This window comes from Hydra viridissima, unplaced genomic scaffold (genome assembly GCF_058129835.1).
Source record: "Hydra viridissima isolate aposymbiotic clone 2 unplaced genomic scaffold, HvirCarnegie_v1 scaffold_4, whole genome shotgun sequence".
NCBI classification, from domain to species: Eukaryota; Metazoa; Cnidaria; class Hydrozoa; order Anthoathecata; family Hydridae; genus Hydra; species Hydra viridissima.
In genome coordinates, this window is record NW_028324303.1 from 15,745,605 (window position 1) to 15,852,776 (window position 107,172).

General features: G+C 30.0%; 9 protein-coding genes and 3 pseudogenes across 30 annotated transcripts; 5 read left to right on the forward strand and 7 right to left on the reverse strand.

Moving 5' to 3' along the window:
* Positions 1 to 2,028: 2,028 nt before the first annotated feature.
* On the reverse strand, positions 2,029 to 9,010 carry LOC149890109 (uncharacterized; annotated as a pseudogene). The gene is made up of 6 exons (XR_016451628.1): positions 7,179 to 9,010; positions 3,087 to 3,209; positions 2,733 to 2,905; positions 2,572 to 2,636; positions 2,333 to 2,427; positions 2,029 to 2,216 (listed from the first exon to the last, which is right to left on the reverse strand). The product of XR_016451628.1 is annotated as an uncharacterized LOC149890109 (transcript).
* LOC149890110 (THAP domain-containing protein 5-like) lies at positions 9,000 to 11,728 on the forward strand. The gene is made up of 3 exons (XM_090084589.1): positions 9,000 to 9,418; positions 9,585 to 9,780; positions 10,183 to 11,728. Exons 1-3 carry the CDS (start codon positions 9,267 to 9,269, stop codon positions 10,387 to 10,389), a joined length of 555 nt encoding a protein of 184 aa, XP_089940715.1. The 5' UTR covers positions 9,000 to 9,266; the 3' UTR covers positions 10,390 to 11,728.
* A 2,473-nt stretch (positions 11,729 to 14,201) lies between these two features.
* Positions 14,202 to 15,262, reverse strand: LOC149890111 (uncharacterized). Its single transcript, XM_090084572.1, has one exon. It carries the CDS (start codon positions 15,260 to 15,262, stop codon positions 14,423 to 14,425), a length of 840 nt encoding a protein of 279 aa, XP_089940698.1. The 3' UTR covers positions 14,202 to 14,422.
* A 6,321-nt stretch (positions 15,263 to 21,583) lies between these two features.
* Positions 21,584 to 24,496, forward strand: LOC149890112 (uncharacterized). Its single transcript, XM_090084565.1, has 3 exons — positions 21,584 to 22,125; positions 22,343 to 22,529; positions 22,753 to 24,496. The coding sequence occupies exons 1-3, from the start codon at positions 21,792 to 21,794 to the stop codon at positions 24,485 to 24,487; spliced, it is 2,256 nt and encodes a 751-aa protein (XP_089940691.1). The 5' UTR covers positions 21,584 to 21,791; the 3' UTR covers positions 24,488 to 24,496.
* Positions 24,497 to 31,514: 7,018 nt separating this feature from the next.
* On the forward strand, positions 31,515 to 32,721 carry LOC149890113 (uncharacterized). Its single transcript, XM_090084571.1, has one exon. The coding sequence runs from the start codon at positions 31,791 to 31,793 to the stop codon at positions 32,679 to 32,681; it is 891 nt and encodes a 296-aa protein (XP_089940697.1). The 5' UTR covers positions 31,515 to 31,790; the 3' UTR covers positions 32,682 to 32,721.
* Positions 32,722 to 33,175: 454 nt separating this feature from the next.
* LOC149890114 (uncharacterized) lies at positions 33,176 to 36,049 on the reverse strand (annotated as a pseudogene).
* A 2,297-nt stretch (positions 36,050 to 38,346) lies between these two features.
* On the reverse strand, positions 38,347 to 48,804 carry LOC149890115 (uncharacterized). 7 transcript variants are annotated; one of them, XM_090084583.1, is made up of 8 exons: positions 48,328 to 48,802; positions 48,084 to 48,179; positions 47,821 to 47,980; positions 47,686 to 47,741; positions 47,381 to 47,553; positions 44,624 to 44,777; positions 39,323 to 39,384; positions 38,347 to 38,707 (listed from the first exon to the last, which is right to left on the reverse strand). In XM_090084583.1, coding segments are annotated over exons 1-5 (528 nt in total). In that variant the 5' UTR covers positions 48,542 to 48,802; the 3' UTR covers positions 38,347 to 38,707; positions 39,323 to 39,384; positions 44,624 to 44,777; positions 47,381 to 47,551. The 7 variants fall into 7 exon arrangements, with proteins under 7 accessions (XP_089940709.1, XP_089940712.1, XP_089940713.1 ...); XM_090084586.1 differs by lacking the exons at positions 47,381 to 47,553; positions 47,686 to 47,741; positions 47,821 to 47,980 and having other exon boundaries at positions 48,328 to 48,800; XM_090084587.1 differs by lacking the exons at positions 38,347 to 38,707; positions 39,323 to 39,384; positions 47,381 to 47,553; positions 47,686 to 47,741; positions 47,821 to 47,980 and adding an exon at positions 40,441 to 40,570 and having other exon boundaries at positions 48,328 to 48,800.
* Positions 48,805 to 52,923: 4,119 nt separating this feature from the next.
* Positions 52,924 to 54,364, forward strand: LOC149890116 (uncharacterized; annotated as a pseudogene). Its single transcript, XR_016451622.1, has 2 exons — positions 52,924 to 53,041; positions 53,337 to 54,364. The product of XR_016451622.1 is annotated as an uncharacterized LOC149890116 (transcript).
* A 21,795-nt stretch (positions 54,365 to 76,159) lies between these two features.
* Positions 76,160 to 80,449, forward strand: LOC149890117 (uncharacterized). Of its 5 annotated transcripts, none has more exons than XM_090084569.1 (3): positions 76,160 to 76,564; positions 77,535 to 77,829; positions 79,396 to 80,449. In XM_090084569.1, the coding sequence occupies exons 2-3, from the start codon at positions 77,542 to 77,544 to the stop codon at positions 79,885 to 79,887; spliced, it is 780 nt and encodes a 259-aa protein (XP_089940695.1). In that variant the 5' UTR covers positions 76,160 to 76,564; positions 77,535 to 77,541; the 3' UTR covers positions 79,888 to 80,449. The 5 variants fall into 5 exon arrangements, 4 of the variants coding, with proteins under 4 accessions (XP_089940695.1, XP_089940693.1, XP_089940694.1 ...); XR_016451621.1 differs by lacking the exon at positions 79,396 to 80,449 and adding an exon at positions 78,111 to 78,556 and having other exon boundaries at positions 76,173 to 76,564; XM_090084567.1 differs by having other exon boundaries at positions 76,173 to 76,564; positions 77,602 to 77,829.
* A 1,578-nt stretch (positions 80,450 to 82,027) lies between these two features.
* Positions 82,028 to 84,193, reverse strand: LOC145186009 (sterile alpha motif domain-containing protein 3-like). Of its 2 annotated transcripts, XM_090084573.1 has the most exons (5): positions 84,000 to 84,193; positions 83,618 to 83,824; positions 83,239 to 83,416; positions 82,931 to 83,013; positions 82,028 to 82,420 (listed from the first exon to the last, which is right to left on the reverse strand). In XM_090084573.1, the coding sequence occupies exons 2-5, from the start codon at positions 83,753 to 83,755 to the stop codon at positions 82,163 to 82,165; spliced, it is 657 nt and encodes a 218-aa protein (XP_089940699.1). In that variant the 5' UTR covers positions 83,756 to 83,824; positions 84,000 to 84,193; the 3' UTR covers positions 82,028 to 82,162. The 2 variants fall into 2 exon arrangements, with proteins under 2 accessions (XP_089940699.1, XP_089940700.1); XM_090084574.1 differs by lacking the exon at positions 84,000 to 84,193 and having other exon boundaries at positions 83,239 to 83,382; positions 83,618 to 83,752.
* An 88-nt stretch (positions 84,194 to 84,281) lies between these two features.
* Positions 84,282 to 88,088, reverse strand: LOC149890118 (uncharacterized). Its single transcript, XM_090085225.1, has 5 exons — positions 87,995 to 88,088; positions 87,928 to 87,931; positions 85,037 to 87,800; positions 84,582 to 84,743; positions 84,282 to 84,402 (listed from the first exon to the last, which is right to left on the reverse strand). Exons 1-3 carry the CDS (start codon positions 88,086 to 88,088, stop codon positions 85,985 to 85,987), a joined length of 1,914 nt encoding a protein of 637 aa, XP_089941351.1. The 3' UTR covers positions 84,282 to 84,402; positions 84,582 to 84,743; positions 85,037 to 85,984.
* A 4,617-nt stretch (positions 88,089 to 92,705) lies between these two features.
* Positions 92,706 to 100,494, reverse strand: LOC149890119 (uncharacterized). Of its 9 annotated transcripts, XM_090084580.1 has the most exons (10): positions 99,980 to 100,494; positions 97,852 to 97,897; positions 96,751 to 96,778; positions 96,564 to 96,606; positions 94,321 to 96,354; positions 94,181 to 94,222; positions 93,698 to 93,797; positions 93,373 to 93,575; positions 93,099 to 93,255; positions 92,706 to 93,002 (listed from the first exon to the last, which is right to left on the reverse strand). In XM_090084580.1, the coding sequence occupies exons 7-10, from the start codon at positions 93,756 to 93,758 to the stop codon at positions 92,821 to 92,823; spliced, it is 603 nt and encodes a 200-aa protein (XP_089940706.1). In that variant the 5' UTR covers positions 93,759 to 93,797; positions 94,181 to 94,222; positions 94,321 to 96,354; positions 96,564 to 96,606; positions 96,751 to 96,778; positions 97,852 to 97,897; positions 99,980 to 100,494; the 3' UTR covers positions 92,706 to 92,820. The 9 variants fall into 9 exon arrangements, 7 of the variants coding, with proteins under 7 accessions (XP_089940706.1, XP_089940705.1, XP_089940704.1 ...); XM_090084579.1 differs by lacking the exon at positions 96,751 to 96,778; XM_090084578.1 differs by lacking the exon at positions 96,751 to 96,778 and having other exon boundaries at positions 96,512 to 96,606.
* Positions 100,495 to 107,172: the final 6,678 nt, after the last annotated feature.

Genomic DNA, 107,172 nt, shown 5'->3' on the forward strand with positions numbered 1-107,172 from the left:
AAATGTTTACAATCCTTGGCTTGAAATACTTAAATTATGCCATTGTTTTTTTACATTTATAATAATATTTTAGTTTATTACTTGTTGGTCATGGCATATTTTGTTTAATTTATAAAAATTGCGTTTTTTAGGTTTGTAATTTTTCATTTATTATTTGTGGAAAAAGTTGAAACACAATTTTAAACAAGTATGAAGAATGGCATTGTTTAACTTTATTAATAAAAATAGTGTGTTTTTCAGCTAGCATGTTTTTGTGTTTTGCTTTGATGCAAAGAATCGTGAATTTTTATTGGCAAATTTAGTCTAAATTAAACTTTGGTTTGGTACCGAAATTGGTACCGAGAACCGTGGATTTTCACTGGTATCGGTACCGAATACTGTAATTTTGGTACCGTGACAACACTAAGTAGAAAAATATATGTATAGATTTTTATTGCGCTTTATTATATATATTTTACTATGTATACTTTTTAATTGCTATTTAATGCAATATATGTAGTAATTACATAAGATTTTTTGAAAATATATGTTTTAATCTCTATCACTTTTTATAACTGATTTATCCTGGTTAAAATGGTCACTGCATTCATCGCTTACATATCCTAGACATTGGCGCTCACACATTGGAGCTAGAATCTCCATTGTGAATGAAAACTATTTTTTATATTAAAATTTCAAGCATATACACTAAGCACTACAAAAACGTATTTTTTAAAAAGAAAATTCCTGTTTGGTTCTCTATAATATTACACTAATGAAAGTGTGTTAAGTTTTTGTCATATATCCAAAAATAATTTTTTCTAACCAATATCTACACGTGTTGTGAAAAGGAAAATCTTTTTTAGAAAAATGCCTTAAAAGCAGTTTTGGAGAAAACTAAAAAAAAAAAAAATTTTTTATACTTTTCAACTTTTAACAATAGGAACTTGTTTTCCCAGACCTGACCAGTTTGTACTTTAAAACTCTATGTTCTCCAATCCATGTAAAGTAAATGCAAATAAAAACCTTTTGCTAAAAGCTAAATCAATAACTAAAACAATTTAGAATTTAATTTTTTTATCATGTCGTATTAAGAGAAACCAAAGTTGAACTGGTTTTCTTAGTAACTCGCCAAATCTATAATTAACTTGCCAAATCTTTGATTAAAAACACCAACCTCAATCTCAAAAAAAAAAAAAAAGTAATAAGAAGCTCATAAAATTTTATCCCAATGGGTTAATTATCGATCATTTTCTTACGTGCAGCATTCAAATGGTGCGACTCAGTCAAAGATTTGCAATTAGCTAAGCAAACATAACAAAAGCTAAGAAATGAAGCTATAAAAAGACATGACAACTTATCCCCAGCACTGCATTTTTGAACAAAGTGGTCGACTTCAAAAGCTATTCTAATAATAAAAGATGCTTCAGCTTCTATTTATTCTCTAATAAGGCGCGCAGAAAATTGTTTGCTAATATATATAAATGACGTATATACAAGTTTAATGGGAAAAGAAAAATCTTTTAAAGTTTAATTATAATGGAGGTTTTCATGGTGCAACAAGTCAGTCTCTGTAAAAAAAGGGAATCGCTCTAATTGATAAATTTGGGTGAACAGAAAATTCTATCTGTTAGTTACTCTCTGGTATTTTATATAAGAGGGAGTCGCTACCCAGCACACATGAGAAGTCTTTTAGTCGTCGTGAAGACGTCTTTTCAAGATCGAAAAAGACGTCTTAAAGATGTCTTAAAAAGGTCTATGTTGTCCGTCGAAAAGACGTCTTACTCAAGATTGTTTAAAGGCGACTTACTGAAGACGGCCTAAAGATTTATTTAATTATGTTTTAAGAAAACTGTGTCGTATTTATGGTTTATATAAGTTGCTACTTCCGATTATAATAAGTATTGACAACATTAAAAACACCATTAAGCAAGTTCAAGTTCGCACTTTGTATTTTAGAAACATTATTAAAGAAGAAAAAGAAAATTATTAAAAAAAAAACAAACAACGCAAATAATTTAAAAAGGTACATATAATACAGTTAGTTGGATTGTTACCAAGTATCTTTCTATTTAACAATTTATACAACATATAATAACATATACAATATATAACAATAAAAAAGAATATATTTTTTTATTTTGTTTTTTGCCGTAAAGGAGCATTTTTACAATACCGTCCAATTTGCTGTTTAATTTCAGCATTTGAAACCTTTTCAAATCTTCTTTTTATAACTTCTAAAAATCAAATTAAGCATCATGTAGTATATATTTATCAAATATATTGGAAATAAATTTAACTTAGATTTTCAACTAATTTAAAAGTTGAATAATTTAAACTTATTTTAGATTACCTTCTACTAAGTCATACAGTTTAGTTGATAATAAACCAATCTTTCCACCAGAACCTTTTAAGTTGAACTGTGTCAACAGGTTATTTGTAAATAATCTAAAAAACATATCGAATAAAAAATAAAATTTATAAAAAATATTAAACAATTTATAATTATTGATTTCCATAATTACTTTACATAAAAAATATATTTACCACAAATACGAAAAATGATTGCTATACAAAATATAATAAAAAAACCTATTCATGACCACTCTTGTCAGTTGTTTAAAATCTTCTGCACCTAAAAAACTGAGCTGTTTAACCTAAATAAAATTTTGGCAAAATAATTATACAAAAAAAAATATTTTCACTTTTAATTTATATGGATTATAAAGCTTTACATATGGATAAAGATTTACCAAATCAAGTCGAACACAATCATCCTCTAAACTTTTGATAAAATCCTCATACTCTACAATAGTGTCTAATTTCTTGATTGCTAAATTACTATGGGGTTGTTTGTTTATAGCTAAAATGAGCTCCTGGTTTTCAAGAACCTTTGAAACCATCTTGAACATCATGTGCTGATATTCTAAATTATATGAAGAAAATGAAAAAGAAGTATACAGAATGCAAAACATTTATCAATACATTTTCAAAATTATTTACAAGTATTATTCTTATACCTAAAAAAAATCCAAATGTGAGTACAAACACTATCCACTTTTTCCTTACTCCAAATAAAAAAATCAAGTAAATGTTAAAGAGCTTACTTCCAACTTCCATAGGAAACTTATTTTTAAGTAACTTCTTGGGTCCAAGCGCTTCATTCATGGTTTTTTCTTGTATGTCTATTTTCTGAAGCTTTTTGTTTGGTTCTAATGTATGAGGTATAACTAAAGCAAAAAAAAATTATATATATCAATAAAATAGTTATTTTTTTAATCTACAACAGATCTTTTTTAAAAATTTTTCAGCACTTTGTTATTATTAATACATTTTTTTCTTATTTCAGGCTTTAGCTCCTCGAGACCACAAAAGTTGATGGGTAAGAGGAGGGGGGAACTTACAATTTTTTAGTTTACAGTCTATAAAAAAAAATTATATATATAAAAAAATTTTATTATTCTATTTCAGTTGATTGTGAAGGTAAAAATAAGTGACGCAAAGATTAAGTTAACAATAAAAGAATATTCCAACTTTAATGAACAAAAAATATGGTAGAAAATTCAAAAGTAATACATACATAATGCACCAGAATATGAAGGTGATTGTTCCTCTGTAGTTGAATGTAGAGGTAAAAAAATGTCATCTAAAAATAAGAATTCAGTAAGAGTGTAGATTAAAAATATATAAATTCTAATTTTGAAAAAATTTAAAATTAAGAGACTAAGTGTACCAGAACACAGATTAGATTGTTTGGAAGAAGATCCAGATGACAAATTAGAGTCAAAAGATCTTTTTAATGGTTTTTTCAACACAGATTTAAAAACTGGCGGAGGCAAAGGAAAATCAGGTAACTCTAAAACATAATAGTTTTATTATTTATTTTTCTTTTAGTATTTATACAAACATATTAATTTACAATATAGATTTGACATTAAACAAATAAAAACAAATAATTAACGTAAAAATAATTAAATGTAAATATACCATTAACATTACTTTTCACTTTAAAGGTATCTTTGGAAACACAAATATCTATTTTATATTCTTCCTCTGCTGCTGTGGTGTAATAATATTCTTTTAGTTCCTCCATATTATCTAAAAGAATCAAAGCTCTTATAAATCCAATATAAAAATCAGATATTTTGCCAGCACATACATGATGGCAAAATACCTGATGTTTATATTGGATTTATAGAGCTATAATATATATATATATATATATATATATATATATATATATATATATATATATATATATATATATATATATATATATATATATATATATATATATATATATATAATTATAATTAAAAACGATAAAGAAAAAACTTTTATTATGGAACTTTAAGTTTCATGCCTAACGGCAATCATCAGCCATATATTACAAAATTAAACGTTAAAATTACATTTATAATTACGGTGGCGTGAGTTCTAATGACTCCATGGAAACAAAATCTTAAAAGTATAATGTGACGTAAACATAAAGTGAACCAGGATCAATCTTCGGTATCAAATGAAGAAATAAGGAACTTATTCTTGTGCCTACACTTCGAGACCATTTCACTCCTTGTATTAAGTAGGTTATCTCCTTTGTACATCAAAATTTGAAACTTCTCGTTCAAACAAAGGTTACAAACTCTTGATGCTGGGTTGTATGGTTTGCATCTTTTAATAATTTTCCATCTGATAAAAGGTATGGAGCTTTTTTCTTTTAGTTTCCATACCTCCTTTGATAGCTCTGTATCATTCTTGTACCTAATTCCATTAAAGGATTTTAAGTGGTTAGCATACCGAGCTTTGAAAGATGTTTCGCTAAGTCCTATATACACTTTTTCTTTATATTCCGGATTGTTCGAATATACGGTAGCCTGATAAACGATGTTGTTGGAAAGGCAACAGTTGTTCATTGGACATTTCGATTTGTCAGTGCAGTTGCATTTCATTTCATTAGTTTTTGCCTCATTTTGCAAAATGTTTTTGTTGTGAGAGTTAATAATGGATTTTATATTTGGCATGCAAGAATAACTAATTTTGATTGTGTTTCTATTAAATATTTTACAAAGCCTGTGGTTAACTGGGAAGTGGAGGTCGATGAGGTTCAAAAAACATTTACCTATTTTTGTAACAACATTTGCACTGAAAGGAGGATTAAAGGAGAGTTAATAATGGATTTTATATCCAAATATAAAATCCATTATGCCGTTAGGCATGAAACTTAAAGTTCCATAATAAAAGTTTTTTCTTTATCGTTTTTAATTATAATTATAAATCGCTCTGTTTTGAAATTTATATATAATCAAAATAAATTTCCTAAACATCGAGCACTTTTCAACGAACAAGAGCTTTGTATTATTTTAATACAACACTACATCAAACAATATATATATATATATATATATATATATATATATATATATATATATATATATATATATATATATATATATATATATATATATATTTATGATTAGTAAAAGACTTCTTCACTCGAGAGTGCTCAATAGCCTGCTGGCAAGAGCAATTACATAGAAGATACAGCAAAGGATGACAACTTTGTTGGTACTTAAAGTTTCATACCGGCGTGCCGGCAATCATCAGCCAAAATACATAATGAAAAAAACGTTACAAAAAGAGAACATTAAAGAAAAACGAAAAAACCGTTAAAAATGTCGTTAAAAAAGAATTGTTCATATTCTAATTGTTCTTATTGTTCTTATGTCGTTCTTTTTTAACGACATTTTTAACGGTTTTTTCGTTTTTCTTTAATGTTCTCTTTTTGTAACGTTTTTTTCATTATGTATTTTGGCTGATGATTGCCGGCACGCCGGTATGAAACTTTAAGTACCAACAAAGTTGTCATCCTTTGCTGTATCTTCTATATATATATATATATATATATATATATATATATATATATATATATATATATATATATATATATATATATATATATATATATATATATATATCCACACATAGGTTTGTGTGAAAATTTCATACCACTCTCAAATTTGATTTTAACAAGTTTATATTTGTCCCATGTTTCATTCACATCCAATTCATCTTTAACTGCTCTATGATAAGATACACCTGCAGGCCAGAATAATGATAGTTTTTTATCTGTATCTATCCACCTTCTAGGCACAACATCTTCTATTTCCTAAAAGTTCTCTATCCAAACAGCTCTTGCCCAAATCATGGTGTAAAACTAAATCATGAAAAAAAAAACTTTTTTAATATCAACAAAAGCCTTATGATAAGTTAGAATAACAGAAATAAGTACCAATAACAAAAGACAACTGTCTTTTAACTTTAAAAACTTATAAAGGAATGAAAAGGAACAAAAAAAACCATTAGATTAATAATTATAGTGATAATGACAAGGAAGAGCACTAATTTGTCTAAAAAAAATAGACAAATAAAACAAAAAAAGGTAATAAAATAAAGCATTAAAAACAGCATTAAAATAACTGTGTGGGCAGTTTAAATAAATCTGTTTAGCATTTTAAATATTTAAGATATTTTACTTCATCAATAACTATTAACAAGGTAGTTTTAATAAAGTTTCTAAATATAAAATGTAATAACAATGTTATAAAAAATTAAATCTCTTAGATAATTGTTTTTTTAATTTTACTTTTTTAGCTCTTTAACTTTATTTCTTTTATTTTTTATTTACTGAATTTTTCTTTAAAAGTGATTTTTTTAAATTTCAAAAACTGATAAATAATTGTGTTTAAGTACATTTTTAAATAAAGCAAAGATAATTTCAATTAAAGATTATCTTTTTATACAAAAATATAAACTGTAAAAAACATATATATATCAAACTTTGGATAAAAGATGCAAATTAATAAAACATAATAAATATAAAATATTTAATCTAAAGAAATTTGAATTTAAAAACCTTTCAATTAATGTTCTATTTCATGCAATAAAGGAAAGCATGCAAGATCTCCTTTCCAAGGTAGAACAACAACCTTTCTGCAAAGACTTTCCATTTCTAACTCAACCACTTTTACTCTAATTTCATCAATACTTGGTATGAAGAAAATTTGAAAGGTTTTAGACTGAATAGGTTGTGTATATAAATCATTTTGTAAATCAAGTCTAAATATTCTACATTTAAAAAATCCAGATGATAATTTCTCATCAACAAAACAAAATTGATTTTCTCCTGTAAAAACATGAACTATTCAGCTTCACTGAAACTTTTAGTTTTCGAGATTTTGTATTTAACAATGATTGTAGACTTTGATATTGCTTGGCTATTTGAACAACACGACCCTTTGAGTTTTTTACTGCTTTCTTTAAAGTCTGCATATAATTTTTAAAGGGAAAACAAGATAAGTCATTTAGTGAACTATCAAATTTAACAACATCATCACAAATATGAAGTAAACAGTGATCATTGTAAACACAGAATGAATTTGTATATAAATGTTTTGAATTGATAACAAAGTAATTAAGTAATTAGTTCTCTAGCAAAAACAAGATAATGTTTCCTAAATTCACTGTTTTCATTTAAGAGAATTACCATTGCAACATGCAATGTTAGAAAATGATTATAAACTTCTTTGCTTACAACACCCTTTAACACTAAGGGACCAGTGTATAACATAAATTGTCTGAACTCTGTTGCTTTCCACTGATCTAACTCTAAAAGGGAATGTGGTTGTCGAGCAAATTCAGATGGCATCATACCACATAAGCTTAATAGATTATCAGATATTTTTTTTATTTGGCCATTTGAAAGTCTACAATGTTTTGGACCAGATTTTAAAAAAGTAAGTATGTGTCTTACTACACCCAGACAAACCATGTGCATGTAATCCAAAATAAAATCAGAAACACAAGATATTTTAAATTGAGCTGAAGGAGTAAGAGATTTCTGATGATCAGTGTACAAAAAGGAATTAAACTCTTCAGTTAATCTTGGAGCTGATGGGTTGTTATCAATAAAAACCACTCTATGTTCCTCATAAAATCCTTTAACTTGGTATTGTTCACAGGAGTAATATCCTGTATGACATTGTATACATTTAAGAAAAGAGCGAGAAGGTGCATCACATATTAATGCTTTAAGTGTAACATCAATTTTTTTATCATTATAGTATAAACCTTCACCACTTAACAATAAAAATTCTTTGAGAAAATCATTGAGAAAATCATCTAAGCAGTCTGGTTTACCATCACCACAGAAAAGTGCAATGATAAAAATGTAGTTCTCTATTAGACCAAGTATTGGCCATAATTGAAGATTAGAAGATTTGAAAAGAGGTAGCCCATCAACATTAATAGTAATAGATAACCCAGTACATTGAGAACCATTTTTTAAATTCAAAAAATTACTTATTCCATCAGCAATAGTAAAGTACACATAAGTTCCACCACACTTCCTATCTACTGTAACAACTTTAGAGGGTTTTAAAAGGGTTCTCTGAATGACCATGTTTTTTAAGAATACTCAAAAGCTCGTTTAATTTGTTTTGAGAAATTTTGCTTTTCAAAGACCACATTGCTAAATCTTCTGATAATGTTTCTGTTGTCATAAGTGGTGCTGCATTACAACATTCAAAATACTCATAATTGCAACTCGAAGACTTATTGTTTTCTCCACATTCTTTAAAACATTATTTAGGGCTTGACAAGGATTTTCAGGCTCAGCCTGAGAAGCATTAAACTCAGGATTCAAATTCCATGTACTATCATTAATATCTTCATCTTCAAATGTCATTATGAAATTCAATATACTTTTATTCAAGCGACGACGCTTCATTCGATTTTCAGTTTCCATAATGATACCTATATAAAACCTTTTGCTAGAATAATGATTTAGAGAATTAATATTGATCAAGATAAAACTTTATATCAAAAATTTCACATCTTTAAAACGAAGTTTATTCACTGCGAAAGTCTTTGTAAAAACGTCTTTAAAACGATTAGAAGACGTCTTTTTGTTTGCTAGAATTATTCGAAAAATAAAGACGTCTCACGGAGACCACTGATCTATATAATAACTGGATAGCGCATCTCCTAAGAAAATAGCGTAATTTTTGAAGCCAAAATATTTTCGCCAGCGCCATATTGGGAGGACCCACGGAGAAAAATTATTTAGTTAAAATATTGAAAGTTGAACAAGCTATTTCTTTATTTTGATGGTTTAACTTTATATTTTTTTATATTTAACATAGATTGAATGTAAGGAAAGTTATTATTATTTTTTTTTCAAATATTGATAATTATTTTTTAGTAAAATAATTACAATATTCATTATATAAATGTCTGGAGAAAATTCCAAAAAGCGAGGGACACAGTGTGTTGCATTTGGTTGCAATAAAAGAAAACATAGCGACAGTAAAAGAAGTGATAGCGATGGAATCTCTGATGATGAATCATCTTTAAAACGAAAGTTTCCTAGAACATTTCATAGGTGACTTTCTTAATTACTTTTAAAAATAAAAATATTTTAAAATTTATTGACCTCTGTTAGTTTGCTTGCAATGTGAAGAAATGGATTTAAATAATATCAGTTGTGCAAAAAGTATAAAAAACTTAATAAAATATCAAATGTTATTTTTCCTACTAATTTTATTCAGATTTCCTTCAAACACTGAAAAAAGAAAAGAATGGACCATCAAAATACACCGTCAAGAATGGAGTCCAAGTAGTAGCAGTTTGATATGTTCTGATCATTTTTTAGAAAAAGATATTGACAGAACCGGACAAACTGTTAGGTTAAAAGAAAATTCTTTTCCTAAAAGATTTAAAAAATTTCCAGACTACTTAAAAAAGGTATATAATCAATTATGTTTTAATGTATTGTACAGGTTTGTTTGATATGTACCCTTTAGTTCTAAGTTACCCTATGCAGTGTGCTAGAGGGTTTATAACACAACTGTATAGTAAGCAGCTAAAACATATAATAACCATTTTGCTATTGTATGCTTTTATTTTATAAATGCTGCATGAACTATTAGCTAAGCTCTGTGAGTAAACACAACTTAGAGGTTCCTTCTAGTTTGATATAAAATTTGAAAATTATACAAGTATATATATATATATATATATATATATATATATATATATATATATATATATATATATATATATATACATATATACATATATATACTTTATTTTTAATTTTTTATATATTATATATACATATATATATATTTTTTCTTTCAATATTAGAAAATGAAAGAGAGGAAAGTTCCTGTTACTAGATCAACTTTTGAAAGTTCTGTAAAAAGTGATTTTGAAACTAGTGTTATACCTATCTGCATGAAAGTTGGCTCCCCAAAAAAAATATTTAATTGCAGTTTAACTCCAGAAAAAAAAGAAGGTAAAAGCAGAACAGCAAAAATCTTGAAGAATGAAAAAAAAGATAACATCTCTTAAATCAGTTGTAAAAATATTAAGTAATAAACAAAAAATATCATCAAATTGTGAAGAAATGCTACTAAAAACATTTTCAGAAGTTCCGCAAGCTCTAACCAGAAGAATGATTATGCATAAAAATCATGGTAAAGGATTTAAGTATTCAGAAGAAATTAAATCTTTGCACTTACCCTGCAGTTTTATTCAAGTAAAGCTTATGATTATGTGCAAAAAACATTTAATTTTAATTTACCACACCAAGCACAATTTAGCAAATGGTATGGAAAAGTTTCAGCAGAACCAGGTTTTACAAAGCCAGCTTTTGCAGCACTTAAATACAATCTTATAGAAGCTGAAAAATTAGGATCTAAAGTCATTTGCTCACTTATGTTAGATGAAATGGCTATTAAAAAACACATATCATGGGATGGAAAAGCATTTAAGGAGTATATTGATCTTGGGAATGGCATACAAGATGATTCATCCCCGGTTGCAAAAGATGCCCTAGTTCTCATGGCTATTAGTATAAACAGCTCATGGAAAGTTCCATGCGGATATTTTTTTATAGATGGGTTAAATGGTGCTGAACGAGCAAACATTGTAAACTTATGTATCAAACGATTGACAGATGTTGGTGTTGAAGTCATATCACTAACATGTGATGGACCCTCATGTCACATTTCCATGTTATCAAACCTTGGTGTTTCAATTGATGTTTTAAAAATGAACACTTCTTTCACTCATCCTCTCAACTCTGATAAAAAAAGTTCATACTCTACTCGATATTTGTCACATGCTTAAGCTAATTCGGAATTGCTTCGCAGATAGTGATGTTTTGTTTGATAGCAAAAACAATGCAATATCATGGAAATATATAGTTTATCTTCAAAAACTGCAAGAAAATGAAGGATTACGTCTTGGAAAAAAATTAAGATTAGCACATATTAATTGGAGGCAACAAAAAATGAAAGTGAATCTTGCTGCTCAGGCAATTAGTTCAGGTGTAGCTAATGCAATAGAGTTCTGTTGCAAAGACCTTAAATTAATGCAGTTTCAAGGAAGTCATGCAACAGTTAAATTTATTAGAATATTTGATAGATTGTTTGACATTTTAAACTCAAGAAATCCTTTTGCTAAAGGTTATAAATCCGCACTAAAAATGAGTAATAAGCATATATGGGATAAATTTCTTAATGAAGCATATGAATATATATTTCAAACTTAAAAGACTCATCTCATAGATTATTGAATACAACAAAAAGAAAAACTGGGTTTATTTGATTTTTAATGGCTATAAAAAGTATTAAGTTAAAATATTTTGTAAAGTTTTATTTATATCTGAAAATTGTGTCTAAAGTTATATATATTGTATGTATTTTATATATATATATATATATATATATATATATATATATATATATATATATATATATATATATATATATATATATATATATATATATATTATATTTCATTCATACGTTTAGATATTTTATAACCTTGTTGAAATTCCTGAAGCACCTTTAAAATATTTTCTAACATGTAAGTTAAGTCAAGACCATCTGGAATTGTTTTTTGGTTCAATACGAGCGTCAGGAGGATTTAACAATAACCCAACAGCGCAACAATTCACAGCAGCATATAAACGACTTTTACTTCGGAGCCATATTGAAGGAGGATCAGGGAATTGTGAAAAATTACAAGCAGAAAATATTTTAAATGTTTTAGATATTTCAGTTATGATAAATAACAGCAGTTTGGATATTACAACAGTAAGCATAATCAGAAAATACAACTTATCTGAAAGAACATCTAAGACTACTGATCATGATTATTCTTTTATTACTAATATTTCATTGCTAACTGAGTATAAAAAAGCAGCTGTTTCTTATATATCTGGCTTCGTTGTTAAAATGGCAAAGAAGCAAATATTTTGTATGTTATGTTGTGATGCACTTGGTTCTAAAAAACATGCTCCAGAATCCAATTTTATTACTGTTTGTGAAGAAACTGAAAAAAATAATTTTATTACTGTTTGTGAAGAAACTGAAAAAAAAATTACAGGAATGCTAGCAACAATACCTGGAAAACTGCAACAGTTCAAAAATATCCCAGAAGCTATATCTATTTCAGTTTTAGAAAGTTTAGGATCTGTTATATTTAGAGACTTGCATGAACATATGTTTGATACTGGTATTAATGAAAACCATGTTTTTAAATTAATCAAAATAATTTCTCAATGTTATTGCAAAGTCAGACTTTATGATCTGGGAAAACAAGCCACTGAGAAAATGTCATCGAAAAATAAGTAAATTGGTATTATTTAATCATCAATAACTACAGCTTTTACAAACACAAAACTATTTTATATTGTAAATAGTAACGTAATAATTGAAAAGATTATTTACTTACTTTTAGGAGCATTATATTTTCAACTTGTACTTATAATCATAATTTTTAAATATCAACATAAGAATCTAGATAAATTATCTAAAGAATACGATCATTCGTTAGACATTTTACAATAGATTTTTACTAATTTGTTGATATTGCCTTTTTTGCTTCTAATTTCTAGGTACTTTCAATCCTTTTCTTTTTTTCTTCTTTCTTTTGGTTTCTTTTCTTAAAATTTCAAGCGCATCATAACAAATCGTGGGTCCTCACAATATGGCCGCCAAAATATTTTTTCGGCTTCAATTTCGATATTAGAGATGCGCTATCCAGTTATAATATAGATCAGTGAAGGAGACGAAGAATTTTTCACGATGATACAGTCTTTTAAAAGACGTCTTGAAGACGTCATTCGAAGACAAAACCATTTTAAGACCTGAATAAGACGGTCTTAAGACGTCTTATGTTTGCTGGGTAATTAACTTTAAGATTTTTTCTCATCCCTTTGCACCTTACAAAAGCCCTCACTTTATTAATTTTAGCAAAAGGTGTTTAAGTCCAATTTTATTTTTGTAAGCATAAAGATTTCTGCTCAGCGTAGTGTAAAAACACGCATACATGCATACTCTTGAGAGTTAAACCAATTAACAGGAAACAAAGATTACCGATGAGATCCCGAAGAAGTAAAAGAGCATAATCAAATAATGGAAAAAAATACTACCTGAACTAGTTTGAAAAGTTGTTTGAATAGAAATTGAAATTACTGTATTTAAGATATATCTCAAAATAATTTTGAAAATAAAACACACATTTCTTCTTGATTTACACAAAATGGGCTAGTTTTATAAAAATTTCCCACCCATTTGTTAAGACCCCCTCACTAAAAAATTTTTTAAAGAAAATTTTTACCCTCTTAGTTATTTAGACTCATACTTGTATTTAACACCCGAGAGAGTAATAATACACAACTGAAATAAAGAATTAACAGCTATATAGAAAAATTCTAAATCATCTTCTATTACATGTTACATGCCAATTTGTTTATTTCTTTATGAAAGAAGTTCATGAAAATGTGTACAATTTTGTAAAAAACTTGAAAACCAGTAAGATAGACTGTAACCTAATGCATGAACATAAAAGCATGAAGGGTTAACAAGAACTCTATACTTTCGATACCTCAATGGTAGATGGTAAAATATCTATCTATCTGATTTTGTATCATCATCAGAGGATCCAAAATCGAGAAAAAACTCCGTCGGAGTCGAGAAAAAATCGGAGCTTCGATAAAACTTTGTTATAAATTAAAAAATTAAACTATCTAGTTGATAATTAAACATTGTTCTTATATTTGATTTTTTTATTTTTATATATTTCGATTTATAATTTATAATAAATTTTTAAAAAAATTATATTTTTATATTCCTTAGTACTTAAATATTTTTCTTATCGCAATCTTTTAACGAACAAGTTTTATCTAATAAATGGCTTTCTAACCAGCATCGGTTAGGAAGAAGGCGCGAACTTTCAGTTAAATGCCCTTCCGCGGTGCTCTGTAATAAAGACTTCTTGGGGTACCTATAGTAAAAACTAAAAAAAGAATATTAAAAAAGTATTTATTCTGAAGATCTTTTAAAATAATATTTTAAAAAGATGAAAACATTTATCATTTCATCAGAAAGTGAACTACGAAACTTTGTGACAAATCTGGAAGACGAGGAGAAAACTCTTTCTGCTTCCGAGGAAGTTGCTTGAATTCTGACAACCTTCGCGACAACCTTTCGCGACAACCTTTTTTAGCGTATAGCAAATCACAAACACTCAAATGAATTGAATGATTCTGGCAGATTTGATGTGGAAACATAAACGTGGTACCCAATTTCACCATCCAGCTATAGCCATCCGTAGTTTTACCTGCAACATCTTCATCATCTATACCGAATTCTTTTAATTTTTGTATTATTAAAATGTTTAATGTTTCGGCAGAACTAGGAGACGGCAATTTCACCATTCCTAAACAATATGTTCGGTCGTGATGAACATTTAAATTGTAGTATCTTCTACCTCTATTGCTACACCATTCGTCACCTGTTAGTCCAAATTTTTCTCCTTTTGCTTTCAATGCAGCCAATTCAGCTATCATTAAACATTTGGCTTCAGCATGAAACATCTTAATTTTTTCTGAAATTGTGGACGCTGACTTGGGCAAACTATGCCCATAATTTTCAAAAAGCATTCTTAGTGTTTCAGATTGAGTTATGGACCTAATCGAGTATCCATCAAGAGCTGTCAACTTGGCAAGAAGATAGTTTAACGATATCTTAGTCAAAACTGGTCTGGAACTGGATGGTTTTAAATCTGTTTTCTCGCAACTTTTGATGTGACCAATTAGGCCGTTTGTGCTGCTTCCTGGACAAGCGATTCTTTTATGGCATTTTTTGCAATCTCCGTATTTATTATCATTTACTACAACTCTATCAAAGTATTTCCACGCTTCCGAAATCATTTTTCTCTATAAAAGAATATTAGACTTAAGGTGGAGAAAATTATTTTGATCATACGATATACGTTATTGTAAAAAAAAAGTATTATATGTTTAAAACTTACCTCGTTATTTTAAGACCAGTTTTTGTATATTGTAAATAATGATCTTGACTTTTTTTGTAAAGGTAAGCTATTAAATAGTTAAAATACATTAACTAATATCACACACGCATCATATTTTAAAAGTTACTGTTTACAATATCTTTGCTTAAAAATTAAAAAATTCTTGCTTTTTGACAAAAAAAGATATTTTATTATGCATTACATTTTATTATACCGCAACTGATTTTTGTGGATTTAAAAACTTCTATTATTAAAAAGATACTATTATAATCAAAAGAGTTTCTGAAATAGTACAATGGAAAAGTACGAGTATGTTCTATTATATGGTTTGGAATAGAATAAGCTTTTTTTTTGAGGTTTTTTCCACCACCACCACCTGTCCCACTGTGCATTACTAATTGCTTTGCGATGGAAATTTGTGTTGATATTGAACAAAGAGAACACTTATATTTTGAAAACAACATGAACTATTGTAAAAGCAGCGTGAAAATAAAATAAGAATTAAATTATTATACGAGTAAAAATTGATATTTTCTAAAAACCTCGTCGAAGTTCCGTCGAGGTTTCTCGATTTCTCTCGAACTCCGAAACTCCGAAAAACCGAGAAAAATCCGACGAGACGGAGTTCCGAATGGATCCATTGACGGTTGCTGATTTTTTGCACTCTAGTACTAAAAGAATTAAAATTAAGTATGTAAATGTTCAATATCAGTTGGGCTCAAATGACTGTGGGCTCTTTGCACTTGCTAGTGCTTGTGAACTTTGCTTTGGCAGTTACCCATCTGTTGTGAAATACATATAGGAAGGCATGAGAAAACACTTGTTAAAGTCATTTGAAAAGTTAGAGTTGACACAGTTTCCATCAAAGATGCGGAGAGTTTCACTGCATATTTCAGAAGTTGAGTTTTTAGATATATATTGCACTTGCAGAATGCCAAGCAATGATCAACCAATGATACAATGTGGATTATGCAAGGAATGGTTTCATGTAAAATGTGTTGAAGTGCCAAAAACAATAATGAACAATAATCTTTTTCGGTGTTGTGGTTGTAAATAGCTTTTTTAGTCTTCGATTTGTTTATAACACCTAATATTACAAATAGCTGTTATTCTTTGTTCTATGTTTGTTACATGTGTTTTATGTTATATTGTAATATAACATAAAACGCACACGTATACATACATACATACATACATACATACATACATACATACATACATACATACATACATACATACATACATACATACATACATACATACATACATACATACATACATACATACATACATACATACATACATACATACATACATACATACATACATACATACATACATACATACATACATACATACATACATACATACATACATACATACATACATACATACATACATACATACATACATACATACATACATACATACACACATATGCATGCATGCATGCATAAATATAGAAGGACACCTAATATATATATATATATATATATATATATATATATATATATATATATATATATATATATATATATATATATATATATATATATTAGATTTAAAAATATATATATATAGATATTCAGATTTAAAAACTTCTTTGTTTCCATAAAAGGATTGCCACTATTTTAAGCAATAAACGTTTTTCCGTTAAGTATCCAACTTTACATCAAACTATAACTGCATAATAACGGACTATCCAGCAGTGTTTCCAAGTCAGTCAGCTACCGTTATTCTATACAAAGCATTGACAGGCTATAAATATCTATTCAGCTTATTAACCACTCTCGAAAAAAGATATTTTGAGAAATAAAAATAGTGGGTAAAAAGCAACTTACTATGATCAATATACTATTTTATACTTACTACATGTTATAATTTTTTTAAACCTGTTAATTTATAACTTGAACTTTAAAAAAATCAAAAATAGCGAATTCAAAAAAGTAAAGCGCATAACAAAAAATATTCGTACGGATCAAAAATTTTATCGAAAGTTTGGTCCGTTTTCTAAACTCCGCATTATTTGCGCAATTAAAAAGAAATATTAACACGGATTGATTTTTTCTAAGTGGACCAAAATTATCGCAAAAGTTAATCCGGCCGGACCAAAAATTTCAACGATAATATTGGTCTGGGATAAAAATTTTCGCGGACCAAAATTCCAGCGACAGTTTTTTTCAGCGAAAACTGCATTTATGCTTTAGTTGATATTTCGTTCAAATGTCAAAAAAAAAGCAAAATACTTGGTATCGTGGGAAAGGTTTTTCAATGCACTTTTTGATGCAATTAAAATATATATTTTATAAGTAACCTCCAGGACAGACTTGGGGTTAGAATAAAGCCAATGTTTTCTGCAAAACATGTTCGGGCACAAAGGCTAGGGCTCATTTTTGCCTAAATTAAACTTCAGAAAATCGGTTGAGCTTTGATACATATAACCACATCGTAACAAAGTCTTTCAAGTTACCATGCAACTCACAAATTAAAAAAAAAAAACAACTTTTTCTGTTTTACAATAAGAAAACTTTGCTTTTTTTTATAACAAACGCTAAAGTGAAAAGGTTTGTCACGTACTTAATGTGAACATTTTGCAATCGTATTCACTAAAAAGTAATAAATATTTATAAATAAATTATGGTTCGGTTGCGTCAAAGACAAATATAATAAAAATAAGTCTCGGTTGTATTTTACTCGGTTATATTTCCTCAATATTCTCGGCTGTAGTTTTCGGTAAATTTATTATATGAATCAATTTCTCATAAGACGGTTTTGTCGCAACTAATGTTGCATGAAAATAAAGTTTGGACTATCTATAAAATTTTAACAAGTATGGTAAATTTTATCATTAGGGATGTAGGGGAATGGGGGCGCATTGATCGCCGTAGCAGTGTTTTGAAAATTGCGCAGAACCTGAAAGAGATGTAAAAACTTATTAACTACGAAACACATGTAGAACTATCTGGCTTTTGGAATATATAAATATTTTGATTTAAAAAAATGATAAACATCAATAATTTTAACTTTTAAACAACCCTCTCAAAAGATCAATGTACCCCAAACTATGGGGTACTATGATCTCCGACTTGGGGCACATTGATCTTATATGCGTAATATTATCTAAACGTTTAACACTTCTATAACTAAATCTTGTAAATAATTTAGTCAAAGGGTAATATTGTATAACATATAATACATCTAAATTTTTTAATTATTTTTTAAATATAGCAGTTAAACCCACTAGTCTAATTTTTAATTAAAAAATGTATAAATCACAGCAGCTATAAGCTACCCGCTTTATATACGTTTAAAACTTTACAACAACTTGAAATTTATAAGAACTGAAATATAAAGACTGAAATAAGAATACAACTTTTAAGTTTACAAGACTTGTTAAAAGTACAATATTTTGATTAAGAATATTTCATCATTTGTGAAAGTCAAGTTGTGAAGCAGCTTTTGGTTTACATTGTTTTTTATTCCTAAGCAAGTAATTCTTAGTTTCTTTCTTATCTTTTGTGGAGACTTTTTGTTGATTTTTGGTTTGCTTCAAAATTTTCTTTTCTTTTGACAAACGAATTTCATTTCTGACAGGAGTATCAGTCAAGATCCTTGTTTTTAACTGCCTACTTTTAACTTTTTTTTTTCTGGCAGATGCTTTTGGGTAAGGTTTTAAAACCTCAGGTGAGATTATAGAAGCAACACTTGTTGACACTTTGTTTAAAATACTTGTTTCAATATTTACTATAGTTATTTCAGACTCTATGTGATTAACATGTGCTGGTAACATTTCAGATTCCATGTTGTTGACAGGAGTGATAGTAACTGTATCTGGAGCAGCTCTATCTGTAACTGATGATGGTAAATATTCGTCATCTTTGAAAATTTCAGAATTAAATGGCTCAATGCCAGCTACTCTAAATCCTGTCTGTATATTAGATGGTGAGAAAGCTTTTGTATACGGTTCTCGAACTATTGAAACAATATCATAAATGGTCATTGGTCTTGGGTTTGAAACCATCCAATTATCACATGCAGAATTGTAAAACCTTTTCAATGGTCCAAAAACAGTTCTATCTAATGGCTGCAATTTATGGCTGCAATGGGGAGGAAAACTTATCATTGTAATTCCGTGTTGAATTGCAAGCTCCAAGCCTTTAACAGAAATATGACTTTCATGACTGTCGAGAAGTAACAAAACTGGAGATTCCTGAGAACAGTTTGAATATTTAACAAAATGTTTAATCCATTCTATGAAAATTTCTGAGTTCATCCAACCAGAAGGATTTGCAAATCCCACACATCCAGGAGGTCCTTCCTTAATCATGTAATCATGAAACTTTACCCTAGGAAAAATAAATAATGGAGAAATGGAATTTCCAATAGCATTAGAGGCACAACATGCAGTTACCAATGTTCCTCGTTCTGCAGATGTGATTCTTCCAATTTGTTTGCTTCCTCTACCAGCTAAAACCTTTACCGGCTTTTGAACGGTTGTTAAACCAGTTTCATCAACATTATATATACAGTTAGGATTATATTTATATTGATTTCTTACCGTTTTAAGATTTTGAAAAAACTCTCTTACAGTGTGTTTGTTAAAAGCTGTTGATCGAGCGAAGCTCGTTGCTTCAGGTGTTCGTAGAGACAACTCTGGTTGTCTTTTCATAAAACCTTGCAACCAATCAATGCCTGCAATTTTATTTTTGATCCATGATGATGGGCATATCTTATTGTTTTTTAAAGCAAATTCATATGCCAATAATCGCATTGACCTAGTTGAAAGGCCATAGTTCATTTTTGATGCAATTAGTAAATAACTTGATAAACTTTTTTCATCTTCTGCTGTAAAAACTTGTCTATTGTTGTAGTTAGGCTTGAAAGCTTCATTTGGATTAAGCCTCTTTTTACGACAATATCTTTTTAAAGTCATTCTATCTATGTTAAACTGACGTGCTACAACATTCAGTTGTGTTCCTTCTAAAACTTTATTAACAGCTACTTTCATTGTTTCACTTGGTATAGCAACTTTATTTGTTTTTTTTATTTCTATTTCTAACCATTTTAAGATCTGTAAAAAAATATATCAATAAAAACATATGTTTTTAATAAATGCTAATATTTAACATAATAATATTATGTTAAATATTTTTAAATTATTATGTTAAATATTATTCTTTTGATATTATAAAATAATAGTATTATTATTACTAGCTTATAAAATAAGTAGATTTAAAAAATGAAATGCTAAAAGCTATTGTTTGTTTATATATAGTTTTTTTTTAAATCATAAATACAATTCCATTCGTTTAACTGTATTGCTTATAAACAAAAACATGGGGCACCTCGTCTTCTATGGGGCACTTTGATCCTCCGATCAATGGGCCCCGCATAGTCAAAGATCAATGTACCCCAATAGGTATAGGTAACATATTGATAGCAATATCTACTGTATAAATTGCAGCCAAATAAAAATTATATATTATATTATACACCTAACACTTACAAATTTAAAATAAAATTGTTGTTAACCCATACAGACATCTAAATAAAAATATATTTGAATTATAGTACGATTTAAAAAAATCACTTTTTATGACGAAAAACAATATTTTCTTTATTTTTTTTGACGCTGATAACCTTATGAAAAAATATTACGAATAATCAATTAGGGAAGCATAATGGTTAATTAAATTGCAACCTCACTTCTAGTAAGGCAAAAATGAACGAGTAAAAGCCAAAAGATCATACTGCCCCGGCGATCAATGCGCCCCCATCTCCCCTACAAAATAGATTTGGTTTTGCACAAATCTGCTTTTTAAATGTTTTTGGATATCATCAAGTAAGGAGGCATCCATAAAGTACGTACGCAGGTATGGGGGAGGGGGGGTTACCAAAAAACGTACAAATGCGTACAAGGGGAGGGGGGGGGGTTTCAAGACAGCGAGTACGTACGCGGTTTGACTATCTTTCTCTGGAGATATTTTTAAAACTTGATCCGTACAAAAAGCAATGAACTTTTCGAATGTAAAAAATCTTTTTTTTTTAATACGCAACCTGGTTTTTATCTTTTCAATTAAAACGTTACAACAAGTTAATTTTTTATTATTTTAAATTAATATTTTATTATTAACTTTTTATTAACAATGTACTACTTCAAATTATTGTTAAAGTTTTAATGTATTTTTTCTTATTATAAAAAACAATTATTTTTAAAAACAGCAATTTTAATGCTAATAGAAACCAACACCTTTTATTGCGAAATGTGATTGCAATTAATTTGAGTCAAGTTATTTTTTTTACGTTCTTCGCTTTAACGACACTGAATCTTATGATTAAATCGTTTATTTCCAAATAAACAAAAACTTTTATCTTTCCATTCAAATAACTGAATACGTTGCAACAAAAAAAAACTGCTTATTTCCAAGATGTCGAACGAATTTGTTGGGAACGAGAAAAAGTATCTTCAACTCCTTGAGTTATATAAGAAAGCATATTCAACACTTGAAAAACAAAAGCAGTATCAGCACGCACAGGAATTGTGGAAAATAGTAAAATATGATCAGTCTTTGTATGAAAAAAAAGTAAACGAATTAAAAGTGAAAGCAACAAAGTCAAAAGGATCAATCATGTCATTCTGGGGAAATGCTTTATCACCGCCTAGCAAAAAGAAAAAAGATATCCATCCAGTGCCGTCTTCGTCAAATAAAATACAAAGTTTTCCGAACGCAACAACGACAGAACCTGAAAGGATTGAACTTAGTAAGCCATTTTTTGTGATAATTTACAAACTTTTTCTCTCGTGATTTTCTATATATTGAATTCAACCGAATTGGTAATTAAACTACCTTGTACGACTATATTGCAATCGCATAGTTTTATTCATCATAACTGGAGATCTTGACCAATTTCTCTACATCCAATCTCTATAACTGTCAAGAATTTATAAAAGTTTATTTTTGGGTATTTCCTAATTTAGATTTAACATCAAGCGAGAAGGAAAGAGCAAATCCGGCGCAAGTTAAAAGTCGGAAGAAAATCTCAGATCTTGAATCACAGCTTTCATCCTTGATAATCTTACGCGATTCTGGTTTGTCTACTGTAACGAGGAAACAATTAGACAATGTGAAAGAAAGCATAAGAAGAGAAAAAACAAACTTGGACAGGTAAATGTTAAGAGATATATCGAATAGAGCTTAGAAGTATAGAAAGACGTCTTGGCCATAAAAACCAAACTTTTAAGCAGGCAGCAACTTTCAAAATTTTGTTTTTCAAATTGTCAATAAGAATTTCTAATTGAGTATTTACAAAGTTCGCAGAATCCAGGTAACCTTAAGTATAGAAAGTTTTATAACGGAATCAAAGATTTGTGTAATATTTTGTTTTCAGATTGATTCGTGAATCGGCACGACAAAGAAAACGGAGACAAAAACTTAAAGAGGGCATCGAAACAGTTTGTCAAAACAACCCTGAAGTATCAAGTGCTTTGAAACAGTTTATGCAAAACCATCCTGGACGACCACGGCTCGAAATTGATCAACCAGAACTTTTATCAACAATCATAAAGGTTGTGCAAAGTTCATCAGCAGCTGACGAGCGTCGAAGAACAGAATGTCTTCGCAGTGTCTCCACTTTGGATGATCTTCAGAAAGAGCTGACGAAAATAGGCTTCAACTTGAGTAGAAGTGGTTTGTACCTTCGTCTTTTACCACGACGTGAAAACACTTCTGAAGGAAAAAAGCATGTCAACACAGTTCCAGTGAAGCTACTACGTCCAGAAAATTCACTGCGAAAAAGAAATGATGATAGAATGTTTGCCAAATCTTTTATTGATGACATATTTGAAGTTTGCAAATTGTTTGGACCAAAAGCTGTGCTTTTCATGTCCAATGATGATAAAGCCAGGGTACCGTTGGGTCTTACTGCTGCAAGCCTTCAAGCGCCGTTGCTGATGCATATGGAATACAAGGTCAAACTTATGGATCATGACTTTGTCGTTGGCCCACAGCACAAGTTAATCCCATCGGTGTATGGCATATGCGAAGTTAACAATAATGGAAATGTATCCTACAGTGGAGACACTTTCATACGCATACGAAGTGGGAAACACGATATATCGAATGCTTTTACACATGCTTTTGATGTTAGGGAGCTTTTTGAAACCAAGTTGGTTAGACGTAAACCAATTATGTTAATGGAGACTGATGGAGCTCAAGATGAAGCACCACGCTTCCCTAAAACGTTAGCAACTGCTGTTGATCTCTTCCGCTTGCTGGATTTAGATGTCTTGCTTGATGGTGTGAATGCAGCTGGGCTTTCAGCCTTCAACCCCATTGAAAGAAGAATGGCACCTCTTTCTCGTGATTTGGCTGGAATAGTTCTTCCCCATGATTATTTTGGCAATCACCTTGATTCTTCTGGGAAGACAATTAACCAAGAACTGGAGGTAGAAAATTTTCAAAAAGCGGCTGACGTTTTATCCCAAGTTTGGGAGAAAACCGTCATCGACGGTTACCATGTTAATTGCCGGGCAGTACCAGTTGGAAAAGCATATAAACCGCCGAATCCTGATCCTGTTTGGGTAGAGAAACATTGCCAGCAATCGCGTTATTGTCTACAAATTGTGAAATGCCAGGACAAGTTATGTTGTTCATCGTTTGAAACAAATTGGCTGAATACCATCCCCCAACGTTTCATTCCATTTCCAGCCATCTACGAGTACTGCGAGAATGGTTACAAAGCGATGGAACCATCTCGATATTTTAAAAACGTATCAAACCATTCAAACTTTGCACCTCTGACGCATAGGCTTTTGCTACAAGACATACCTACAGAAGGCTTAAAGTACAAAATTATACCATTTGATCTGTATTGTCCTTCATTGGAAAAAAAGCTTCTAAACGGAATTTGCGACAAATGCAATAAATACTGGCCGAGCAAGGCAGCAATGAAACGGCACAAGAAAGCACACAACAAACAAAAGATAAAGATTGATATGGAGAGTGATTTAAGTGAAAGTGAAGAAGTCAGTGAGAAGATTACTAATGAAAGATTAGAAGCAGAGTTCATGCCTGTTTTCCATAACATTTTCAATTTATTTAAGTCACCATTTGTGGAAATATAAATAGCTAAATTAAAAATACTCGCAACAAGAATCCTTTCTAAATCATTTTTCTTTCCTTTCGTTAATAACTGCCCATTTTTTAGTTAAGTACAGAAAAATCTCTAACTAAAAATGTTGATCTTTTTTGTATTTAATGTTTTGAAAACTTTTTTTTTTTGGGTGGGTGGGTGGGGAGGTCATACTTTTTTAATAAATAACGCGTACGTACGCAGAGGGGGAGGGGGTGGTTAAAAGCGTACAAGTGCGTACAAGGGGGGAGGGGGGGTCCAAAAGCATTAGTTTTACTGCGTACGTAATTTATGGACGTCCCCTAATGACGCCCAATAATTTTTTCCACTCCGTTACCGTAACATAAATGTAACTACATCTGTGAATTATTATTATTTTTGTAACAAATTCTATTTTTGTAATGAAATATACTGGGTACTATAACTACAGCCTACATGTTAAGTATATTAGCCAAATTTATTGACATAATAAATTTAATTTATGTGACAATGTCTGCTCCGTTACTGACATTTGCTAATTATTTATTATTTAAAAGAAAAACAGTGAAAGTTACATTTTAAATTAAAGGGAAAATCTTAGTATACAAATAAATTCAGTACATTGTCTTTTAAAAAAAGGTAAAGCGTCTTTAAAAAAAGAAACTAACTCGACAAAAATCTTTTCGGATTTAAATTGTATAAATGCTGTCCACTCCGTTACTGGATCATTACCATACATCATTAATGTGAAGAAAGTCGTGGTCGCTCACAACATCATTTGCTTCAATCAACAAGATATTCAAATTTTCATCAAAATTAACCAGATCAATGATATTGCTGCTTAAATGTTGAAATTGGTCATCATTGACATCCATTGCATCGGCCGAAGTAATGCTTTTATCACTGTTAAAATTCTGAAATATTAAAAAGAAATTCACGGAAGTACTTAAAATAAATTTAATTATTATAGAAGCAAATAAATAAGCAAAATAATAAAATACACAAAAACTTTTTTACCGTGCTAGTGTTTTTGGAAAACATATCGCTTTAAATCGTAGCATGTGCAAACTGTACCCCTCTTACAGAAGCAACTTAAATCTCGATACAAAACATTAAATTTTCTGTCTGTGTGCAGCTGATGCAATTTCATAGTGCCTGTAATAGCCTTTAATGTTTTGGAACATTTTGAGTCAAAAGAAATAATTTTGGATCCCTCAATGTAGTAAAACTTTATTAATGAATGTCCATTGTTAAGAAAATTATATAAACTTTCTGCATGTGGAAGGTCACAACCCATATTAAGCAATTGATCTGCCTGACGTTTCACAGATCCTCCTATCGCATCTGGTGCTCCCTTGCCATGCCCACTTTCAAAAAAATTCCAACTGGCTAAATTAAATTTTAATTCGTATATCAATGTAGAGAATAAGAAGAAGTTTTTCTTATTCCTATATTGTGTGGTTGGTCCATCAGAAAAAAAAATGAATATCTGTAATTTGTGGGTTATCTATCTTGAGTTCAATTAGCACGGGTTCCAGATGTGCCCATATAAAAGGAGGATCGTGCCTCAAAGAGTCGGATATAGTTGTAAATGACTGATGTTTATCCATTTTATAAATTACTCCTGTATGCAATGTTGCTTGCTTGTTACTTGCTCCAAAATGTGAAGATTGAATTGCAGCAAAATTCTTGCACACATAGTTCTCAGAAAAATCTATATGTATAACAGCTTCGTTCACATTTACTGTTTCTTTTAATTGTTTGTACATTCTGAACTGGTGTCTTATTATAAAAACATGCTTGCATAGCTCGTTTCGAATTAAATCACAGAATTTTAATTTAAGATCTTTAAGTGTTCCACGCTTCACACTATCCTGATAACACTTGTTATTTTCTTTTCTCCCATCTTTTCACATTCCTATTTTTCTTTTTCCCACTGGAACCAAACTATAATACTTTCATCTTTTAGCAATCCTTTTTCTTGAAATTGAACTCGAGACTTAAAACAAATGTTACATTCTCTGAACATGAAACGCTTTCTGAATTTCAGCACGAGATTTCTTTGAAGTATTCATATTATATGCCTAGTTGTATTTCTTTTGGAAAAATAGTATAATAACTGTAATTGTTAATACACCAAAAGTTTATTTATTTATTATTATTAAAATACATTTTAAGATTTACATTTATTTTAAAAGCCAAACGTATTAGAGTCAAATGTAAATAAAAACCAAACAATAAATCCTTATACTAAAATACTTACAAATTACTCTTACAATAAATTAAAAGTAAAAGAACGCAGCGTATATATGGTAATCATATTTAACGCTGCAAGGTAATCATATTTTATCGCTGCAGTAAGTCCCTAATGGTTGACGTGTTTATTTAATGCAGAAAAATAGCTTTGCTTAAAGCTTTTGATTTTTTTTATATTCGTGATGTCAGCTCCGTTATGTTGTTGTCAACTCCGTTATTAAGAGGAAATCACGGAGTTGACAGTAACGGAGTAGACATAATTATACATAATCGATAATATCTCATTATTACTCATAGGAAAACATCTTTAAAATCTTTTATTGCTATATTGTCCAAAAGATTTGAAGAGTACTAAAACACGCCATATAAAAATTTGTAATTTTACGGAATAAAAAAGCGTAACGGAGTAGGCTTCGAATAAGAATATCATTTTTAAAATAAGGTAATTAGGCTCTCATTTTTATATAAATAATGCTTGCAGCACGATATAACTTTAAATGTTAATAAATTCCATAGAACTGGACTTTTTTTCATTATTTTAATTAGTAAATAAGTAAAAACTACAAACCTGTGACTATTTTAGAATGTAATAACGGATTGGACAAAAAATGTGGGGACAGCAAGTTTTTGACAAAAGCTACAACAGGATAAGGTGTAAATTAATACATGTATTAATATACCATATATTAGCATGTCTAAAGCACCAAATTAAGTCCCCGATTAGCCTTAATACAAAAGAAAAAAAAATTATTGAGTAAAACAATAGATGCAGGACATCTACGGAGTGGACATTTTTGATTAACAATTGTGCACACAAAATTTTAAATTTTAGTTGGAAATATCCGATAAAATGCTAGTTTATATTAACGATAACTATTACTACCCACGGTGCTGTTTTTTATGTTACTTGTACAAGAATTGCGTTTTTATAGCTGTAGGACAAAATTTCAGAAACGGAGTTGACGGAATGAGAGAATGACTCATATAAATTATCTTATGCGTCATTCGCAACAGAACTGTTATTTAAAAATTGCGGGATTTAAAATTTCAAAACAATATGTTATTTTACAAAAAAAGTTGAACGTTTTTTTTGAAATCTATGTTATTTTTTTTATGTACGATTAGTAAAATAAATGTTGATAGATTTTTAATACTACATATAGTCTTGTAATATCATATATAATAACATGTATTGTTACACTTATGTACTTTTATATAAATCTTTGTATAATACATATATAGAAAGATTTATTTTTTGAGTTTGATCCTTTATATATATTCTGTTAGTTATCAATTTAGGAATTGTTCAAAAGTTACATGTTAAGTTACAAGTCAAAACATATATAAGACTATATATAAATAGTTTACTCTTTAAAAATTGTGGATTTGTCTAACATCAACAATGTCTATTATTGATCCAACAACATGTGGGTTTGCCAAAGTGGTTGCATACGAACTTGTATTATCAGGAGTAACACTAAAAGAACAGATAGATTGTTACGCTTTGATATTTGACAAGCAATTAGAAAACTTTATTGCATCATCAGATGTTCATCGCCGCAACTTTCCTAAAATTAAAACTAAAATTCAATCTATAGCCAAATTAAACAAAACAAACAAGCATACAATATTAGAATTGTTTTCGAGCAATAGTTGGTATAAACTAGACGAAACAGAAAAATCCCAGCATTCATTTTCAAATTGCAAGGGTTGTATCAGAAATAAAATATATAAACACCTATTAACATTATTTCCAGTAAAATGCATCATGTATGGAAGAAAAGCAGCATTAGCACTTTATCATTCACATAAAGAAAAATCAAAAATGGTAGATAATGCCAAAATTCTTTTAAAAAAAAGCTGATAATGAGTTTAAAAAAAAATTCCCATTCACTCCAATTGAGTGTAGAGTGCCATCTATTCCGAAGAGCTACCTTATAGCCAAACCTCCAAAAAGTATAGTTCTGGCTCAAAAAAATTGTTATGTAAGATCATTCAAATCAAGTATAGACATTTACAGGATACAGCAGTCGATAGGTTGTTAATTGTTCTAAGACATGTACCAGAAAAAATCTGCGCGTGTTCTGATGTGGTGTTTACGAAAATCGTACATCATTTAAAATAGCTAATTGTTTTAAAATGTGATTGTATTAATGTTGTTCAAAATATAAACAACTCTGTTATTAAAACAATTAGCTTTAATTGAAATGTCATCAAATCAAGATAAGAAGCGAGAAAAAATTTTGCATTTTCTCGTTGAAAATCCTGGTGTATCAAACAAAACAATTTCTAAAGAGCTGCAGATTGCTTTGAGAACAGTGCAATCATAAGAAAATCAGGAAGTGGAAGAAAAAAATGTTTTGTTAGATGAGATCTTGGTAAAAAGGTAAAAGATGCCTAAGACAGAAAACCGGAGATTTCTGTTCGAACATTAGCGAATAAGTTTAAGACAAGTGCTTCCACTATACAAAGAGTAAAGAGAAATTGTGGTTATAAATTTTATAAAAAGAAAAAAGTTTCTCGTCGTGAAGAAAAGCAAGAAAATGTCTCAATTTGATGTTCAAAGCTGCTCTATAAAAAATTATATGCTAAAAAATCTTGTTTGATTATTGACGATGAAACTTATTGTGCTGCATATTTCCGATCTCTTCCAGGACACCAATATTATTCAGCAATTAATCGCAAGAAACTGAATTCCAAATATAAATGCATTGGAATGCAAAAATTTGCTAAAAAATTCTTAGTTTGGCAAGCAATTTGTGAATGTGGTGAAAGAAGCTCTTGTTTTGTGACTACGGGAACAATTAACACCAAAACATACATAAAAGAATGCCTCAAGAAACGTCTTTTGCCGTTTTTAAGAACACACGGGTAACCCGTTATTTTGGCCCGATTTAGCATCATGTCACTACTCTGGGACACATTTAAACTGGCTTAGAGAACATAAAGCAGATTTCGTTGAAAAACACTGCAATCCACCAAGTTGTCCCGAACTATGTCCAACCGAAAGATATTGGGCTCTTGTCAAACGAAAACTAAGGTTCAATGTAAAAGAAGCCAAAAACATTAAAGACTTCAAAAATAAATGGATGAGAGCTACCAAGAAAGTCCAGCCGAAGACTGTGCAAAAGCTGATGTCGAGTGTAAAACGCAAAATGCGTTCTCACGTACAAAACATTACAAACTTTCTTAAGTGAAATTTAAAAATATTAATATATGTATTTTCAAAATATACATAACATTCAATATCGAAATACAATAGTTAGATAAATATCCTTTATAATGTCCGCGCAGATTTTTTCTGGTATATGTCTTAAAACAAAATTGCAAATTTTTTATTAGTGTCATATTTCACAAAAAAAAAAAAAATTATATCCAAGATAATTTTATAGCTATAATAAAAGTTTTTTCAAATCTATTTTTTTATTTAGATTATTTGGAACAGAAATATCGTTTTCTAAACATAAAAAATTGAGACTAAGTCAAAGTTTTGAAACACTTGCACATGCAAAACAGCGAGCAAATGTGAAACAAAATACATCTAGAAAAAATCACATAGGTTCATATAGTTGGTTGGACAGTGACTGTTTAACTGAAGTTGAAAATTATGAAGTAGGAACATATATAAATTTTACTAAACTATCGCAAAAGTTTTAAATGGAAAATAATGCAGGTGTTTTACCTTTAAACATTGGTCAAGTAGTTAAAGAATTTCTTGAAAAAAATGGCATCGATTTGAACAAGTTTATATACAAGGGTAAAGGTAAGTCCATTTTAAGAAGATCTAAACGTAGGATTAATGGCACTAAAGTATCAATGCCAACAGAACCTACAAATACAAAAATTAAACAAGACATGAAGAAAAAAGTAAAATCTGGATATTACACAATAGGACACCTAATAACTCCACAAAAACTTGAAATAATGAAAATTAATGGCGATAATTCATATGCAAATAGCTTGACTGAGCTTTATGGAAGAAAAATCCCCTTAATTCAAATAAGAAAAAAGTTTGCAGAACAACATAAAAAGTTTTTTCGGTTGCATAGTATTGATGATTTTCAAGAGAAGATATAATTTTTGAACTAACTCATATTAATGAATGCTCAAATAGTAAGAACACAACAACAGAGTTATTGTTACAGAAATTGAAAACTTTTAATTGTAAGCGCCACCTTCAATTAAGGCATGATGGGTCTACAATTAATAACCATTTTCATGTTTTATTCATGGTCAACTGTTTATATGATCCAGCCATTTGTTTAAAAAATGATGAGTATTTTAAACAATATAAAGAACAAGTTATATCACCTCAGTTCAGTGAACATTGAGATCTTGATCACAAAATACCATATACCATACCATATATCAGTTGTTAATACCTAAATCTGTTCGATGATGATTGCGGCAACATTTTTATGATTTTAGATTAGATTTGGTATGATTTTTTTAAAAAGCCTTTTATAATATTTTTAAAAATTTTAATATCATTAAAACATTTGTAATTAAATCATTTTTGTATCGACTTTTTATTCCGAAGGAACTTTGTAACTATGTTATCAATTAACATGAAATATCGATGCATCAAACTAACAAGATCTTTTGAAAGAAAAAATTTAGAAATTTCTAAATAAGTATGACATGCAACTGAACGCCAGATATTTAGAACAAAATTTTTTTGCTCATTTAATACATAGTCATAAGAATAGATAGTCTGGAAACACGGACCGTTTCCATTGTTTTTCGATTTTAACTTGAAAACTGCACAACGACCCGGCGAACCTGCACAAGTTTAAAAAATGGCATCTTTTAACAGCGACTTCGAGACAAATAGTGATTTAGAATGTTTGTTTGACGTGGTTGAAGGAGGATTTTTTAACAATGACATTAACTTAGTTACAGATATAGATTCTATTGTTTCTGATATCGATATTTATAGAGAAAATGTCGAACAACATGCATGCATTCAGTGTCCCAAAGTTTAGAAGACAATTAGAGGTTTAAAGAGGCACATTGCATCGAAGCATATTTTAGAGAGTTTTGAAATAGGTTCTTCCAAAATGTATAATACATTGTCACCACTAAAGCTGAAAAGCATAGTTGAAGAATGTGCAAGTTTATTGCAAATAGACATGTGTCTGCCATTTGATATAAGAAAACAGTTCTCATGTGAGAAGTTTAGTTTTTCAATAGATGATGCTGAAAATCTTTGGCAAAAGTTAAAACTAATAATAGAAAAATTTAATGGCAATAGTGATTTATTTTATCAAGATTATTATGGATTGTTGAGCGAAAATCTACTAGCTTCACACTTCAGCGATCTAACTTTGAGTAATACACTACTCACTGAAATGTCTTCTCTTATAGTAAACAATCTTTCTCATATAAAACCAAATACTATTGAATCTGTAAATACAACTCAGGAAATAACTGATATAGAGAGAAAGAGTTTACAATATCTTATTGGATATATTTTTCAGAGAGTCTATACTAAATTTAAAAGTAGTGAAAATGTATGTAAGTATAGCCAACAGTGTGTTTCAATTTTACTGCGCTGCAGGGTTATGGAAGATGATACTCAGACACTTGTAAATATTAGAGATAGAGGGGGTTTGTGGAAAGTAAACAATGTAATTCAAGATCTTTTTCTGACATGCGAGAATATTTTTCGTAGAAAAACAACACAAGTTTTTTCAAAACTAGATCCTGAAGTTTTAATCGAGTCCATGTTGACAAACTATATTGTTTTATCTTTTTATAAACAAGTTTGCAACGATCCTGAATCAACTGAAGTTAGTAAGAATTTGCTAGAGCACTTAATTACATTATTTGTAAGAGTTTGTTCATTTTCTTATGCCAAAGACATTATTGAAAAACATAAGATAAGAAAGAAAACCTGCAAGACTCGTTCATTGCGCTGTGAAATAAAGAAAGCAAGTGAAGAAAATTAACATAAATATTGAACATAAAAGGCTATTTTCATAGCCACATATCTTTTTAAAACATTAATGGCATAAAACTACTTTAATTCTGTTTAAAATTTTATTTAATAGTTACTTAATTTATCAAGATAGTACTTCAATATATATATATATATATATATATATATATATATATATATATATATATATATATATATATATATATATATATATATATATATGATTTAGAGATAGATGAGGGTACATGCATAGAATGATTTAGGGAGAACCTGGAAGTAAGTTGATAACACATTGAACGGTTTGGGTTAGGGCAGGGATCAGCTTCTTTTCATTATTCTTCCTTTTCCTAAAAAAACACACTTAAGGTTTAACTTAGTTGGACTTGATGGGTGCCCACCAATTTATTTTGTTTAGAAATATTTTTTGAAGAAAAAAAATGCCTTTATGCTAATTCATTTATAGATACTCTCACCATTGTAAATGACAAATAATGCTTTTAAATCTTTGTGGTTATGAAAATAACCTTTTTTATTCAATTAATAAATGTGAAAAAGCAGAACTTAATGTTGGTTTTTAATTTGAATTAACTTTGAACTATTTTTTTTTCTTTTCGGTAAAGGATTATTTTCAATATCCATGATATTGTTAGTAGATTGAATGTTACCAGTAATTAGACGAACTGAAAACTGTGACTTGATTGTATTGTCATTGTAGCCAAAATCTTTGATAGATGGATTATCTTTTCTGCGACCAATTGCACGTTGTCTTCCAAAATAGTTTTCAAGGTCATCTTGGCAGAATCTTTCAGAAAATACAAATCGAACACCATTTTCAAGTAAAAATTTAACAACTTCTTTAAATGAATGCACTGTAATCTGCAAACCTTCATAAGTTTGAGAGGAAATAAACATTTTTGGTTTTGAACTCTCGTCAAAACTTCCTTCGCGTTGATCTATAGATTCTTTCCACAATTTAAAGTATAAGAGGAAGTTATCTAACCAAGCAAATCTTGAATCATCTACTGATTCATAAGGTTTTAAAAATGCTTTTCTTTTTGTTATATGCTCAACACTGTTCTTTACATTCAAACAATCAAAAAACCTATCCATCATTAAACAAAATTCTGCAGTTCCAGCAGCTTCTGGTGGTCCAAACTGCTTTAAAACATTTCCTACCGTTTCGCTCAATACTTGGGAGGCAAGACGTACCCTCATTACAGAATATGGTGTTAAGTTTACATGATCGCTTGTTAGTTTAGGAACAAGTTTTAAACCTCTTTCTAAATCAGAATTGTAAAATGTTGAAATATGATTCCAAAGAAGAAAAAATCCACTATTCCACATGTAGCGTGATTTACATCCTGAGCCAGAATTACTTAGGCAGTTTCGAGAAGTTTTGATTAGGTGAGGAACATCTGCAAAGAAAAATATATATTGCACTAAAAACTTATTTAGTAATATTATCATTACTAAATAAGTTTTTAGTGCAATATATAACTTTTTCCCCTGAGCCACCATCTAATTTCTTATGCATTTTAAAAAACTTCCTATTAGGAGATGCACCATCTGCAGTTGCAGCTATGACTTTCAAATTTATACTCTCCAGATAACGCACTGCTTTCCAAAATATTGACATAAGTTGTGTTGATGTTACTCCAGTTGTAGCAAATGTTGCTAGACTATAGGAAAGTGGGTTTACTATACTTTTAACATGAAAAACTAAAACATAAGAGGCTAGCTCTCTCACATTTTTAAGTGTTGCATAGTTAGTTTGAATATCTCCTAAATCTACAAATCCAATTAACTCACCAGAGTATTTATCCCAAACCAAATCTTCTTGAACTTTCATTTCATCAAACAGAATTGTAACAAATCGTTCAGAACTAGAGAAGTTAGAAGTTTTATTTGCAAGATCATTAATGACTTGAGGATTAAAACCTCTTGAAGGATGTATATAATTTTTGTAGTCTCTCAAGGTGCGTAAACTTGGAAGAACTAAAAATCCTGACCCAGTCTTACTATCAAAACGCAAATCAGAATATGCTGACAAAGATTTAGCTGCTAAATTGAGACAAAATTTTATTATCATTGGATGATACTTAACACTACAGGGACTAGAAGCTTTAATATAATTTTGCTGCTCATTCCAAAATAGTTTCATGAAGTCTGGAATATTTTTTTGATTAAAACCAGAGTACAATGTTTTAAGGTCTTGATCAAGTTCTAAATTAACTTTTTCACTTTCCATATTCAAAACTGTTCTCATATGTTCAATCTGATTTTCCAACTGTTTGCATTTTAAACCATGTTGTTGCAAACTTAATTTAATTCGTTCGGTGGAGGTAAATTTAAGTGGAGCATTCAGCTTTGCAAGTTGGTTTAAAGTTTTTTTTTTTTATTATTTACTTCATAATTAGTTTTAAGTTGCAAAGAACGGCATGAATAACAACAATTCTGGGATTTTATTAAAATATTACAATTAAGTGAACGATAAAACTCATTTTGATTTAATCTAGGTTTAAGAGGAAGTTGCTTAAAAAGTAAGTAGCTAAACTTTTTAGTTATAACATGTTTTTCAAATTTAAAGTTTTGGTTGATTAAGTCTAAACTTTTTACTTCAACACCAGGACAAAGAACAAGAGTTTCAATATGACTTATAAACTTTGATAAAGAAACATTTAAAAAAGATCCTTTATATTGAAGGTACAAAAGATGATCTATTGGTAACATCCAACCAAAAATTCTTATACAATAGTTTAGCAACTCGTCGACATAAATTTCATACTTTGGTAAAATATGTTCTGGAGAATTACAAGTAATTACTGCAAATTTATCATCCAAAGAAATTTTCCAACAATCACCAAGAGAGAGCTTTAATATACGTTTGGTAAAATCATCAAAAGATTTGTAACATGACGTTGTAGTTCGAGAAATTAACTCTTGCGTCACTAAAAACTCCTCACGTTTTGTAATGGATATTGAACTTCGCTGTGGTTGATTACTTTTCTTGGGGAGATTTAGAGTTGGCAATGCCCCATCCTTTAAAATATTTCGAGATGAGTAAACCCAAAATTGATCTTCAGTAAAGTGAAACTCATAAATATAAAGGTTGAAGGAATCAATTCGTTTTTTCAAAGAATCATCGATGAGTCTGTCTCTAGTAATTACGTTAACAAGCTCATTACTCCATTTCTTAATTGCATCATTAGTTGGAGTAGGAACTTTGAAAATGCTGATACCTTTGTGTCTTCTAGAAGTTGAACAACCAAATATTGCACAAATTTCACCAGGCATATCAAAAAAATCAATTTCAATAAAAACAGAAAGACAACTTAAAAAAGTAATAGGCAATCGCTAACAACAACAATCTTTTTGTGCAGGTTCGGAAGTCCGGAAACGAGAAAAAACAGTGTGAAAGAGTTAAAACAATGCGCTTTTGTTCGCTTCCAAACTATATCTTTCTTATAACTATGGTTCAACTTATGTACTAACTTTTCTATATCAATTACTTTCTTCATACCACTTCTATCCATCAATTAATTAACATCTGTGAAACCAATCTTTGGGTCTACATCTCTTTGCAAAATATAATTTGCTTTTTGTATCACTCCAGTATATTTTTCAAATAGGGATTGTGACTTTGGTATCAGGATTTTTGCTGCAGTTTTATTACCAAATCTACTACCAGCGTCAACTCCAGAGTTTTACCAACGTCTAAAGCTTTTTTACCTAACTGTTAAGCAGCATATTTACCTGAAACAGCTGCAGATGAAATGCAAAAAAACCTTATATTACCAGAAGTATTAGAGGTCTAATTATTTGTAAACCTGGATGTGGCAAGAAAACATTATCACTTAATCTACTTATTAATTAAGGATAGCTTGATTATAATAGACTTACGGTTTTGGAAAAAGCCTTTTTCAGCCAGAGTATTGAAAAGCCTTTGAAAAAAAGTAACCAAATGAAACGCTACCAAGATTTTTCGAAAACAATGATACAATAATTCAGCTAGATGACTCTGTTTCTTCACCTATATAGGTAAAAGCAAAAGAAGATAACCAAATATGGGACATTGAATTTATTTTTTTGAGTCAGGCTGAGATTTATCATCAGAAAATCAATTTCTTGTCGTTTTTGACAATATGTTTTTAGAGAAACAGAATAGGTGTGAAGTTTATTACATTCGTGGAAGACATTGTAATGTGGATTGTAGCTACTTTTCACAAAAAAATTATAAACTTACAAAACAAACAATGCGTGAGAATGCAAACTTTATTTGGTCGTGATGATGTTGGATATTATAAATTTGTTTGCTTTAGTCCACAAAGAGATGAAGTTATTTCAGGAACTACTGGATATTCAATATCTATAGGAAGTGTTCCTGGATGTAATGGAGTACCAATAGTTGGATATCAGACTAAAGCAAATGCTGGAGCTCTAAATCAATGGATATGTCTATCTAAAATATGGAATGTTTCTGATGGATCTCTAGTTGGCTCAGTATAGTGTAATGGAAAACATTTTTGGAGTTTTACGGCACAATCATCTACTTGTAGTACACAACATTTGGTGACTTAAATCCAACAGGTGTTGTACCATTAGATGTATAACTATTTGCAATTTGTAAAGATTATTCCAATGGACACATTACAAGTACATCATAAAGCATTTTGTGCAAGATATTTTATTGATTGTCATCTAATTTCTATATAAAATAAAAAAGTGTCTGTGAGAAATAAAAAACACTTCTGGGGATAAATTTTTTATTTTACTGAGTGGACTGGACCATTTTCGACAAGCTTTTATCATCTTTTAGTTTGTTATTTACTAAAACAAAATACTGGAGTTTTCTTATATAAACAAGTTGTAAAAGTGTGATTAATAAATTATACTAAAAAAACTAATCATTTGAAGGCAGCTAATTTTAGGATAGAGTTACATTGTAGTTAATAAATGTTCTTTTAGCATATTTCTTATAAGAAATACTTAATTTTTATTTCATAAAAAGTCAAATATTACTTCAAGTTATTAAATTTTTTGCATTTGAATTATTTTCCAATGGATTTTTGTAGCTTGATTATTTTATGACATGTTAATAATTTGATTTCATAGTAATCACATTTATCTCGATATTTCATTTATCTTGATATTTCATTTATTATATTTGATATATCTAGATAGGAAGTGTAATTTTTGTCTACCCTTTATATGAGTTTCTCATGGTGGATAATACTCTTCAGATTCAAGTAAGCATAATTAAAAAACTTGTGAGTGTCTGCTGGAACATTCCCAGCAGGCAAAAAGATATCTAAAATTCATCTACTATACATCTGAAAACTGGTCTAAAAGATGTTTGAGTTCACGTCTGAATGAATGCTAAATAGACATCTATCTTACAGACGTTTAAAGTTTAATAAAATGGATGTTATTGCACATCTTTTATGCATCCAAAATGGTGCATCTTTTATGCATCCAAAATGGTGCACCTTTTATGGAATAAAATGCATCTTAAAGACATCAATAAGATAGACGTCTTTTTAGCGTTTATTCATGACGTGAATTCAGACGTCTTTTACAACAGTTTTTAGATGTATAATAAATGCATCTTAGATATCTTTTTGTCAACAGAGTTAAGTTTAAAAAGTCTTTAAAAAATCACACAAGTAAAGAATTAGTTAGATTCAAACTGTTGAAATTTATTTAGCAACACTAAAATACAATAAAAGTTTACAATAAAAAACTATAGTTCTGTATTAAGTCCACCAACTCACTGTTCCACCTCATCGGTATCTTAAATATGATATAACGCAATAGCTTGTAAATAAATACACTAATGCTTTAAAAGACATGTAGAATTATTAAAAAATCTGTTTATACAAAATATATAGAAACTTTCACTCGGCTTGTTGCTAAATTGCATAAAAACATCAAAGAAATAAGAAATGCCGAGATTTTCTGCTACAAATTAACGTTATTAACGCTGCTTTTTCCTGCTGCTGCTGTTTCCTATTTATTAACTTTATCATCTTCAATTATCTAAAGATATATATTGAAAATAAAACTAACTACAATAATAATGAATATAGTAATAATAATAGTAATGATAATAATAATAATAATAATAATAATAATAATAATAATAATAATAATAATAATAATAATAATAATAATAATAATAATAATAATAATAATAATAATAATAATAATAGTAACAATAATAATAGTAATAATAATAATAGTAACAATAATAATAAAAATGACAACAACAATAATAATAGTAATGATATTAACAATAATATTGATAACAATAATAATAATAATAATGATATTAATAATAACAATAGTAAATATAATAAAAGTAATAAAAGTAATAATAATAATAATAATAATAATAATAATAATAATAATAATAATAATAATAATAAAAATAATAATAAAAATAATAATAATAATAATAATAATAATAATAATAATAATAATAATAATAATAATAATAATAATAATAATAATAATAATAACAGTAATAATATTAGCAATAACAAAAAAAATAATAAGAAGAATAGCAATAATAGTTAATTTAAAAATATAATTTTATTGTTTTTTAATAAATGTGACTTAACAAAACTGTATCATAAATTTATCTGTATTTACCTTCCTCTCGCTGTCGTCTTTATTATTTTTCTCAATTGAAAGGTTATGTGCACAGCCAATCACTAAAGCAATTTCTAGTGTTATTATAAAACACCATGCATTATTATAAAAGTACAAGTTTATATTATAATTACATTTTAATCTAAAAATCAAAATATCAATTTAAGAATAATCTTTTTATCTTTCAGATCATGAAGTAATTTTATTAAAATATCATGCACAAAGACCATGAAAATATTTCGTCGTTATAACAGAAAGTAATTTACAACAGCATACAATTTTATTACTTAAAACTCATTAAAAATTATTATTATTATTATGACTTATGTTATTCAAAGGTCTGTATAAATTTAGCTACGTATAAACTTTTATTCCTTTCTAGAAACAAGTTTCTGCCGTTCTAGACGCACGTTTCTTTAATGGAGGTCATTTATAATGGTGGTTTTATAAAAACAATTTTTTTATGATTTTCTTTCAGTTAATGTTAATCTATAAAAGACATCTTAAATGCAACTATACTTAACCAAAAAGAAGATCAACCCAGCCGGCACAAAGCCGTTTAAAAGATGTATTTTATAGGCATTTTTTTGGTTTTGAAGGCCTCTCCGTAGACGTCTAAAACGTGAGACGATTAGACGCCTAATTAGAGTTTTATTTAAGAAGTCTTGGTATTGCGTCTTTTAGAGCTCTTTTTCTTAGCTTGCCTTTAACCTTTTTTTTTTATGATCCTTTTTTATAACTATTATTAACTCAATGTTAAGGATAGGAGATTAATAATAAGTTTAATTATTAATTGTCCTTTAATAATTATACAAGTTAATAATAGTTAATGCATAGGAATATTTCATAAAATACCTTCTTTGTGAATGTTATCATCTATTTGGAAAATAATAGTAATACACACATTTATTCATGTCATATATATTTTTTTGTAAAATACAAATAGTTTACATCCGTAATACATACTAAAATTCAAAGAGAAATGTGTTATTTTAACTATTCATTATTAGTAGAAAAATAGGACTAACACGGAACTTTATTTGTTCTTATATCAGTTAGATTATAGAGTTTCTTAAATAAAACTTTTAAATGGAAATGCAAAAGCATAAATATCAAGCATACTTATTTAAAACATGAACAAGAAATATTTTTTTTATCCTACAAATACAGTGGTTCTTTTAATAACGGAAATTTTTACAGCATATGCAAAATATGTAAACACTTTTAGTAAGTAAGAACAATTCAAACCTATAATTAAAAAAAAAACAAAACAACTATATTTAAAGATAGTTAATAGTTACAAGATTGAATAATAAAAAGCATTCTTAAACACAATAAAAACAACCAACAACAACACTAATACAAAGAATTTAAAAAGTTTAACAAAAGCAATAAACAATAAAAGTAATAATCAATTACAAAAATGATAAGGGATAAAAGGAATTTTTTAATATAACAACATTAACTTAAAAGTATAACAAAGATAATAAACAACAACAATAGTTTAAATTGTTTCAAAATATAATAGAAATTTTAACTAGCATCATCAACAACATCAACAACAACAGCAGCAACAACAACAACAACAACAACAACAACCACAACAACCACAACAACAACAACAACAACCACAATAACAAAAACCCTGCCTGAAAAAAAAAAACATAAAAGAAAAAAAAAAAAAAAAAATGAAGTTTTAAAAACTGAAATAGATTTTGAAAATAATACAGAAGAACAACTAAAAATTATAGAGAAAAATTTAAAGCTTGATGAAATTGTTAACAATAATAAAAGATATAGATAAAAAAAAAATTAAAACAATAATGATAACAAAAAAATGTCAGAATGTTGTGCATCTCGTTTCCATAGACGAAAATAAATGTATCTTTCCAGCCTTACATGAAGGTAGAGATGGAAGAGAGGGAATAATCTGGAGGAGAGGGATTATTGATTTGAATTAGGAGTTGAGACTGGCATCTAGGTGGTTGAAAAAGAAAAAAAAAAAAAAAAAGCATAGCGGTTGCCTATGTGAATAAAGGAACAGAAATTTTAAAAAAATGACACTTTAAAAACTTAAACAGATGATGAAAATAATATAGAAGAACAACTAAAAAAACAATAATAAAAAAAAAATAAATAAAAGTTTAAGCTTGATAGAAACATTAACAATGAAAAGTAATTATAAGTAATAAAAGATAGATAATAAAAAAACAAAAAAACTTTAAGATAAAACAATAATTAAGATAATAAAAAAGTGTCAGAATGTTGTGGATCTTGCTCCATAGGGGAAAAATAAATGTATCATTCTGGCCTCATTTGTGGCAAGGAGGCAGGGGAGGAGGAGAGAGGATAATCTGGATGAGAGGGATTGTTGATTTGAATGAGAAGTTGAAAACAGCGCTTTGTTGCTACAAAAATAACAAGTCGCAGCAGCTCTATGTATTAACAAAGTAACAGAACAATCAAGTGTAGTTTATAAATATAAATCAAAACTATGTAAATGTAATTAAACTGACAAACAACAGTAACTATAAATAATAGCAAGAGGTTTAAAATGTGATAAAAGTAATAAACAACAATAATAATTAATACAAAAAAAGCATCATAAAAATGATAAAAATGACAATAATAAACAGCAAGAAAGGTTTTTACAAACAAAAAAAATCTCAAATATTAGCAATATAAAGTAATCAAAATTTATTTTTAAATTCAATAAACATAGAAATATAATAAAAAGAACAACAACAATAAGTGATAAAGAAGTAGTTAAAAAAAACTTTAAAACTTAACATTAATGATTAAAAACAAAAACATTAATACAAAGATTTTAAAATTATATCAAAAGCAATAAAAAATGAAGTTAACAAGCAATAGCAATAATAAGTAAGAAAAAGAACTTAAAAATATAAACTAGTTAATTTTAAAATGTGATAAAAATAACAAACAATAACAATTAAAAAACAAAACTTAATTTCTTTGAAAGTAAAAATAATAAATAACAACAACAATTACACAAGAAAATAAAACTGCAACAAAAGCAATAAACAATTAAAATAATAAACAATAGCAAATGAAGTGCTGCCAGCAAAAACTGCTTAAGTCCATTAAAAAAACAAAAACAAAAAACAAAAAAAGGAAATAACTATGTCACTTCAATAATGAACTAATAAACTTTTGTGTGTACCAGCTATTTTGAACAAAAAAAATATCTGAGCTGCATTGAAAATTGGATCAATTTCAATTAGGGAATTTACAAGTGAAAAATAGATCTAATATTTTTGTCAAATACAAACAAGCTATCATGGCATTCAAAAGAAGAAAAAGAGTTGAAGAAAACTGGTTCAGAAATACAGAAAAAAAAAAAAATGTGAAGAAAAACTGTTCTATAATTGTAATGATTAACAGTTATTAAAATGGAAACTTTTAATTGGTAAAAACAACAATGCTACTGTATTAATTTGTTTAAACAAAGGATCAACACTTGTGATAATTGTAGCATGCTATTGATTAATCTTTCATTATTAATCTTTAGTGTTTGTAATGCCTATACATTTGTTTTGTTGTAGTTGTAACTACCATTAGCGGTCATTATAACTATATGATATTTCATTGTATTATCGTTTATTTTATTAAATTACAAATTGTTTCATCCCTTACTTGAACTATGTTTGAAAAAAGATTAACATTTTAGCATAGAAAGTACTAGTTACTGTTTAATTTACTTATAGTTACATTATAAATGACTTTAACTTAAGCAAATATGTAAAACATAATAGTTCATAGATATATAATAAAATTTCAATTTAGGAATTAAGTTTGTTCGTCTATTTTTAAAGACATATTTTCAATTAAAAAATTGTTAAATGTATGTTTACATGTAATGATTATAAAACTAAAGTAATATTTTAAGTTACCTTAAAGAAATCATTAATTAATAATGTTTCAATTTAGTCTAGCCTAGCTTTTTAAATTTAGTCTCTAAGTTGTAATAAACTTGCATTTTAAACTCTATTTAATGTATAAGTTAATAGCAAATTTGTTATAAATTAATGATAACTTTTTCAAATTTATATTTAGATTACTCTTTTTAATGCTAGTTTTTGAAAGGAGGTATACTTTTAGCAAAAAACTTCACATTCCAACATGATATGCATATCTGAAAAGCACAGGTTTTCTATAATGAAAAAAAAAAAAAAATGAGTCGGACAAATAAGAGGACAGTCTTGTATTATGTACGGATTATCAGAAAGTAACTAACTACAAGTAAACAACTAATGTTAGTGGAGTGTATTACAAAAGACACATGGGTACACAATTTTGGTACCATTAACCTTGTTTCTTAAAAAACAACCTTCTATTGTAATGTAGAAAATGCTGCAGATTAAGAACCCAATGAAGTGATAACATTTTTAGATGATTATATTAAAGAAAACAAGAATGATAGAAAAGAGAAGATAACTCTGTTTGCCTACAAGTGCAACAGTCAAAACAAAATATATCTTTTGCATTGTTTGGTTAACCTTTGTGTAATGGAGCTTTTCAAAGGAATAGTGATTAATTACCCTATTTCATAACGCTTATTAACTGATGCTTTGCAAGAATTGAAAAAAGAAGAAAAAATTGGAGAAATAAGCAAACCATATGAATGGGTTAATATAATGAAATCTTGTAACAAAAAGAATCCATGCAAAGTTATCTTTGTTTTATTTTTTAAAAATAAACTGAGATATTTTCTTTTTTCTTTTTAATTCAACATTTTGAAAGTTTTAATACTTAAAATATAGAAATGATATTTTTGTGCTTATCCTTTCTTTTTTTTTTTAACAAAAGTATTTGTTTAATAATTTATTTTTTAAAATAAACAATCAATACTATTGGTTCTTGCATTGAAATTCTGCATATCTGTGTTATCTTCTCTTTTTATATCTTTTTTACTATCTTTAGAAAAACAAAATGGATTTATGAATTTCTTGACAAGAAAGTTTAAAAAATAAACAAAGCAGTGTTTTAGTTTATTACAAGTAATCTTAAAATGATTACATCTCAAAATCAAAATAGTGTGACTAATGCAGTTTGTGCAGGCAGCATTTTAATTATAAATACAAAAAAGAGTTTAAAAATAAACAGTAAAAATGATAAACAGTTAAAAAAAAATCCAATAATAAAAATAACAAAATTAAAAATAATTTTAAAAGAACAAATAATTCAGTTCTTTATTTCTTTGGTAAAAACATTACAAACTATACATTGCATTGGCTATCATTTCAGTTGTTTCTTAGTTTAAAATAAAAGTATAATTACCAATTACAATTCTCCCAACATCAGACTGTTGATCAAAGTAAACCTTTTATTGGTTTTTTGTACCATCTTTTCGACCTGGCGCATTCTTTAGCTTAACCATTACACGTTCTCTCATACTGGACTTTCATACCAGGAAATGTTATTTTCACAGCATCTTTAAGTAAATTAGATAAACAATTAAAGAAAGCAAAATATCTAAACTAATTTCAGTTACTCTTAACTTCTTGTAAATAATTTACCCACAAAATACTGCATTAGCTAATTTTCTAGATGTTTCTCAAACACACACACACACAAAAGCATATTTACCAATTACAACCAGAGGATCCAAAATCGAGAAAAACAGGAGTCGAGAAAATCGAGAAAAAACTCCGTCGGAGTCGAGAAAAAATCAGAGCTTCAATAAAACTTTGTTATAAATTAAAAAATTAAACTATCTAGTTGATAATTAAACATTGTTCTTATATTTGATTTTTTTATTTTTATATATTTCGATTTATAATTTATAATAAATTTTTAAAAAAATTATATTTTTATATTCCTTAGTACTTAAATATTTTTCTTATCGCAATCTTTTAACGAACAAGTTTTATCTAATAAATGGCTTTCTAACCAGCATCGGTTAGGAAGAAGGCGCGAACTTTCAGTTAAATGCCCTTCCGCGGTGCTCTGTAATAAAGACTTCTTGGGGTACCTATAGTAAAAACTAAAAAAAGAATATTAAAAAAGTATTTATTCTGAAGATCTTTTAAAATAATATTTTAGAAAGATGAAAACATTTATCATTTCATCAGAAAGTGAACTACGAAACTTTGTGACAAATCTGGAAGGCGAGGAGAAAACTCTTTCTGCTTCCAAGGAAGTTGCTTGAATTCTGTGGATGGCTAGTTCAAGTTTCAAAACTGCTTCTGATTTCACACCAGTTACTTTGTATTCTTTTAACTGATCGGTGAAGGTCTTGACTTTTTTTGGCTTTTTAGCTGTTGATTGATTTTGATATAAAACTTCTTGAATTTCGACAAAAAAAGATGTCGATTGTGATGGCTCTTCTTGTTTGCTTTTAGCACGATCATCTGATTTTGTTTGGAGACTATTTTCTTTTGTTGCAAATAGTTGATCAAATAATTTTGCAGCATAAACTTAAATATCTTTTTTGGAAGCGTAAAAATATGTGTGGTTTTTATTTTTAAAAAAATTGGGATTGTGCAAATAACGACTTAATGATACCAACATGTTTTTACGATTTTCGTATCTGGAGATTAACGCCTCTGCAAAATTAGAACTGATGTCAGTTTCTACAACCTTCAATTTCCTTACTAACGTTTCCATAATGATGTCACACTCCAAAATTGTTGTATTTGGTTTTTCCAATCGAACTGCAGCGTCAGCAATGACTTCCAATAAGTCAGACAGCAATTTTAAGAAATCCAAGTCAATATCATCTAACATGTTTAAGCAGTTTAGTTCTTCGAGTGTTTTTTTTACAGCTTCTAAGCAGTCCAAAAATCTTTTGATCATCTGAATTAAGAGCGTACATGCTTAACAACTACGTACATTAACCCTTTCCTGCCTTACGGTACTTAGAAGTACCACCACATTTTTCGTCTAATAACTTAACACAAAGTTCCTGACGGTACTTTTAAGCCTAGGTCTTGGAAATAGTACTTCTAGGTAAAATAAAAATCTTAAAATAATCTGAGCGTTTCCTTTTAACTACCTTATTATAATAATAAAGTTAAAAAGCGGAAATTTTCAAAAATCACTACCCCGGCAGGAAAGGGTTAAGAACCTGCACACATTAGCACCTACATACATTAAAACCCACACGCATACATTAACACCTACACACACGCTAATTGCATCTTGAAGACGTGATTCACAACATATTGTAAATAATGATCTTGACTTTTTTTTGTAAAGGTAAGCTACTAAATAATTAAAATACATTAACTAATATCACACACGCATCATATTTTAAAAGTTACTGTTTACAATATCTTTGCTTAAAAATTAAAAAATTCTTGCTTTTTGACAAAAAAAGATATTTTATTATGCATTACATTTTATTATACCGCAACTGATTTTTGTGGATTTAAAAACTTCTATTATTAAAAAGATACTATTATAATCAAAAGAGTTTCTGAAATAGTACAATGGAAAAGTACGAGTATGTTCTATTATATGGTTTGGAATAGAATAAGCTTTTTTTTTGAGGTTTTTTCCACCACCACCACCTGTCCCACTGTGCATTACTAATTGCTTTGCGATGGAAATTTGTGTTGATATTGAACAAAGAGAAAACTTATATTTTGAAAACAACATGAACTATTGTAAAAGCAGCGTAGAAATAAAATAAGAATTAAATTATTTTACGAGTAAAAATTGATATTTTCTAAAAACCTCGTCGAAGTTCCGTCGAGGTTTCTCGATTTCTCTCGAACTCCGAAACTCCGAAAAACCGAGAAAAATCCGACGAGACAGAGTTCCGAATGGATCCATTGATTACAACTCTCCATAACCCAGACTTTTCTAATGCTAACTTTCTGCCACCGCCTTTCATGTTCATTTTACATTGCAGTTTCACAGAAAACATTCTGTCAATAATTTTTGAAGTTGCATCTTTGACATCTACACCCCCAATTTGAGAGAGCTGTTCTACCTGTATACAAAGACCAACTGCAAATTAGGAACTATCTTTTTAAAAAAAGTAGATTTTCTGTCCAATAATTGTTCAAAAAACAACAGTATTGAAATTACCAAATTTTTTCTGTAGTTTTCATCCTTCAGTTGCTCTTCTGCTGCCTCAAACTCTTCTATGCTCAAAAGAGCTGAGATTTGTTTGGCGTCATTATGGACAGCTCTTCTTTCGCATAGCTCATTCATGAATACTGGAATCTCTCCCAAATTGTTAAGAACAGCTTTTTGAAACTCTGTTAGAATAAATTGAAAAACATTGAGTAGAAGTCACCTGAACAGAACATGCTCCAAACAATTCTTTATTGCAACTCTCAAGCTCAATCATATTTAAAATAAACCGCTTAAGTCAAAACAATTTTTCTTACATGCAGTTTCAAGAGGAAAACCTTGGGAGGAGCTGCATGCAACAGGTTGAGGTGTCCTTAACATGAAATAAAATATCACATCACTGCATTGTTTAATCATGCAGAGTTCAATGTGAGAAAACTAAGTTAAATCACCTGTTGGTCACAGGGGATCTAGACTGAGAGCGTGTTGCTTCTCTGAAACTTTGCGATGATTGACTGACTTTTGAGGATGATGGGACAAAAGAAGATGGTGGTGTTGGAAATGGTGTTAACTTGGTTTTGTGAGGAGCAGAAGCTGGTATCAATGGAATGTCTGAAAAAAAAAAAAAAAAAACAACCCATGTATTTGTATTGAATGACATGCATTTGATGTAAAACTTTTATAAAAAAAACCAACAAAGCATGCAGTTTCTTACCTAATGTTTCATTTGAGGTCAATGTATTGTCAACAACAAAACCATGTTCATCTTCCGAAGCAGACAAGTCTGATAGTTTACATACTTCAATGTCATCTTTAACAAAAGTAGACATTTATTTTTTAAAAAAAAACAAAAAAAAAAACAAAAAACAAAAAAAAACAAACACATAGCTTATTTAAAATCTTACTCACACAAATACAATAAAAGCAATAGCAACTTGAAAAAATGATAAAAGACCTACCATCCTCACATTTCATTTTTATAAGTCTAAACTCTTTCCAGTGTGAACTTGGTGAAAGATTGTATCTCTCAGCCCGTAATACATCTACACCACTTGGCCAATAAACAACCTTTTTTTCTGTATCAATCCATTTTCTTAAAATTACTCCTATTTCTGTTTTGCTCTTCTCTTGCCATACCGCACAAGCCCACTTTTTCATTGGTACTGGTTCCATCTTTTGTCAAACCTTTTTACTAAGTTTTGTTAATCAATCTAAAGCAACCGATTTTAAGATGAGAACAGCTCCAATCAAAGGACAATATTAAATTGATTATTATGATCACAAGTAATGCAACTGTTAATGTAATTCAGAAATATTATAAATCTATTCTAAAACATTTTTGAAATACTAAAATGATCAATAAACTGTTGTTATGAAAAACATTACAATGTAACCTAATTCTCAAATTCCCATATTGAAGAAGAATAAAAATTGAGCAAAATGAAATTGGTTAAGGGTGTTGTATTGTGCTAAAATAAGCAAATTGATTTCGAAAAACTTTAATTCTGCAGTTAAAAACTAAACAAATAAAAAAAAAACTAAAAAATAAAAAACAAATAAAACTAAACAAATAAAAAAAAAATAAATTAATAAAAAACAAAGAAAACTAAATAAATAAAAAACAAATAAAGAAACAACAACAACTAATGTACAAAAAAAAAATTATTTTTGCTCTGATTCATGCAAAAGAGGAAAATATACAAAACCATTATTGAAAGGCAATACTGAAACCTTCTTTACTCTAACAAGTTCAGTCTTAAGAACCAGAACCCTTTTGGATGTAAATGCCACTTCGTCAAACTTCTCAACAAAACCAATGTCAAAGATTTTAGAATCCACTGGGCTGGTATAAAAACTTTTAGTATATTTCACCTTTAAACAATTGCACAAGTAGTTATCATCTGCAAGATTTTCGACAATCACAAAAAAATAGTTCTGATGTAGAAAACAAGAATCTCTAAAAAATTACAGACAGGTTTGTACGCTTTGAAGTTTTAAATACAGTTCTGACATTTTGCAATTCAAACTGATGCTTTGCAACTTGTGATATTGGGTTGTTGCAGCTTCAAACTTCTTTCTTCAATGTTTGCAGAAAATTTTCAAAAGGGAAAACGGACATTTCATTGAGTGAACAGTTTGGAACATCTGAGAGATGAACCAAACTATGAATGTTATAAACCACAAAGGTTTCACCATAAAACGTTGCAGCATTTTCTACAAAAAACTTAAGCAAGTCCCTAGCATAAGATAAGTATTGACGCCTGAACTCGTTATTAGAACTCAACAAAATAGAAATAGAAGCATGAAGCAAAAGAAAATGTTGATACATGTCGCTTTGAAGCACAGCTTTCAACACCAGAGGACCAGTATAAAGTAAAAACTACCTGAACTCTGTCGCTTTCCATCTGTCTAGCTCAGACAATGAACTTGGTTGGCGAGCAAAGTCAGGAAGGTAACTTGCCATTTAAAGATAACAGTCTGTTAGAAACATCGCTTATTAAAAAGTTTGACAGCCTGCATACTCTTGGACCCTGAACTAAAAAAGTCAAAATTCTTTTTGTTGCTCCTAGACAAACTAGATGCATGTAATCTAAAACAAAGTCATTGGTCAAAGATGCACCTAAACTTGAGAGAGAGGATGCACCAATTTGATGACCATTTAAATACAACAGCTGATCAAAATATGCATTAGACCTTAACAGATATGAACTTTGGGGCTTGAACACCACGCGATGAGCAACATCTCACAACGCTCACAAGCGTGCTTTGAGGTGTGTCCAACAACTTGTTTCAAAAACGCTCTAGCTGGAGCATCACAGATAAAAACACCAAGACCAAACTTTAACTTTGTTTTGTTGAAGGTTATACCAGCTACACAGAGGTGCTTGACTTCTAGAACAAAGTCCTTCAAAAAATCATCTACAGGATGGGGCTTAGATTTTCCACAGTATAGTGCAACAATTAAAACATTAGAGTGAAACATGCCCAAAATAGGCCAGATTTGTACAAGTGATGATTTAAACAAAGGCAAACCATCTATGCTGACATTTAACTTAATCTCAGTAACATCAATCACATCCATTTCTTTTAAACATTGAATCAAACCTTCCTGAATTCCAAAGAAAGCATAGGAGCCACCGCAGATTTCTTGAGTACAGATTCGTCTGGGAGTCTTTAACAACGTTCTAGCATCCTTTTGTAAATTCTCATAACCATGTCTATTGAGAACTGAAAGCAGATCATTGATTCAATGATCTGCTTTCAGTTCTCAATAGATCCCGTGTCAGCAGATCATTGATTCAATGATCTGCTTTCAGTTCTCAATAGATCCCGATCCAGTTCACAATGTATCCCGTGAGTCCTTCAATCATTGAAGGACTCACGGGATACATTGTGCTTAACTGCCCACCTAGCTAATTCTATGTTTAGAGGTGATGTCTTCGAACGATTAGCACTGCTAACAACTTCGCTGTAAGCTAAAACGTCTTCAACGTGAAGATCAAGTTTGTCTGGTACTGTAACATCACCACTAAAAGGTTCAGTCGAAGTTAGCATCTTGGCAATCTCGGACTGGATTCTCCTATACTTTTTACGGCGCTACTCCACTTTCTCCCCCCCCCCCCCCCCTAATTTTATGATTGAAATAGTAGCTGAAATGGTAGCTGATTATTTATCCGAGTTTATGTGGATGCAGAGATTTTCCGAACATCGGTTTTTTCACTTTTGGGATCAAGTTTTAACAGCATATCCTGTTTGATATCCTGTGTGCATCAAACGTAACATACATTATAATTCATGCTTAAGGTTGTGTAAATCAAAAAACGGCTATTTTCATAGCCACACAAAATTATTAAGAACATTTTTTGCAAAGAACGTTAAGAAAGCCCTTTTTCTTTACTCTATGAAAGTTTGTCTTTCCAATTAATTTTTTAATCGTTTTATAATTTTATAACTCGATCGTCTGCCTGATAGCTCTGGAAAGAACTTACGCGTCTATATTAAACCAGAAACAATTTCTTATAGTAAAAACCAGGCTGGCAATGTTTTGCGGTTAAAAACAATATCAACCGTAAAGTTAGTGAATTCAAGATGGCGAATATTAGCGATTTGTGGTATATTTTTGTACTTTCAACTTCAGATTAGAGCACTTTCCGTTATTTTTGAGACCCATGTTTTTATACGATTCTTAATCAGCATAAAATTCTCTATCAGAATCAATCATAAAATTAGGGGGGGGGGGGGAAGTGGAGTAGCGCCCTTTTTACTATATACTCTTGCTCTTTCGTTCATTTCAGTGCTATAAACATAATGATGATAGTAAAAGTAAAAAAAAAAACAAACAAACAAACAAACTTTAAACTTACAAAAAAGCCGGGGAGGAAGAGATGGTGAAAGCTCTAGACCTGCGGAAGGCATTCTTATTCGTTACATTTAAAAATTCTCTTTCATTAAATACGTAACACAACATTACCGAATAATTTTCATAAAATAAACACAAACATTATGAGAAAATTAATAAATTTTGCAAAGAGATGCCAGCATGTGTAATAACAATTTTGTCCCCCGGTCGTTCAAGCTAGCTAAAGCAGCTCTGTAAAACAGCCAAACAAAAACTTACTCAAAAAAGAAAAACAAAAAACTTACACAGTTTCCTCCTTATACTTGCAGACTTTGAAACTTTTTTTCATTTAAGACTAAAAAAAAAAAAAAACAACTATATAAGAAACCGGGGAGGGAGAAGGCAAAAAGCACTAGATCTGCAGGAGGCATTTTTATTTATCAATTTTAAAAATTATACCTTATTAAATAGTGACACAACATTTCCAAATCTCTTTCATAAAACAAAAACAAACACCGTGAGAAAATTGATAAAACATAAACAAAAAAAATTTTTCAAAGTAAAACTAGCACGTCAAAGAAAAATATTGTCCCCCGGTCATTCAAGCTAGCTAAAGCAACTTTATAAAACAGCCAAACAACTCAAAAAACCAAAACAAAAACTTACTCAGTTTACTCCTGGCATTTGCAGATTTTGAAACTTGTATCACAGAAGCCCTTTTTATGTCAATTTTCAAAACCTGTTAACGTAGGTGTATTTCCCATAATTGGCTCATTAGGGCAAACCTCTTGTGGGAGGATAGACATTTGTGGCAGAGGCAAACTTCCAAGCTCATTGTTTGCCTTAACCAATAACACACCAGGAAACGGCCCACGTGAACGTACCAATTTCATTCTATGGACACTGGATCCGCACAAACCTAGGAACTTTCGACATTCACGTGATCAAAGGGGAGGGGGTTTTATCTTACAAAAATTTAACCATCTCTCTCTCTACCCCTTCGCTCCCCCTCACCCCTCTTACTAGAGGCCTATTCGTCCGTCGCACGTAGGAGTATTTGACGATTTTAGCTGGCCAAAATTGGAATTATTAAAAGTGGCCGTACCCTCTTAATTACCTACCCTTATTATCTCTCGATAATGGTCGCTTAATGAGCAGTTAATGGTTTGGTTATAAAAGTAGTAATTCGAACTACACAGTCTAGTTAAATACCCAATCTATATCTGCGTGGTTCATTTTATTTACGAGCGATTTTAGTGGTGTTTATTGAAGCTGTGTACAAGTGTTTACAACAGAAGTTTTACAGTGTTATATCATGGATGAATCTATGGCAGGTATGTACATTATTTACTCTTACTACCGTTTTGAAATATTAATTAACAAAAAATTTATGTACCATGAAACTTAGCTTTTTTTTTAACGAATTTTAAAGTAAATTTTGACTTTAAAAGTGAAAAAGTTGTAGTGCGCATTGAAACCCTCTTAGTTTTTTTCGTTTTTCTATGAGTCTATACCACTAGCTATTTGAAAATCTTAATTTCAACTGCCTGTTGATGCCATCTAAATTTTAATCATGTTCTAAGCACATCAAGGTCCAAGATGAATTTTTAAACTTAATTTTTTTTTTAGATGGGTCATCAGGAATGCAAACAATCTCTCGTTTGGATTTCTACAACAGTATTCAGCAGCAGGAGGCTCCAAATTTCAATGAAAAAATGGACTTAGCTGATCAAAATTTGTTATCAAGAAATCAATATACCGAAGAACTAAAAACAGTATACAAGCGTCAAATGTCGAGGTTGAAAGCTATTTTTAGAAAAATGTGGTCGTCTTCATCCAGAACTCATGAAATATTTATTAAGAAGCATGGCCCTTGGCTGCAAGGGAGTTTCCAAATACCGGGTACCCCATCCACTCCATCATCAGCAGGACGACCAAGAAAAAGTTTTGTCGATTCTAGCGAACGTTCAAAGAGGAGAAAAACAGAACAGCTCAGGAAAGATGTGGAACCAGAAGCTATTGTTTTTGCAGCTGAAACTTGTTTGACAACAACTGGCAAAAGAAGTGCTGCAACCGTCCTCAAAGATCTTAAAACATCTCCCAAACGAGCGGGAAAGTATAAAAAAGCCTATCGCAGCAGTCTTGAACCTACAAAAAAATCATTGACACCGTTAGAGGCTCTTTTTATATTTACTGACGCAGGCCTAACAAAATCTCAATATGAAATCGTACGTACAAGTGACAAGAAGCAATGGCCCTGCTACAGTATTTTGGTCGAAGAAAAAAAAAAATGCTATCCTGATCCTGATTCGTTCACAGTCACAGAAAGTTTAGCTGAAGTAGACTTACAAAGTCTGTTAAACCATACTGCCGAAAGATTGGTGTTGTATTTAGAAGAAGTTATCAAGACTCTAACGGAAAGTGGGCGTAAACATGAAATTATCTACAAAATGGGATTTTGATGGCTCCCAGCAGACACAGTTTAACCAAAAGTTTGAGGATGACTCTAGTTCTGATGCCAGTATATTTCAATGCTCAACGGTTCCATTACAGCTAACTTGTAGAGTAAATGAAAAGGTTATCTGGCAAAACCCTACACCATTGTCTCCAAGGTTTTGCAGGCCAATTCGAATTAGGTTCATAAAAGAAACTGCTGATGTAATAGCTGAAGAAATTGCTTACATGGAAAACAAAATTGCAGGCTTGAAACCAACTCAACTTCAAGACATAGCAGTAGAACATGAGATGATGTTAACTATGATTGACGGAAAAGTCTTTAACGCAGCAACCACCACTAAATCGACCATGCGATGTTATATTTGTGGAGCAACATCAAGACAATTTAATGATTTGGACAGAACATGTGTTGACAATCAAAGCAGCTACAAATTTGGACTATCCATTCTGCATGCTAGAATACGGTGTTTTGAAAGTCTCCTTCACCTATCATATAAATTGCCTGTAAAAAAATGGCAGAAAAGGCTGAATGAAGATGAGAAGAGACTCTTCTCAGATAGGAAAAAGAAAATCCAAGATGACTTCAAGAGCAAAATGGGCATTCTTGTCGACATACCTAAGGTTGGATTTGGGAATACCAATAACGGCAACACAAGCAGGAGATTCTTCAACGACCCGGAAACATCTGCAGATATCACTGGAGTAGACTTCCGTTTAATTTCCAGAATGAAAATTGGCCTAGAAGTAATTTCCAGTGGCCACAAGATTGATGTAGAAAAGTTCAGACAGTATACTTTAGATACTGCAAAGCTTTATGTTGAACTATACCCCTGGTATCACATGACTCCAACTCTGCATAAAGTTTTAGTACATGTTCCTGATATAGTAGAGAATGCGCTTTTGCCAATTGGACAATTGTCGGAAGAGGCTGCCGAAGCCAGAAACAAACATTTCCGGGAGTACAGACTTAGCTATGCTAGAAAATTTTCTAGAAAAGATTGTAACCAAGATATCATCAATAGGTTATTGTTAATATCCGACCCTCTGTTGTCCAGCATTGGGAAAAAGAAACACAAACTTACAAAGCCTTTTTCAAAAGAAGCTGTGGAGTTGCTTCTTCCTGGAGAAGTCCAAAATTCCGACACTGAAAACAACGAAAATGAAGAATATTCTGACAATGACGAAGTGGAATCTGATTAAATATCAAAATATAGTATGTTATTTACCATGATAAAGTTTGAAAAATAATATATCTTTTATTTCCTTAAATCCTATTGAATAGAATAAAATGTAATCCCTAAAGTACCCATCTTTCCCCTATATTGAACGCCACTGGCTTGGATTTGTACAAAAAACATTTAATTTACAATTTCTTGTCATATGGTAAAGTTTTAAGCTGTTAAAAAGAGAGAAATAATTTTGGCCAGCTAAAATCGTCAAATACTCCTACGTGCGTCGTGCAACCGCAATTTTTTGTGCAGGCCTATTTTTTACGTTTTTAAAAGAAAAAATGCAATGTTGTTTATGATATATTGTGAATAAACTTGGATAATTTTAACGTGGAGTTTTAGAATTCATTTAAAGCAAGTGATATGTATATTTAAAAATTTCAGATAAAGTATTTATATCGTGCCAAAAAAACTGTTGTGTGTATGCTTGTCACAATAGTTATCAAAATTTACAAAATATATGTATCGAGTGAAGCTAGTAAAGTGTATCAGTGCATCATTTTTTAAATTACAATGTTGAGCGTGAAAAATGGATAAAAGCCATTCCAATCTCTAATTCAGTTGTTGCCAATAGCACTGTTATCTGTGAGGTACACTGGCCTCCAAAATTTGAAACAGTTACAGTATGTGGAGGAAAACATTGAACAAAAAAAGCTCTATTTCCTTGGCTGGGAGTACCCTTATCTCAGATTATAACTGCTGGTACAACTCAAAGAACTGCCATAATATCTTTAAGTGGCATTAAAAATACATAATATGATGAGTTTATGAAAATCTTCACTTTGAGACATTTCATAATGGAGTTAAGCGTAATGTTTCTATTTTAACAGTCGATCTAATGATAACTGTTGAAACCTGGTCAAAGTTTGATAAGATACTTGACTTTTATGTTCCTTGAAAATGGACAATAAAAAAAAGGTAGTTTTGCAACATATTTTAGTTATGGGACAAAAAAATAATTTGAGATAAAATTTAAACATCAGACATAGTTATGTGCTCATTTGGCATATTTTTCATCATCAAGAGATGTAGGGCAGAGATTCACAACATTCTGACATTTTCTTAGTATCTTCATTATTGTTATATCATAAAGTTCTTTTTATTTTTGTTATTTATCACTTACTATTTCTAATATTTCCATCAAGTTTTAAATTTTTTTGTTTTTGATATTTTTACTTGTTCTTCTGTATTATTTTCATCATCTGTTTCAGTATTTAAATTTTCATTTATTATTACAAATTTTTTTTTTTTTTTCTTTTTTTTTTTTCCTTTTTCAAATACACAGTTACTATGCTTTTTTTGTTGTTACAGGGCTTTTCTTGCTGTTGTTGTTAGTTAAGGTTTCTATTTCACTTTGATATATTTTAAACTATTGTTGTTGTTTATTATCTTTGTTATACTTTTAAGTTAATATGGTTGTAATGTCAATTTCCTTTATCCTTTTTATCTTATCATTTTTGTAACTGTAAATTTGTAAATTATTTTTGTAATTGTAAAAATAATCACTTACCATTTTTGTAATTGATTATCACTTTTGTGGTTATTGCTTTTGTTAAGCTTTTTAAATTCTTTGTATTAGTGTTGATGTTATTTGTTGTTTTTATTGTGTTTTAGAATGCTTTTTTATTATTCAATGTTGTAATTATTGGTTATCTTTAAATATAGTTGCTTTTGCTTTGTTTTGTTTATTTCTTTTTGTTTTTGTTTGGATTAGGGTGAATTAAATTTCCATCAGCTAATTCTTGCCAATTTCTTTGTTCTAACTTTTCGAATAGTTAAAGAAAAGCTTTAAGTAATTATGATGATATCAGACTATTATTTAGGAGATATGGTTATATAATAACATAATTGTATAACACTGCGCATAATTTTTTTTAAAAAAATTTATGTACCACTGTCGCAACATCATCTGGCAAAGAATCTGCATTAAATGATCTAGTTGTAAATATATTTTATAGTTTAAAAAAGTTTCATTTAGTTGTGTAGTTGTTTTCTGATTTTTTTCTTATTTTGAAACAAAATTTAAATGGAATTATTCGTTTGGTTTAGTAACATTTTCTCATTATTATAAGAAAATAACAATTATGTGTTTCAGACTGTAAAGCAGGTGAAACTATAATTATAGGTAATATAACTAACAGGTGAAATTATAACTATGTAAACATATGATGTTTCGAATTAAAAAATCTTTCAGTGAGTTTTATTTATGTTCTTCATTAATTTAGGTTAACATTTTTGTTTTCTCATATAAAATAAATTACTACTACTCATCCTCATCCCCTTCCTCTCCCTCCCCTGCCCCTCCCCCCCTGCCCCTCCCCCCCTGCCCCTCCCCCCCTGCCCCTCCCTTCCGCTTTGCTATATAAAAGATCCCAAAGGTTAAGTTTACTTCAAATTTATAGACACTAAATACAAAACACTGTCACGAGTGAATATGCATGATATATTTCACTTTCAATCGCCCCTAAGAATTTTTGCGCTGTGATTAAGTTGTATTCTTTAGTTGCTAATTATTCTCTATATATAATACTAAAACAACAACAATGACATCCATTTCATTATTACATAAAAAGTTGATTGTTAAACCAACCTAATGCTTATGCAAACAAAAAATATCATTGGTTGAAAAAATATAAACCTAATGAGAAAATAAACACAGAAAAGAAATACAAAATTAATGAAAGAGAACTACTAGGAAATGCGGATTCTGAGCCATTGATAGTTTTTTGCATAATAATGTTGATTTTCCGACATATTGATTCCCGGCCATTGATAGTTTTTTGCATACTTAAGGGGTTCAGGGACATTGATGTGTTGACTTACCTTTCTTTCCGTAAGCTATTCCAGAGCAAAGACTTGATCATAATCCATAAATTTAAAACAAGGTCTTAGTTTGTAGTGTCCAATAGCCAACGTGCTTATCTTATCATCTTTAATAATTCTTTTGTCGTCGTTAGCGCTGAGTGCGACTTTGTTGATTTCTTCAGTGTATATGTCGTGAAGATGAGATCGTATAACGTTCATTGTTGCAAGCTTTTCTTTCTTTTCCATTAAGCAGTGGTAATAATCTTGGTGAGTGATGCGATTTTCAACCACACTTTTCTGAACCCCTTTGCATTTTTTGTGTTCTTCTTTTTCATTAAAGACCTCATAGGAGTAGAGTTTCGGTCTGAGACCAACAAACTCTTTAACTTGCTTACCAGCAGTTTCGTCCTTAAACATTCCGATAACTTTTTTATTCAAGCCCACTTTGAATCCAACGTTTTCAATGGCAGGATGGTCTTTAGGAAAGTCGCTCGAGTCAAATTTGTTTTCTACATCGTTAGCAATGTCTTGATAAAAATCTTCCGTTTCGATTTCGTAAAATAGCGAGTCAGTGTCAGTCATGAGTAATTTCAGCTTATCACCGTATTTAGGCTTCATGTAGTCGTAATGATGCTCAAACATGAGTGTTTTGCTGATGTCCAGGATGCTCATTCCCAAGAAAACAGGCTTGTCGTAGTAGACATTTGTTCTTTTCATGTGAACCGCGATTAAGTTTTCATCAAAAATGGTGTTTCGTTCATATCGAGGGCTTTTGGATAATTTTAGAGCTTCTTTTCTAGTGGTGATAAGCCTAACATCAACGCGTTTTAGAATATTCTCCATTGTTTTTCCAAAGACAGAGTTGTTCATGAGTTTGAAAAATTCCTTATCAGATTCGCAGGTGGCTTCTGCTCTTAATCCAGTGTTGAGGTCAATATACTTTTTCATAAAAGGTTCTTCTTCAAATGTGATACCACGATGAATTTTGGTAATAACTAAACCCAATCGTTCATAGAGTTTTAGGTTTTCGTGATGAACGACATATTTCTCCTTATTGTTTAAATTGGGAACGAGCTTTTCCACTTTTCCAATAATCATTTTTTCAGGAGCCAAAGGATAGCCATTATGTGCATCGTGAAGCTCTTCAGGATAATCCAAGTCCACTTCCAAAATGCACGGCATGCTACGCCATTTTTCAACATCAGTCATCCATTTGAATGCTCTAACGGGAAGAGGTTTGCTCATGGCCCATCCATAAAGATTATTGGCGTCTAAATACTGAATGAATTTCGAAGGTTGTGAAGGATCATAGGAATCGCCCATGTATTTGTTATTGGCAGTTCCATATCGATTGGAGATCATGCTAATTCCGCCGCGTACACCTTTTCGTATCATGTTGAGCTTGTCATTATCGGTTAGAAGCTCTATTACGACATCAGTTTTCTTTAACATGGCGTCCCAAGCCAATCCAGGAGAGGTGTAATACCAAAGAGGGTCAAGACCGTAATGTTTCAAGCAAGTGTCTCTGAAATTTTCAAAAATGTCTGCAAGTATCAGCACGTCGGACTTGTTGTACAGTTCATGATAGTCTTTAAACGTTTCACATCCAAATTCGTTCAAAACGTTTTGAGCATGTGCATAGTCTTCAACTTTTGCTGGTTCATCTTTCAGTTTTGAATGGAATGCTTCAATAGGAGGTAATTGCGTCTCTGAAAACTTACCAATCGAGTCCACCCAGTCATAAGGGTAAATCCCTTTTCTCCTTATCAGACTGAACTGTTTCTTTTCGGGGTAATATTCAGCTACGTTTTTGCAATGATTATCGGTGAGATTTTTAGATAGTTTGTCTAAACCGAAGGGTAAGAATCTGAAGCTGTCAATAAACCTCAATTCTTTCCATACTTCCTTTAGTTTACCTTTCTTATTAGTAAATTCTCTCACTTTGATGCTTTTTGTGAAGCTGATATATTTTTCTTCATTGTTGGGTATGCATTTTAATTTTCCGCCTAATTTTTTAATAAACAAATGAGCGTCATAGCCGGACAAATTATGGAAAATGATGGGAATAAATTTTGGAATTTTATAATCCAAATTGCATTTCTTATGAGCAGCTCCACGGTACTTTCCAGTCAAATGACAGTGGTCTAAGACTTTATCACTACCAAGATCTTTTTCACAAATATGGCATTGAGTAGCCTCTTTAAAATTCTTTTCATCCTCATCAGTCATGACTTTCTTTTTTATTAAATCAATCTTGTCGAAAATCTTTTTAAGGTCTGTTTCAAGACTGGTTATAAATTTTTGAGCAACGTCATCCTCATCGCTTTCTGCTGTGTACATGGCTGGTTTTTCTTTGTAAAGGTTGTCGTCAAAGCATTTGATGTAATAGCAGAAGGAGCTTAGAACGTGCTTTTGATATTGTTTAGTGTAAGAGTGTTTCGAATTTGGGGTGCATGTGTTAACAGGCTTAACGAAACTTTCAAAGTCAGCATATACGACGTATGGAACTTTCATACTATTTTGATAGTTTTTAAACTGAACGGTTGATCCTTCTTTAGGAAGTTCAATTCTTACTGATGTGCTATCATAACAATAAGGTTGATGATGTTGAAGCTTTTCTTCCTGGTCATAACCTTGCAAGCAATTTCTGCAATAATGTTGTTTTCTTTTGCCTTTTGATGTTTGCGTAGACAATAATCGACTCAAACTTTTAATGAGACAGTAATGGTCAGTGTCTTCGTTTGAAATAAACAACAAGTCAACACAATGCTTTCGATCTAAAAATTTAGATATTTGCAAATGGTAAGGTTTTTTATTTTCATACCCAAAGACGTTGATGCTGATGTCAGGATTATTTTTCTCAAACTTTTCGACTTGAGTCACCTTTAAAGGAAACTCCATTCCTTCCCAATTCAACTCTTCTGATTTTAAAATAAGATCATTGTCAATTCTTCCGTTATGCGTATTTTTCAGATTTAGAGCTCTGGTGACTGACCATTTAAAGCATTGATTGTCGTCGTTTTCCATGTTGATGATAGCCTTTTTGTCTTTCAGCTCTTTAGACAGCTCAATATAGGAAGAACCGCTAAGAGGTTCGTAATCGATAAAGTTAATATCCATTCTTAAAATCTTAGACAAGGTACAATTGGATCCCAACGCATTGTATTTGACACTACTTTCCAAGACTTTCTCTTCCATCTCACCCATGAGCGTTCTTACATCTGTAGCCGCTAGAATAATCTCTGATCTTGATGAAAAGGTTGCTTCCCGAGTCACTTCTTCACCAGTCGTGATGCTTACAGATTTCATTTCACACGTTAAAATAATTCTTATCTTTGTATTCCTTTCTCCTTCCATGGTTTGAATGGCAGACTCTCTTACCAAATTAAAAAAGGCTGCAATGTCTTGATATCGAAAAGAAGGTCTATAAGAAAATAGTCTAGCAGCACGTTCTGCAGAATGTTCAGTCAACTTGAATTTTATTTTATAAGGTTTTGACACAGGATGTTTATACACTGTTCTTAATACAAGTGATTTGATAGACTTTATCTTTTCATCGATTTGTTCCACTGATTCGCTTACCTTCTTCTTGACTATTTCAGGAACGTAGGGATCTATCCATTCTTTAATATCATTAAACTTATTTGCAACATATGACGTCACACTTTTTGCAACTGCCGTCAGACTTGAAAAAAATGAAGGTCTCTGTGGAATGACTGGTTTTTATATAATGACAGGTGTTAAATCTGAAACAGGCTCATCAAGAATCTGTCTTTGCAAATGAATTGGTTTCGGAGCAATAGGAGGTTTTACCACAGCAGGTCTTGGTGAAATGATCGTTGGTTTAGGAGCAATGACAGGTCTCACAATAACTGGCAAAGGTCTCGCCTCAGTAGTTCGTCTACGAGGAGCAGCCTGCAAAGCCATTACAAGATCCTCCTTTCTCATTTTGTAATAATATTTAATATTTTGCTTTTTAGCAATTTCTTTAAACTCTTTCACCGTTTTGTTTTCCATTTTATTAACACAAGATTTTTATTTATATCATTCTTCAATTTTTAAATTCAATATATAAAAGAATTTAAAAATCATCTCTATTTTGCACATAAAAATGTTTAAGCAGCAGAAGCGCACGCTCTATGTTTATCCTTATGAAAACCTTTACGTAATGCTTTAATCTTTAATCTATTTCTTTTTTCCTCCTCATAGATGTATTCTTCTTCGCTTTCTTCTTCGCTTTCATATCCATTCCACAAATACCTTATACTCTCATACGTTTCATCATCGATTTCCTCTTCCTCTTCTTCTTCTGAACTATCATCTTCGTCTTCTTCTAAACTATCATCAGACGGCCAAGACCAACTAAATATACTAAATATAGTAGCTTCGTCTAATCTACTAAATATATTAGCTCCGTCTAATCTATTAACTTCTGGTTGATAATAAGCAGACATAGGAGGCCAACTATTATTAAGTTCTTCATCATAATCATAATTATATAGTGGATGATAAACATAATCGTCTTCTTCTATAATACTCAGCGGCATTTTTATTATAGCAAGAAATTTATTTAAGTCATTTTCAATTTTTTTAAATTCAACAGTTAAAAGAATTTAAAAAATCTCATACTTGTATCCATCAACTACTTTTCCATTTTAACTTACAAAGTACTGCCAGCCATGACCCGTCTTTTTTTCGATTCATAAGTAGACTTGTATTCCATCACCTCACCAGTATCAATATTTGTTATTCTCAAGCCTAAAGGATTATTTCTAATTAAATCAAGTCTCGCATATTTAGGATTAAGCGGTTTCTTTTCTTTTTTCTCATATTTTCTAGGTCTTCCCACAGGTCTCACATCTTTCGAGTTTTTCAAAATCGCATCTTTACTAATCAGATTGTTTTCAACCGCAAGCATCATGAGCGTAATTACATTGTCAGACGTTTTGGAAACACCATTTTCTTTTAGCAAATTTTTCAAAAGCTTTCTTGTATATATCATCTTTTTATTATGTAAAGATTTTTTTTAAATCAAATTCGATTTTTTCATTTCTGAGATCTGAAGAATCTTAAAGTTTTCATACACAATGTCTTTTGAACCGAGTGAATGATTTAAAATTGCGCTTTTTAATTCTCCTGAAATCTTTTTTTTCTCCTCGAAATCGCAATCCAAACCAAGCACATACTTGTCAATCATTCTTAGCCTTTCTTCTTTAGACAAACCTTTCCAAGTACTGAGATGCTCTTTGATTTTCTTTTCCATTCGTGAAAATTCTGTCTCACCACTCCATACAAGTTGGTAAAGCTTGTCTCTCTCTTCATCACTGTACTCTTTTGGAATATTAAAATCTCCGTTTTCAGTGACGTAAACAGATTCGCGAAACACACCTGTTTTTCCAAATGCAAGAAGCTCAAGATGTCTTTTTTTATTTATGTCAGTCTCTTTTATACTGCATTCTAGAAAAAACGGGAAAAACTGTTTCATTTTATTCTTCTTGTAACTGATTTAGATCCTTTTTCGGTCTACCCACAGGTCGCTCTTCCTTCACGTCTTTAATCCATTCGTTTTTATCAATCAAGTTGTTTTCAACCGCAAGCATCATTAACGACATTTTATTGTTTGACGTTTTAGAAATTCCGTTTTCTTTCAGTAATTTTTTCAAACCCTTTTTCGTATATCTCATTTTTTATTAAAAAAATATTATTTTGAAGGACATCAATAAACAATATTCATTCTGCTTCCATCTGATTTAAGCCTAAGCAATTTATCGGAAATGAGGACAGCAAAGGCTTGAGTGTTTGCAGGAACGTTTGCATTGAATGCAGCTTTTATTTGCACATCTATCACTGAAGTTTTTAACCTCTCGGCCTGCTTACTTACATCAAAAATAAAAAGAGGGCAAATGTATCTATAATTTAAGGCAGACAAATTGGGCTGAGCTATAATTTCGTTTGTCCCATAAAGTCTATTGTCAAACTTAGATGCGTCTCTATAAGCTCTTGAGTATTTGTTGTTATTAAAGTCTAAATTGTAATCAACAGCAGGATACCTTTCACTGTTTAAGGTGACATACATGTTTTTCAAGTCGCAGTGATCAAAGACTGAAGGATTTAATTCTTGATTTCCAGATTTATTGGTTTGGAATCCAACAATGACATACCTAGGTCTTTCACTAGCAGATCTTGCGCTTAACCTCCAACTAAAGTTGTTCGATACAGGAACAGCGATGGTATCACATTGTCTAGATCTGAACGAAAATGGTACATCTACTTTTGATTCAATGATTTTGTAAAGATTGTTGCTAGTTACGACAGAGGGTGTGACATGAGGCATAAACAAAGACAATTTAGTCAAATCCACTTTTCCTACAGCTGTTGCAGCTGTTCTAAAAATAGCGTCACTATCGCTCTTTCTCACAAGAGCAAGTGTATGCTTAAATCCATATAGCACTTTATCGTAATCGTCACAAAATCCAAAAATGTGCTTTAAAGGAATGCAGAACGAAAACGTTCCTTTTTCTTCAGTCTGTGCAATGATGTAATTTTGTCTTCGCTTAAATCCAGTGTTGTTGACAAGATCTGCTAAAGCTGTTATGTCTCTCTGCCACAGCTGGTTCATACCCTCTGAAATTTGGAACTCTACTGGATATTTGAGGTATCCAATCATGGTGGTAGCTTGTCCAGGTTCGTAAATGGTTTCCACCTCTTGATTCGACAACTGATAAGAAATCTGACTGAACATGTGCATGATACCGTTGTTAACCAAAGTAACGACGTCTGCATCAGCGTAAGAAGTTCCATCCGCTTTTAAAAGTCTTCCTTCAACCAAAAGGTATGCCTCAGATGGAAGCGTGAACAAATCTTGCTGCTCAATATTGATTCTTATTTCTCCATCAACGTTTAGATTCTTATTCACTGGTTCGTATTCATGAAACTCAAATCTCTCAATTTCTTCATCAACAATAATCTCTTCTGTAAAATTTAAAACATCGGAATTTGCCATTTTTATACATCAAAGAAAAAAAACATGCGATCAAAAGCCCATTTCCTTTTTTTACCAGGTCTTGTATTCTGATCGCTTTGTTTTTTGACAATCCTGCTCCAAGCATAGAATATTCATCTATAACCGGTGCTGCTCTGTTAACAATGCTTGAAATAATTTCTTTGCTTTTAAGGCTGAGATCATTCTTTGCAGCTTCATGTGGCTTTGGAGTTCCAGTCTTGGCATACAATTTCTCAATGGTCTTTTTACCTTTGTCAATAGCCACATCTCTAGCAGTGGAAATGGCTGTAGAAGCTAGCTCTTTTCCTGCAGATTTAGTAGCCATGATTGCTTCTCTTCCCAGTTCGGTTATTGCAATTTTATTAGCCAAAGTAGATGCTGCTCTTGAAGCGCTTGAAGCTGCTGCTCTTCTCAAGAAATTCTTAAGCGTGTCAATTATACCACTTCCACCCACAATATGCTTCTTAACATATCTATTTCTATAAACAATCATTTTTTATTTCCATAGATTTTTTTTATTTCATATCGATATATGCATTCATAGCCTTGTACTCGTCTTTATTAATCCTATTTTATCTCAACAGCTCATCGCAAATGGAAACAGCCACATTTCTCGACTCTTTATTTCCAGCATGCCATGCAGCTACGCTCAATGTAAACCTTTGAACTAATTCGTTCGGATCGCTCGGAAGAATAATCACGCCATGACCTTTTTTGACTTTAGTTTCACTTTTAAATCTATCCCAAAGAAGCTTTATAATTTGTCGATATTTTTCGCTTCTGGAGGCTTTTGGCTTGTTTGGATTTGATCCCGAGTAAAGAGCACCAGTGTTGAAAATAATTTTTGAATAGTTTTCCAAATCTTCATCGTTAACGTCGCTCCATTTGTCTGGAGGATCAGATTCTGTCATAAGCTCCCAAAGACCCTTTGTTCCTTTATACCTTTCTTCTCCAACAACGATATCATTTCCATCCACCTCCACCTCCATTTTTCCAAAGAACAATTTATCACTAATTTTACTAATTTCGAAATTTCTTCTAACATCGTTTACGAAACGTGTATTATACCTATTTAAAAAGACGGATGAAATGTCTCCTAAATGATTTGTCTCATCAAAACTGGGAGGCACTTGTTCATTGCGTCTTTCTTCGATGCTCTTGATCATCTTTTCATTGCTTTCAATCAGAGGCTTGTAAAGCTTGCTCAAATCAGTCTGAAGATTAGCATCATATATATTTTCATTCAAACTATCTTGATATATTCTTTTTCTTCTTTCAACAAATTCTTTCACAATTTCATCCCTCTTGTTCGGATCTAGTATTTTAAAAAAGGACATTTTTTAAAACACAAGAAAAAAACTTAAACGCAGACTTATTTGTGTTTTTAAATTAGTTTTTTTAAATTAATTTTTCTTAGATTCTTTGAATCCATGGAAAAATCTAATTTTTCTTAAACATATTATTAAACGCTTTTATCGCGTCTTCTCTTCCTTTTTGGATCAACGACTCTTTGGTTATCTCGTCAATGTTGATTTTTGTTTTAGTTCTTATTTCTTTCATCAGGGTCTTAAAGTTTTGAAGCTCGTCTAAAATCAATTCATACTCTGAATCGCTCACAACGTTGTCTACTAAAGCCTTTGAAATGTGACTGTTGATGGTGTTCAATTTCGACTCTGCCAACACTTTGATCTTTTCATGCTTCTCCGCTTTTAATGCTAGTTTTTTGTTGACTTGTCCTCCTACAATGGATAAAAACCCCATTCCAATAGCCACACCTTCACACGCAATCGCAACAGGGGCAGCAGCGATGGTGCTCAAAGTTCCAATTCCAACAACTCCAAGTGCAACACCACCTGCTTGCAACGTAGTGTCTACAAAAGAAATGATTCTGAAAGCGCGATGGTACTTTTTACTCATATGTACTCTCTTTTTCCTCTCGTTGTCCATCTCTTTTTGGATTTCACTTATTTTTTGAAGACGGTAATTGTGCCCTTCATCTGCAGGAGCTGATGGAAGAACTGGATAAATTTTAGATTTAGCATCGTAATTGTATTCCATTTTATATTAAGCGAAAAAAAAAATTTTTTTTTACTCATTAATGAAATTGACAAAGCATAAACTTTCCCCTTTTTTAATAATGACATCTAACTTGCTGTTATTTTAAATTTCCATGATCACATTATCCACCGACTCTGATAGTATGATGCTGTGGTTGAAATAATCCAGTTTTGATTTTGTGCTTTCCCTCAAATTCACTAAAGCTAATCCGCTTTTAAGTTTTATTCCAAACATAAAAGTTATTTTCTGATGGCTTAGCCGATTTAGTGTGATGTCATTTTGAGCAAATATTTCATATCTAGTTCCTACTTTTGAGGGAGGGTGCTTCAAATACTTGTCGAAAAAAAGAAATGATTTATTACACATCTTTCGATCATAATGAAAAAATTTTTTATATACATTAGTTTCCATTTTTATTACAAAAAAATTATTTTTTATACATCATTTTATTCCGTACATGTAAAGAATAAAATGACTATTGCCTGCGTCCATTAATTATTACTGTTGGTCCTCTTTCAAGTATTTCATATCGTTTATGTTTTTTAAGAGTTAATTTTTCTTCTAATGTAATTTCAACTACAGATGGTCTCCTTATAATAAGTTTAACTTTAATTTTTCCACCAGGTTCAGTGGGTTCTTTTATTATTATTTCAGACGGAGGTCTTTCAATTCTTCGCCGTCGTTCAATGATATCATTCTCTTGGTTTCTTTCTCTCTCATCGCGTATTCTGTTTGCTCTCGTTTCATAATTTTCTCGTCGGTTAAAACTATTTCGTAGGTTGTCCATCATCAATTCATTGTTTTCATATTGTGATAAATCTTCAGGATCAACATCTTCATTGTTTTCTCGTTGGTTAAAACTATTTCGTAGGTCGTCCATCATCAATTCATTGTAATATAAATCTTCAGGATCAACATCTTCATTGTTTTCATATTGTGATAAATCAATTCCTTCTATAATACTCATCTTCAGTTTATATATCAATAGAAATTTATTTAAGTCATTTCAAAAATTACATTAGGCGTAATAATAGACTTGTCCGAGAAGAAGGTAAAAGCTTCCAGATTGACTGACTTGTGCATCACCAGAGTTGAGCGTGACAACGAGTCTTCTACCAGTTGCGACAGTAGGCATAGAATCTGCTTCTCCAAAATTTCTGTAAAAAGAAATGGTGGTGGTCGAGCCAATGGATGAAGTGGATTGATACAAAAGTCCAGTCGATTTGTAGTTGAATGAAGTCAGATTTGACCCGTTCCATGAGGACAAGTAAAAATCTTCCAGTCCGGATGAGGAAAAGAAGCATGTGCTGTCTGCATCATAACCAGGAAAGTAGGTGTAATTGTTGGTGTTGTATGGAGTCCAAGGAGTGAGAACTGTTCCGTTTCCGGGAGGTAAATTTCCGTCGTACATTCGGACTCTGGATTCCCACCAGTTTCCAGAAGCGCCAATGATGTGCATCCTGATGTATTTCAACGACAAACCATTTCCTTTTCTGTTGGTGTTCAGCAAAACGTATTCGCTGCCGTAAGTGGTGTTCAAATATCGAAACGTTCTGCAGTACAGCTTGTAAAGAGGGATGGTCGCAGGAATAGAAGCAAGTGTGGAAATGAACGGTTGAATCCAATACGTGATGGCAGTAGCATTTCTGTTAACGAGTTGAATGGAGATGTCGTTTCTGAAAGGCATGTCCAACGTGAAATATCCTCCCAAGGAAGTGGTGCTAAACATGTTGCAACCTTGCAAAGAATTGGCGTAAAAAGCTCCCCCCAAAGGAGAAAAAAGCAAATCAGTAGCAAGACCTGTATTGTCCACACCGACTCCTTCTGTTGTTTCTGAATAGTTTCCCACATTGATCTCCCCGTCTGTAAAGACTCGAATGAAAACTTGACCTGGAATATTCGTGCCAGAGGCGCTGTATAATGCCAACCACAACCTTCTCAGCACACCAGATTTTCCAGAAAACGAAAACACAGGAGAAGTTGTTAACGCTGCCACTGTCTGAGACTTGAATCCCAAACTGGTGAAACTAGAGCTTGGAACGACACTGGTCAAACTCGATTTTTGCAACAGCAAGTTAACATAATTTTTTGTCGCTCCGTCTTGTGCGTTTGAAGGATCAGTCACGTTGATCAATTTGTGCGAATTCAAATCCAAATCTGTTGTACCTACAGTCGTTCCACCTGAAGCATGCGTGTCTACGTAATTTTTCGTAGCTGAATCTGAGGCTGATGTAGGTTCAGCTAAATTAATCAATTTATGAGCTGTCATGTTAGTGTCTACGTAAGAAATATTATTGTAAGCGACTTTGGTGTCTACATACCCTTTTGTCGCTGCGTCTTTTAAATTGGTTGGATCAGTTACATTAACCAACTTGTGAGAGTTCATGTCGATGATTCCTGTGATCGTACTAGATCCATCTGTTTTAACACATAGACTTGAGCTGACGTCGACGTAATTTTTTGTAGCAGCGTCGTGAAGATTGGTCGGTTCGTTCAAATTGATCGCCTTGTGAAAATTTAAATCCAAATCTGTAGTTCCCACTACAGTGTCAGTACCACCTGACGCATGCGTATCCACGTAATTTTTAGTAGCAGCATCGTGTGCGTTAGTCGGTTCACCCAAATTGATGATTTTATGAGAGTTGAAATCCATGTCTGCAGTGATGGTACTGTTTCCATCTGTTCTGACATAGAGATCACCTGTTATGGCTGATGATGAGGAAGGATCATAAAAATACCTTCCCAATTCAGTTCTTCCAAATTTGTCAATCATTTTATATAGACACGACTTTTTTTCACCAAAGTGTGTTAACAACGTTTTGAAAGTCATCCCCTTCCTGTAATTTTTTTAAAACATAAAGACACAAGTGACCACAATAAGATGTATCACCAAATTGAACTCTTTCACTGTTGTAAAAGACTGGACTTTTTAAATAATCAATGAGCTCAACAAGAGGAGGCTGAGCATAAGAGTCAAAGCTGTATTTTTTGTCTCCGTCTTTATACCAACAGATCCAATGAAATCCATCTGTGCTAGAATCTCCCGTGTTGACAATTCCACATTCTTTTTTTCTTGTCTTTTCTGGCAATTCATCCCTCACAAAAACACCTCTAAAGTTTTTAATTTTGAGCTTTTTCACAGCATCTATTAATTGAAAGTTGGTTAGAGGTTTGTTCGGTAGTACAATTCCTTCAACGTTGATCATTTTTTAAAATTCAGAAAAATTTTAAAAAAATTCGAAGAATTCCATGGAGTTTACATTTCATCATCGTCCGATTCTTTAACCTCTAAATCCAAGTCTTCACACATCATACTGCTATGAGAAAAAATTACATTTTTCACGATGGCGGCTTCTACCAGCTTAACTTGAATAGACACAATAGAAGGACCGATATACACCCCCTCAATTCTAAGTCCACCAATAGCATAACATTTTTGATTGAGGAAATTATGTCCAGAAGATCTGACTAAATTTCTATTATTACGTTCTCCTTTGATACCATTTTGTATATCAAGATCTGTTCTCTTTCTATGAAATACAGAAGTAATGAGTATTTCGTCTTTCTCATTTTTATTTATAAACATTTTAGCATAAAACACAGGAGCTGCTTCAGGATGATCAGGTTTATATTTTAAAATACTCAATTCGTTTGAATTAATTTGCTTTTTTCTTCCCCCTTTTTTAAGTTTGGCTGACAATTTATCCACTTCACCTCTAATAAACAAAGTAATCTTTTCCATTGTGCTAATAAACTTTTCTTCTTCTTCTGTCTTTCCCTTTTTAGCATCAAAACAAACGAAGGACATGGAATAACCAGTCAATTTTTGTGTTGCCGGATCTTTATTCTCACATACACCATACGAAAATAATATAGGTGTTCGTAATACAAGAGGACCATGTCCAGTTTGATAAGAATATTTTACTGGTACTTTTTGATATACGACTGGTTTTGTTGCCGCGTAAATTTCTCCAACTGATAATTTGCTCTCATCAAAACTTTCAATTGTAATAAAACTCATCTCTTTTATAGAGTAAAGATTTTTATTTAACTCAAAATCAAAAATTTTTTTTCACTGTATTATTTTTATAATTTACAAAAGCCTAATCCGAATTTGGCTTTGGCTTTGATGATGGGTTCGATGATTTTTCGCTCGCTTATTTCTCTCTGAGTGGGATTTTGTATAGAGTTCATTTCTTCAAGCATCATTCGATCTGCTAAATTTCTGTTTTGCTTGTCGTTAAAATACTTGTAAGCTAAATCGTGGTGATATGCAGCATTGTCCACTCTATCCACCGGTTTGCTCCAATCTTGATACATGTCTGTGGAAGTGAGTCTTTTATCTAAATTGGTTCCAGGCCCTGCAAAATTCATACCTGGAACGTGCATTTCTCCTGGAAACTTTGCCCATGGAAGTTTTATTTTGTTAGAGAGTTTGTTGATCGATTCCACCAAGTCTCCTCCACTAAGCGCATGCGTAGAAACAAATTTGTTCTTTGTGATTCCACAGATGACGCAAGTTCCTTTAAGCATATTTCTATTGCTTTTGCTTATAGCATGGTGCAAGTTGTCCGTTTTTATATTCAACATAATAAAAAATGGAAGTGATTGATTTGTCATGGAATGTAAATAAAAGCAAAAGGAAAAACAACAAACTTTTACCTAGAAGTATACGTGGAATCATTATTGGAAAATCAGGTTGTGGTAAAACGACGCTGCTACTCAATTTACTTTTAAGACCTGGCTGGCTAGACTATAATCATTTACAATCATTTACAAGTGTTTGGAAAATCTCTTTTTCAACCGGAATATAAAATATTAAAAAACTCGTTCGAGAAGAAATTACCGAAAGAGGTTATTCTTGATTTGTTTAACATTCAAAGCAAAATTGAACAATTAAACGTAAGTCCTGAATGTGTTATTGATGAAATTTCAAAAAAATGGAATAACACAGAGGATATGGAATGTCAATTTTTCGAAACAGCAGACGATGTGCCAGAACCAGAAGATCTTGATTCATCCAAAAACAATTTAATGATCTTTGATGATTTACAATTGACCAAACAAAACAAGTGTGAAAAATACTATATCCGAGGAAGACATTCTAACGTCGACTGCTTTTACCTCGCTCAAAATTATTTTATGCTGCCTAGACAAACCATCCGAGAAAACGCTAATTTCATTTGCTTGTTTCCTCAAGACTCGAAAAACATTAACCACATTTACCAAGATCATGTTTCAAGCGATATGAAAATAGAAGAGTTTAAAAAGTTTTGTAAATATTGTTGGTCTCAACCTCACGGATTTGCAGTCATTGAATTATCCTCAAAAAAGGATTGTGGAAAATATCGAAGCGGATTTGACAATTTTTATTTTCCCAACTCTATATAAAAAGATGAGCGGATTTTATCTCCTTGCAAAAGCAAAAAAAGAAACTCCAACCGTAAGAAACAGCGTCATCCAAACTGAGTTTGACAACCCCATCGAATTCGAACCTAATAAAAAGTATGAAATGGCTCTTGTTGGTTTTGACACTGTTCACAGTTATACCAACATCAATTCGACAAATAATGTTTTCAGATACAGCCCCAACGCCGGTTCAAACAGCTACACCATTTACATCGAAGAAGGAGCGTATGAAATTAGCGAGATTAATGATTATCTTCAGAATGAAATGAAAAAACAAGTTGGAAACTTGTATAGAGCGGATGGTGTTGTTATCGGTGCAACCCTAACCACTTTAAGATCTACACTGAAATTTGGAAAACCTGGATCTACAACAAAATATTGGGTGGATTTCAACGTGAATAACAGTTTAGCCACTGTTCTTGGATTTAATAAAGCAGAATATACCTATGTAGAGAAAAAAGAAGATCCGACAGATCCGAATAAAGTAACAAGTTATATTGACTATTACGAGTCTGAAGCACTTTCGAGAATAGACGATGTGACCATCATCAGAATCACAAACGATGTTATCGGAGCATCTTATGATAACGGAAAAAGAACATCTGACATTTACTCTTTTCATCCTGACTCTCCTCCAGGCTACAAAATTAGCGAAAAATCTTTTCACTTGATATACTTGCCCATCATGGTGGGTAGAATTTCAAGAATGGAAACAAGAATTGTAGATCAAAACGGTAATTTAATCGACTTTAGAGGTGAAGACATTATCCTCAGATTTCACGTTAGAGAAAGAATAACCTCTGTGCTTCAAGACCTTTTTACGAGTAGCGCAGTTCAACGATAATTTTTTTCTTTTATTTAAAAAATGAGCAACTACCAAAAAGTAAAAATAAACATTTCACAAAGTCAATCTGACAAAATTAAAAAAGCCATTCAAGAAAAGACTGATGTCAATATAAGACTATCTCATTCAGATCTAGAAGGTGAACATGTTCTCGCTATCACTAATGCGCAATTGAACAAAATTAGAAAAGCGTATGAAACTGGAAAAGGAGTCACTCTTAAACTGAGCAAAAAACAAATATCATACAACTCGAAAGTTGAAGGTGGATTTATCGGAGCTCTTTTACCGTTATTAGGTATGATAGGCAGCACTCTTGCCACAAAAGTAGTCCCTGCTCTAGCTACTGGATTGCTAGCAGGTGTAGGTTCTTCTGCTGGCTCTGCTATGGTTGATAAAATTGCTGGAAGAGGAATCGTTTACTTGAAAAAGAATGGAAATGGAATGAAAATGACTGCTGCAGGATCAGGAATCTTTTTAAGACCTTGGGTAAAACCTACTATTGGTGAAGGACTCTTTGTTAAAAATGGAAAAGGCTATCAATCTATTGGATTCGGATTATTGCTCGGTCCAAACTCACCCTTCTCAAGCATTCCTTTTTTAGGTGCTATTCTCTAAAAATTCGAAGAATCTGAAAAATCAGAGAAAATACACTTTTATCGTTCCAATCTCTCCTATCGATGAAATCATCAACGTCTCCCCAATAAACACATCCAACACGCTTGAAAAAGAAACTATTTTTAAAACTCGATACAACTGCTCAGACCTACGCACTAAATCCACCTTCAATTCATCTTCAGTTTCTTCTCCAAACTTAAAGCTCTCAGTAAATACACCGCATGTCTCCATTGAAAATATCAACAACCCTTTCTCTAAACACACTCTAAATTCAGACGTAGGCTTTATCATCTTACACATATCTCTAAACCTCAAAGCCGAAATTCTTCTCTTTAACAAAAAAGAATAGCGCTCACTCAAATTCACGTTTTGAACGCTTTCTATCGCCACCTTAATATTATACGCAAACTGGTCTAAAGATCTCACGGAGATTTCCAAACTTCCCGCATTCAAAATCGACAAAGTCAACTCGCAACTACTTTTCACCGTTTTAAACACCTTGCTTATATAACTCTCAACACCTACATACAACGGTTCCTCAAAATCAAACACGTACTCGTCAAACCGATCTGAAAAAAGCTCCACTTCAAACATTAAATTTATCGTTGTTTTTGTTTTCACACAAATTCCTTCTTTACTTATCTTCAAACACACCATCTTCATATTATTGAACAAAAGATCAAACAACGCTTTCATTTCACCTGCATGCTTTGTTCTCGCTAAAAACATTTTTTAAAAAAAGAAAATGTTTTTAAATCATTGTTCTCTAATTTTGCTCATATTAAAATTTGCTTTCGTAATCTTAACTATATTTTCATTATAATCATGAGCAATCTTTTTTACTGAATTACCATACACTAAACTTCTATTCAATGATTTTTTAATTTCAACACAATGATATGAATTAATTACAGATTTTAATCTTTTTAAAACTTCTTCGAATGGCATCATTTGAATCATTTCTATAAATGCATTTTTAACCGACTTTGGCAGTTTTCGAACATTTTTTTCAAATTTAAGATATTTTCTTGATTTCTCAATATAACAACTCAAACAACTCAACAACCTCTCCACCACTAAGAATCTCAATAAGACTAAATTCATCTATTTCATCCATTTTTTAATTATATAAGAAATTTATTTAACTCAAAAATCAATTTTAAAAATCTTAATCAACAAAGTCGCACTCAGCGCTAACGACGACAAAAGAATTATTAAAGATGATAAGATAAGCACGTTGGCTATTGGACACTACAAACTAAGACCTTGTTTTAAATTTATGGATTATGATCAAGTCTTTGCTCTGGAATAGCTTACGGAAAGAAAGGTAAGTCAACACATCAATGTCCCTGAACCCCTTAAGTATGCAAAAAACTATCAATGGCCGGGAATCAATATGTCGGAAAATCAACATTATTATGCAAAAAACTATCAATGGCTCAGAATCCGCATTTCCTAGTAGTAAGAGAAAATAAAAAAAAATAAAAAAAGCACAAGTATTAAATCATTATTAGCAATAATCCTTATATAAGTCACGGAGTCAAAACCAAGATAACTTAAAAACGTCTACAAAACGCAAGTTAAATACCCGTCTTCACGGAGACCAAACGAAGATTTCTATAAGAAGTCTAGAATGCGCTTGTGCCGGCAGGGAATGTCTTAATCAGTGATGAAGATCAATGATTTAATGTTTATACATCTTATATGCTTCTACAATTCGACATAAATAGAATCTCTGTAGTTAGACGTTTTTTTTTTATGTCTAATATTCGTCTAAAATATACGCGTCTGCGATGTCTAACATTTGTCTAAAATATACGCGTCTACAAATTAGAGTACTCTTAGATGGTCTAAAAGACGTCATTTCCCTGCTGGGTAAATCATGTCTGAAATAAAAGATTAGTCATAGTTATTCAAAATATAAATATTAATCATAATTATTAAAAAAAAGTCTAAGTTTATGGTCCATTCAGTACAACTCTCCCCTACTGTTTAGCTTTTTTTGAATAATTAATGAGAGCTTCCAACTTTTGCAACTTCTTTTGTCATTGTCATTTGTTAAATTGTAAAATATGAAAAAAAAGTATATAGTTTATAAAGTATGTTTGTCAGTGTAAAATTTGTTTTAATCATTATCATTTTGGTATTATGTTATATTGAACTTTTTTTGGTCATCTTTGATCGGTCAATAATCCTTAATAACGTCTACAAGCGTTGGACTTCCATTAATGAAAGCCACTATGCTTCCAACAGTCACTTACTCGATGAAAACATTCAAAAGCTGCTTAACAATCCAATATATTTGTATTTTAATTTGACGGCTCCCATTAAAAGAGAAAAGCTCCAACTTTTAGTTCTGATAACATCTTCTCCCCGGAATTTCGATAGAAGAATGGCAGTTCGTAATTCGTGGATGAAGCGATGCCGATCTTCAAAGGTGAACTTTGTAATTTTATTTTTCATAATGTAACATTTAAAATTTAGGAATTTTTGTTTTATCGGGTTTTTTCCAGTCTCATGCAAGAAAAAGGGGCTTCTATGTCTTTAAGGTATACTAAATGCAACAAGCAGTGAAGTATAATAAGTAGAATAAACTTGCAATAAAATAAGCATTAAGTAAGCATTCAGTGGCGGTAAAAAGGAACAATGTTTTCATAACAAATTTATTGAATTAAGGTGAGTACTTTTGAAATAGATAAAGACGGAAGTTTTTTAAAGTTTCTTTCCAAAGTGAAACAGGATTTTTTCCCAAAAACTTAACAACTCCTCGCATGGCACAAATTTTTTAGTTACACCAAAAACTAATGGCTTGTCGTAATTCATCAAAAAACCCCCTCCCACGTTCCCATAGATATGCTAAAAATAAAATAAGCGTCCATTAAGATTAAAGGAAAATCGTTAAAAATTAATCTCAAATTTAAATTTGGGAAAATGATGTTGTGTTGCAATAGCTCATCAGTGACGTGCATTCCTTTTCACTGATTCAAGTTTCCTTCAAGTAAAAGTTATGTTGAACAATTTGGTTTTACCATATTTGCAAACTAAACTTTTTATATTTGTGCGATAAAAGTTGTTACGGTAAAAAAGCTGCAAATAACAATACTTTGTAAACCGTGTTCTTCTAAGTTGGTTCCAGCTAATAGATTTTAAACAGATGTTTCTGAACGATATTGATGCCGAACCACTTTAATTTTGGAACCTTAATTTTGGTTAAACTTGTTTTCTTTCTTTTAAATATTTATAAAAGAAAAGCCATACAAAGTTTTTTGATTATAAATTTTTAATTAATAATATAACTCAGATATGTAAAAGTATTACATACAACATGTGGGGAGGCTACACATACTAAAATCTTCTTTCATTAAAACATTTTTCGGTTTCAACTATTTTAAGATTATTTTCTTTAGGGTTCAAATGTGTATGTTTGCCACAGATAAATTAGATCCAAGCCATGCTCTATTTTCTAATCTTCAGGCTGAACAGAAGATGTACGGTGACTTAGTATTCCATTTGTCTATGAGCCCAATGGATTTTGGTGGGAGGCTGCTTTATCAACTTGTATGGAGCTACATAACTTATGATTACAACTTTCTATTGCACTTAGACGATGATTATTATTTATCCTTGGATCGTCTAGTAACAAATCTACCACTTTATCCGAAAATGATCCAATACGGCTATTGTCATTGCTTGGAAAATATTGTAAGACCCACAATAAATTGTTGATATATTTTATAAGATGCTGCAGTAACTAACATAGCTCTTATAAATTTAAAGTCAATTTAAAAGGCTATAACTAGAAATAGGATGGAAATAAATCTTTTTATCTCACTTTATTAGAAAACTAACCTTTAAAGTTACTCAGCAAGTCTTTAAAGTTTTCCAGCAAGTTCTACTGATGTTTTAAAGTCAGTGAATTTTTTACTGATAATTCTTCTAATTTTAAAGTGAGAATATCAAAACGAATTATGCTTATAATTTAGCTAAAGATAACCAATACCACTGAATAAATAGATGATTTGCACTCTGAAAAAAACAAGTTTCGAACCATAAACTCTGCACTGAGATACTTATCAATGGGCATTAGATATCACAGAAATTTCATATTGCGTTTTATTTCTCTAAATCTGATTGATGTTCGTAGTGTTCCCACAGACAACTACGTTGCCAACGTTGGAATTTTCAAGTTTCATTTAGAGGAATGTAACTTTGTAATGTACATTATAGCAGTACAAATAGATTCATGAGCTGTCATTCGTAACATTTTTTATGATAAAGGAATGAATTAACCTGGTAATTTTATTATCAACTACATTTGCAAAAACTTTCAGAAGTTTTGTAGCAATAAATTTATAGGAACTGAAAGAGGAAATAGAATAGTTCCAACTTTTATTCAAATAGCGGACGAACCATTCTTTCTTATTTCCTTGCTGAGTTTACCCAAATTACTCATTGCTCATGTACACAAACATCTGATGCAAAATTTCTTTCGCAGAACTCTAAAGATATTGTTTAGAACCAAGAACATAGAGACTGCGGTATTAGGTTCCATAAAAAAAGTACTTTTTACCATTACACGAAAAATTGATACAAACTCTTTAGGAATAGATGAATTGGTTGTATAAAAAATTATTAGTTTAGAACGTAACTTGGTTCTTTTTGGTATTTACTTCTAATCAAAATTAATTTTTATTGTTATACATGGCTTCATAAATAATCTACACCACAGGCTAAAAAAATTTAAATAAATACACCGCAGGCTAAAAAACTATCTATTCTTGAAACGCTGCATAGTGTAATTTAAGTTTTTTTTAATATTGTCTAAAAAAACCGGTCTGTAATTTAGAATCTGACATTTACACTATTTAAATGTCTAAACACGAAAAGTTATAAACTTCGATATAAAAATATGCAATACCAGTTTACCTTGTGTAACCTTGCTTAACCCTGGATTATACTGCACAAAAATGTTATTTAATTAAACCCGCAATATTTATTCAAAGCAGCAATTTTTTTCAAAATTTTAAGGTTCATAAAGTTTCAGTTTAATTTGAAAAAGATGTTGGTAGGAAGATAAAGTTTATGTTCTATTAATTAATTTTTTTGACTGCAGCATCATTACATGTTTTTATTCCTTATAAACTATGAGTTCGGTTCATTTTTTTTGTCACTGCATTTCAAATGCTCTATATTAGGTTATTTTGAGTTTTGTAAATATTTTATTTACTTAATATCTATGAGAGAAGTATTAGTTCATTTCAATTTTAGCTCCGTGTTGATGAGGGTTTCGTTTTATTTTCAAAAGATGTCATATTGAAAATGTTAAATCAATCTGAAGAACAAATGATTTGTCACCAATACGGAGATCAACAAACAAGCCTTTGGAATAATGCTATTCCAATTGCAGAAGAATATAGTTGTTCTACAGTGATTCATCATGATCCTCCGGCACAATTCATCCCAGAGTTTACAAATTTTAAAAACGCAAGTTCTTATTTCATTGCAATTCATGGCTGCTCACCAAATTTAATGATAAATCTTTGGTTTAATGATCTTTCTGCTATTTCAAAAAATAGCGAACCATTTAAAAAAGATGAAAAATGCAACATTAAAAACCTGCTCAATGATACATATTCATGTCCGCAAAGTAAGTCATTTGATTACAGAGTATTTCAAGGTCCCTGGTTTGCAGAGCCTCATTTGTGCAAAGAACATTTTGTTTGGGGATCTAATCAAAGCTATAATGGTCGATTGGGATAAATATTACATTTACAAATAACATGTGGTTTGTCTCTATTTTTTTGTATAAACAAAATTGATCAAAATAAAATATGCCATTTCATTTTTACAGATTGTTTTTTTTTTTTTAACGAAATACTTTAATTCTTTTTTATTTATTTCTTTAGTTTATTTTATTAAAGGCTTCTGTCTTATCCCTTAAGAAGCAACCTGTTTAAAACTTATGATTATATATAATTTGTTAGTTAAAACTTGTATTAGTGGGTGTTTCCTTAAAAATGAAGCTATAATAAATTATTAAAAAACGAATATAGATATGTTTTTTTTTTAATTAAGCATTAGTTTATTTTGCAGGACCAACTTACATTTAACATTTTTAATCATTTCTCTTTTGGTAATCCTTTAGGACGAACTGTAATTGATCTTCTATTAGCCAAGATTTATAATATATCAAAAACAAACAAAATAAAGATTATAAAAAATTTTTTTTGTTGAATGAAACAGGAATTATATTTTTTCAATTAACGCATTGTATAAATTTTTTTTTCTTTTTTTGACACCAATCAACACTATTTTCCATTCATTAATGACTTTTTTTTTCTTTTCCTTTATTAATGAGTAATATTTTAATGTTGCGTGTGTTTGATCTCTTTTTTTCATTTTTCTATACTTTGATAATTCACCTCGAACAATGATACTGATAATGATGCTGTTTTAACCGCACTCAATGATAATTTTGTATCACAAGAACATCAAGCTCTTCTTGAGATACAAAATTATCATTGAGTGCCATTAAAGCAGAATCATTAACAGTAATTAGCTTTGCCTCTGCAATCTTCTTTATCTTTTCATGTTTTTCAACCTTTTTAATCGTATTTTTGTTTATAAACACACCTAATATGTTTAGAAATCCTAAACCAAAAGCTGTTCTTCAATTGCTATTACAATTGCTGCTGCAACAACAGTGGATAATAGTTAAGTACCAACAACAACTAATCCAATAGATACAGCTGTTAGAGCTGTATCTGTATTGCTAATCCCATTTAAAATTCTAACATATTTTTTACTCAATTTTTCTTTTATTATTTGCTCTGATTCTAACGAATGTTGAACTTCGTTAATCATTTTGTAATCTTGGATTTTTAGATCCATAAACACAATCACTTATCACATCCTGCTTCGGAGCACTTGGCAGTGTTGTATGCAATTTTCATTTTGTCTCCGTCTCGTATATCTCATCGCACATCTCATCTTCTTTGCAAATTTATTCATCTTTAACTTATTTCTTTTTTTGATAAGTCTATATGCAAAAACTTTTAAATTCATTTTTATGTTAGTACTAACGTAGTGCTTCACATATTTTGTATATATTTATGTAAAAAATATTTTTATTGTCTCAAGCTAAACACATTTCTCTTCTCATTGAATCAATAAGAAATAGTTTATCAAGAAGTCTACACTGTAAAAAAAAAGGGTTTTTTAAATAGCTCTAAAAGGTTTTTTACTTTGTCCCGAGGGTGGAACCCTTTAAGGGTTTTCTAGAAAACCCTTTTTTTAAAAACCCTTTTTTTTCTTCTGGAGAACCCTTTTTTAGCTTGTATTTTCGTTTTTAATTTGAATTTTAAATTATTCAATGATTTTTTATATTACGCAATAAGGGTTTCAAGCACGTTTAAAGTTGGTTCAGTAATATTATACTTAGGATAGATTGAATATACACTTTAGTTAAAACATTTAATTTATACATACTATTGCTTATATGCAAATGTTTAGATTCTATAACTCCACTGTAATTTTGCATGCAATATGAAAACTCAATAAAGAAAATTCTGTAATAATGTCTAAAATCTTATAACATCAAAGTAATATACAGTAAAGTTTACATTAAATAAAAAAACTTTTACAATAACCAGAGACAAAACGAAACAAATTGGAAAATAACGTTAAAACTATTATATATAATAGTTCATATTAGCTTCATATATGAAACTATTACTTACAAATTGATACAAACTTTCTGCTACAAATTGAACTATTATAACTATTATATTCCTACGTTAAAAGTATTTTTCTATTTAAATATATTTATTATTCCTACGTTAAGAAGTTTATTACTATACCGTTAAGACTTATTTTCACAAATTAAATCAAGAAATCGCCTGGTAGTACAAAATGTAATAAAATTTAGAAATATTGCAAATATTCAAATATGAGTTTATTAGAATTTAGTGACAAAAAAACAAATTAATTATAAAGATTAACAACAAAAACATACAAAAAACAAAAGTCATAAATATCAGTGCAAAAGGCGGTTGCCCCACTTGCTGACAATATTTGGCACTTTTCCTTTACCACCGAGAAGCACTTTTTCTAAAAATTGACATGTATTGGTCAATTCTTTTGGGAATTCAATGCTGAATATCCAAAACGCTGCAAACCATGCTTGAAAAGCCTCGGAAAAAGTGCAAATAGTTTTAGGAAACAAAACTTCCTTGTCGACTGATATATTCCACTTGTCGTCTTGTGGCAATATGACTGGACTAAGTGGTATTTCCTGTATAAATAAAGAAATAAATACAATAATTCATTTAATCAAAAAAATAAACCTGAAACAACTTTAATACAAAGTCCCTCTAATACAAAGCTCTTAAAACCATTGAATTTTTAAATTTCTTAATAATAACATTTCAATATAATAGAAATTATTCCAGACTCTTCACCTAAAGGACATCATCACTTTTTTAAATTGTGTCTATAGTATGAGAGTATTTACATAACTTACTTCCTCAAACCAGTTAATTTTTGCATTTCCTTAGATCTCCTTCTTAATATTTATTATTATTTTTCAGATCTTCTTTTTATTAAATATATATTAGTTTATACAGTTAAATATATAATAAATATATTAGTTTTTATAGTTAAATATGTAATAAAAAAATTAGTTTTTATGGTTAAATATATAATAAACATAATAATTCAGAATGGACTATAAACAAAGGACTATAGAAAATATGATCAAGTGCAATTTTCTAAATAATGTACAATGTACCAATAAACATCCTACCTGCTTTTGTAAGGGAAAAAACAATTCCTCCTTCTCCCCAAATAATGAGGGTAACAGCAATGTAACAAACATCACCTTCCAATCTAAAAGTATTTATATCTTTAATTGTAAATATATGCATAATAATACATTTGATAAAATTAGTAAATATAAAATAGCAGTATTAGCATACATGTGTAATGTATTAAAAAATGATCAAATAATTTTGAATTAATCAATATTTGCTAGTTACTAAACTCATGTAACTTATTGCCAACTATGTCTAGTCTTTTATTGTTGGAAATAAAATAAAAATAAATAAAAATTACCCTGTCGTTTACCATTGTCCAAAGTTTCTTCTAAATGTTTGTTTATCATTCTTGAATATTCACAATACCTTTTACATCTTTTGGCTGCTTCTTTGATTACCGCATCATAAACGGATAGAAGCTTCATTTCTAATTTGGTTACGTCTACACCATATAGCAAAATCACATCTGCTGTAAACTTTAATTTACAAAAGTCATTTGCAAAATTCATCTACATTATGATATTACATTAGAAATAAGCCAATACTTTATAATTAAAATGTTCATAAGGTAATAATTTTTATATAGTCTTTCATAACTGTCAAAAGAAAGTCATTGGAAATATTGAAAAAAATAAGTACATTTCATAAAAGAACATTAGTTCTTTATATAATCTTACAAAAGTATTTAGTCGTAAACATGGAAATTCTTCCAGAACTTCTGCAGTTGTGTGTGCATGGCAGAAAAGTTGTCTGTACCCACAAGTTCTTTTCATTTTATCTTTAATCATATCAAAGTTTGGTGTCAGTTTTTTCATTTCCTTTTTTAAAGCATCTTGATGTTTTTTTATGCTTATGTGATCCTCACCTTGTACCACATTAGCCAACTAATAAAAAGAAGTTATAGTTACAACTGTACATATAGAAGCATGTTATCTTACATCAATCAGCTGCCACTTGTTAGCAGTAACGAAAATATACATTATTGACATTTAAATAACATCATATTACAATAACTTTACGAGGATATAGCAAGTAATATCTATATACATTATTACATACCTTAACTCAAGCTGTTTTTGAGAGGGTGCTGTTGTCAGATTGATCAATTTCAACTTGATCTACTTTTCGTTTTCTTCCTGAAACACCAGGCCTTCCAAATTTTTCTCTTGTTACAGCAATTGAATTTTCGCTACAAAGAGGTTGTCTGTATTTTTTAAATTTCTTTTGAAGTGCTACTCTAATAGTATTCTAAACTCAAAATACCCATTTAAAAGGTGAATTAGACAATAAATTAAATTTTAAATATAATTTTTTTATTAAATAGATAATGACAAGTAAAAGTATAATCAATAATATATATATTGCTAATTGCATTACACTACTTCCATCATAATCAGCCAAAAAAGGATATTTTAATGTAACTGCTGAGCTAACAGCAGAGTATATTCTTCTGGTTGGATACCTGTATAAACAGTTTGTGATAAAATATTACAAAATATTTAATACTAATATTATAATATAAATGTAGAAAAGTAAAGAAAAAATAAATTTTAAAAATTAAAAATCAATGTAATAGAAATTGAGAAATGGCAAACTCAAAGTCAGCAAAGTATAAAACAAGAACAATAATTTTCAACTTACAAAATGTTACGTCTTTTTAAGTCATCAAATAGTGCATCAATTAAGAGCGCTTTGCTTTTTGAGCCTAAACCAAAACTAGCCTTGTCTTGACATTGTAGCTTAGCTATAACATTATCCGGAAAAAGTGGCAACTGATATACAAAAGGACATTCTTGCACTTGGCTAAATAAATGAAATAAACTATCACAGTAATTCAAGCAAACCAGAGTAATTTCCTTAAATTACTCTGATTTAAAATATCTCATTCAACTGTAATTTAATATGGGTAAAAATATAATTTATAACAATAAAATTCATTGTGAAATGCATAATAGTTCTTAAACACAAGTAATATACAAATATTAAAGTATTAATGTTAAATAAAAGTATGCAAATACTCTCATAAATTTAAATCAATCATAGAGTGTTATTATTTTTTAAAAAAATGTATATAAATTAAAAATATTATAACAAACCTATGTACACATTCTGCTTCTTCAATTTCTGAAAAACTGCCACTGTTTGTTGTTTCACCCTTTTCATTATTTACACTGATAACACTTGATACAACTGCAGTATAGGTAGATTTAGAATTAACTAAAGTTGCTGAAACAGATTGTTTTGTTGTTTTCAAAAGACGAATAAATCTTATCCGATCTTTTATTAAAGGTAAAAGCTCTGTTAGCATTGGCTCTGTAAGGTCACATAAATAGTCACCAGTTAATTCATGCCCTATTTCAAATAAACAATAAGGACAATAATTTTACTAAACATACATAAGTTTCAAATAAACAAACTACATAAAGTAAACAAACTAAATAAGTATTCAAATAATCATGTCCTTAAATTGAAGAGCAAGATGGATGCATAACACTATATCTCATGCTCACATACTGATAGTTGTTGAATTTAAAATAGTCATGCCGATTAAAATCAATAAAACATCCTGTTCTGCAAACTGTCCACTCATTTTCATCCAAAACTTGATAAGAATGCAAATGATGTGAAAAACAATTTGGTGTCAACAGGTGTCCACATAACAACCAACAGTCGCGTAAACAGACAATGTATATGACTTTAAAAAAAATTGGGACAGTTTCTTCTGTAACAGTATGCAGCACATACACTGCTTTAATAGAATAGCAAATACTATCAATCGATATTGATTTCGCTATAACAATGGTTTCATTCCCTTCTATATCTAAATTAAGTAACAATATTATAGCTTCTTGTACTTTAACATCCAAGTTACGAAAAAATCTAGGTACATTTCCAGACACAGTATAATTAGGTAAAAGCATATCATCTGTCAACATTTCCCAGCACTGCAACATTTGATGACACTTTGATAATGTTTTGGTAATATTCTTGAAACATCGTCCATTTGAGGCAGCTTTTTTAAAATACTGATGTTTAGATTCAAATCATAAACACCAAAAATTTCGTAAAGGCCCAAAAAGACGTATTAGGCGAGGGTAATGAACAAGCATGTGCATTTTTGGAATAATATATTCAGAACCAAATAATTCAGAAAATGTTTTCAAAAACATAGCAACTAATTCTTCTAACATGTATATACTGTCACTGTCTACAATTGGGGCAATAACAATGTCACATATTTCGCGAAGTATAAGATAAACCTCCCAGCCAATATTTCCCTCTGGTACATCATTACCGACTAATTGCAAAAACAGTAGGAAAAGTTCTAATTTCTGTACAGCTGTTCCATTTATGTGCGCTCTATCTGATGCAATTTTTTTAGGTAATTGGCAAGGGCGATTAGACGAATTAGTTAAATGAATTTTGTTTATAGAATCATTTATAATATTTATTGATAATGTATTACAAGTGTGTAACAAATGTTTGATAACACATTTCAAAGTTACTGGAATAATACCTTCAAATAAGTCATGCATTACATCTGGAGGGAAAGCTGTAAGTACATCAAAGTTATCCAACTCTAAAAAGTCACACTTTTTGTTAACACCATACACATTCTTGTTTGCTGCATTATCAGTTATAGCAGCTAAGTGATATTCATGAATTTTCGGTGTTCTGAGACAAAGAGTGCTTTCACTAAAGTTATTTCCAATTTCTGACTTGTCCACCATACAGAAACGACAAATTCTTCCAGTATGGAAATACTGCTGAAATCCTCCTATAGCATGAGCTGAAAGCATATCAGCCGATATACCTGTAAGTTTTCCTTTTAAACGTTGGCATAATCCATTGACGGAAACCTCAATTCCTTCTCTTTGCAGTACATTTAAATCATATATTAATGGACTAAGAACTTCAGTGTAGTCATATTTGGCCATTTTTATAAATTTATGTTCAATTAATAAAGCCAAATGAATAAATTTTTGCTTTGAACGAAACTCAGATGGAATATTACCTAACAAAAAATAAAATGCAGTCACTTTATGCTTCCCTTGCTTAACTCCTATTGGATTGCAAAGCTCAACTTCATCTACATATAACTGAATCTGCAATGCACTTGGATTTTCAGAAAAAAAATTGTCACTATGAAAAAGTTCACTGTCACAAAAAGATGTCATAAAATCATTATTAGAAAGAGACTGATTGTAACTGTCACCCAAACAGTTGTAAACATCTTCATGGAAAACTAATTTTGATAAAACTTCCAGAATTGGAATGTATTGAAAAACAGCAGTTGTATTATTTATTCTAAAATCTATTTGTCTAGGCATTGCAATCATACTTTTACTTTTCAATAATCCTATTAGTCTATTTTCATTTGAAGACATCTTGCCCATGAATTGCAGCAATCTTTCTGTGTCTGTTATATGTGCCCAATCATTGTCTAGTGGCAAAATATTATTTTTGAGTAAATATTGACATATAACATCCTTAAAACTACTTAGTGTAATCAAAAGTAGGTTTTGTATATCTTTTGCAATTTCTGCATGAACAGAAGCTGGAAGTATGTGAACTTCTCTGAGTCGCAAAAGAAGAAACGCAAAATGTTTTTCCAAAATATTAAGCATATCAATAATACTATTACATTTAAAGTCTTGGTCTAATTTTTCATTATTTTGATCATTTGATTCTTGGGTTGTTTCAGATGAATCTATGATATCATTTTTATAATTTCTACTCCCCTGATCACTTTTATTATCATTATACCAACTTCTTAATAAATTACTGTGTTTTCGTTGAACATGTTTTTTTAGACTATCAGCACTTTTGAAAGTTTGCTTGCATGCACTTGAAACACATCTAACGTAAAAAAGAGGCTAATTTTCATGAAACAAGATAAGATGTCGCAAATACTTTCCAAATGAAAAATAGTTGTTGCCACATTCACAAAGAAATTGGGGCATGTTTGGCTATTGTATATTATAACGAATCTGCAATGTAAACAGTACAATTAAAGTGTTTACTATAAAATGCATAATAACAAAAAAAATTACTTTCAAATTCGGCTGCAGTTTGTTCATTAAATCCATTATCTATCAGCCATTTGGCTACTTCTGCAGGTGACCAGTTTTCAATATTTGCAGACATAATTCCTTAACAATATTATTAATTCTACTTTAAATTTTAACTCTTCTTTAAAAACTTAAAAGAATTACATTGACCTATAAGAACCTCACAGATAAATCGGTTAACTTAAAAAATATACTCTTTTGCGTATTCTACTTTAAAAATTTTAACTAAATACAATTTTAAATATAATACAATAAAATAAATACTATTTATTTTATTTAAAATATCATATTGCTAAGCAATTGTAATTCTATTTTAAACCCTTTCTATTTTTATCCTTCTTTTATTATGCCTCGATATCAATAAACGACACGCGGTATTTATTGGTTTCTTATGTTTCACCACGAAAAATCCTTTGCCAAAGGGTTTTCTTATAGAACCCTTTCAAAAAAACCTTTTTTTACACACCAAAAGGTTTTCTAGTGGTAGAAAACCTTACGCGAGTGTAAAAAAACCTTTTGCGAAACCTTTTTTTTTACAGTGTACCTTCTAAAGAGAGGTTGTGTACTAATTTTTTTTTACCAAAAATAAAAACAACTTCTTATCATCTTTTACCCCCTTTTTCTAGTCTTTAACATGATAATCGCAGTTTATCTGTTATTTCTTTATCCTAACCATTACGGTAAAGTTCTGTTCACGTGTCACTAGCTCTTATATCAATCTCTTTTCTATGACTTGTTCTCATATCAATCTCATTTAGTGCTTTTACTGTAATTTTTTGAACAGTCTCATTAGCGATTGGTGCAGAGTCATAAGTGAAAGACCTGAGATAATTGAAAGACTGTCATATTTTCTACTAACTCCAGTCATGTTTGTTACAAACTTCATTTCATGTTTGATATGTTTTAATCTTGAAAACGTTGTTTCACGTTTCATTTGTATCAGAACATCTAATTTACCATCATAATGACAAATATCAGAAATATATGACAATAAGAAATATGACAATATTCTATATATATATATATATATATATATATATATATATATATATATATATATATATATATATATATATATATATATATATATATATATATATAAATTTATCTAAAATAAAGAATAATATAATTAAATAAGAAAATATCAGAAATAAAAAATATTCATCAATCACTTTAAAAAAAAAAATGTAGAACAATAAATTTAAATTGGAGTGTTAAGAAATATACATTTTTCTGATTCGTTTTGTATCTACAACTTTAATTGTTTTGTAAATATTAGTTTGTAATAAATATTTAAATTACACATTTTATATCCAGTAGATTGAAGAAATAACATTAGATGACTCACCATCAATGTAAAATCATCAAAGTGATATTCATGTGAACTTAAATAATTTCTGCTTTTAGAATGTTTATAGGATTTTTAGAATATTGATACAATTGTGTATTTTTAATACAATTGTGTATTTTTGACACAGCCGTGTACTTTTGATACAACTGTTTATTTTTTGATACATTTGATACAATTGTGCATTTTCGATACAATTTTGTATTTTTTGATACAACTGTGTATTTTTGATACAACTGATGAAATGGATCATTTATAAATTTTATTTAGAATAACATTAATCGTTCAAAGCAGTGCGCTGAGCATTACAAAAGTTTTTATGACGAAGTCTGCGGTAAATACCAAGCGCTATCACATTTTTTTCACCCTTTAAATTGTACATTTGACACTGCAAATTTTCTGATCAGTACTCTTGTAGGTAAAGCCGCGCAGATCAAACTTAAACACTTCAGTATTTTTTTGCTTTCATTTTTTAAACTTTGCAAATCAAAAATATTTAAAAATTACAATTTAATTCATCAGCTAAACACAAAATACATGTGTAACAAAAAAATATTTTTATATTTTTTTCACATAATTTTTCTAAAATCAAATTGAAGTAGCTGAATACGTTTTAAAACGTTTAACTTGTAACGAATTCATTGTGAGTTAAACGTGGAATTCCTTCCATCAAAATTTCATTAAAATCAATATTTATTTCATTTACTTAATTGCAGACTTCATCAAATTAAAAAATTTCCGGTTGGCAATTTTCTCATCTCTTTAATGTTGCGAGTTTCTTATTCATTTAGATTTCTATTTTCATGCAGAACTTAAAATTTTAATGAAAACATTCACTGAAGCTCCAACAAATAAAGATGCTCAAAACGTTTATTGAAAAGACGAAAAACTTTCCGCAGAAGGTTTTAAAGCTTTCAAAGCTTTCAAAGTTATAAACTTTCCCCAGAAAGTTTTACAGCTTTTAACGCTTTCAAAGTTGTGGCGTCAGCGCCTGTGTCTGTGGCCAGCGGTGAATGGACATTCAGCAAATCAAAGTTCTTCATAAAAGTTTAACGCTCCAAGTTTTTAGCTTCGAAAAAGGACTTTCTGAACACCATCAATTTTGAGGCCTTAATGAATAACGGGTTCTTACTAAAACAAGGACACATACTTACTTTGATTTGCTATTAGCTGCAGCCTTGTTTTTAATGATGGTCCCAATTTTTATAAAATTTCGGCTTACATTCATAATAAAGTTCACTCACATTTATTGTTCAAAATATACATGCTTCACCTACAGATTCATAAGTTAATGGTACTTTTGGGATAGTGTCTCGAATGCACACAAAATGATAACATTTGGATGGTGGCGGAATTAAAAATTAAGAAATTGATGATAATTAAGTTTTATAGCTTATGTTCATACATTGATAAATATACGTTTTTAAATAAAAATCTATTTTTTTTATTAAGTATATATTTTTCTTAAAAACAACGGAATATTACGTATTTACATAAATTTCAAATACAAATGATTTTTTTGTTTAATATAACATTCTTACAATAACTTGTTGTATATAAACATTTCTGTTTTTCAGTTTTTTAGAATAAATATGGTAAAATAAAATAACAATTCTCAGTAAAACTAAGTATAATATTGCGTTTTAGTTTGATTTAATATAATTTGTTTAACAGTAATGAAAAAGTATTTGTTGACAATTTTTAACCAACTTGACTATATTGTCAAGTTGATTACCAACTTCACTATATTGTCACGTTGATTAGCAATTGTCATTTTAGACCAAAGAAACATAGTTTTTAGGTCTAAAATGATAATTGTTAACCTGCTTGCAACTGCTAACATGGTAATTTAATAATTGCTTGGACAGAACTCTCAAATAATTTGCATTTTTTTATATGATTTATGTACCTTATAGTTTTTAACTACCTAATGTCGTGTGCTAGAATAGAGAGCTTACGATAAGAAAACTGCAACGGCAACTTCTACAATTTATGACAAATATTTGACACTAGGCATGCGCAATGGATGGGATTCCCTGAAATGCCGTTTTAAAACTTTTTACGCAACGTCAAAACGCTGAAATTCGTGTTCTCTGAAAACGGCTTAAAAATAGATCAAAGTAGTACTTGCTTCAAAAGTGTAACAAAGTAATTATTTAATTTCTGATACAAATTTAAGATATATACATAAGTATAAATGTATATATATATATATATATATATATATATATATATATATATATATATATATATATATATATATATATATATATATATGTATATATATATATATATATATGTATATATATATATATATATATCAAGTATCATATCGAGTAGTCTACATGGGTAGGAGAATCGTTTTAAAAAAATACACAGTGCTTCTACCGGAGTAACTTTTAACCCATTATAACATACAAACTCTTGAGGTAGTTGAAGTACATTGAGTAAGCAATATATATCACTACGTAGAAATCTAAATTCACTTTTGCATTCATCATCAGACATGATTTCTAAACAAAATTGCTTATAACTCCAAAACGGTAAATCTGGATTCTTAGACGAATTAAATTTGTACAGTAGTAAAAATTCCTCGTCGTCTATATTTGATTCTAATGCAAGCAATAAACTATTTCTAACATTTCTTAAAGGAGCCATTTTTAATTTTTTTTTTGTTTATTTCAAGATGTTTTCTTTTTTTTTGAAGCAGAAATTCGTAACTAATTTTATATGAATACCGCAACTGCTAGTCGCAACCGCTCGATCCAGACCTTTGTCGTCTCCGTTGCCGTTGCAGTTTTCATATCGTAAGCTCTCTAATGTCAATAACACGACTCCATGGTAGGCAGTTGAGTTTCTTTTTAAAATAAAATATTTTGGCAACTTGGCATTGTGATTTAATTTCTGTATAACTGTAACCATAATATATTAGCTAGTATATAGTATACAATATAGGTAAAAAAGTATAGTAGATGATTTAAATATTGATTACAAATATACAAAAGTATAGTAGATGATTTAAATATTGATTTAAAAGATACATTTTTTGATAACCAACAAATTATATTATCAAAAAATTCCCTTACTAATTTTTAAAGTTGTTTTGAACAGCAACTCAAAAACATTTGACTCAATTATTAAGAGCTGGAATATTACAACCCGCCTTAAAAAAACTTCAGGGTCCCTTAAGGGCAACCCCTTAAGGGACCTTTATGAAAATGTCCGCGCCAAATTTCAGGGTCCCTTAAGGGCAAGCCCTAAAGCGGCCAAAAAAAACCCACGCTTTATTACTCATCCTGTATGAGTAGTAAAGTGTGGTTGTTTTTTTAAACTAGTAATATTCAATAGTTTAACACAGTTTATGTAATAATATTTATATAAATCATCATTACATGATATCTTTATTTATAAAAGTTTTTTAAAAATTTCTTTTTCTCAACAAAAAAATAAAAAAGTCTTTTTATTTTTTTGTTGAGGATTTTCGTTTTGATTTACTCTCTTCCTCAATTGAAACTTCAAGTGTCTTTTTCTTGCATTGCCACAGATGACCACTAGCGCGATCTCTGGCGTTATTAAAAAATCGTGCTACTTTCAATTCTATCTCTTTAGACGAGGTGCCAGGGAATAAATTTAAGGTTGAAGCTATAATTATTTAAATACTTATAAAAAAAGAGAAAAAATATGTAAATAAGTACTAATTTAAATCTACAATTATATGTAGATGTAGATTGCACTCACTTTTGAGCTGATTTTCCAGGCTATCAAAAAACTTCTGGTTCCCATGTGTTCCAGGCCAATTGATCTTCTGCTGTAAGTCATGCGCCAGCAATTTGTTAAGCACCTGTGAAATGTGCTCATAGACAGTCAACTCTCCTTCACGCTTTATCCATGCTAACTAAAAAAGATCAGTTAACAACTTAAATATATTGTACCATCATTCATACTATATTCCCTTGCCAAGGGTAATACATCATGGCTGTGCTTACATAATCAGAAATTGATAAAAACTTACCATATTTTTTGGGTGCTTTCCAATCTCAGAATATTGCTGCAGAGAAGTAAAGATAGAAAATTGTGTATGACAGACATTCTGATCAATAGGATCACTGGAGGCAACACGTGCCTCCAATCTTCCCTGTTGCTGCTCAAGATTGGCCAACTTAGACTGGATCGTATTCAGTTCATGAAAATTGTATGCACTCATAAGAAACTGTCCTGTTATAATAACCACAATAACTGATATACTACTTAAAATATAATACTATTCCCATTCATTTTATAAGCCAAAACTTTTTATAAAATAATTAGTTAGTCCCAGTAATAAAAAACATTCAAACCTTGTGTACTAAATGGTTCAACTTTAAGCCGGCTACAAACACCAAGCATACTATCATGCATAGGCAGTTAACTTGAATCAGAGGAATCACGGGGACTTAACTAAAGTTACAACAAATATTATTTTCAATAGTTACATAACTTAAACAATTTACAATCACCCCTTAAAAAAAAAAAAGTCTATAGCAGTTTTGTACCACTATAAAACTAATACTCAGCTAATATAAAAGTTTATTTCTAATTTAATTAAATAAGATATGTTAACCAATACATATTTTATATGTATTCCTTTGGCCATATGTATTCCTACATATGGACCCTGAGATTCATATGAAATCTCATCATTATTTATATCCAAAGGTTTTAGAGTATGGTGGCCTTATATACCCAGATATAAATATATATAAATCATTAAAAAATTAAAAAACACAATCAAAATTTTGTGTACCTAAAATATAACTATATTCCAATTTTCAAAAACTTACAACTGACTGAGTAGGTGATACAGGTAGTTGAATACTGGGAACCTTAAAAAAAAAAAAAAATGTAGCAACAAAACACATTCATATAAGAACAAATAAATCATCTCATCACAATAAACAGCAGAAAAATAGCTTTTACTTACATCAGACAAATTAAGAGATGTTCTCATGCAATCAGACTAAAATTAAATGAAAATGATATTTACTTTAACAATGAAATTTAGCAACTGATAACATACATTTATGTATGAATAAAATCACATTAAAGAAATTTGATAATGTTAAAAACTTACATTTGGGAGTGGAGACTGAGACGTTCGAATTTTGTTTTCACTCAAATTCAAACAAAAATATAACAGCTTTATATAAAGAGATAAAAAATGACACTTGGATTCTTCTTTACTTTCATGACTTTCTCTTAATGGAACTAACCATGTAGCTTTCTCGCAGTGAACACAACATTTAAATTCTACATTTTCTCTTTTATTAAAAAACTCTCCTCTACTTAAGTTTTGCATACAATTTATACTTTTTAAAATCTGTAAAAATATCTCAATTACTATCATAAAAAAAACCACTCAAACTACATTTACAATATTTTAAGGAAATTACGTCAATATACGCTTTACGGAGTTTCTTTGTGATGTGTGCAAAATTGTTCTGTTAAATCGTTTTTTTCCGAGTTTTAAAATTCCAGAAAATTAGAGCCGATTTCGGGCTAGCCCGAATTTAGCCCTAACCCACCCCTTATTAGGATCTGCCCTAAACACACCCTAATTTTAAAAAATCATCAAAAATATACTAATTTTGTGCTGAAAAGAAATGTAAGTCACTATTTTTAAGTTTTGATAAAAAATTGTTTGAGAAAATTCGCTCTTAGAATACCCTGAACCACTAAGAGACCCTTAAGGGGCCCTTAAGTCATTTTAAGGCGGGAAAGAATAAAGTATAATATAAAAAAATTATATCTTTTATTTAATATTCTTATTAAATATTATATATCCATTAATTACATTCATGTATTAAATAATCCTAGAAGGAACCCATGAGTTGTGTATACTTAAAGTACTCAGCTAATAGTTCATGCAGGATGTACTTATCGGGTATCTTGCTACAAAAATTGAAAATATAAAGTTTATCAAAATTGTAAGTAGACACCACTGCCGCGTAACATGCAGTTGTGTTATCAACCTTCTAGTACTCTGCATTGGATATCTAAGAACTAAATTGTACTCAAGTTATACATAAATATTAATTTAATCGTAAGTTGCACTTAAAAATTAAATTGAATATTTAGAAGTTTGATATTTAAACAATTTCTTTCGTTGTCTAATCATTTCATTTCTTTGAAAATTTTTAAAAATTTATTTCATAGTCTTGTTTTTCTAACATAAGTAGCTCTAATCATTTTTTTCTTTTAATTGTATTTTTGTAAAACTTTGTATAATGTACATTGGTCACCGCTAAGAGCTCTGATCGCCGCCATCTTGAGAGGTCATTTCTTGGGGCAAAAATTTGAAAACAGCTAAGTTATGATGTTTTTAAATCAAAAACTAGTTTTTAGAATGGTTCTAGCATCTTTAAAGGGTTTTAAATTAACTATAAAAATTTTGTTTATCTTTTATTTTTTTATTTTCTATTCTTTAATAAAACATCTTCATAATATAAAAATTGCTTGTAAAATGAAAATAGTTTTTATTTTTGTTATTATAATTATTATTATTATTTTTATTATTATTATTATTATTATTATTATTATTATTATTATTATTATTATTATTATTATTATTAATATTATTATTATTATTATTATTATTATTATTATTATTATTATTATTATTATTATTATTATTATCATCATTATTACTTCTATTATTATCATCATTATTACTTCTATTATTATCATTATTGTCCTTATTCAAATGTCTTAATATTATATTTAGTGTTTATATATACAAAATGTGATATATATTAGAAAAACAAATAAAAGGATAATCCAAGTAGAAAAAATTAAAATTTTGAAGCTTTTTTTTTTATATAAAAGTAGTTATATAAAACAAACTTTAAATTTTATATTTGCATTTTACATATAAGGTGGTGAACCAGCCAGGCTTCATCTTGATGAATACCAACAAGCTATTGAAAACATATGGATAGACAAACAACGCTTGCTTGATCTAGATGAGATTGATCAAAAGCTAGTTGAAACTTTAAAAATAACTTTTATGTCTGGAAAAGGAAACAATCATCTAGTTCCTGTTCTTATTCCTCCAGATACCCTTCCAGCATTAAAAATTATAGCTAATAGCAATATAAGAAGAGAGGTAAATATACCAGAAGGAAATAAGTTTTTATTTGCATGTACAAGAAATTCTGAAGGACATACATCTGGTTGGAATGCTGTTCATAGTGTCATTCAAAAATTAAATCTAAAAAAACCAGAAAACTTGAAAGCCACTACAAATCGACATAGAGTGAGTACATTATTTTCTGCCCTTGATTTACCTGAAAAGGATAGAGCAGTATTTTTTAAGCATATGGGCCATTCAAAAGAAATAAATGAAAACACCTACCAAGTACCACTTGCCTTGATGGAGATAACTAAAGTTGGAAGACATCTTCTTAAATTTGACTCAAGTAGGTTTAACTTTTTATTATAATTTGAGAATTTATCATACAGATGTTTCATGTAGGAAAAAGAGCACTTAAGCTCAGCTCTTAGAAAAAACTAGAAAAAAAAAAATTTTTAACTTATATCTTTTTGATTTTATTTTCTTAAAAAGATGGAAGTTGTTCCAAGACACTTAATGAGAGCTCAAGTTTCCCTCAAACTATTAATCTTGTATCTAACAAAGCTGATGTTGAACCTAAAAATGACATAGATAAAGCTTATGCAGATTCATCAGCTGAAAGTCAAAAAGGTAGTTACAGTTTTTGTTAAATTTGTGGTAAAGTATTTTATGTTTTCTTAATAATATAAGAAAAAGTCTTTTTGCATAAATTTGCACAAAAAGTCCAAACTTATGCAGAAATTTAAACATTTAAGAGCTGTTCTAATGTTTCTAAATTTACTGTTTTTACTTTAGTTTCCATAATATCCCATAAATTTTATCTTATATTTTGGCTAAAACTTTTTCATTTAATTCAGCATTTAATAAATAAAAGTACTTTGTTTCAAAAGTTTCGCATTCTTATTTAAATTTTAGCTACCTTTTGAAATCATGTAAAAGGTCAAAAATTACCTCAGTGTAACTGAATGATCTACATTCAAAATTTTAAACACTGTTCTTAATTTGACTGTCAGATTTTAGTATTGTTGAAAAGTATGGTTTTTTGTAACTTGTATCATTTGTTCTCTTAGAAATTGTGAAAAGAAACAAAAAGAGACAAAAAGTGGAAGAACCACAAAAAGATTTTGCAGGTATCTAATTATTTAGTAACAAATATAATTTTTAATTAGTTTTTTTGAAATGGTTAACTGTTTGAATGTTTCTGAGATATAAATAAAATTATCTGTAAACTAGAGAATCATATTTATAATAAATAATGTTTCCATAAAATTTGGCAGCCAACAATTATTGGCTTAGAAAAAAAACAAATATTTTAAAGCTTTTTAAAGATTAAACAAACAAAACAAAACAAAAAAACAAATGACTGAAATAAAAGAGAAATACCTCAAGACACATGGCGCTCCAGTGTTATTCATCACATTTTTATTTGCTAAAATAAAAAAAACAAAAACAAAACATACAGAATAAATGAAAAAATTAAAATATATTAAACATTTAAAAAAAGTCATAACAAATAAACCAGATTTAACATGACTAAACTTCTCCTAATAGTTATATATATACTCTACACAAGTATCATGTAAACATGATAGTGGTGTAGAGTATAAATACATATATATATGTGTGTGTATCTTTTTTTTGAAAAATATTTCTTTTTTATTTTGCACAAATATGCTCTAATTATTATTATCATTTTTTTCATTTTATTTTTTAGAAAGAGAGTATCATGTTTGGGTGCAAAGAGATGAAAAAATACTGCTGGACAAATTTCAAAGTTGCATTGATGACAACAAATTGCCAAGTAATCTCCATTTTTAAAAAATATGAAATCTTTTACGCTAAGAACTATGCTTTTGATTATGTTTTACAATCTGAAACATAATCATGAGCATAAAAAATAACGGCGCTAATTTACTTTTCTACCCCCCTGTTTTTATTTTTGATTATGATAGAAAATTTTATCCTGATTAAGAATCGTATAAAAACATAGACCTGAAAACCAAAGGAAAAATCTCTAATTTGATGTTGAAGTGTTAAAAAAATATACCAAAAACGCTAATATTCGCCATCTTTTTTTTCAACACATTAAAATTTCACTATTTAATTAAGCCGCCTGGTTTCTGTGTTTGAAAGTAGTTAAAATTCTCATGAAAATTCCGAAAGTATTCATGAAAATTCCGATGCAAAAAAGAAAATGTAATTATAAAAGACTCTCTCTATAAGAAATGTTTCTGTATTCAGATACTGTATTCAGATATTCAAATACAGATACTGTGTCTTGACGTTGTACAGCCGTATTTCTGTTTTAAAATTAAAATGGCGACTGCTAGAGGACCAACTTTTATTGAGTTTGATAGCCCTAATTTACCGGAAATTGGTCGCAGGTTTAAAAACAATAATATAAAGTGCATCCGGTGGTGCAGTTAATTTGGTTTACTTGCTATCAATATGATCTGTCCTCGATGCAACATCCAGTGCAACGAACAATAGTCACAATGTCAATGGAAAGATTTGGAGATGCATGCAAAAACAATGCAAAAAGAAAATAAGTATTTGTGTTGGAAGTTTTTTTGAAAGATCTCAACTGAAACTTTGGCAAATAATAGGTATTACCTATATTTGGACTCGTAGCGCCGGAAAATGTTGTGGCCTTTCAGCAGAAGACGTTCAAAAGGATTTAGAAATTGGTAGCAATAAAACTGTAGTTGATTGGAATCAATTTTGTAGAGACATTGCCGTTACTTATTTTCTTAACAACCGCGACTAAAGAAGGGTTGAGGCAATGTGGCAAAGAAGCAAAGCCAAATTTAAAGCTGTGTTTGGGCCCATAAATCGAGAAATGAAGAACATTCTTATTTTCACTTTGGGAAACAAGCTGTAGATGAATATTCCGTTTGATTATTATTTTTGTATATAGTAACATTTGTCTATCTAAAATCATTAATATATTTTAAAAAAATATCTACATAATCTGAAAATAAGAAAACAACTTATTGAAATTCGAAGTTTTTTAAGAAAAAAATACTAAAATAAAAAAAAAAACAACAAAGTTCTCCATAAAATGTTTTAGCGAAATAAAAACCGGGCTAAAAAGTTTTTTTTAATGAATAATTTCATGTTTACGGCATTATTTATTAACTTAGTCGAGTTTCAAAAAAGATGGCGAGTACTAGCGTTTTTGGTATATTTTTTTGACACTTCAACATCAAATTAGAGAACTTTCCTTTAGTTTTCAGGTCTATGTTTTTATACGATTCTTAATCAGGATAAAATTCTCTATCATAATCAAAAATAAAAATAGGGGGGTAGAAAAGTAAATTAGCGCCAAAAATAACAAATAAATATTTTAAAACCATAGTTCTATATAAATTATAGATATACATTTATAAATAATTATTGATAATCTTAATTTCTGCTTAACTAATAAAAAATATAAAACAAACAAATAAGAGATATAAAAAGGCAATATTTCAAACTACATCATGAAAAAAAAAAGATTTAGAACACTAACTGTTTTTTCATTTGGATGTGCTAGCAAAGAAGATCTCTAACTTATTTTTTTTTTTTTAGGTAAACAAGAGTTGCTTGAGTTTTTGGAAGAGTTTTTGAAGGAAATTCCATATAAAACAGCTCGAACCAAACTTACAAATGAACGAATGAAAAGTTTAAATAAAAAGAAAGAACGTTTAAAAGATATTAACATTTTATAATCATAGTTATTTTTCCTTTCTTGCGATTTTTGATTCTATTAGGGATCCTAAAAATGAATTACTTGCTTGTATTTGAGTTTAGTCACCTAGATTTGCTTTAACACTTTGCCTTTGTCTAACAGATGCTTTAATTAATGCTACAGCAGCAAATAATCAGAATTGGAAAATATGTGTATTAACTTGAACTGCTAACAAACAAAAGCGCGTCAAAGATTATCGCATCGTGCTAATTTCTTTCCTTGTAATGCTGTTGAATTTATTATAAAAGTTCTCAAAGTACTTTGTTTTTTATTTCACGGCAACCGAAATTTTTTAAATATTTGAACGGAGAGGTCGTTTTCTTGTAATAGGGAAAGATGTTTTTGAAGCATAAAAGTTGTTACAAAAAGCCTACAAATCTGGTGGCGGATTTTAAAATTCGTTAGATATTAAAAGTCGGGCTCATAAAAAACTTAATTTTCATATTCAAGTTTTTTTTTTCGTGCCACGTACCTTTTTCCTCAAATAAAAACTTGTTCTTCTAATTTTTAATTTCTAAGTCAAACGATTTCAAATTTATGTAGGCTTATACAAACAAAGTGTTTTGCAAATTGGCTTAAATTTTTTTCAAAATGACAAAATAAAAATTTTTGATCAAGATTCAAAAAAGAAAGCTGACATGCTATTGTTTTTTTACATGGTCGCTTTAAACTTTTTCTATTAATCTTTTGATAGTGGCTCCTTTTTTCATTACTTGGTAATCTTTCATGACTTGTGACACAAAGTAAAATTCAAATGTAATATCATAATAATTCATTAATTGACCTAAGTTATAAAACTTAGTGCAACTTTTTTAACTTTACACATCTATCCGTAAAATAATTTTCTAATTAGGAAATCGTGCTTTGAGTGAAAATATTTCTTTATTAAATTTAAATTTAAGATTAGAAGCGAACTTTATCTATTTATAAGTAAAATTTTGCATGTTGGTGATAATTTTTACATTTTTTCAAACATGCCAGAATTTAAACAACATTTAAAAGAAAACTAAAACTGACTGCAACATAAGCTATTTGCTCATTTTTAAAAACATCCCAAATTGTGTTTAAACATTTTTTAATTATTGCAGTAAACTGTTTTCTTTCTCTTTTACCTCTTATCGTCATTATCCTATGATTTTCTTAAACATCATTTCATAATATCAGAAATTCTATTTCCTTTGTATTTGCATATACTAGTTGAGACCGAGGAGTAGCTGCCTCTCGGAAGAAATAAAATAAGTTTTAAGATTAGAAATAGTAAAAATGTTTTTGGGGAGATGTCTAGACTCACGGAGATGAATAAGTTTAATTGCTATGCATAGTTGACAAACATACACAACAAAACACCGGATTGTTTTATATATGCTTGTCTTTTTACAATGTTAACACGTACTAAAGTTTGATGAGCGCGGTTAAAAGAATTTAAAATTTAAATAAACCTAAAGAAACATTTTTGTATAACGCAGGTTTACAAAATGGTTTCTATGGTTCTAATACTGATCAAACCGCGTTTAAGATTTAATTCGAACCTTAAACGCGGTTTGATCAGTATTAGAACCATCCACTATGCCACGCGAACTTCAGGATAAGTTGTTGTTATTTTAAATATATACGCATTTTCCAAACAAAAACTTCCTTCACTGTATTACTGCTAACAAAGAAGACTAGACAACACTTACGAAATAATATACACAAAAATTTTTTTTTACACTAAATTTTATGCTAATAATAAATTGTAGGGGATGAGATGGGGAAAAAGAAAAACATCTGTGCTTTGTAATAAATATATGTCCTCAGGCCCATAATTGTGTCACAGTGGGGTTTCGAAGAGACTACAGCACTAACAACCATAATCTACACCACCGTTTAATTCCACAACTAGGGTAAAGTGAGCACGTATTCAAATTTTGAAAGCTATTAACTATTTATTGTTTTAATTTTTTTCTTTCTCTTCTTCTTTTCATCATCATTTATTTCAATGATCATCTTAAATGCTACCCTTTCCTAACATCAAAAATTTTTTTTTTACTTTTTACTTTTTACATGTTGCCCAAATAAATAAATAAATAAATAAATAAATAAAGCTGATTAAGATATTATAAAGATATTCAATTTTAATCGAGTAAAGATATAACTTTCAGAAATACTTTCGAGACAATTTTTTTCTCGTATGATGAACATTCAAGCAATTTAAGAAAAAAATAAGCTACTTACGGCTTCGTGTTTATTGACGTCCATTTACTGTTTGCAGAACTGTTTTCAAACTTTAAAAAAAAAATTAATTTATTCCAAACAGTATAAACAAAGTGTATAAAAGTTATAAAGGTTTATAAATAATGAGTCGTATAACATTTTTTTACTTTTTTTTTTTTTGCAAAAAATATCGACCAAGAGACAACATGAACATAATCAGACAATTCCGTGTATTTATTTATCTATTTTTTTTTATTTAGTAATTCTTTTGATAATAACCAAACAAACAAACAAAAAAAATCAAAAAAATGCGGTTTCATTTATTCTTATTAATTAATTTTATAAAGGAAGTTGTTTTGCAGTCGGAAACATGGGACGCATTAAAACGAACTTTTATATACGTGTAGTCCTAGTATAGCTTTTAAAGATATTTTTTGTTAAGGTCTACATAAAAAAATCAGAAAAATTAAGGGCTACACGAAGTTTTTAGAAAATATTATTAAAACTTTTTTTTTATATCAAGTTTACATAAAAGCTATAATCAAAGACGTAAATAGGCCAAAATTAAAATTTAATGAATATTTTAGCTAAAACACAGTGTCGCCCTTAACGCGGTTTTTTTACCATGTAGACCTAATAGCGCTCTTAGAAGTATATATATATATATATATATATATATATATATATATATATATATATATATATATATATATATATATATATATATATATATATATATATATATATATATATATATATATCTGTGTGTGTGTGTGTGTGTGTGTGTGTGTGTGTGTGTATGCGTGTGTGTGTGTATTTATATATCACAATTGTCATAAGTTTAACTATAACATAGAGCAACATTAGGCAGGATCACCATCATTCTGTTAAATGACGCTTTCCAAAAAATATAGCGATTGACATGCAAGTGTAAATGGATCGGTCTTTTTATCGAATTCACTGCGTTATCTATATTATACAGTAATCTGCACAAGAAACTGAATTTATAATTTTTTTTTCCGATTATCATATATTTAATAATTAATGAAAGAACACTTTTATAAAGTTAAGGAATGCTAAACGCAGGTTTTAATGTTCCCAGGCCCTTTTGATTTTTGGCCACATAATCTTCTGTAGCTTAAAAACTAATAACAATAACTATTAATATTAAATATTGCTTGTTTCACAGCTGGATCATTAGCCGAAAGTTTTTATTTTTAACTCAATCAAGCAGCATTTTACAGTTATCAATGCAATGTCTACCACGCGAATTGTTATGACGCCTTCTATAATCTTACAATACAATTTTGTTCAAAAGAATTCATGATATAAAAAAGAACAACCTTTAATGATAAAAAAGCTTTTTGGCATTTAAAAAAGAGTTTCACTTGATTCACAAACAAGCAATCCATTTGCAATATAAGTATTCATGGTGTAACCTCTATTATTGTGGAATTATCCTTTCTCTTATCCAAAGTAGATGGAATAAACCAGTAGGCGAAAGCTAAACTCAATAAACAGTACAGAGAAAATATGAAAAACACGAAATATTGATTGAATGGAAATCCAAGTCCATGGCGTTCAATGTTCGATAATGACCATGAGTAAGCAATCCCGAAGCTGGAAAGTGCTATTACCATTTAAAAAAATGCAAATATTTAAACTTAATAAAAAACATAACTGTCTTTAATTTTTATCATTAACATATCTTTTATAATTTGGGTTGTATACATTTCATCTTTTAAAAAAAAAGGTATAAAAAGTCACTAAGCAGTCCGGTTTTGTATGGCCAATGCTATTTTGTCTTCGGTCAGTCTGTAAGATCAATGGTTCAGACAGTGACAGTATGGGTGATTTAATTAAAAATATGTTTGTCATCCTTCGCAAAAGCTACTAACACTTAGAGTTCCCTCTTACAAATACTTGTCTTTTGTCAACACAGATCGCAATTTTGTGTATTCAGAGATGCTTAGTATGGTGGACAAAATAATTTCTTTTTCACCAAATCAGATGATACGCAAGGAGTCAGGCAATACAGAAAGCTTTAGTGAATGCAGTCATTCAGATCAGCTGCCTCCTTCAAAGAAGAAGAAAGCTGACCCTGAATTGTATGATTTTCTGGCAGACTTTAAAACAGCCATCACCCAATTGTCTTACGTCGACAGTAATGACATAAAACATGAATTTGACAAATACTTGGCACTCCCCGTGACAGCGTGTGATGCATTACAATTCTGGAAAGAAAATGACCGTGAACATAAGCTTCCGACGATGGCACTGATTGGTAGAAAGTTGTTGGCTATTCCTGCTACAAGTACTGCCAGTAAAAGAGTGTTTTTAGCGTGTGGGGTGACGATGACGGAGCGCAGGGCTCATCTAAACCCAGAAACATTGGAAAATGTTGATATTTCTCAAATACATGATGCAGCCCTGATTACTAGATCGACTACTTAAGCTACCGTTATCTGTGTTCAGAAAGTTACTGCGTTAATGTTTTGTGCACTTTAACTGCAGCTATTAGCAGCTGCATTGTTTTTTGAACTTTTGAAGTTGCAGTATAATTGCATTGCAAATTACTTCAAGTTATTTACAATGCTTTAACTACTTAATATTACTTTAGTTTATTTGTGTTTTATTGTTGTGGATGTAAAGCTTTGTAACTAATAAAAAAACAGTTGTGTTGATACCGAACCGAACCGAATCCGAGCTATAATTAAGACGGAACTGAACCGAACTCGAACATTAGATAAAACCGAACCGAACCCGAACTTTAAAAAAAGGGTTCGATTCCTATCTCTAACATATATATATATATATATATATATATATATATATATATATATATATATATATATATATATATATATATATGTGTGTGTGTGTGTGTGTATATATATATATATATATATATATATATATATATATATATATGTGTGTATATATATATATATATATATATACACACACACACACACATATATATTTATATTTTATTTCCTCCATACATATACTCTTTTCTTCGAACATACATTTGGAACTTTTAGTAGCTGGTCCTAAGAATTCTCTCCCAGTCATCAACATGCGATTGTTCATGTTTCTTTGCTAACTGTAACTTTCATTTCTTATATGGGGCCAATAAAAGGAGTTTTTGTTTTTCTCTACTGCCGAACTCAACTTCTATCAATTGCTTCTTGATTACTTTTGAACTATTAGACCTGATCAGGAACTTTTCATGCAAAGTATAATTTCTGGGGTAGTTTATATTCGATTTCTTTTATTAGTGGTACCAATTGTTCTGACTGCGTAAGCAGATGAATTTTGCTGACGTCTGAAAGTTTCAGAATGATCTGTAATAGGTTGTTTTTTTTTTATAATTATTCTATTCCGTTGAAGTAGAAAATTGAAATCTTTTAGCATTTTCCCAATAACATACTTTTATGCCTCAATTAAAATATTACCGATTGTATTTCTTCTGATAACTTGCCTTTTTTAGTGAATCTTTTTTTATTTAAAAATTAACTTAAATGAGAATAAAAAAAATAAAAAAATCTTATAGAACTTTACTCTGACTAAACCATATCTAAACCTTTTCAAATAAAAGACAAACGATATAACTCAACCAGAGTAAATTTTAAAAAGAGTAATTGAATATTTGTTTCTAAAAGTCATTATTTTAGACTTTAAAAATTAACCTTGAAAGTCTTGAGATTGGTCAGTTTATCTGAAGAGCCTCAGTTAAGTTAAAGTTTTAAATCACCATGAATTAACAAGATTTCGAAAAAAATAAAAAGAAAAAAGATATAAAGTTAATGTTTTCTTCGGTAAAAAATCTCAGTGTTATTAGAATAAAAATGAACAGTAGTTTATGTACAGTGTCCGACAAAAAAAAAGCTTAGGTAAACTCTCAAAAAATTACAACAAAAAAGAATGACAATCAAATATTCTTTACAATATATATATTTTTTAATACTACTTCAGGAAGAAATAATTCATTTCAATAGTGTATCTTTAATATTCTAGAAATATCTTTAGGCAAACTGCAACCACATGCTTACGTCATTTTATTATGTGTCAATTAGAGCTTGACATGTCGAAATCCGGACAAATTTTTGGCGAAAAAAAAATTTATTGTGCGCGAAAACGTAATCCTAAATTATTTTTCTTGCTTATTGTCGCTTTTTCTATCAAAGCACCCAAGTCGAACAATGCGCCAGACAACTCAAAAAATGATAAGAAAACAACTCACTGAGTTTGAAAAGGGCCAAATTGTGGCATGGCATGAAAGTGGATACACTGACCAAGAAATTGGAAAAAATTTGAATCGATGGTGCACTACAATTCGAAGATTTTTGTTCAAGTATTAATTGACGGGAAGTTTTAAACGCCAAGAAGGGAGTGGAAGAAGGCGTAAAACAACTGCCAGAGAGGACAAAAAAATTATAAGAGAGGTTCGAAAGAATAGAAAGATAACAGCAGCTGAAATAAAGAGAAATTTTAAACTGGATGTTGACGAACGGACGATTCTTCGAAGGATCCTTTCTATTGGGAAATTTAAATCTTACTGGAGCGTTAAAAAACCATTTATTTCTGATGGTAACCGGAAAAAAAGACTTCAATGGGCAGAGCAATATCAGAATTGGACAATCGAACAATGGAAAAATGTTTTATGGAGTGATGAGTCACCATTTTGTTTGCGCTTCAGTGGACGGTCGCGTGTCTGGCGGTTACATAATGAACGCTACGATCCATTAGTAACACAGCCAACACTAAAGCACGATAAA

Excerpts from the sequence above, each read along its gene's own strand:
- LOC149890110 (XM_090084589.1), top strand. The coding sequence starts at position 9,267 with ATGTCTGGAGAAAATTCCAAAAAGCGAGGGACACAGTGTGTTGCATTT. Across the intron at positions 9,419-9,584 it reads TTTCCTAGAACATTTCATAG|ATTTCCTTCAAACACTGAAA; the intron begins GTGACTTTCTTA and ends AATTTTATTCAG. Across the intron at positions 9,781-10,182 it reads TTCCAGACTACTTAAAAAAG|AAAATGAAAGAGAGGAAAGT; the intron begins GTATATAATCAA and ends TTTCAATATTAG.
- LOC149890111 (XM_090084572.1), bottom strand. The coding sequence starts at position 15,262 with ATGATTTCGGAAGCGTGGAAATACTTTGATAGAGTTGTAGTAAATGAT.
- LOC149890112 (XM_090084565.1), top strand. The coding sequence starts at position 21,792 with ATGTCGAACGAATTTGTTGGGAACGAGAAAAAGTATCTTCAACTCCTT. Across the intron at positions 22,126-22,342 it reads ACCTGAAAGGATTGAACTTA|ATTTAACATCAAGCGAGAAG; the intron begins GTAAGCCATTTT and ends TTCCTAATTTAG. Across the intron at positions 22,530-22,752 it reads GAAAAAACAAACTTGGACAG|ATTGATTCGTGAATCGGCAC; the intron begins GTAAATGTTAAG and ends TTTTGTTTTCAG.
- LOC149890113 (XM_090084571.1), top strand. The coding sequence starts at position 31,791 with ATGTATAATACATTGTCACCACTAAAGCTGAAAAGCATAGTTGAAGAA.
- LOC149890115 (XM_090084582.1), bottom strand. The coding sequence starts at position 48,541 with ATGGAACCAGTACCAATGAAAAAGTGGGCTTGTGCGGTATGGCAAGAG. Across the intron at positions 47,981-48,083 it reads GACCTCAAATGAAACATTAG|ACATTCCATTGATACCAGCT; the intron begins GTAAGAAACTGC and ends TTTTTTTTTCAG. Across the intron at positions 47,742-47,820 it reads AGATCCCCTGTGACCAACAG|GACACCTCAACCTGTTGCAT; the intron begins GTGATTTAACTT and ends TTTCATGTTAAG.
- LOC149890117 (XM_090084567.1), top strand. The coding sequence starts at position 76,229 with ATGTTTGTCAGTGTAAAATTTGTTTTAATCATTATCATTTTGGTATTA. Across the intron at positions 76,565-77,601 it reads AGCGATGCCGATCTTCAAAG|GCTGAACAGAAGATGTACGG; the intron begins GTGAACTTTGTA and ends TCTAATCTTCAG. Across the intron at positions 77,830-79,395 it reads GTCATTGCTTGGAAAATATT|CTCCGTGTTGATGAGGGTTT; the intron begins GTAAGACCCACA and ends TTTCAATTTTAG.
- LOC145186009 (XM_090084573.1), bottom strand. The coding sequence starts at position 83,755 with ATGAAAAAACTGACACCAAACTTTGATATGATTAAAGATAAAATGAAA. Across the intron at positions 83,417-83,617 it reads GTTTACGACTAAATACTTTT|TTTACAGCAGATGTGATTTT; the intron begins GTAAGATTATAT and ends TGTAAATTAAAG. Across the intron at positions 82,421-82,930 it reads TTTTTCCCTTACAAAAGCAG|GAAATACCACTTAGTCCAGT; the intron begins GTAGGATGTTTA and ends TTATTTATACAG.
- LOC149890118 (XM_090085225.1), bottom strand. The coding sequence starts at position 88,088 with ATGTCTGCAAATATTGAAAACTGGTCACCTGCAGAAGTAGCCAAATGG.
- LOC149890119 (XM_090084579.1), bottom strand. The coding sequence starts at position 93,758 with ATGCATGATAGTATGCTTGGTGTTTGTAGCCGGCTTAAAGTTGAACCA. Across the intron at positions 93,576-93,697 it reads TGAACCATTTAGTACACAAG|GACAGTTTCTTATGAGTGCA; the intron begins GTTTGAATGTTT and ends TTATTATAACAG. Across the intron at positions 93,003-93,098 it reads CCTGGAAAATCAGCTCAAAA|CTTCAACCTTAAATTTATTC; the intron begins GTGAGTGCAATC and ends AAATAATTATAG.